Source organism: Rhineura floridana, chromosome 9 (assembly GCF_030035675.1).
Source record: "Rhineura floridana isolate rRhiFlo1 chromosome 9, rRhiFlo1.hap2, whole genome shotgun sequence".
NCBI lineage: Eukaryota > Metazoa > Chordata > Lepidosauria > Squamata > Rhineuridae > Rhineura > Rhineura floridana.
Window position 1 is genome coordinate 87,932,492 of NC_084488.1, and position 134,791 is coordinate 88,067,282.

Consider the following 134,791-nt stretch of genomic DNA (forward strand, 5'->3'; position numbering starts at 1 on the left):
AGTGAGACCACTCCTGAAGAAACCTTCCCTGGACCCAGATAATTTGAACAACTATAGACCGGTAGCAAATGTTCCATTCCTGGGCAAGGTCTTAGAACGGGTGGTCGCTAGCCAGCTCCAGGTGCTATTGGATGAAACCGATTATCTAGATCCGTTTCAATCCGGTTTTAGGCCCGGTTTTGGCACTGAAACAGCCTTGGTCGCCCTGTATGATGACCTGTGTTGCGAGAGGGACAGAGGGAGTGTTACTCTGTTGATTCTCCTTGATCTCTCAGCTACTTTTGATACCATCAACCATGGTATCCTTCTGGGGAGACTCATGGAGTTGGGAGTTGGAGGTACTGCTTGGCAGTGGTTCCGCTCCTACTTGGTGGATCGTCTCCAGAAGGTAGGGCTTGGGGAACATTGTTCGACACCCTGGACTCTCCATTGTGGAGTCCCACAGGGATCGGTCCTGTCCCCTATGCTTTTTAACATCTACATGAAGCCGCTGGGTGCGGTCATCAGGAGCTTTGGAGTGCGTTGTCACCAGTATGCTGATGACACGCAACTCTATTTCTCCTTTTCATCTTCTTCAGGTGAGGCTGTTAATGTGCTGAACCGCTGCCTGGCCGCAATAATGGACTGGATGAGAGCTAATAAACTGAGGCTCAATCCTGACAAGACCGAGACGCTGTTGGTGAGCGCCTTCTCTGACCAGATGGTGGATGTTCAACCTGTTCTAGATGGGGTTACATTCCCCCTGAAGGAACAGGTTCGTAGCTTGGGGGTTCTTTTCGATCCACTCCTGTCTCTCGAGGCGCAGGTGGCCTTGGTGGCACGGAATGCATTCTACCACCTTCGGTTGGTAGCCCAGCTACGTCCCTATCTGGAAAGCAACGACCTCGCTTCAGTTGTGCATGCTCTGGTAACCTCTAGATTGGATTACTGCATTGCGCTCTACGTGGGGCTGCCTTTGAAGACAGTTCGGAAACTACAGCTAGTGCAAAACGCAGCTGCTAGACTGCTGACGAGGACTAGGTGGTCTGCACATATAACACCTGTTCTGGCTCGTTTGCACTGGCTACCTATTTGTTTCCAGGCCAAATTCAAAGTGCTAGTTTTGACTTATAAAGCCTTACACGGTGCGGGACCACAATACCTGGCGGAACGCCTCTCCCAATATGAACCTACCTGCTCACTACGTTCAACATCTAAGGCCCTCCTCCAAGCTCTGACTCACAGGGAAGCTCAGAGGGTCGTAACAAGATCTAGGGCCTTTTCAGTGGTTGCCCCCGAATTATGGAACAGTCTCCCTGATGAGGTGCGCCTGGCACCTACACTTTTATCTTTTAGGCGCCAGGTTAAAACCTTTTTATTCTCCCAGGCATTTTAACCTATTTGTGTTTTTAATCTATCTTGGTTATTTACTTGTTTAATACTGTATATTTTACTGTTTTTGTGATTTTATTGTTTTTTATCCATGTTGTGCACCGCCCTGAGAGCCCTTGGGCTGTGGGCGGTATATAAATCGAACAAAATAAATAAATAAATAATAAATTACCAACTTGTATGGATGAGCCATCACTCAGAAGACTACATATAATCTGAAGTCATTGTATTCAATACACTTCTGAAAGAGGTTCATCCTTCGAGAGGAAGGGTGGGATATAAATTCAATTAATCCTCCTTTTAACTGCGTGTTGTTATGGATATGTTGATCAAGTGCAGAATAATCAGTTGGTGTGCCTTATTTATTTATTTATTTGCAGTTTTTTAACTGTCTTCATCAAATTATTTCAAGGTGGTATACAAAACCGTGAATAAAATTAATTCATACAATAAAAATACAATTTAAAACCAAGTAATAAGCATTGGAAAAACAACTCTTTAAAAAGCTAAACAGAATAAAACAAAATAGAACACAATTCAAGAAAAACACACACCATCTACAGTGATTTATTTACAAGGCCGGCACCAGAAGGTGGCCAGGTTGGGCCCTGGCTGAGGGCCCCTGAAGGGCCCCTCCTTAGTGTAGGAGGGTAGTGCGCCTGTTCCACAATCCACAGCAGTGTCAGCTCCTAACACTGCTGCAGATCGCAGAGAGGGAGTGCCCAGGCACCCCCACCTCCCCAATATAGTCAGTGTGGGCTTCAATGAGCCTGCATGCATATGCCATCTATCTCTCCCATTCCTGTAAATGACGTGTGCGCTGTGCATATGCCTGCCATCAACAAACATGGTAATGCGGGCTTCCCTTACAGGCTGATGCCCTCGGTGCCATCTTGGTTGATGTTATGCATGTGCACACAACACTCATGTCATTCACAGGGAGAGGAGAGGTAGGTGGGACGTGCAGGCAGGCTTATTAGCCCCACGCAGTCTATATGGGGGGGTGGGCTAGGGTGCTGTGGGCCTGGGCCTGGCTGGTGCCCAAGGGCCCAGTCATGCCTGGTGCCAGCCCTGTTTGTTCATTCAAAATGTCTGAATTAATATAAATGTGCTTAATGTGTGATACTCTCAGGTTTTATTTCTTTTGCACAGAACTAGCTTTATGATCATAGTTTCTCCTAAAGACCCAGAAAGGAGTTTCTTACTGGGAGGTAAGTCAAAGGTCTCCAGTAGAGTTACCAGGTCTCCGTTTTTTGGCCGGAGTCTCCGATTTTTTGGGGGGCCCTCCGGCTCTCCAGCTATCACCCCTTAATCTCCAGACTCTCAGCTTCAATTAAAAAAAATTAAGTTTCTAGGTGGTCTGGCTCCCGAGATATACGCCAAAACATCAGCCACCCCCCCACGACTGTTTAATCTATTTAACTGATACGACGCTGAAGTTAGTTCCTAGTTCCCAGTTCCTTATTTGCTTGAAAGTTCAAAACACTAAAAAAGAAGAGTTGACAACTACAGCAACTTCAAACCAAACTTAACATGTCTCTGAAGAACCCCAAATATATGTTGGGGTACCCTGTATGATATATCACTGTGATCGGAGGACTCTCCCCGTCAAGAATAACAACACATTTATGCAATCAAAATCATCAGGCTTCTGATATTATCATAAATACATAATGATGTCATAAAATCATAAAAAATAAGTAACTGTGGGTGCCCACCCCAAACTCTGCTCTGGGACAGGACAAATCATATACCCCAGGAAAGGGGAGGGTGTCCTCTACGAGATGCCACTGTGTCCCACCTGGCCGAGAGGTTCTGCTGGGTGCAGGGCACGGAGCAGGACATCTATGCAAAATCAAAATGGAAAAAAACACATAGAAAAAAATAAGTAACCGGGGGTATGCACCCCAAAATCTGCTCTGGGCCAGGACAAATCATACACCCCATGAAAGGGGAGGGTGTCCTCTACAAGATGCCACTGCATCGCACCTGGCCCAGAGCTTCTGCTGGGTTCAGGGCACGGAGGCGGGCATCTATGCAAAATCAAATTGGAGAAAAACACATAGAAAAAAATAAGTAACTGGGGGTGCCCACCCCACAATCTACTCTGGGCCAGGACAAATCATATAGCCCAGGAAATGGGAGGGTGCCCTCTGTGAGATGCCACTGCATCCCGCCTGGCCCAGAGCTTCTGCTGGGCGCAGGGGAAGGATGCAGACGGAAAGAGTAGAGAATCTTCTTACTCTTACTCATTTCTCAGACCTCTTTCTGAAGTGAAGGGTCAAATCTGTAAAGAAGTTTGGAGCAGCCACATTAAAAGATAAGGGCAGGGCATTCCAGGCAGGGGGTTGCCAACCCTGCTTGGATATGGATGTCTTTGCAGAGGATCCCTAGTCAAGCTTTACCAACAGCACAATCCAAACTATATTTACTCAGAAGTAAGTCCTGTTGAGATCTATGGAGGCTTAGTCCCTTAGTACGTGTGTTTAGAATTGCAGCCTTCAGGGGCATCCATCTTTACTCCCGAATGTTCACATCTAACATTTCCACAACACTAGGCTCCTTTCTTCCTACAGTGGCCTTCTGGTGACTGGCCTGGCCTGAAGGCACTTAAACCCTTCTTGCCGAAAGCAAGTAGGCTAGATTAAATGTACCCTACCCAGGCTCCATCTTTTAGCTAAGATGTCTAGCTTAATTTCCAGTCAGATATATTTTTTAATTGTACGATCCAAGCAACTCTGGTTGATGTTTAATGTATCATACTTAATGACATCACTCGGGCCCGCCCCATGACACTCGGGCCTGCCCCATGACATCACTCGGGCCCGCCCCTAAAATCTCAGGTTTTGGGATGCTTCTGACCTGGCAACCCTAGTCTCCAGTGAAGAATTCCCATTGCTTCCCGGTAGGAATGAGGGAGAAATTCAGTTTATATTTCAGTCCTAATGTACCTAATTCACACTTCATGAATTAATATACTAATCAAACGCAGCTGTCAAAATTTGCCATTTTCTGAATTTTGCAATGTAATTCTCCAACCCAAAAAATGTGTACAAAATGTGTATATTTAGAGAAGGTGTGCATAAAAGTACATCGTGAAAATAACATACAAAAATGCAATAGATTAGGAGAAATTGCTTGTAGGGGCATCACTACCGGGGTGCGGAGGGTGCGGCCCACACCCGGGTGTCACCATGACGGGGGTGACACCCAGAGCCGCCCCGCCCTGCACCGTTGCCTGGCAAGGCTGCTCCAACTCCTCCTCGGAGGCGGGCAAGTCCAGGAGCAGCTTTGGCGGGGTGAGGGAGGCGCGCCAGCTTTCCCAGGCCTTCTCCGGCTGGGTGCCCCTCTGTCGCGCGCCCTCCCAGGGGCATGGACGGGGTGGCTGGCCTGGATGGTGCGCACACGCAAACCCAGTCACCTCATCCATGCCCCTGGGAGGGTGCGCACCAGAGGTCCGCACCCCCCCGCACTCCCACTAGTGATGCCGCTGATTGCTTGCAAAAATGTGTAGATTAAGCAAAATTGTATACAAAATGTGTATATTTGAAATGATAATGAATTTTCATGAAGACTTTTAAAAAAATCACAAACTGATGCAGAAATGTGGCAAACTGAATTTAAGCAGTAGTGTAGGGGCAAATTCAGAACTGCAAGGTTCCTGCATGATAGGCACAGCCAACGCCCCCTTCCCCCTTTTCCCTGCTAGGTTGAGAATGAGATCCTTGTTAATACATTCACAATGGTAGATGTTCCTAGGAGCCAATAAGCATGAAAGGGGAGTATTAGCTACTGAGAAGAATCTTCTCAGTGGTTGACTCATTTCCTTTAATTCTGATTAGCTCCTATCAGCAGGAAAAGACAAGGAAGCATTTTAGAAGACCCTTCTCAGTGGCTAACACAGTCTCCTTTCATGCTGATTGGCTTGTAGGATGCTGGGGATATAGGGACCCTGCTGCTCCCAAAAAAGTAAGGGAATTAAGATCCCCTGAGACCCTGGACGACTACATCTCTGAATTTAAGATTAAAAAAAACAACAGTTGAGTGAGAACAAAATTGACAAATTTGTCAATCTCTACTTCAGTATTCCTGGAAAGAATCCGGAAATAGTTAGCAGTGGTGGCTGTGTGTTCTTGGAAGCACTTCGCTTATTAGATCCAACAGGAGCTTTTACTCTGACTGCTGTTAAACGTCAGCTGCACCAGTACTTGACCCAGGGCATCTAATTTTTTTTATTTTTGAGTAAGTCTAACCCTGTTTCCCACTACCTTTTGTGTGTCTACACCAGTTTAATGGGAAGCAAAGCAGCTCAAGTGGCTTGCAGATGAGATGTTTCAGTTCCCTGATTATACAGTTATGGGAAAAGATACTAAACAAGGACCATCTATAAAGAATGTCATACTAAAAAAAAAATCACCCTGTACATATGTAAAGAAATTTAGGAACCAGGAAGCAATCAACAGGTTTACTGAGAGATGAAAAGAAAAATTCCCAGATTCCCATCTAAATTCCCTTCCCTATAGTCATCAGTTTTCATTTAAATGTAAGCTATAGTAATAAAAACACTTTATTGCCTCCTCCTTATTGAATCTGCAGATGCAGACTCACTACAAATGCCTTTGACTGCTTTGCAAGAGTGAATTTAATTCATGTTATTATAGTCATCCCAGTTAAAATATAAGCAGTAGCGTTTGTAAATTAATGAACTCACTTCTTGTTGGCACACAATTTAAAAAGTTGTTGCATTTAATTCTAACTGGATCTTGGGACAATTTTTGAATGGATATATGACAGATTTTTGATAAAGTATATTTGTCAATGGTGGCTGGTACTCACTGGGACTGGTAGGGCAGAAGGCAGGGAGACCAACATAGGGCAGACATGTTATTAAACAAATAAGGTTGTCATGGTAACATCTACTTTGGCCCTGAGAGCATGAGATAGGCTGGTCTGGTCCTTGTGATAGTTTGAAATGTTTAAGCTGATTTTGGTTTTCATTCACAACGTCTGTGGTAAAATCAAGAGAGGGATTTGTGTTTGTGAGAAGCTTTGAGGCTTTTGCTGAGGATTTCTGAAAATTCATCTGTGTTTTTATTGCTGAGAGTGCAAATAGCACAAACACACAATGAGCATGAAATGCTTGAAATGATGGCATATAAAGTTTCCACTTACGGCATGAAGTTCTACCTTGCTATGGTATAGATGGCTTTCAATGTGTTTACAGTATTTAACACCTCCTAAAAATATGTTCATTCTAGCAGCAGTAAATCAACACTCTTCTTTTAGGGCACGGATATTAGCCCATATTTTAGAAAGCCTCAGTTACAGGGCAAGAGAGCTGTTAGGAAAGGTTAACTCAAACTCCAGTTGAAAGCCAGGCCAGCAAGTCCGACAGAACATAGGAACACCAAAAGCTGCCTTATACTGAGTTAGACCATTGGTCCATCTAACTCAGTATTATCTACACCCACTGGCAGCAGCTCTCGAGGGTTTCAGGCAGAAGTCTTTACCAGTTCTAGCTGTGGATACCAGGGATTGAACTTGGGACCTTCTGCATGCAAGGCAGGTGCTCACCACTGACCTCTGGTCCTTTCCTAAATGTTGCTTCTGAGGAGAAAGCTCTTTCCCTAGCTACTTTTTGTTCAAAAAGAGCAGGGCCTCTTCACTGCTCTCAATCCCTGCTCAAGAGTGAAGCCAACCTCTTGTTTTTTCCTCACGGATCAACACACTCCTATGCTCCTATATCATGCTTTGGTCTGATGCCGGACCCACAGAGAAGGCAGCAAGACTGAGTGAAGTTGCTGGACCATTGATAGCTCAGAGTGACCAACTTGCTCCAGGTGACAAATCTGATGTGAAAATACAAGAGAATAATTATTCTTCCAACACTAAATCTCCACAGGAATTTTCTCTCATATTCCCCAGTCTTGATGCAGTTTTTCCCAACATTGTATTTATATATCTATAAAAGTATTAAATTAATCTCTAAGTGATGTACATGTTAAAATGATAAAATTGTAACATATGAGAAATATAAACAAAATGCAACTGATAACCAAAAGAGCACCATTAATTAATTCTAGGGATTAAAAGAGATGCAAGGATGATAGATTCATTCACGGAGGAACCATATGATGAAGAACCAGAAATTTTAGAATGCGAGGTGAAAGCTGCTCTTAAAATACTTGGAAGAAACAAATCACCAGGCATAGATGGCATACCAATAGAGTTGCTACAAGCTACTGAGACTGAATCAGTCCAAATTTTGACTAAAATCTGTCAAGAAATATGGAAAACTAAACAATGGCCCACAGACTGGAAGCGTTCCATATACATCTCAATTCCAAAGAAAGGGGATCCCAGGGAATGCAGTAATTATCAAACTATTGCCTTAATATCCCATGCAAGTAAAGTAATGCTCAAGATTCTACAACAAATAATAATAATAAAATAATAATAAAATTTAATTTATGTGTTGCCTATCTGGCCGATGGCCACTCTAGGCGACGTACATGTAAACAGTTAAAACACAATGTGATAAAATACATTAATACAATATATAAACAATACAGCAGCAACAACAATATTAGTGCAGGGTAAGTGGCATTTCAGTCATAAAAGTTAACCCTCCCCGGAAATCCCAAAGGCCTGTTGAAAGAGCCAGGTCTTTAAGGCTTTACAAAATACATTTAGGAAAGAGGCGTGCTGTAGATCTTGTGGGAGGGAGTTCCAAAGGGTGGGGGCCGCCACTGAGAATGCCGTCTCTCTAGTTCCCGCCAATCTAGTTGTTTTTGTCGGCGGGATTGAGAGAAGGCCCTGTGTGGCTGATCTTGTCGGGCGGCATAATTGGTGGCGTTGAAGGCGCTCCTTTAGATAAACTGGGCTGAGACCATATAGGGATTTAAAGGTTAATACCAACACCTTGAATTGGGCCCGGAAGACAACTGGAAGCCAGTGTAGATCAAACAACACTGGTGTGATGTGATCCCGGCGGCGACTGTTCGTAAGTAGTTGAGCTGCCGCGTTTTGTATAAGTTGTAGTTTCCGGACCGTTTTCAAGGGTAACCCCACGTAGAGCGCATTACAGTAATCCAATCGAGAGGTGACCAGGGCGTGTACTACCAGTGGGAGCTGATGAACAGGAATGTAGGGTTGCAGCCTTCGTATGAGGTGTAGTTGATACCAGGCTGCCCGGCTCACTGCCGAAATCTGAGTCTCCATGGACAGCCTGGAATCAAGCACAACCCCAAGGCTGCAGACCTGGTCCTTCAGGGGTAGACTCACCCCATTGAACTTCAGGTCAACATCTCCCAACCTTCTCTTGTCCCCCACGAGTAGCACCTCGGTCTTATCGGGGTTCAACTTCAGCTTGTTCCTTCCCATCCATCCACTCGGACAAGGTCTCCACAGCCAACTCTGGTGAAGATTTAAACGAGAGATAGAGCTGAGTGTCATCCGCATATTGGTGTCACTGCAGCCCAAATCTCCTAATGATTGTCCCCAGCGGCTTCATATAAATGTTAAATAGCATGGGAGAGAGGATAGAGCCCTGTGGCACACCACAATTGAGAGGCCAAGGGTCTGAAACCTCCTCCCCCAATGCTACCTGTTGGTACCTATTGGAGAGAAAGGAACGGAACCACTGTAATACAGTGCCTCCAATTCCCAATCCCTCCAGGCGCTGTAAAAGGATACTGTGGTCGACAGTATCAAAAGCCGCTGAGAGATCGAGGAGGACAAGAAAGGTGAATTCTCCTCTATCTAATGCCCTCCTCATATCATCTACCAGAGCGACCAAGGCTGTTTCAGTTCCGTGACCAGTCCTGAAACCCGATTGGTATGGATCCAAGTAATCCATTTCATCCAAGTGTGTCGACAACTGGTTGGCCACCACTCGCTCAATGACCTTGCCCAAGAATGGTAGGTTCGAAATTGCGTGAAAGTTATTGAAAACTTGGGGATCCAAGGAGGGCTTCTTCAAGATGGGCTTTACAATTGCCTCCTTGAACGCTGATGGCATCACACCCTCTTTCAAGGATGCGTTTACCACCGCTTTAATCCCCTTGCCCAATTTCTCTCTGCAGCTCATAAGGAGCCACGATGGGCAAGGATCAGTTAGGCAAGTGGTAGGCTTCACAGTCGAAAGCACCTTGTCCACATCCTCAGAAGGGAGAAGCTGAAACCGACCCCAACTTACCGGCATGAAACTGGCCAACTCTGGTTCACTTACTGTATCCACGGCGCACGGGATCGACCTCCGTAAGTGTTCGATTTTATCGGCGAAGTGCTTTGCCAATATGTCACAGGAGGCCTTTGACTGTTCCAAGGGTTCCTGGGCAACTGGACCGACCAGGCTTCGGACCACCTGGAACAGCCTCCTGGGACAGCACTCTGCAGACGCAATAGAGGCAGCAAAGAAAGCCTTCTTTCCTGCCTTTATTGCCACTTGGTAGGCAGCTACTGCTGCTCTAACCTGTGTCCGGACATCTTCGGAGCGGGATTTCCGCCACCGGCATTCTAGTCGTCTCACCTCCTGTCTCAGAGTACGCAACCGTGGTGTATACCACGGTGCTAACTGAGTTCTATTCAGGGGGAGAGGACGTTTCGGAGCCACCCGGTCTAATGCCCTGGTGATCCCATCATTCCACTCCCTCACCAGGGTTTCGACCAGGCGACCTTCAGCAGGTTCCAAATCCCCTAGCGCAGTCAGGAATCCATCCGGATCCATCAGGCGCCTGGGGCGGACCATTCTAATAGGTCCTTCGCCCCTGCGGAGGGGGCGTGGCATTGAGAAGTCTATGTTTACCAGGTAGTGATCTGACCATGACACAGGGGTGGAATAAACCACTCCAAACTTCAGAGCACTTCTCTCTTCTCCCAGGACAAACACAAGGTCGAGAGCATGACCGGCTACATGGGTGGGCCCAATATTACTAAGGTGCAGTTCCCAGGAAGCCATGGTTTCCAGGAAATCCCGAGGGGCTCCAGTGAGAGTGGTCTCGGCATGCACTTTGAAGTCACCCAGCACTAACAATTCTGGGGACAATGCCCGTACAGCCGAGACCACCTCCAGCACCTCAGCCAGGGAGTCTGCTGTGCAGCGGGGTGGGCGGTACACTAGCAGGATCCCCAAACTGCCCTTCGGGCCCAACCTCCAGTACATACAATCAACAAATTGAGTCCTATGGAGAGGAGGTCTGGCAAAAACCAAAGACTCTCGATAGATGACTGCCACGCCCCCTCCCCGCCTTCCCACCCTCGGCTGCTGTGCGTAACGGAAACCTGGTGGACACATGGCCTCAAGAATGGGAGCAGAGGCTTCGTCCAAACAAGTCTCCGTAATACATGCCAGGTCTGCCCGCCCATCCAAGATCATATCATGGATGAGCGAAGTTTTTTGTGCCACAGACCTGGCATTACATAACAGCAGTCGAAGGTCGGTAGGAACCTTGCGTCCCCCATATATGGAGCGAGAAATGCCAGACGTCCAAGCTGGATTTAGAAAGCGAAGAGGTACCAGAGATCATATCGCAAATACTCTGGATAATGGAACAGACCAAGGAATTTCAGAAGAAAATCACCCGGTGCTTTATAGATTACAGCAAAGCCTTTGACTGTGTAGATCATGAAAAACTATGGAATGCTTTAAAAGAAATGGGGGTGCCACAGCATCTGATCGTCCTGATACGCAACTTATACTCTGGACAAGAGGCTACTGTAAGGACAGAATATGGAGAAACCGATTGGTCCCCCATTGGAAAGGGTGTGAGACAGGGGTGTATTTTATCACCCTATTTATTTAATCTGTACGCAGAACTTATCATACGGAAAGCAGGATTGGACCAAGATGAAGGAGGTGTGAAAACTGGAGGGAGAAATATCAATAATTTAAGATATGCAGACGATACCATACTTCTAGCAGAAACCAGTAATGATTTGAAATGAATGCTGATGAAAGTTAAAGAGGAAAGCACAAAAGCAGGACTACAGCTGAACGTCAAAAAGACTAAAGTAATGACAACAGAAGATTTATGCAACTTTAAAGTTGACAATGAGGACATTGAACTTGTCAAGGAACCTTGGCACAATCATTAACCAAAATGGAGACAACAGTCAAGAAATCAGAAGAAGGCTAGGACTGGGGAGGGCAGCTGTGAGAGAACTAGAAAAGGTCCTCAAATATAAAGATGTATCACTGAACACTAAAGTCAGGATCATTCAGACCATAGTATTTCCGATCGCTATATATGGATGTGAAAGTTGGACAGTGAAAAAAGCGGATAAGAGAAAAATCAACTCATTTGAAATGTGATGTTGGAGAAGAGCTTTGCGGATACCATGGACTGCAAAAAAGACAAATAATTGGGTGTTAGAACAAATTAAACCAGAACTCTCACTAGAAGCTAAAATGATGAAGCTGAGGTTATCATACTTTGGACACATAATGAGAAGACATGATTCATTAGAAAAGATAATGCTTGGAAAAACAGCAGGGAGTAGAAAAAGAGTAAGGCCAAACAAGAGATGGATTGATTCCATAAAGGAAGCCACAGACCTGAACTCACAAGATCTGAACAGGGTGGTTCATGACAGATGCTCTTGGAGGTCACTGATTCATAGGGTTGCCATAAGTTGTAGTCGACTTGGAGGCACATAACAACAACAACATTTCTAGAGTGTACAGTGTTTTTTTTTAACAGACATTCATTTTACTTATTTAATGGAATGATTCTACAAAACCCAGCACATACCCAACCTTCCATCAGAAGCATGGGAGGTGAAAGGAGTACCTCCCTCACCATCTAAAGGTTTTTTGCCATTTAATTTAATCTCTATCTGCTCCTGTCTGGCCCTCAGCCTGGGACAGGGAGGATGTTAACGTGCGATTGATTCCAGAGCTTCCTACAGCAGGATCTGTCCAAAAAGTGTTATACTGTTCCCATAGAAGTCATGAACACATTCAGTGACCCGTCTGTGGACACTCTTTTAGCTACTCTGGCATCCAGTTCAGTAGATCCCAAAAATGATGCCCCTGATAGGAAGAGTAACATTTCTTTCCATCAAAGCCGTTAATGCTAATTCTTTTTTACACGAGTTTCTATCCTTGGACCCAAGCTTTTTTCTAAGAATTTTCTCTGGGCTCCAAATCCTTGCAAGAGGGAATCAACAAGCTGGTCTGGACAGCTAAATTTAATGATGGACTCATCTATGGATTGCTTATGATTTCAGAATAAATCATGGCTTGCAGAAATCTGCAGCTAAAATACTGGAATGCAACCTGCAGTCTAAAGTCAACCTATCCTCCACTTCTTTTCATAGGACAAAGCTTTTAGGTCTCTCTCTCTTTCTTCTGTCCTGATAAAGAACAAGGATAACAAGAAGGGTCTACTTACTGCTCCCAAGAAGACACCTAAACCATCTGCTTTCTTTAGATCTGTAATGCAATCAGAAAGGTTTCTCCCGACATTTTCTCAGTGTTCTTCCTGGTACTCAAGGACAATGGAGATTAAAAGGGCAATTCTAGATATCAAATTCAACTTATAAAAAACAAAAACCACCTGATGAAAACCTCGCAAACAATACAGACCCAAGCAAGGCTTACTTGTATATCTGATTGGACAGAAATATTGACCCTTCCTGATATTTTTCCCCCAATACAGAAATCTCAGTATCAGTTCATGGATCTTCTTTTCTGGTTTTTCTCTTCCTCCAGATAATTTACAAAAGTAATTGAAGCTCACTCACTTCTGCATCTCGGGACTTCACATCTGCCGCTACCTATGTGATCACCTAATCAGTTCACCAGTGTTGTCCAATGGGATACAATACATGGCTCACCACTTTGTGCTCAGAGAGCCATGGCTTAAGAGTCAATTGAAAGAACTCCCTTCATCTTGTTCTCAGATTGCAACATCTAATTTGCAGTTCTTGAACTACATACAAGCCAAATGTGCAAACCAAAACATAGTTATCCTTTGAAATGTGCACTTCTCCAAATTTTGTGTTGCAGTTCTCTAACCAAAAATGTGTATAAAAACATATATTAGGGGGAAATGCCCACAAAAACACATAAAAATGAAAATAACAAAAATGCATTATATTAGGAAAAATTACTTGAATGTTTTAGGAGAAATATACATGAAAATGTATACATTTTTTAAAAATAATAATGAACTAATGAAAAATGAAACTAATGAAAAAATGGGGTGAATTGAACTTAAGACTGGAAAAATGAGAAACAGAGAAAAACTGAATTTGATAGATGCCCACCCCTAGTTGAAAGAATGGATTGTACTACTTCAGACTGCAGATTGGGGATGCCGTTTTTTAAATGCTCACCCATGTACAAACACCATACTAGGAAAAAAAGGGCACAGTAGGGAGAAAGGTTCCATCCCTCTCCACTCCCTGTTCTGGTAGGGTTTCCACTTATAAGGAGGTTTTTGTTTGTTTGTTTTGGCCAAAGAGAGCATCCAGAAAAGGGATCCTCTACCTGCATCCTGAATTGGCACAGACTATTCTACCACTTCAGATACGTTTCTGGAGACAAAAGGTAGACTCTATAATTCTTGTTTGTTGCATGGTAAGGGGATGATATTTCTGGTTCCATGTCAACCTGCTAAGAGCTATTAGAAAAACCTGTCAAAAAATAATTAGATTTTTTTAAAACCATACAAAGTACTGTTGTAAGTATTTTGTTTTGTTTTAAAAATATGTTTGCCTTATTTTAACAAATCTGCACATAATGGATGAAATGGGTAGTCTCATGCTAAATATTGGCTATGTGATCAATCAGCATGGACCAAATTGAACCCAATCCTTTCACCTCTACTCCCAACAAACTGGAAGTAGGATTGCAATTTAAATAACTAAATAAAAATCACCTCATAATTAAATACAGTAAATTCTACATTTTTATCTGTTTTTAAGTTGTAAAATAGAGGTGGCAATCCCAAATGCTTGTATTAAGTCCATCTAGATTTACGCCTTTCCCTGATGCTTACATCAGAACCTGGCCTCATGCCTATAAATTCCTGTAGGGTCTTGAAGAAAAATGCAATATAATATTAAACAAAATAACAAAGTATGGTTTATGTCAGAAACTGCAAGCAATTCACTGATGGAACCTGGTAATTCATGAATTAATTGCCAGACTTCACCAATGACAGCAAAAAGAATGAAGTCACTCCCATGAATCATCAGATTTTTATTCCAACTTGTAATACACTGTTTCCGGCAATGATGGTCTGGCAGAAAATATAGCATCCACTAGGGAAATGTTGCTTTTCACTGAAGTGCTTGGGTGCAGTTTTTATTTCTGTGTAAGGTAAGATCAAAGTGAAATGGTGTGTGGTAATTACATAAGGCTAGCAGGAAATGAAATACAGAAAAATGACTGCGGTATTGTTCAATCTTCTGTAATTCCAGAATAAGATTCATTAAGTGTTATTGCTGCATAATGTCCATTCATTTCAGTGAGGAAGCTCAGGGTACTGAAGCTGAAAGATCAGAGGAACTGAGTCTGCTGGATTGCACCCTGAACTGTTATACCCAGGACAGTTCCACCAAGTTATAAAATAGTCCACTTTACTGTTTGACAAATTAAAGTTGAAGATGTCAGTCAAGCATTTCATCAGTCTTCTGAAATAACTATTTTGAGTGGCAACCCCTTCTTTTTTATTATGCAAAAATGATGCGTGGTAATTGAGCTAAATGGCAAAAAACCAAAGTGACTACTTCAGTGCTCACTAACATGGATTCCCTTTAAAAATGACGTCAAGTTTGTTGTTAAAAATGGCAATTCTAGTTCTACTATATGAGTGTCTAATCTAACTCACTGAATTTTCTTACTAAGCTCAATATATGCGATCCAGAATAGAGGACATCCTCTATCTGTTCTCCTCACTTGCACTGTCAACCATCTCTATGAAGGAGACCAGGCATAGCCAACATGGTGCCCTCCAGTTGGACTACAACTCCCACAGTCCCCAACTATTGGCCCTGTTGGATGCAACTGATAGGAGGTGTAGTCTACAATATCTGGAGGGCACTTCATTGCCTGCCCCTGAAATAGATAATAATGTTTGCAGGTATAGGAAATTAGAATATTAATTGAGGCCCCTAAAACAAGACTGGCAATTTCCTGGGGCTGAAGTGAAGAAACACTCATTTTTGAGAGGATACTGATACAGATTTTTAATAGGTTTTCCCTATTATTTACTGAGAAAATGAAAACTAAGGACATGAATCATCTTCCTGAGAGCATAGCCCATCTCTCTCTCTCAGTCTCCTGACCACATACATTTCTGCATATGCACAACACTCCTGACATTTCATGGTGGAAAGTCTATGTACACCTCTCATGTTCCTGCCCTTGTCAGGATCCTGACTTTCAAGTTACTTGTGCCTCACAGCAATGTGTGTGTATGTCTGCTCTAAATTGTGAACATTCTGTTGAAAAGTACTAAAATACATTTGTAATTTAGCTAATGCATGTGAGTACAAAAGGATCTGGCCTCTGTTCAAGTGTAATTTAAAAGGCAAAGATGTCAATATATATCTGTGAGCACACTGCTCATATCTGATGACATGCGAATATGTTTTATATGGCATAAAATATATACTCTGGCACCAACACACAACATCATGTAAGAAAAAGTACTTACAGGTGGGAATTACAAAGAAAAAGTGAGTAGGAAGACAGACCTTGTGAAGAAAGATAATTGGAAATACATACATTAAACAATACCTGCTCTTACATCAGACTAAAGATGTAAGTAATATGTTCTTAACAGTGAGCAGTCTGATTTTTTCTGGAAGCCCCCAAGCAGGGCATAAATGCAGTAGCCCTTATCTGTTCCCCAGCAACAGGTATCTGAAGACACTCCCTACAAACAGTTATGACTAAGCAACTGATAGACTAAGCAACTGATAGACCAATCCTTCATGAATTTGAATAATCCTGCTTTTAAAATTACCTATAGTCTGGACAAGATACTACTGTAAGGACTTACTACTGTAAGGACAGAACATGGAGAAACTGATTGGTTCCCCATCGGAAAGGGTGTGAGACGGGTGTATTTTCTCATCCTATTTGTTTAATCTATACACAGAATATATCATACGGAAAGCAGGATTGGACCAAGATGAAGGAGGTGTGAAAATTGGTGGGTGAAATATAAATAATTTAAGATATGCAGACGATTCCATACTACTAGCAGATACCAGTAATGATTTGAAACGAATACTGATGAAAGTTAAAGAGGAAAGCACAAAAGCAGGACTACAGCTGAATGTCAAACAGACTAAAGTAATGACAACAGAAGATTTATGCAACTTTAAAGTTGACAATGAGAACATTGAACTTGTCAAGGATTATCAATACCTCGGCACAGTCATTTAATCAAAATGGAGACAAGAGTCAAGAAAACAGAAGAAGGCTAGGACTGGGGAGGGCAGCTATGAGAGAACTAGAAAAGGTCCTCAAATGCAAAGATGTATCACTGAACACTAAAGTCAGGATCATTCAGACCATGGTATTCCCAATCTCTATGTATGGACAGTGAAAAAAGTGGATAAGAGAAAAATCAACTCATTTGAAATGTGTTGGAGGAGAGATTTGCACATACCATGGACTGCGAAAAAGACAAATAATTGGGTGTTAGAACAAATTAAACCAGAACTATCACTAGAAGCTAAAATGATGAAACTGAGGTTATCATACTTTGGGCACATAATGAGAACACATGATTCACTAGAAAAGAGAATAATGGTGGGAAAAACAGAAGGGAGTAGAAAAAGAAGGCCAAACAAGAGATGGATTGATTCCATAAAGGAAGCCACAGACCTGAACTCACAAGATCTGAACAGGGTGGTTCATGACAGATCCTTTTGGAGGTCACTGATTCATAGGGTTGCCATAAGTCATGATCGACTTGAAGGCACATAACAACAAAATTATGATATCAGCAATTTTATTTTCAATTCCTTTCATAATGTTCCCTAGCATGGAATTTGCCTTTTTCGCAGCTGCTGCACACTGGGTCAGAGCTTGGAAGATTACTGTTAAAAAGTAATAAATTACAGTTACAGTTACATGGCCCCAAAAAGTAGTAATTACTGTTACAGTTACAATTGCTCTGAAAGTAACTGATTACTTTACAGTTCCTCCAAAGTAATCACTACAGTTACATTTCAGTTACTTAAAAAAAAAATGCCTACAAGGTGCTGGCCTTGGCTGCTGCACATATAAGTAGCCTAGAACAACATTAAAAATAAACACATACAGAGATAGTAGAATAATTATTTTTATTCATAAGATAGCAATGGTGGTCTCTCTGCTGGTAAGGGTGGTGGGGAGGGAGGCAGAGGCCACTACTCAGATCTTAGCACGTCAAACCAAGTGCAACCCCTCCCACTCAACCAGCAAGCATAATCTCTCTCACTTAAGCACCTCCCAGACCCTGCCCTGCCACCAGCTAAGGGACACTCACTCAAGCAAACATTTTCCCCTGAGATGCAAAAAAGTTAAAATACTGCAAATGCAGCACAGTAGCCAGAGAGGGTGGTGGAGGCCACTTTGTGTACCAAGTGCAAACACAGTATTCTCTCTCTCTCTCTCTCTCTCTCTCTCTCTCACACACACACACACACACACACACATTCACTCACTCACTCACTCACACACACACACGTCATCTTTCACCTCCACAGTTCTTTATCTCCATTCTGCTGCTGCCTCCTTCTCCTCCTTTATCCATGTTCTTGACCTCCGGATCCTTTCCCCTCCACTCCATTCTTCACCATCACTAACCGTTTTTTTTTTTTTAAAAATTTCCACTCCACCCCATCTCTCCGCCTCCTCCCTCGTCGCCTCGTACCCACCCACAGAGCATGAGGAAAGAGAGGCACTGCACAGAAGCCCAGTTTGAGGCACATAATTTTCATCCACAAATCAGAGGAGCAGAAGACTTCCCCTGCTCCCCCCCCCAAGTAATGCCCAAAAGTAATTCTGGAAACGTTACAATTACTCCACAAAAGTAGTAAAATTACTCCTAGTTCTATTACAACCAAAATGTAAAGGAATTACCCACTCGTTACTCAAAAACGTAATGAATTACAAGTAATTTGTTACTTGTAACTAGTTACTTCCAAGCTCTGCACTGGGTCGACGTCTTCATCAAGCTATCCACTATGACCCCAACTGGCCAGTCACCGCCAGTTCAGACCCCATGAATGTATATTTGAAATTAAGATTTTTTGCTCCAATATGCATTTCTTTACACTTGTTCACATTGAATTGCATTTGCCATTTTACCACCCATTCACTCAGTTTGGAGAGGTCCTTTTGGAGTTCTTTGCAATCCCTTTTTGTTTTAACAACCCTGAACAATGTAGTGCCATCAGCCCACTTGGCAACGTCACTGCTCATCCCTAACTCTAGATCATTTACGAACAAATTAAAAAGCACAGATCCCAATACCAATCCTTGGGGGAATCCAGTTTCTATATCCCTCCATCGGGAGAACTGTCTATTTTTTCTACTCTTTGCTTTCTGTTTCCTAGCCAGTTTCTGATCCACAATAGAACTTCTCTTATTCTGTGACTGCTAAGCTTACTCAGGAGTCTTTGCTGAGGTCGCTCTTCAAAAGCTTTTTGAAAGTCCACATACACTATGTCCACTGGATCACCTCTATCTATATGCTTGTTGGCACTCTCAAAGAACTTGAATAGGTTAGTGAGACAGATCTCTCCGTTTTCTTTAGACAGACATTAGGCTAACTGGATTACTAATTTCCAAGATCCCTCTGGATCCCTTTTTAAAGATTGTTGTTACAACGGTCACTTTCCAGTCCTCAGGCATGGAAGTGGATCTGAGGGATAAGTTACATATTTTTGTTAGAAGATTAGAGTTCTTTAAAAACTCTCTGGTAGATGCTATCTGGACCCAATGATTTGTCAGTTTTTATTTTGTCTTTTGAACCTAAAACTTCATTTCTTGTCACCACTATTTGCCGCACTTACTCAGACTCTCTTCCTGCAAAAGTTAGTTTAGGAACAGGGATCTGCCCTGTATCCTCCACTGTGAAGACAGATGCAAAGAATTCATTTATCTTCTCTGCAATCTCCTTATCCTTCTTTAGCACACCTTTGACTTCTTTGTAATTCAAGGGTCCAACCACCTCCCTAGACAGTCTCCTGTTTTGAATGTATTTGAATAATTTTTTGTTGTTTGTTTTTATGTTTTAACAATGTGCTCCTCAAATTCTTTTAAGCATTCCTTCTTGTTTTCTTGCATTTCTTTTGCCAGAGTTTGTGTACCTTTTTATTCTTCTCATTTGGATAACCTTCCAATTTTTTAAGGAAGCCTTGCCTCTAATAGCTTCTTTGATTCTGCTTGTTGACCAGCCCTGTAGCCAGGGAGGGACAAATAGGTGCACTCCCCCCCCGCATTTCTTTTTAATTTGTGATATGACAGACAACAGCTCATCTACATGATGGTTTACTGTGTGCTTGGTCTATACACAACAGCTAAACTAATCCTTCCCAGAGGAATGCCTACTTGTGTGACTGGGAAAAACCAATTGGCAGCTAACATTGAGCAGGAATTGCAAATGGTGCAAATCTATAACAAACATAAATGCAGTGTATTTGCTACGAAGAAATGCTCCCATGTAGATGAGCCCAATGACTACCTCTATTTAAAGAATGACTGCTTGTTTTAAACAGGAGCAATTTAATAGGAGGACCCTCTGAACAATTCAGTAAATAACGCAGAGACAGTGCACAACAAAAGCCTCATCTGGAAGAGCCTCCCCAAAGTCTGCTCACTCAAGACTTTCCCTGACTTGGGGTGGATTTTTCATGATCACAGTCACCCTATACTTATGTAATCCTGAAAAAACAGCCTGTATGTTAATATGATCCTGTATATTAATATGAGTTAAATATGAGAACTTTGCATTATGGGCTAGAGTTAGACTCCATCCAATGGGCTTTCCTTTGCTCTGCTTTTTCAGTTTCAGTTGTGTTCTCTACTAGCCAGCAATAAATAAGCATGTTTGCAGAGCTTGGAAAAGTTACTTTTTTAAACTACAACTCCCATCAGCCCCAGCCAGCATGGCCACTGGATTGAGCTGATGGGAGTTGTAGTTCAGAAAAGTAAGTTTTCCAAGCTCTGCGTGTTTGTCTGCAGTGAGAAGTAAGAGTTTGTTTATTCTGCAGTTATTATGAGTAGGGCTAGATTGGTGCTTATTGCTAAAGGGTGACATAAAGAGAATTTAAATTGATCTGAAAAACTGGATCAGGTTAAGAGGAAGGCAACAAAGATGATCAGCAGACTGGAAACAAAGCCCTGTAAGGAGAAACTGAAAGAACTGGGCATGTTTAGCCTTGAGAAGAGAAGACTGAGAAGAGATGTGATAGCACTCTTCAAGTACTTGAAAGGGTATCACACAGAGGAGGGCCAAGATCTCTTCTTGATCATCCCAGAGTGCAGGACACCAGGAAAACTTCCTAACTGTTAGAGCAGTACAGCAATGGAACCAGTTACCTAGGGAGGTAGTGGCCTCTCCAGCACTGGAGGCATTTAAGAGGTTGCTGGATAGCCACCTGCCAGGTATGCTTTAAGTTGGATTCCTGCATTGAGCAGGGGATTGGACTACATAGCTTTATAGGACCCTTCCAACTCTACTATTCTATGATTCTATGATCTCTGAGTTACCCTTTGCTGTTTTAAAGCAGTCACTATATTCACAATCATAATGGCTATATTTTTTCTTCTTTTTCCTGATGGCAAAGGATGAAAACAGTCCTAGAGAAATGGAAACACTGCTGTGCACACTACAGTTAGTTAGCTGGCTGGCTGGCCACCTAGGCTCAGGTCTATTTTCTGATTTTCCCAATGTGTGCAGCTCAGCATCAGGCTTTTTCAGGGTTTCTGAGCAGAAAAATCAACCCAGCAGTCAGGATAAAAAAGAATCAGTTGCTTTTCGCAATTAGTTGCCAATCACTTAGTTAGCCCTTTATATAGCAACCAGTTAAAAAGTTTTCCCTTCAATGTCCAACAGGATGAAAAATTTAAAGGTCAGGAACAAAACTGGAAGGAGGGAACCTCAATGAGGAGTTAACACCTTTTGGTATGGCCTTGTTCACTATATCCTTAACACTCATTTTTCTTATGAAACAAAAATATGCCAGTAATTTAATACCTGGTGTTCAAACTAAATTTTCTGTTAACCTGACCATTACATAGCCAATTATGTAAGTTAATATACTCTCTGCATGCAGGAGGAGTGAGGGGGAAGGTCACTGCCTTTCCCTTCCGCTGTCCTGGCCCTCACATCATCTTCACCAAGGTGTGTGTAGGGTATTGGCTGGCACTATGTGCCTCCTCCCCAAACTTCCCACTTAGATATGTGGCTATCCCCCAACAAGGAAGGCTGACTACAGGGCTCTTGTTAATCATGGCAGCATCCTTTTGGCCCTGGTGGTATCTTTCCTGGTCTGCAGTATACACTGCAGTTGAGCTTCTAATAACAACCCTCATGCATTTTGAAGTGATTTGACGCTTTTGACTTTGCCTTTCAACTTTCTTTTTACCAGTTCCCTCATTCTGAGGAAGTTTCTTCTTATGAAGTCAAATGTGACCATGTTGGATTTCTTGGCAATTGGCCATTTACATGTATGTTTAATTTAATAGCACTATGGTCACTGCTCCCAATCTGTTCAACAGACTTACATCCCACACCAGGTCCTGGGCACCACTTAAGATTAAGTCCAAGATTGCTGCCCCTTTGGTCAGTTCTATGACCAACTGTTCTAGGGCATTTAGAGTGTCTAGAAATTGTACCTCTTTGTCATGACTGGAACACATATGTAGCCAGTCTATGTTAAGACAGCTGAAGTCACCCATTATTACAACCATTTGGATGTCTCCTCGATTTCATTTTTCATCTTGCAACTGTGGACTCCATTAGTTAATTATGCATGGTGTAAAAAACTACTTTCATTTGTCTGTCCTGAATCTCTCCCATCAATTTCATTTAATCAAGCCATGTTTTGTATTGTGAGAAAATCAGAAAACATTCTTTCTGCTTTATACATACAATTAATAGCTTTGTAAATCTCTGCCATACCCCCCCTTTGTAAATCTCTACCATTCTCTTAATCTTCCCTTTTCTAAAAAAGGACTGAACTCCGTATTCTTATAGACTATGCTCTTTTTACTGCTCTCATTTAGACAAGACTTTTCAGATTTTTAAGCATCAGCATGGAAACTCTGGCCCTCCATCTATTGTTGGATTACAGCAACCATCATCCCTGACCATTTGTTATGCTGGCTGGGGCTGATGGAAGTTGGAATCTAACAGCATGAGTACCACACATTCCCTACCTCTGTTTTAAGGACGTTGTTTTGCCTTTTATGGATTCCTTGATTCTGCTCATCAACTATCCTCACATCCTCTCATATTTGTTTATATTCCTTATATGTTATGCATACTTCACCTGAACCACTCTCCAAGTGTCCTGAAGAACTTTGATGACACACACCCAGCTTCCCTTTTCAACTTTCTTTTACCTAATTTTCTCATTTTTGAGATGTCTCTGTGGCCATTCGTCCTAAGCAGTTCTAGTTACCAATCACACTGTCTTTGGCACCACTCAAGATTAAGTCAACTGTCATCTTCCATAGGAACATAGGAACATGACTTATACTGAATCAGACAGACATGGTCCTGTCTGATAGATAGAATAACATGACCTCTAGAGTTCCCTTCCATAATCTTGTTGGAAGTACATCAACTGAGATCCTTCAGTTTGTAAACCTAAGGGTTAATTCTGCTTACAGTTAGACAGCCAATATGAGGGATGCAGGGTGAAGGTGTTGCCTAGCAACTATTCAGAGTGGCATGATCCTTGCTGAGATATCTTGTCCTCTGATTGGTTGCATAGTTCTGAAGAAACTTTCTCCCGTATGTTTAGCTGATATTTATCCTCCTGATATGAACTAGGCCTGAACCCTGTAAATAAGGCAAAAACCTCTATTTCCCTCAAGTTATACCCTGTTCCTCAGTTTCTCTCAGTAAAGTATTATCAGGATTTCTTTTCTCTCTGGACTCCATCTGTTTTATTCATGTCACTCTGCTAACAGGTCTTTTTATTGATTTTCTTTCCAGAGTTAACTGTATCCCACTAGTTTTTCCTGTTCCACTAGGTTGCTTAATATGCCCACTATATCCATGTTCTTTTAAAAAAATATTAAATACTCTGATTTCCTCTTCTTGGCATGTAGTAGTAATTGTAGTACGTCCTATTAACCTTCAGAATTTTTTTTTTTTAACAAAAAAGGGGGAAAGTTTCCTTACCTCCATTCATCACATTTATTATGTGTCATGCTGGGCTTATTTCATAAATCATTCTTTAGCAGAAGATGGCTTTAATTTTTAAAAAAAAATGATATATTAACTGTGGCTTATTTTGCCTCATATGAAGGCTGTGATAGTGCCATGTTGACAAACCTGTTTTCTTTAAAAAAAAAAAAAAGCACAAGAAAGCAGTTTGCTCTAATATAATGAGAAATGGCAGCCAAGTTGTAAGACCTTTGACTGTGACTTCCATGGAATGTTCCAAGGCTATGAAGTACTAAAGGAGCCACTATGATAATGCAAGACAGGAAGAATGCTAAGTGTAATTTCCTGTCTGTCAGTTTTTCCATAATCACTAAATCAAATGATAGAATGTTGCCAGTGGAAAATAAACCTGTTATAACAAACTGTCCTTCATCTGGATCTCAAGAATAATTGAATGTCGTTATTTTTAAAAAATCTCCATGTGTATGTATGAGTGCATGCATCATTCCACTGCAAAGCTATTGTGACAGTAGATTTGAGCCTCATGGTCAGCCACACAGAGGCATATTTATGTGTTTGGATGCAACTGCAAATAAACACAGAAGCATAAATGTTTTAAAATCCACTTTTAAAGTTTAACAGGATGCAAAATGCTGTTGAAACTCTTACTGCAGCCAGTAACAGCCTGGGACATAGGTCATTTCAGCTTAATGTTCAAAATCAAGCTCTCTAGCTACTGTACCGACTCACCTATCACAACCATCTGGTCTGCTTGGCACACAGCATCACTATCCTCTTTAAAAAAAAGTCTAGTCTTGAAATCAGTGCATATTACTAGCTGAGGTAAGGCAATTATTCCTACTCTCTCACTTACTTCCTTACCATACAGTAGGGCCCTGCTTTCCAGCACTTCGCTTCTCGGTGCTTCGTTAATGTGGCGGTTTTGAATTGTATCCATGTTCCATATGTTCGGTGCTTGTTCCATTTTTGTGGAGGAAAATTGCCAGAATACAGAGAGACAGTGAGTGCACAAATTGATGGTGCCTGACGCCCTTCTCAGACTCAGCTACTGAGCGCGTCATCAAAGCTTGGAAACATTCCTTTTTTAAACTGCGGTTGGGCTGATGGGAGTTGTAGTTCAAAAAAGAAAATTTTCCAAGCTCTGACAATGTGCTTAGCAGCTGAGTCCAAGAAGGGCGTCTGGTGCCATTTTATTGTCAAGGGAGGCGGCGGAGGGTGAGTGAGCATGGGAGCTAGTGAACAGGCAGGGGGGAGAGCGAGCGGGCAAGGGGGGACAACCGAGGGAGGCGCCAGAGGATGAGTGAGCACATGAGTGAACAGGCAGGGGGAAGAGCGAGCGGGCAAGGGGGGATGAGCAAGGGAGTTGGCGGAGAGCGAACAAACAGGCGTGGGCAGGCAGGCAGCTCCCTCCCTGCGATCTGCAGCAGGGAGCCTGCCGTGGAAGTGGAGCACTAGTCCCCCACCATAATGAGGGCGAGTGAGCGAGCAAGGGGGGGAGAGGGCGATGCACAGAAAAGTGGAACATTGATCAGCTGTTGTGCGGGGAGCTTCAGGGGCCAAGCACTGTCAGCTGGAGCTTCCAGTACAGCTGATCAATGTTCCGCTTTTCGGCGGTTTTTCCTTTTCGGCGGGGGTCTGGTCCCTAACCTGCCGTATAAGTGGGGCCCTACTGTACTCATTTATACTGCTGTTGCACTCAAAATGTGCATGGCTATTTAACTCTTAAGCATATCTGAGGATTTATTGTGGGTTTAGGGGCTATATTAGAAACTCAGGCCACAAACAATGGGGAAAGGCATGTTGCTGCATCATGTGAGTGCAGCGATGTTTGTAGATACAGCCGTAAACTGGAAACTCAGAGTACCACGTGACATTTACTTGACTTAAAACGTTCATTGAGAATTTTATAGGGACAATCCTACTGTTTGTAAAAGTGCTTTACAAACGTTTTATATTTTTAAAAAGTTTATTCCAAAACTAAACAGATATTGGTTAAAGCCTCCCACTTCTGATCAATTCGTGTATAGTGCAATGCATACATTTTAGATTGTGCATACTTTCTGCAATACTTGTCAAAATAATAAATCCTGTTTTGTTTTTATTCTAAAGTTCAACATACATTTTCCAGCTTTTTATTCCAGCATATAAGCCACATCATTTCTTATGTGTGTTGTGGAAACTTCCCAGTTATTCATGGTGGGATTTCTTTTATTTTCCTGAAAAATAACTACAAATAGCAACAAGAGTCACAATGAAAATTCAAACTAAAAGCTTATTTATACACTATATTCATGGGAGAGGTATAATTACATATGTGACATCAGGTATGGGCATAGTTTGGCATGGCTTGCCCAAAATGGCCTCATGGGCCACATGGAGAAGCCTGACAGAGGAGGGGTTCCCCAGCCCTGACCTAAAAGCATATGCTTGTAAGTTTTCAAGACTTCACAGGGCTCAGATGTTTTTGCTACAACAGAACTATTCTTCCGAAATCCTTTATCACAGTAATCCTTACAACAGAAAGATAGATCAGAATTATTGTCTTCATATTAGAGACTGGCTGTTGGGTCTGTCTGAGAGACAGTGATTTACCTAGGGACACATAGTAAAGTTCATGGCTGACCTCAGATTTCAACCAGAGACTTCACTCTCATAACTCATGTTCTTAACCTCTATACGATCAATTAAGAGGGAAAAGCTGCAGTAAAACAATTTAGAAAATGTTGTATAGGTCATGGTGAATAAGATTACTTAGGTCCAATCAACTCCCTTTCATTATATGGGACAGAATTTCAAAATACTATTGCTGTATACATACATTTATGAGAAACCAAGCTGCTAATATTTTAAAGTTACATTTTCCAGGCATATTCTTCAGCAGCACCAGAATGGGTGGCAGCAAATCAAGCTAGTTTGTGGTTGAAAATAAATCCTGTGTTTTCATATTTTCCATGTTTTGTGGCAATATTTGAAATACTGAAAACAATCTTTTTTGCAGTGAAAGAACCTCTACAAAGGGATGCTAAAATGGCCTGTCAAGAGACACGGCACCAGCAATGTGTACTAAGCAGACTAAAGAAAAATAACACCATGTTTGTATGAGTATGGGTATGAAGAGAAAATAAACTGCAGTTCTATGGCTTGGAACATGGACATGGGGAACTAAATTAAGAATAACATTTTTTTTAAATTGTAGACATATGTGCATCAGAATCCTATGCATATTTCACTTGGAAGTAAGGCACGTGTTTAGTGGGCTTTACTCCCTCATAAGCAGCAATGAGGGAGAAATTTGATTTATTTCACATTAAAGGCCAACTACCTAATTCATACTTTCCAAAACAATATGCAAACCAAAACACAGCCTTCCTTCAAAATTCACACTTTTTCAAGCTTTGCAATGCGGTTCTCCAGGTAAGTAATATTTACAAAAATGCATAGACATGGGTAAAGTGTGCACGAAAATGCATATATTCATGAAAGTAACATACAAAAATGCATGACATTAGGGAAAACTGCTTTGCAAAAATACTAGGCAATACTGCATGCAAACATGTATATGTTAAAAGAAATTCACTGGTAAGGACTTTTTTTCAAAAAAAACCTGATGTGGAAACATAGGGAATAGAACTTAATGTTTGAAAAATGAGAAATGGAGGGAAACCAAAACTGACAGATTTGCCTCTCTCTGCCCATATGTCTAGGACTGTAGACTTCGTATAACGTTTGCAATTGACAGGCAAGAGATGTTAAAAGGCTTGTAAAGTCATATGCAAGATCTACATGAAGAAGGGGAAGGGACACCAGTGGTGATTCAGTTGTTGGGATTGTCAGTAGGATGCAGTGGATGCAAATTATGCAACTTTTACAGGCAAAAGGGTGACACAATAGTCTGAGAAAAGCTCAGAAACGAATAATGATGAGCAAATGGAACAACAGGGGCATTGACATTGGGGAATGTTGCCAAACACAGTCCACATTGGGAAGTAGGTTTCTCCTATCATTCCACTTACAACTTTGCCCATTCCAGAGACCAAGGGCTCATTCACACGGGAGCTAAACTTTGTATTAAAGACACAGCTTTTGCCATCACGATAGATTTGCAAGGTTCACGCTTCCTATCTTCCAGTCTGCTGTTTTCCATTCACATTAGTCGATGTTCCTCTGGAAAGGTTTAGTATTGCTGTTTCCTTGTGGCCCTGCCCCCAATTTACATGTTTACTCCCTCTGGTTTCTCTACCTCCTGCCCCCATCTGCTTCTGGAAGTTTGGCAGTTGAAATGAAGTGGGATCATCTGCCCCCCGTTTCTCCAAGGTCCCCTTTTTTCAGAGTAAATTCCCCCCCTTGCCTTTAAAAAAAAATTGCAATCCCCATGACTGTTTGGGCTTCAAGGCTGAAGCCAGGAGAGCGCCTCCATATGAAATTGACATAACACTGACTAGATCTCCCCCTCCTCCTCTTTGATTTCCCTACTCCTTCTTTCTGAAGAAAGGCTCGCACAGTGCACAGGATTTTCTAATTATCTTGGGACAGTCGCTGCACATGGAGCCAGAACTTGCCTTTGTCTTTCGCTGTGTAAGGCCAATGATTTTCTCCTCCTCCTCCTGTTCTGCCTGCTCTCTCCCCTCGTTTCCCCTCAGCCTTGCCAGGGGAAGCAAAGTCTTAACTGTGGGTCCCACCCTGAAGTTTCCCTTTTCTCTTTCAGTTACTGCTGATCTCTGGTAAAAGAACAGGTGATGGGGGGGCGAGAGAGAGATCAGCATGGGTTATGCATGTGTGCACACTTGTGTGCAGCTGCCGAAGTTGTTAGCCTGGGTCATAAAAGTGATTTCAGTGGAACTTGCTGCCACCTCCGCCACATGCTTCGCAGCCCAACATTCACTTCCTTCCTGCAGATCAGTGGTGCTGTGCAGGAAAGTCACAGGGGTAGTTCAGCTTCACTTTTGCAAAGCCTGAGGAAGTTTGGGTGGAGAGAGTTTGAACCGTGCCGAAGTTAAAAAAAAGAAAGAACAGTGTCAGTGACAGTAGTAATAAGCACAAGTAACAAATCACTTCCTCCCGATGCGGGAGGACAGTGAGTCAGATGTGACTGGTTAAGCTGCTGGAAACAAAATGGAATTCATGGAGAGCTTAATGGGCGGAGAAAGGGGAGTATCTGAAAATGACGATCCACCCGCATAGCAAAAAACATCGAAGCAAAATGCCTACATGAAGGAATGCAGCAAAGCGGAGATGTTTTTTCCTTCACTTTTTGCATTATCAGCGAATTGGGTTGATATGGATTTAAAGGGGAAAACTTTGTTATAGCTTCTCCTTGCCTGCAACGTCATGTGAACCATGCAAATTATACGGGGATGCAAGTAGCACCAATCTCACAGTAAGTCACTGTGTGAACGAGCTCCAAAATTCATGTGTTAATGCTAGAACCATCTCTTGCAGTGTCATAGACTTTTACATTATGGACAGTCACTCCACCACCACCCTGTCCTGAAATGTACCATTCTAGTCAGGATGCTGTTACAGAACTGTTGCTCTTCTTTTCAGCAAGGTTATCTCCTTTCAGTATTCATCATTTATATTCACTAATAGGCAAAATCCGGACCCAGTGATTTATCAGTTTTTATTTTGTCTTTTAAGTCTAGAACTTCATTTCTCGTCACCGCTATTTGCCTCACTTCCCCAGACTCCCTTCCAGCAAAAGTTAGGCCACATTCACACCAAACATTTATTCCACATTAAATAGCCATGGCTTCCCCCAAAGAATCCTGGAAAGTGTAGTATGTGAAGGGTGCTGAGAGTTGTTAGGAGATGCCCTATTCCCCTGAAGAGCTCTAATTGCCAGAGTGGTTTAACAGTCAGCCCCTCTTCCCAGGGGAGGGGAATAACAATCTCATGGCTGTATAATTCTACCACCTCTGATTCCCCGTTTAACCTTATTCTATCATTTTCATGACCTTTTGCAGCCATATTGATCTCTCCCATTCCTTGTGGTGTAAGTGCTAAAAGTGTAAAGGTTTTGGAAGAAATTTAGGACCCCTTCAAGAAAAATAATAATTTTGGGATACCGTTTTCAACTAGATCCACTACTTTTTTATTGACCTCTGCAAATAAACTAATACAACAAAAATACAGAGAATCAGTTTTATCAATTGTTACAGCAGCTACAATATGCAAAATATTGGAGATAGCAAATTATTCCTACTCTGAGGGAAGAGATGGAAAGCATGTAGGATTAAGTATTAATAGTACAACATGAGTTATATTAGAATGTGATTTAAAATAACAGCTGCAGCAAAAAAAGAATAAATACCTTGATAGGCGGTCATCCTTTATTTTAATTTCGGCATGATACCTTGTGAACGTTCATATCATCCTTTATTATGATTCATTTCTTTGTCTTTAGCAATAATGACATATTGACAAGTGACATTAATAATGATATCTTTATTTTATTTATTATTATAGGAGCAGAGGAGTGCTCCTATAGTTGAGTAGCAAAAACAAGATTCCATCATTATAAGCCTGAAAATTCCAGAGCTGAAAAATACCATCTGTTGCTCTGAAAACTTGAAACTTACATGATCCAACTGATGAGATCTATGAAACTGCCAAATTTCAAACCAATCTGATAAAAATTGCCACAGATACAGCAAGTTATGAGGTGCTGAAAGCTGACACACTGACCACTATTTCCTTGGTTATTTTTAGAAAGGGTGACATGTATTTCTTTCCAAGTTGGTGAAAACTACTGATGCACTTTTATTTGCTTCTTGCAGAGAACGCACTTGCATTGGTTTTGTGAAGTTCTGATCAATATTTCAAAAGTTATTTGTCCTGCCCCATTAAAGTATATGGAAAACAAGTTCTGTTAAAATATTGTTGTACATGACTAAAAGCAAAAGTGAAGTTAAGTTGTTGCCAGGACTGCAATGTCAGCAGAAGAAGCACCTAGGCTCAGATGCTTCCTAAGGCAATACAGAACCAAGACAATGTGAGATATTTTTTCTGGCCCCAGGCAGTCCATCCTCCCCATGTGGATTTGAGCCTGGAAGACCAAGGCAAAAGGTAGTTGCCTGAAGGGTAAGTTGTAAGCAAGCACAATGTGTGACATTGCATAATGTCATAATAATTTATTTATTTATTTATTATTTGATTTATATTCCGCCCTTCCTCCCAGCAGGAGCCCAGGGTGGCAAACAAAACGACTAAAAACACTTTAAAACATCATAAAAACAGACTTTAAAGTACAATAAAAGAAAACATCTTTAAAAACATTTTTAAAGCTTTCAAGACATCTTTTTTAAAAAAGTTTAAAAACATTGTTTTGTTTTTTTAAGTTTAAAAACATATTAAAAAGCAGTTCCAAGACAGATGCAGACTGGGATAAGGTCTCAACTTAAAAGGCTTGTTGAAAGAGTATCACTGCTGATCTCTGGACATGCCTGTTGAGCTCAAGCCAACATGAAATAGCCTTTGCTCTGAATATTTATATAAAGCTGCCCAATAACATTGCCTCAGCATTTACAGCATAAAATACTGTTTAAAACACAGTATTATAACAATTTCCATCATAAACCCTTTCAGCACAGAGAATAAAAGCAGATACAGTGGTTCAATCAAAACACTAAAAAAACAGATTTTTTAGTGTCTGAGGGAACAAAAACATCTTCCTTTTTTGTACCAAAATGACCATAAAAGCAAGCTTCTCTGGGGAGGTCACTCTTCAATGTGTGTGTGTGTGGGGGGGTGTTGGTGGGGACAGATTTATGTACTGCTAAAGATTGTACTGGCTGCCCATATTCTAACAGCATGGAGCCAGGATACCTTAAGGACCACCTGGTTCCTTATATCTATGCACAATCATAGAGGTCTTTGTGTCACTGTTAGTGGTCCCCACGGCTCAGATGCATGGCTCATATCCCCCAGGAGCTGTGCATTCAATATTGTAGGCCCAAGTTAGTGGAACTCCTACCTGGCTGAAATCAGAAAAGCCCCCGTTGCCTGCTCAACTTCTGGCACTTGATGAAAACCTTGTTATTTCAACAGGCATTTTGAGTACGTTTTCTGATGTTATGGTTAATTATAACTAATTTTATCTGTATTGTATCTTTGGTAATCTTACTGTATACCAAAGACTACTGTACAGAGACTATGATGTTAAGCAGACATTCTTGAAAGCCCTCTTCCTGGTAGCCACCCATTTCATTTCACTTGAGGGGGGCATAGATACTGTGGGCCCAAGTCATTATGGGCTTTAAAAGTTAAAGCCACCATTTTTGATTGCGCCCAGAAACACAGCGGGAGCCACTGTAGCTGATAAAGCACTGGTGTGATATGATCAAATCACCCACTCAACAGTCTTGCCGGAAGCGGCTCCCTGGGTGAGGCAGAGCCCCTATGCAACCTTTCTGGCACGTGGGGTTGCTGTTGCTTACTGAGAGGTTGGCAAGGCGGCTGGGAGGCGCTCTACGCAGCGCATGCGCACTGGCACCATTTGGCCTCCATGACGCTGTCTTTGCAGTGCACCAGCCTTTCAACCGCCTCGCCCCTCCAAGTAAGCAACAGAGACCCTCTCTACCTGGAAGCTAGCGTGGTGGCTCTGTCCCACCCCGCAAGCCGCTTCCGAATATTGCAAGCCTATTTTTGGACTTTTGTAAGTTTAAGCCTTCTTTATTATGTTGTGCTGTTTATATTACATTTCCATTTGCCCCGATTTTAATTTTGGATTCCCCCGATTCACCTTATTCCCTCCACCACTGGCACTAGAGCTGCCCATAACTCTCCCGAAACAGATTTTGACTTCCTTTTACTTTGCAGTTTTAAATGCTCCGACACACTCTCTCCTGCTGCCTTGTGGTTCCATCACCCCTGGTTCAAATGATTATTTTGCAGCCATTTCTTCCAGTGTGCATTTGGTAGTCTGACTCCCCCTACTTCCAGGGTGGCCTCAGCAAAAGGGAACTGGGCTCTTCTGATACTTTTCTTGGCTGTGTAAAAGGATTTTTCTGACTCCTAGAAAAAAGCTGTACAAACCACACCATTTGTTATCAGATCACATTAGAATCCAGATCTTGAACCCTGGTTCCGCTACTGAATTTCTTTCAGGCCTGCTCAGAAGCCTCCTTTTGCGACCTGAAAGCCTGTGTTGCTCCTTCAGCGCGTCGTCCTTGAACGAAGGCAGGTACACGAGGGAAGGTACACTCTGTGCTTTCTCAGAAGCCCTTTGCCTGTTCCAAGGCTGAGTCAATTCTAAAGCGTGGGATTAAACTCCCTCCTTCCCGCACCCCCGGTAGAAACGGCAAAAGTGGGAGAGACGGTTGACCTCACCCTCTCCTCGAGGCTGGCACAGCGCCTTCCTCGCGGGTCAATTTTAGGCGGGAGGCGCGCGCGTGCGCGTGGGCTGAGGCGGGCAGGCGTTTTGTTTGGCTTTGCTCGCCAGGGGTGGGTGGGAGAAAGGAAGGCGGCGGGAGGGAGGCAAAGCAAAGCAAAGCAGAGCAAAGCAAGAGTTGCTCGCCGGCGCTCAGGAAGCAGGGAAGGGCGACGTCTTCTCAGTTTCCTCCTTTCTTCCCGCCCTTCAGGAAAACAGGGACGTTTGGGGACTGGGAGAGGGGTCCAGCTGCGGGAGACACACAAGCCAAGCGATGGGAGAACACCGCACCTCCTTCCCCGCGGTGGCGGCGCCTATACTCACTTGCCTAGACGGGGGCAGGCGGGAGCTCTTTCCTTGCCTCTTCTAGGGTTAGGAGGATGGAACAGAGGGCAGCGCTCAACCTTGGTGGCTGGAGGCTGCCTGACAACCCAAAGATGCTGTGAAAGCGACTAGAGCGCCCCGGCGCCCCACTCTCCCCTTCCCTCGGCGGACGCTGCGGTCGACCTCGCCCTCGGCGGCGCCTGTCACGGGCTCGCCATCGCGCCGCCGATTCTGCGAGGGAATGCCTTGACTTCTAACCTCTCTCCCTGCCGCCGTGGGACCTTTTCCTTCCCCCCTCCCTGGGCGAGGCGGGGAGGACGCGTGCAGCGCTTGACCGGCTCTGCCGAGTGAAAATGCTCGCCGGGGGTTTGCTGGCCGGCTTTTCCGTGCTCAGCCTCCTCACCTACGGCTACCTGGCTTGGGGCACGGTTGGAGACCCAGAAAGCGAGAGCAGGACGGCGAAGTTGGAAGAAAGAGGGTCCGAGGCGGAGCCCCCCGCCTCCCAGCCGCACCTCATCTTCATCCTGGCGGATGATCAGGGGTTCAGAGATGTGGGCTATCATGGCTCCGAGATCAGGACTCCCACCCTGGACAAGCTGGCGGCGGAAGGGGTTAAGTTGGAGAATTACTACGTCCAACCAATGTGCACCCCTTCCAGAAGTCAGTTCATCACTGGAAGGTAAGGGTTTGTTATTATTTTAAGGGGAGGGGTCGTCAGCCTGATTTCAATCACCCTTGAAATTCAACTTGGCAAGTATCTGCTCCAGTCTCTTTATCTCACAAGATGCCTTTTCTAACACCTTTCTCACACAGGGCTGGTTGCACTGAAAATACTAAATTGTGGATTAGAGTGTCTAAGGAAGTGGGTCTGTTTGTGTTGAAAGTGCCTGTGTTTGTTGGAACAGGTTTAACTACAACCATCCTCGTGGAACTTATGACATTTAACTTTTCTTGAAAGTTTTGCCCTTAATGGAGGGGTTTAGGAGGTAGTGAGTGAACTAAAATCCATTTTTGTTATTTTTGTAGTTAAATAAGGATTTAGCAACTTTGCTATATTACAATAACAGCAGATTGACATGTAAATACATAAACACTGCTTGTCACTCCATTCATGTCATTGACATCTACTGAGCATCATTCTAGATCTGATTTTGTTAACCCATCTTGGAAGAAGAGGGAAAATCTGGGCCTTTGAGCCAGAAGGTTCTCATTGCAGAGTCAAACAAACGTTCCAAGTGAATGAATGAAAGCTAAAGTAGTTCCACTTGGTTGTCATATGCAAGTCTCTTAACTCTTACTGTAACAGAACATCACTCAGTCATTGGCTAGTGCTAACCATTGAAACTGCAATCTCAAAAGAAAGCCAGTTTGAGTTTTTTATATGTGAACACTTTGACAAGAAATCCTTAACTCACTTACCACTGTGACCAACATTACCTGCATGTTCAGATGTTAATATTGTCATAACATCTGCTATGCCCAAGCACAAAATTTAAAAGGCTATTTCTCCCGTTTCACATTCACAAGTTTGTTTTTTAAAAGGCCACATACTAGGGTCAAAAATAACCAGTAATCTGTTCTGGTTAAATGAACTTTGCCATGTGTTCCTAGTGCATTGGTAGCCAACATGATGCCCTCCAAATGTTGTGAACTACTCCCACGATTTTTAATCATCGGTAATACTAGCCAGGGCTGTTAGGAGTTGTAGTCCACAACATCTGAAGGGCACCAGGTTGACTAGCCCTGCCTTAATGTGTTAGTAACCCTGTGTAACTATCATCCCAATTTATTCAAGCCAGTGATTAGCTAGATGTAACTATCTTCCTGTTGCTTGTATAAATGTGGGCAGGTTGTATTCCCTAAGGACAATTTCTCCATACAGAAAGTTAGAAATTCATTGCCAATGTCACCACAGCAGCTAAAATCAAGTGCGTAGTTGTTATGTTTTAAATGTACAATCCATTTTACTTCCTTTATCATTCATTCTGACAACTGTGCACTATTATTATTATTTATTAAATGTATGTCCTGCCCTTCCTCCCAAAGAGCCCAGGGCAGTTCACTATTGTTCCTGTTTATAAGGACCCACCATTCAGCATGGTTTTGAACTTAGGGCTTTCAAAATCAAATCTGATGTAGCATCTCCTGACCAGCACTGACTGTCAGCTTCAGCTGATCATAATTATGCAGTGTTGGGGTAACTGGCTACAGAGAACTTCACATACTTGATAACAAGAAGAAGAGCAGGAAGTTCATTTTTGGTCCTAACTTCATTTTCTAATTGCATAGAACCCTGGAGTTATATTTGTATCCAAGATACAAGGTTTTTTTTCATCATCTGCTGCTTTTATTGTGGCTATCATTCTAGGTATATTATAAAAATAAAAAGACATGGCCCTTATCAATCTAATATACAATCTAATATGAGGGAATTTTCCCCCTCTTGTGGAACATTGCCAAGTATATTGTTTTTTTATCTTATCTACAAATGAAACCTCCCACCTTCTGGCTACTTCAGTAATTACATGTATTGCAGGGCTGAATCCAGCCATTTGTGCACTGGGCATGTAGGCCTGTCTAAAGGGTTTGTTTTTGGTACCAAAATTTTATTCCACTGAAAATGGCAATGGCGTCTTTGTGTGCCTGTATGTGTGGTGGCATATGAAGAATCACACTAGTTAACATGGAGCATGAATGTATTCGCTTACATTAGTATCAGTAAGATTCTTTTAATAAAATGGAAACTGTTTTTACTTCTGTTGGAACAGCTGGAAACAAAGTGAGAGCCAGAGTTATGGAGCCACCAGTAAATGCTTGCTCTGTAGACCAGACCTACAGTTCACAGTCTGCTAGGCAGTCTCTTAAGGCTGCATCACAGTAATTTGTTCATTTGGCTGTGGAGCACTTCTGTCTAGGTGATTATCTGTCCCTATTAAATATGGAGAAACTGGAATATCATCACGGCTCAGAACAGAATAAACCAAATGAAGTTCAAAGGAATTTAGATTGCCAATCTAGATTAACTATAAAGCACGTATTGCTTAAATTAAGCAATGAGAGAACTAGAACAAATAGATCAGTATGTGTGTGTGTCCTTTTTAAAGGAGAGTGTTCTGAAAATGATTCCAAAAATCTAGTTGCTGCATTTCTGGAAGTGATAACAGGAAACCTGAGATTTGGTTGCCCTTCATTCTGATTTTCCTTACAGTCTGCTATACTGGCTTGTATCACTTAGGGCAAGTGGCCCACAAGGAAATAAGCAAAAATAAGAAATAGAGTAAGGGAGTGATGGGAGGAGGGTTTGACCAGAGCTGAATTAAAAGTACAGTATATAATCATTTTTCTTTTGTATGAATGCCAGAGAAGGATTGCTACAATATTGCATTTCCTACTTTTGTAATCTAAATAAATTCAGATTAAATCAGTGTTGATTTAGTTTATGCAACTATCTGATCTACAGTAATTTAAAATTCATACGTATAATATGCAGCAAAAACATATTAAACACATGCAGTACAATTCAACCTAAGTTTAAAATTGCTTGCTGGATCAGGCCAGTGGCTCATCTAGTCCAACATCCTGTTCTCACAGTGGCCAACCAGATGCCCATGGGAAGCCACCCAGAGAGCTTTGGCTATGGGGTGGTATACAAATGTAATAAATAAATAAATAAATAAATAAAATAAGCCCACAAGAAGGATGTGATGTTCCTGCTTATATTGTAAATATGGTAAGTGTTGGTTATATAGAAGATATATGGTAAGTGGAGTGAAAGAGGAGGGGGACTACATGAGCAGTAGAATGTTGGATGATTGGCTGAGCGTTTGAATGGCTGGGAGTATAAATGGAAGAATGACAGTTGAATCAGGGAGGTGGATGTTGGAGGTTTAGAGAGGTGAAAGAGAGGTTTTGGTGGTGTTTGGAGGTTGTTGTTGAGAGTGAGTCGGAGTGCTAATGAGAAGTAAAGTACATGTCAGAACATATATGAAACCATAAGCTTGTCAAAAAAGTAATTAAGTAACCTTGTTATTTCTAATTCTTAATAAATATTTCTTGGTTAAATAAAAGCCTGATTCCTTCAGCTGGGATACACATACCAGGGGGAATAGCAAAGTAACCAAGGCTGAACAGTTTGTATCGAATGGTGGCAGCGGCGGATTGGAGGAAAGTGTATACAGTCCCACAGAGAAACCCAGGGCTGTATGCTTCAGAGTCAAGGGGCTGCAGGGGGGGTTACAAATTACCTATACCCATTGACACAAGGTATCAGAATAGCCAGGCAGAGACCAGGCACAGTCTATTGGCTAAAAGGGTTACAGAGTGTCGGGTGGTGCTGCCTAGCAGTGGGATCTTTTGAGATGGGTGCTAGTGCTGTAAAGGGTAAGAATAAACCTGACATTCCTGTCTGCTGGTAGCTACAAGTGAGAGCTTCACAGGTGGTGCCGGGCAAGGACATCACAAAGGACCTGAGTGCAAGAGCACTATCCCCTCTTGCGGTTACTGGCATCTGTTTTTCAGAAGTATATTGCATTATGGTGGCAGAGGACAGCTATCATGGCCACTAGCAATTGATAGCCTTGCCCTCCATGAAGATTAAAGGGTCTTAAAATGGTCCCAAATGATGCTCAGGTTTGGACTTTGGCAAACATGTCCTTGCTGTTCAAGCATGCTCATTTGTAGTAAATGCAGAATGGTGATCTTAGTTACTATGATTATTATGGAAGACGAGCAGTAAGAGTAATGTATGTGGCCTGATCATCTGAAAGGTAGTAATTATTTTAGAAGTTGTAATTGGCACCTTTGGTTATGCTTTGAAGGGATCCAATATTTTTGTAATGTGCTCCCTCACAGGGATGTGAGCTGCTAACGTTCTGTTCTACCCCATCTGAAGCTTCCAAACAGTTAGCTAAGGCAATCCTGCACAGACCATATTAGTTATCTTGAGGCTACAAAGACATGTATGGCAGATGTGAGATGTAAATCCTGCAAAAGTAGAATTGCAGCCTTCTAAAGCATTCCTAGTCCTCTTTGCAACTTGAAATTCTTTCAGCAGCAGTGGACACAAGAGCACTGTAAAGCTGCAGAACTTTGTCATCACAGAACTTCATCATCAATGACAAAAAATTTGAACATCATCAGGGACAGATGTTCCTTTTCCCCAAGTGTAATTACTTCAGGGATACCTGGATCAATCTTGAGTTTACCTGTCCACAACCATTCTCCAATCATCACCAGAAAAAGTAAATGCTATGTGAGACCAAGCTAAAGTAAAGGAGATTATAATGTTGAAGATAAAAGGCAACCTTCCAAGTCTCCACAGGAATCATCCTAGGAAGATGACAGGCAACCACCCTGCCAAGAATAAAGTGAAACTGTTAAAGAGTTGCCTAAATGAATGCCTGCCAAATCTCAAGAGCAAGTTGCTGATAACTGTGTAATCAAAGATACCAAAGACAGATATGAAAGACTGTAGGAAGATCTAGGGCCACTGAAGTACAAGGGCCTTCGCTGACTACAGTCATCCGAACTCTGATAATCTTTCAGATTGATTACTAGTGGCATATCCTATGTAGGATTGCCCTAGAACAGTATTCTTTAACCTTTTCAGATCTGGGATCAACGTTTAGCTCAAATGCATTTGGGGACCCACTTGGTGTGGTTTTTTATCATATATTTGTATGGTGGCAGTACTGCTGTTGATACCCGCCTTTGGTTAGACTGCAGCCCACAAGTGGGTCCTGACCCACTAGTTGAAGACCAGTACCCTAGAAGATGATTCTGCTGCCCAGCTCCTATAATGGACAGGGTGCAGAGAGCAGACTGTATCAACACTTGTACAATTGCATTGGTTATCTGACCCAGTGTAAGGTGCTGGTTATTACCTTGAAGGCTTATATGGGCTGTGCCTTGCATATCTCTGTGGATGTCTTTTCCTGTATGAACCTCCCTGTCAAACTTAGGAGAGTCCTTACTCTAGATATATCATTCTTACAGGAAGTAAGGTCCTTCTTTACTATCCTTCTGCATAGGACTTTCTGACATTTTTGTAAGTAACCTTTGTTCATTTGTGACAGATAGTGTACTTATTCTCCATGACATCTTGTTGGTAATTGAGAAATTGTTGCTTCTGCTTTGTAAGTGAACACTTAATGTGTTTTATGTATGAATCTGTTTGGTTGTTTTAAAATAATATTTGCATATTGCTTGGAGTGCTTTGCAGCAAGAAGGCAGTTACATATTTTTAAATAAAAAATAAAGGAATGATCTTTCTTGGCTCCTGTTGAACATGCACTAGGAATGTGCTAGAATTCCGCCAATTCAGATGTGGCACTGAATTTTCCTTTAATTTACTTATTAGCTATTATTGCAGATGGGATTTTTATGTAGTAATTTTCCACAGCTATTTTTGGAAATGGATTTTTTTTTTAAAAAGTGTCTAAAATATTGATACTAATATCAATATTTTATCAATATTTCCTTCCATTTATCAGTATTTCCTTTATCAACATTTCCTTTCAAAATATCGATATTAATATCATTTTTTTTCCGAGGGGAGGGAACAGTAAGTACCTTGCAGACAAAGAATCAACTTGAATTGATACCAGCCTATTAGGTTGACGGAATGCTTTCCAATCAGTACCGGCCAATGGATCCCATCCCTAGTGTACACATATGGAGGTATCTGCATGTTGCCTGCTGGGCCACGATCAGGTTTGGGATGTAAGAACATAATAAGAGGCCTGCTGGATGAGGCCAGAAGCTCATCTAGGCCAGCATCCTGTTCTCATAATGGCCAACCAGTCATCTCTGGGAAGCCCACAAGCAACTGCTCTCCCCACTTGTGATTCCCAGCAACTGATATTCAGAGGCATACTGACTCCAGTAGTGGAGTAGCCATCTGTGTATTCCTCCGTGTCCTCATCCAATCTTTCCACTTGCCAGCACCTGAATGGAAGTTAGTCAAGCTTTGACCTCGACATTGAACAGCTATGTTTCTTCTGAATATTTCAAAACTGTGAGCATGCTCCCTTATAAAGGATATCTCCTTTATCATCTTTAGGGAAGGGCCATAGCTCAGTGGTAGAGCATCTGCCTTGCATGCAGAAGGTCCCAAATTTAGTCCCCGGCATCTCCATGTAGGGCTGGGAGAGAACCTTACCTGAAACCTGGAGAGCCACTGCCAATCAGTGTACACAATACCGAGCTATTGGACTACTGGTCTGATTCCGTATAAGGCAGTTTCCTGTGTTCCTAACTCCCTCTCCCCACCTCCACCACACTAAACCTATCCAGTTCCTTAAGCTTGTTCTCAAATAATGTTATAGGTTCTTTCCCATGGTGTGTGCATAATTACAACAAATTAAGACAATGCAAAAAAGAAAGCTTTCTGGAATAAAACAAAATGCTCTTGTGTGGCAAAATTGTCAGAACTTAGAAGGCATTGTGTGCCATGGATAACAATCATTTATGAGAGCCATAAAAGATTTAATAAGAAAACTAAACTCAGTCTTTTATATGATCTGTCCCACATGTCTATGCACATGTTTGGAGAGTGATCATATTTCATATTTGCATTTTTATTATTAATACTAAATTTGGAATAGAATATAAAACTGAGTTCTCCTGATTAGTTGTTGCATTTACTCTCAGCAGAGTCAATGGGAAATTTCAGAGATCCCAGGACTATGTTTCCTGAATTACTATCTTATAATGAAAATGTACTTGAATTTCAAAGATAGTCATTTTACAAACAATAACTCATATATTCAGTAGACTATGTGTATGACACAATGAATATCTGCTGATCACAGTCAGAAGTTTCAGTGAGTTCAGCAATGTTACTGAAGATTCAGAATATGAATTTCTCCATCTCATAATGCTCAGTTACATTATGAATCAAGCACCATTTCCCCAAGGAGTTTTTCATCAGGATGGAGTGTAAACCAAGCTTCTGAGCATGCAGATGTCAGCAAGGAGCCCAGGATATGTCATTTTCCAGTACTTAGTAGGGAAATTGGGTACCCTGTAACTGACGTGACCCACATCTTCTTGCATATTGTTGTGCTCATCAGCATCCCAAGCATAAGGAGTCCTGGGACATGTAGTTTTCTAGGCACCTAATATCCCTACTGATTAGTTAGGCAGCCCGGGAGATTACATGACTTGGGGTTATATCCAGTGCTGCCATTGCACAAGTGAAGCAGACCAGGTAGCACAATGGGACTTCCCCTTCCTCTCCACCCCCTTGCAGCCCTCCCCCACAAACCCTTAACATCTGCTCTGGAGGGTTCAGAGATCTTCTGGACTACATTTTACAGACATGGAAGGGGGGGGGAATAGGAAGGGGAAGTTCTGTTCCACAAGCAGAGGTCAGCTCATGCAGCATTTGATAGACCTCAGTGGCACGAATGCATAGAGTGCTGCTGTTTCAGGGTTCTAGGCACCAAGAACAAATGGAGGCCATGCAAACCAGGGTTTTTTTTTTTTGGTTATCACTGCCACTGCTTGCTTGGTTGCTTTGGGATGAAAGGAAGGAGATAGCGGGGCAAGGCTCTTGGCTTACAGAGTAGGGATAGTGATTTGGGACCAGTTGTGCTCCTAATAATGCAATCAGGATCCATCTACAGCATACATTTAATTACATGGCTTCCCCCAAAGAATCCTGGGAACTGTAGTTTACCTGTTACAGAACTATGATTCCCAGCACCCTGAACAAAGTACAGTTCCCAGAATTCTTTGGGAGAAGCCATATGCTTTAAATATATGGCATGGATGTGACCTAGGGTTTCCTAATTTCAAACTTAGCTTAGGGAAAAAAACTAAATTCTGATATTTGTGGTAAGCTGTGGGGAAAAAGATCTTTCGTTGAATTAGTTGGGATGAGTTCTTAATGTAGAATGTGTTTTGTTCACTTCAGTTCCGTTAATTTCAATGGGATTTCAGTATGAATAATTTTCTGTGGAATAGGGCCATTGTATTAGAACTTTCTGGTAAAGGTTATCCTCTTCCTACTACCATTGAGTGATCCAAGACACTCATCTTGGAGGGAGTGATGACTGATGGTGATCTATCCCACTTCACTCATAAGCCTCATTCAGGTAAAGCATATGTGGTTTTAAAGTGGTGGTCGTGGTGCTGGGAAAGCTGTGGATGCAAGCCTCACCTCTAACATTCCTGCAGGTGCTGCCCAATTTCTGACCTTTGTGCATGGAGCACAAGAGTTCAAAGGGAGATTCTAACAACATTTAACTGAACAGTTGCCTGAGATATCAGGGTTCCTAGTCATGGGGAGACATTAACTGCATTCATCTTAATGAGGTAAGAATTATCATCATCAACATAATTTATTACCTGCCTTTTATCCAAAGGTCCAGGGCAGGTTACAACAATTTTAAAATACAACATTAAATCATTTTAAAAACAATCTAAAATCCCAAACTAGGGTGGGTCATCAAATACTTGTCTCAGGTGTCAAAGGCCAGGGTAAAGAGGTGCATCTTACCTAAAACTGTACTGTGAAGTTGCCAGATGCACCTTGATGGGGAGGCAGTTCCACAATATACGGACCACCACATAGAATACCCTCTCCTAGGCCACCCCCTAGCTTCTGAGGGTGGAAAAACTACCAAAAGGGCCCCCTCTGCTGATCTCAACATCCATCTGTAGGGAAGGAGGAGGTGTTTCAGATACTTGGGACCCAAGTCATATAGCACTTTAAACATTAGCTTGAGCACCTTTAATTGAGCTTGCAAATGAAATGGCAACCAATGCAGCTGTTTTAAAATGGGTTATATGAGATTTAAAGGAACAGCAGCCAGTTATCTGGCTTCTGCATTTTGGACCAGTTGAAATTTCTGAGTCGCCTTGAAAGGCAGCCTCACATAGAGTGCAATGCAGTAATCCAAACTGGAAGTTACCAGAATATGAAGTACTGTCATATCTGTTCAAAAGGAATCAACCTTGTGAACCAGCTGGAGCCCGAAAAAGGCCATCTGAGCCTCCAGTGACAATGTTAGATCCAGGAGTATCCCCAAGCTGCGAACCTGCTCCTTCCAGGAGAGTGCAACCTTGTCCAGAACAGGCTGTCTCCCCACCTCCCGGATATGAGAACTCTGGACACACAACACCTCTGTCTTTTTAGGATTCAGGCTCAGTTGTTTTGGTCTACATCCAACCCATCACCACCTCCAAGTACTGGTCCAGTACCTCAGTTGCCTCTCCCAATTCACATGGGACGGAGAGATAGAGCTGGGTCTCATCTGCATATTGATGACACCTCACTCCAATTCTCATGGTGATAGCTCCCAGCAACTTTGTATAGATGTTAAATAGTATGGGGGACAAGATGGGAACCCTGCTCCCATGGTACCGAACAGTAGCCTCCAATAACTATTTTTTGGCAGCAGCCCTGGAGGTATGAGCAGAACCACTGAAGCACAGTGCCCCAAAGCCTCACCTCCCTGAGATTCTCTAGAAGGATTCCGTGGTCAACAGTATCAAAAGCCACCGAGAAATCAAGGAGAACAAGCTGGATTGCACTCCCCCATCTCTCTCCCAACAGATGTCATCAACCAGGATGACCAAGGCAGTTTCAGTGTCATGGGCAGGCTTGAAGCCAGACTGGAATGAATCAAAGTAATCTGTTTTCTTCAAGGATGCTTACAGCTGGACAGCCACCACCTTCTCTAGTACCTTGCCCCAAAAGGGGATATTTGCCACTGGGTGATAGTTGTTTAACAGTTCTGGGGCCAGGGAGGTCTTCTTAAGGAGGGGATACACCACCGCTTCCTTCAAGGCAGATGGTACCTCCCCCTCCTCCAGTCAAGCATTAATCACTTCCTGGACCCACCCAGTCAAAGCTAGCTCTAAGAAGCCAAGATAGGCATGTTTCAAGGGGGCATGACTGCACTTCTTCAAGCAGCTTGTCAACATCCTCACGCTGCGGTAATTGAAACTGATCCAGTATTGATGGAACAGACAGTGCTCTGGATGCCTCTGTTGGACTTGCTCTAACCGTGGCATTCAACTCTGTCTGAATATGAGCAATTTTGTCCCTAAATTGCCTCCCAAAGTCATTACAGAAGGCCTTCGAGCGTGTTAGAGCAATGTTGTCTTGGCCAAATGACAAAAGCCCATTCACCACTCGGAAAAAGATCTGTCAGATGGCTACTTGTGGATGCATTGTTGGTGAAGCTTTCTTCACCACCACCACTGCCAAGTGGTAGGCACAGTGGTGCAACCTTACCCATGTTTGGTCAGTTTCAGACTGAGATTTACACCACCTGCACTCCAGCTGCTGACCTTCCTGTTTCATCACAGGCAGGTTACTGGAGTACCAAGGTGACCTCTACAGCAACGACACTCAGGAGCGATCGTATTGATGGCTCTACACATCTTACTATTTTACAATGAGACAAGAACCTCAACAGGAGCATCAGTCATGTCAGCTGAAAAATCCCCCAGAGCGTTCAAGAATCCATCAGATTCCATCAGTCTTCAAGGGCAGACCATCTCAGTGGGTCCCCCACCCTTGTAGAGTGCAGTTGCTCCCATCAACCCAAATTCAACTCTCCATATTCAACTATCTCCATAGAGTCACACTCAACATGCAAAATTTGTAAGTGGAACTGGTGCATGTGGGAGGATTTGGGTTAGGGCTTGTGTGTACACCCCACCCGCTCTCTACAAGTGTTTACTGAAGTGCCTGAATAGAATTATAGGTTTAAGAAATGATATATTCTGTTCAGTAGCCAGGCACAAAAATATGGTTCAGGTAGTGAGCCAGAGCTCTTGAGATGCGCCTGAACAGTCCTTGATCCCTTTTACTTTAATATTTTCAAATTTGGAGGCGTTGGCCTTTTTTATTAATCTTTGATGGATCTAGGGAGAGATGCATAATATCTGTCCCCTGTTCCGGGCCTGTCCAGAGCCAACAGACAGCTGGGGGATGCTTGACTCCATACTCTAGCCTCCGATTGCTGCTGTGCAATGCCAGGTCTGTTGTCCAAAAAACATCCCTCATCCATGATATGATATTGGATGAGGGCGTGGACCTGGCATGTATTACGGAAACCTGGCTGGATGAGGCTGCTGCTCCTATTCTTGCGGCCATGTGTCCGGCTGGGTTCTCGTATGCACAGCAGCCGAGGGTCGGTAGTCGGGGAGGGGGAGTGGCGGTTATTTACCGAAGGTCCCTGGTTCTCACCAGACCTCCTCTCTGTGAGACCAAGGTGGCAGACTGCATGTACTGGAGGTTGGGCCCAAAGGGCAGTCTAGGGATTCTGCTCGTGTACCGTCCACCCCGCTGCACGACGGACTCCCTGGCCGAGGTGCTGGAGGTGGTCTCAGCTGTGCGTGTACAGTCCCCAAACCTGCTGGTATTGGGGGACTTCAATGTACATTCAGAGGCCATCCTTACTGGGGCGCCTCAGGATTTCATGGAAACCATGGCTTCCTGGGAGCTGCACCTTATTACAATGGGGCCCACCCATGTAGCCGGTCATGCACTCGACCTTGTGTTTGTCTCGGGAGAGGAGGGGAGTGATCTGAAAATTGGGGGTACATCCATCACCCCCTTGTCATGGTCAGACCACTACTTGGTGAGGATGGACTTTTCGGTGCCACAAACCCTCCGTGGGGGTGGAGGACCTATTAAGATGGTCCTCCCCAGGCATCTGATGGATCCTGATGGATTCCTGAATGCGCTTGGGGACTCTCTGGAGCATGCACACAGCCACTCGGCTGAGACCCTGGTGGAGGGGTGGAATGCCGCAATCGCCGGGGCATTAGACCGGGTGGCTCCGAAATGCCTTCTCCCCCTGAATAGAGCTCAGACGGCACCGTGGTTCACCCCACGGTTGCGAATTCTGAGGCGGGAGGTGAGATGGCTAGAGCGCCGGTGGCGGAAATCTCGCTCTGACGACGATCGGACACATGTTAGAGCGGCTGCGGCAGCCTATCATGTGGCAATAAGGGCAGCAAAAAAAGATTTTTATGCTGCCTCTATTGCATCTGCAGAGTGCTGTCCCAGGAGACTGTTCCAAGTGGTCTGGAGCCTGGTTGGTCCAGTTGCTCCGGAACCAATGGAACATGCTAAGGCCTCCTGTGATGAGTTTGCTAAACAGTTTGCGGAGAAAATCGTTCGTATTAAGAGTGCTATTCCGTGCGCTGTGGACACTGAGCGAGCCAGAGGTGACCAGTGGTGCTTTGGTGGTGTGGGATCGGTTCCAGCTTCTTCCATCTGATGAAGTGGACAAGGTGCTTTTAACCTTAAAGCCAACCACTTGCTTACTCGATCCTTGCCCATCGTGGCTCATTATGAGCTGCAAAGATAGACTGGGTGAAGGGATCAAGATGGTGGTAAATACATCTCTCGAAGAGGGTGTAATGCCATCAGCGCTCAAGGAGGCAGTAATAAAACCAATCTTAAAGAAGCCCTCCTTGGATCCCCAAGATCTGAACAACTTTCGCCCAGCCTCAAATTTGCCATCCTTAGGCAAGGCGGTTGAGCGGGTGGTGGCAAAGCAGTTGCAAGTGCACTTGGAGGAAGCGGATTATCTGGATCCATTTCAATCGGGCTTCAGGCCTGGACATGGGACTGAAACAGCCTTGGTCGCCTTGGTAGATGATATGAGGAGGGCGTGGGATAGGGGCGAATGCACCTTCCTTGTCCTCCTTGATCTCTCAGCGGCTTTCGATACCGTTGACCATGTTATCCTCCTGGACCGCCTGCAGAGGTTAGGCATGGGGGGCACTGTATTGCAGTGGTTCCACTCCTTCTTCTCTGGTAGGTACCAAAGAGTGGCATTGGAGGATGAGGTCTCGGATCTTTGGCCTCTCAGTTGTGGGGTGCCACAGGGTTCCATCCTCTCCCCAATGCTGTTCAACATCTATATAAAGCTGCTGGGGGCAATCATCAGGAGATTTGGGCTGCAATGTCATCAGTATGCGGATGACTCGCAGCTCTATCTCTCATTTAAATCTTCACCGAGGTTGGCTGTAGAAACCCTGTCCAAGTGCCTGGAGTCGGTGAGTGGCTGGATGGGAAGGAATAAGCTGAAGCTGAACCCTGACAAAACCAAGGTACTGTTTGTGGAAGACAAGGGAAGGCTGGGGGATGTGGACCTGGTGCTCAATGGGGTACAATTGCCCCTGAAAGACCAGGTCCGCAGCCTGGGGGTCATTCTTGACTCCCAGCTGTCTATGGAGGCTCAAGTCTCGGCTGTGAGCAGGGTGGCGCTGTATCAATTCCATCTGATACGGAGGCTGCGCCCCTACCTTCCCAACCATCTGCTCCCACCGGTGGTACATGCCCTAGTCACCTCTCTCCTAGACTACTGTAATGCATTCTACGTGGGGTTACCCTTGAAAACGGTCCGGAAGTTGCAACTGGTACAGAATGCGGCGGCTCGTCTGATTAAAGGCAGCCGCCGGCAAGATCACATCACTCCAGTGCTGAAGGAGTTGCACTGGCTACCGGTTGTTTACCGGGCCCAATTCAAGGTGTTGGTTTTGACCTTTCAAACCCTACATGGTTTTAGCCCAGTCTATCTGAAGGAGCGCCTCCAGCATCGTCAGGGATGCTGCTCAACAAGATCAGCCTCAGAAGACCTTCTCTCGATCCCACCGGTTAAAACAGCTAGACTGGTGAGGACTAGAGAGAGGGCTTTTTCAATAGTGGCCCCCACCCTGTGGAACTCTCTCCCAAATTATCTCCGCCATGCCCCTTCTATGATGAGCTTCCGCCGGGCCTTGAAGACCTGGCTCTTCAGGCAGGCTTTTGGGGTGGGTTAGGTTTTTACTGTTATGGTTTTAAATTTTAACGTTTTAATGTATTGTTTTTTATCTTGTACGTTGCCCAGAGTGGCTGGACAACCAGCCAGATGGGCGACTAATAAATTGAATAAATAATAATAATAATAAAAATAATCTATACAGTAGGGCCCCACTCATACGGCAGGTTCTGTTCCAGGCCCCCGCCGAAAAGCGAAAACTGCTGGAAAGTGGGGCCCGACTCAGCTGGAGCACGGGGAGCTCCAGCCACTGCGCTCCAGCTGCAGGCGAGCTCCCCATGCTACAGCTGATCCCTGTCAGCTGGAGCAATTGATCAGCTGGAGCGTGGGAGCTTGCGCTGGATCACTGTCAGCTGGAGCACGGTGGCTGGAGTGTGGGGCGTGCTCCAGCTGATTTCTGGTGGCTGGAGTGTGGGGCGTGCTCCAGCTGATTTCTGCCGGCTGGAGCACAGTGGCTGGAGCTCCCTGCGCTACAGCTGATCGCCCTGCTGGCGCCGCTGTATTAGCTGTAGTTAGATTTTCAGATTGCTGACAATATGGTACATAGATTTTGCAATGTCTGGTAAAAGGGAATGAAGTAATTTTATTAGCCCTTAAGAACACTTGAATTCTTGGCTTAATGTTAATTACACACAAGCACTTTAGAATTGGTGCCAGTTCAAAATCCCTGAAAGTGGTTATTGGTCAAATGTTGTGTGGGCATGCTCTCCCTATACCTATATTCTAATCCTATAATATTTTAAATATAATAGTTTAGAACCCCCTTTGAAAATACATTGTCTCACACATACCTTGCGGGTAACGTGTAGGAGAAGTTTCTGGTTGATTGTCCCAACATTACAGAAACTATTGACATAAATTCAAAAGTCAATTTCCAATATAACACTGGATAGGCCTTGTAGTGGATTGCATCAGTGTGTACACATGAAACGATTGGGTTGTTACTAAAGAGGAAGCTGTTCATCCTTAAGTCCCATTGAAACCAATAGGACTTAAGTGCTATTTGTGTCAGAATTTGTGTCAGAATTTTCTTGTAACATTTACCCTCTTCCTATCACTTTCTCATAAAATGCTCACTAAAAGGAAGTGGTGTTTTGTTTTTTTTAACTTTTCATTTCAGAAAATATTCTGAAGCCCACCAGATTTTCAAAATATCAGTTCTCTTTTCTCCACAGTGACCTTTATATAAGAGATCCATTCCCTCTTTTCTTACTATTAGCAGATACCTACATTCTAATCTGATTTGTGGGCCCTCCTAACTGTTTTTTTAAAAAAATACATGTTCCCTTTCCAGACTCTCTTTAGAGCTCCAGCTGAGTAAAGCAGTTTGATATAATTGTGAAAATTATAGCTGTAGACTTCCTTGACATTCTCAAGAGCTGACTGTTGATTTATTTGGAGGGTGGTTTTCTTTATTAAGGATGATTTAAATGAACTACATCTCTTTATTTGGCTGCAGTTCTCCATTGGACTTCTATATTTCCATGTTGACGCTATTTGAACAGCGTCTCTTCACAGCAGGCTGTTCAGATTTGCCTTACTCCTAACCTGCTTATTTTCTTTCAAACTATAAATGCAACAAACATGTAGGTATGGGAGATCTGGTAGTCATTATACAGGTGGACCTTTGAACATCTTTTTGCAAAGTCCTGTGTCAAAGATACTAGAGAAAAATGAGCAGTCATGGGATGAGGGCACATTCTCTTTTTTTTTTTTAATAATTTTTATTCAAATTTTCATAAAACATAGAAAACAAAATCATAAAACATTCAAAGACAAAAAACAAAACAAAACAAAAATGATTAAACAAAAAAAAAATAAAATGTTGACTTCCCATTTGTCACATATCAAATCAGTTATAGGTCTACAATATATAACAATCCTGTCTCTTAAATCATATTATAAAATCACTTTCCTCCAGTAGTTATCTTAATTAATCATCAAATCTCATAAACATTACTTTATTCTTTCCACAAAAAGTCAAAGAGAGGTTTCAATTCTTTAAGAAATATATCTATCAATTTTTCTCCAAATAAACATGTCAATTAATCCATCTCGTTAATAATTATAATAATCTTATTGTCATAACCATAGTCCAAATAAACATTTCGATTAATCCATCTCATCAGAATCTGTTAGGTCCAATAATTTCAATAGCCATTATTCCATTATCCCTATTAGTTCCATCTTCCATCTTCAATAGTCCTGTTAAGTCCAGTAATTTCAGTGTCCAATCTTCCATTATCAGTATTCCATAATAATCTTGCTGTTGTAGCCATAGTCATATAATAAGAGTCTGATGGGAATTTCCTCTATCCCAAATATTTTCTTGCCATCCATTCTGAACAAGTTGCTGAAATACTGTTGTAAAGTCATATCTGTGTTCTTCTTTTTTACAAAATGCACTGGCTCATCTCTTAAGAGTTTTTCCATTGTCACATGGCTGCAGTTAATTCCATAGATTTTCTCTATATCAAGCTCCATCACATCATTCCAGTCCAGAAGATTATCCAAGCCATTGATAACTTTATCTCTAATATCTTCATTAATTTCTTCAGAGATAACGTTAAATTCCAAACAGTAGATTTTATTTCTAAAATCCATAAACTCCAGATCTTTTTCCAATTCCACATTTGTTCCAATCTCCAGGGCTTGTATCTTCCCTTTATTTTTTCTTTTCTCATCTCTGATCTCATTCTCCTCTCTCACAGGGTCCCCTATTTCTTTAAGCTCCTGCGTCATTTTGCTCAGTTCAATTTTCAGCTCCTTACTACCCTGTCGCAGGGTTTGTTTCGTTATCTCAATCTCATCCATTATTTTCTGAAACATAATTACTTCCAGATTCTCAGCCACTTTCTTGATTGCCATTTTTAAAACCACGAAAACAAAGCAAAACAAAAATAAAGAAGAACCACTTCTTATTTCAGCAACAATTGGGTTAATATTCCAGGCTTGATGACATCACAGTATAAACAGAGCAACCTGCCTTATCTCTCTATGTTCAAGAATGCAAAACAAATTTAGTTGCCAGCATCAAAACAGTTAGTGGCGTCGTGAAGAAGCAGATTCGTCAAAATAAAATAGACCAAAAAAAGAATAGTCCCAGACAATATAATATTCCTCGGAATAGAAATCAGGAATAGAAATCCCTCTTCTGTTTATTATCTTTAGAATGCACTTCCAGGACAGCTTTTTGCGACAGAAACAGAGATAAGCTGTTAATTTCGTGAATAACAGAGAAGAGCTATATCTCACCCAGAAGTTGTCCAAAGCCGATCAATCTGACAAATCTCCTTTTGCTGCAACAATTTAAACCAAGTAAAAAAAATAATAGAAAGAAGGGTGCTTGCCTGTTAGTCCGTTCTCTCTTTGAAGAAAAGATAAACGTATCGCTTAAGCAGATAGAGCTTGTTAGAAAGTCCGTCCGGCATTGTTGGCTGGACCTTATCTCATAAATTAATGAAATCCAGTCCTCCCAACAAAAACAGGCTTTGAGGTTGATCTCTACGTTTCTCCCTGCCCGGGAGAAATTTCATCAGTCAAAAAAAAAAATGTTCTGACTGATTTATATCTGAATAAGCTTCTTTTGAGGCGGGAGCCCATCCCAAAAGCAGGCACAAGCGAAGTCACCCTTCCCGGAAGTCGGGATGAGGGCACATTCTCCAATAGTTGCAAACAAACAAACAAACACATGGCTATGGAATCTAGCCCTTACATTCCCTCAGTAAGGGCATTACCCTTTATCTCCATTTCTTGACCTAAGTTGACAAGATTGGATAATTCATAAGAACATAAGAACATAAGAAGAGCCTGCTGGATCAGGCCAGTGGCCCATCTAGTCCAGCATCCTGTTCTCACAGTGGCCAACCAGGTGCCTGGGGGAAGCCCGCAAGCAGGACCCAAGTGCAAGAACACTCTCCCCTCCTGAGGCTTCCGGCAACTGGTTTTCAGAAGCATGCTGCCTCTGACTAGGGTGGCACAGCACAGCCATCACGGCTAGTAGCCATTGATAGCCCTGTCCTCCATGAATTTGTCTAATCTTCTTTTAAAGCCATCCAAGCTGGTGGCCATTACTGCATCTTGTGGGAGCAAATTCCATAGTTTAACTATGCGCTGAGTAAAGAAGTACTTCCTTTTGTCTGTCCTGAATCTTCCAACATTCAGCTTCTTTGAATGTCCACGAGTTCTAGTATTATGAGAGAGGGAGAAGAACTTTTCTCTATCCACTTTCTCAATGCCATGCATAATTTTATACACTTCTATCATGTCTCCTCTGACCCGCCTTTTCTCTAAACTAAAAAGCCCCAAATGCTGCAACCTTTCCTCGTAAGGGAGTCGCTCCATCCCCTTGATCATTCTGGTTGCCCTCTTCTGAACCTTTTCCAACTCTATAATATCCTTTTTGAGATGAGGCGACCAGAACTGTACACAGTATTCCAAATGCGGCCGCACCATAGATTTATACAATGGCATTATGATATCGGCTGTTTTATTTTCAATACCTTTCCTAATTATCGCTACCATGGAATTTGCCTTTTTCACAGCTGCCGCACACTGGGTCGACATTTTCATCGTGCTGTCCACTACAACCCCGAAGTCTCTCTCCTGGTCGGTCACCGCCAGTTCAGACCCCATGAGTGTATACGTGAAATTAAGAGTTTTTGCTCCAATATGCATAATTTTACACTTGTTTATATTGAATTGCATTTGCCATTTTTCCGCCCATTCACTCAGTTTGGAGAGGTCTTTTTGGAGCTCTTCGCAATCCCTTTTTGTTTTAACAACCCTGAACAATTTAGTGTCATCAGCAAACTTGGCCACTTCACTGCTCACTCCTAATTCTAGGTCATTAATGAACAAGTTGAAAAGTACAGGTCCCAATACCGATCCTTGAGGGACTCCACTTTCTACAGCCCTCCATTGGGAGAACTGTCCGTTTATTCCTACTCTCTGCTTTCTGCTTCTTAACCAATTTCTTATCCACAAGAGGACCACTCCTCTTATTCCATGACTGCTAAGCTTCCTCAGAAGCCTTTGGTGAGGTACCTTGTTAAACGCTTTTTGAAAATCTAAGTACACTATGTCCACTGGATCACCTCTATCTATATGCTTGTTGACACTCTCAAAGAATTCTAATAGGTTACTGAGACAGGACTTTCCCTTGCAGAAGCCATGCTGGCTCTGCTTCAGCAAGGCTTGTTCTTCTATGTGCTTAGTTAATCTAGCTTTAATAATACTTTCTACCAGTTTTCCAAGGACAGAAGTTAAGCTAACTGGCCTGTAATTTCCGGGATCCCCTCTGGATCCCTTTTTGAAGATTGGCGTTACATTTGCCACTTTCCAGTCCTCAGGCACGGAGGAGGACCCAAGGGACAAGTTACATATTTTAGTTAGCAGATCACCAATTTCACATTTGAGTTCTTTGAGAACTCTCGGGTGGATGCCATCTGGGCCCGGTGATTTGTCAGTTTTTATATTGTCCATTAAGCTTAGAACTTCCTCTCTCGTTACCACTATTTGTCTCAGTTCCTCAGAATCCCTTCCTGCAAATGTTAGTTCAGGTTCAGGGATCTGCCCTATATCTTCCACTGTGAAGACAGATGCAAAGAATTCATTTAGCTTCTCTGCAATCTCCTTATCGTTCTTTAGTACACCTTTGACTCCCTTATCATCCAAGGGTCCAATTGTCTCCCTAGATGGTCTCCTGCTTTGAATGTATTTATAGAATTTTTTGTTGTTGGTTTTTATGTTCTTAGCAATGTGCTCCTCAAATTCTTTTTTAGCATCCCTTATTGTTTTCTTGCATTTCTTTTGCCAGAGTTTGTGTTCTTTTTTATTTTCTTCATTTGGACAAGACTTCCATTTTCTGAAGGAAGACTTTTTGCCTCTAAGAGCTTCCTTGACTTTGCTCGTTAACCATGCTGGCATCTTCTTGGCCCTGGCGGTACCTTTTCTGATCTGCGGTATGCACTCCAGCTGAGCTTCTAATAGAGTGTTTTTAAACAACTTCCAAGCATTTTCGAGTGATGTGACCCTCTGGACTTTTTTTTCCAGCTTTCTTTTTACCAATCCCCTCATTTTTGTGAAGTTTCCTCTTTTGAAGTCAAATGTGACCGTGTTGAATTTTCTTGGCAATTGGCCAGTTACATGTATGTTTAATTTAATAGCACTGTGGTCACTGCTCCCAATCGGTTCAACAACACTTACATCTTGCACCAGGTCCCGGTCCCCACTGAGGATTAAGTCCAGGGTTGCCGTCCCTCTGGTCGGTTCCATGACCAACTGGTCTAGGGAATAGTCATTTAGAATATCTAGAAACTTTGCTTCTTTGTCATGACTGGAACACATATGCGGCCAGTCTATGTCCGGGTAGTTGAAGTCACCCATTACTACCACATTTCCTAGTTTGGATGCTTCCTCAATTTCATATCTCATCTCAAGGTCTCCCTGAGCATTTTGATCAGGGGGACGATAGATCGTTCCCAGTATTAAGTCCCTCCTGGGGCATGGTATCACCACCCACAACGATTCTGTGGAGGAGTCTGCCTCTTTTGGGCTTTTGAGCTTGCTGGATTCAATGCCTTCTTTCACGTATAGAGCGACTCCGCCACCAATACGTCCTTCCCTGTCCTTCCGATATAGTTTATATCCAGGGATAGCCATATCCCACTGGTTTTCTCCATTCCACCAGGTCTCCGTTATGCTCACTATATCAATGCTCTCCTCTAAGACCAAGCACTCCAGTTCTCCCATCTTGGTTCGCAGGCTCCTAGCGTTAGCGTACAGGCACTTGTAAGCAGTGTCTCTCTTCAAGTGTCTTTGGCACTTGTGGTTAGGCCTGTGGTAATTTTGCTCTTCTGAATTTATATCCTGTGCCCCTGCTCTCACAATGCCTACTTCTAGGCCTACCCCTTTTAAAATTTCATCATTTCTTTGGTTTTTATCCCAGGGGGGAGGTTATTCCGAACCGGACCTTTCTCAGCTCCTGTCGGGTTTCCCCCCTCAGTCAGTTTAAAAGCTGCTCTGCCACCTTTTTAATTTTAAGTGCCAGCAGTCTGGTTCCATTCTGGTTCAAGTGGAGCCCGTCCCTTTTGTACAGGCCCGGCTTGTCCCAAAATGTTCCCCAGTGCCTAACAAATCCAAACCCTTCCACCTGACACCATCGTCTCATCCACGCATTGAGACTGCGAAGCTGGGCCTGTCTGGCTGGTCCTGCGCGTGGAACCGGTAGCATTTCAGAGAAAGCCACCTTGGAGGTCCTGGCTTTCAGCATCCTACCTAGCAACCTAAATTTTGCTTTCAGGACCTCACGGCTGCATTTCCCCATGTCGTTGGTGCCAACATGCACCACGACCACTGACTCCTTCCCAGCACTGTCTACCAAACTATCTAAACGACGGGCGATATCCGCAACCTTCGCACCAGGCAGGCAAAACACCTTGCGGTCTACACGCCCATCACACACCCCACTGTCTATGTTCCTAATGATCGAATCACCCACTACAAGGATCCCTCCACCCCCTGGAGATATATCCTCGGCACGAGAGGATAGCTGCTCATCCCCCAAGGAATGGGTCCCTTCTAAGGGATCGTTTCCCTCTTCCTCAGCTGGATGCTCTCCTTCCCCGAGACCATCGTTGTCCATGATAGCAGGAGAGCTATCATCGTTGGAGTGGGACACAGCTATAACGTCCCTAAAGGCCTCCTTTCTTTGAACCACCTTGTTGGTGTGGAAGGGGTGGGAGAATGCATTGGAACCATCCCTTTCCCCTCTCACGCCATTTGTGGATATCCAGAACTTTTCAGACTCTGGGAAATATTCTCAATTCCAAAGTTGGGAGGGTATTGGCCTCTTATTGATTGGTGAAAAGCTAAGAGGTGTTCGATATAACTGGCTGCACGTAATGCAGGTATGATCTTATTCTTAAGCTCTGTAAGAAAAAGATGGGCACATGCCAACTGACTCCTTTTGAAACTATATGTGTATACTCCAGTGCAGCCTTTCCCAACCAGTGTGCCTCCAGATGTTGTTGGACCACAACTCCCATCAGCCTTAGCCAGCATTGCCAATGGTCAGGAAAGATGGGAGTTGTGGTCCAACCACATCTGGAGGCACACTGGTTGGGAAAGGCTGCTCCAGTGTCTCTATGAAAGGGTTGGCAGCTATGTTATATAAGATCTTGATTGCTGCTAAAATGGGTAACACTTCAGGACTGAAAAGGATATGGGAGGATGAACTGAGGGTTCAGTTTGAGGATCAAACCTGGATGCAAATTTGGTCCAAGCCTCCCCTAAAGACTTCTGCTAAAATACAAGAGTCCTCCCTTAAAGGTCTTTTACATTGGCATTGGATCCCATTGAAGCTATATTGCATAAATAATCTAACTTTGCCGTTGTGCTGGCGGGGGGTGTATTGGTAGGGTCTTTTCTGCACATGTGGTGGGAATGCCCATCGGTTCAGGTATTTTGGTTAAATATCTTTGGGAAAATATCATATTACTGGACAATTCCTGTTCCCTAATCCAGCTCTAGCTCTATTATCTACCACACAGCATTTAGAGACTGCAATTGCTCATAAGGATTTAGTGTTTATTTTATTAGCAGCTGCTAGACTAGAAATAGCAGCTCAATGGAAAACAGCTGAGGATCTCACAACCAAAAGGTGGCTAGACAGAGTATGGGAGATTGCCCTGTCTGAAAGGCTGATGCAGTACAGCAAGGTGCTATGTAGTTTATCTCAAAAGGACAAAATTAACCAATTGTTTGGTCCTCATTTTTGTCATACATGAATAGATTTGTTTCAATGAGGTTCCCACCAATTCCCCAAATTTTGCTTTGTAGAGACTATTTATCCCAGTCTGAAACTCTTAATAATAAAAATATAAGGGAAAAAAGTAACTTAAAGAAAAAACAAATCAGGAAGCAGAGGGAAGGGATGAAGGAGTAGTTCTCATAATGGAGATCTGTACTGGAACTGGTCCTAGTATTTACTGTGTTTATGAAGTCAGGGTGAGCAATGATATAGCCAAATCTTCAAAGGCCACCAAAATATTTAGGATGTTGAAATTCAAAGCATGCTGTGAAAAGCTGCACTACAATCAATCAAAGCTGGGGGAGTGTGGAGCAAAACGGCAGAAAAGATCCGTTGTCAGCAAATGCCACATGAGACAAAATTAATAAAAAGCCCTGATTTCACCTATAACCCAATGGAATTGAAATGGTACCTACCCAAGCAAGAGATCTTAGGTTCATCATGGATAACTTACTAGAAACATTAATGGGAGTAACAGAAACTTAGGATGGTGGTGATAGAGAACAATTCAACACACGCACACAGGTCTGGTGGGGTTTTACGGCAAGGTGACAGTGACATCTGTAGCCCTGCCACACGGGGCAGCTTAGGGCAAAAGGGAGAACTCCATGACGGCAGAGTGATGCTGATGTGTCTCTGCAGGCGACAACCAGTAGTAGGCTGATGGAGGCACCTCTGCTCAATCCAGCCTTCTGTCCTGGTGCAAAGGGAGTTTAGACTGCTCTGCCAGTGTTTTGCAATAATAAAAGAAAAGCAGATTTAGTTTTTAAGGTAGGGAAAGAAAATTAATCTGCTAAAAATAAAGCTGTGAATGTAATGCGGGACTACATTCACCAAAGCTCCTTGACAATTAAAGGGCAGAGGTAGTAGTAAAGTAGGTGTTAGACAAATGTGTCATTTTTATGCTGCGTAATATTACATTTTGGGGGGATAATAAATATTCCAGACAATAATACTTGGCAGTATGGGCTTTCTTTTTTCTGATGGAATTTCATTTTATGTAATTTGGCAGAATTTATTTAGCAGCACCAGGACTCCATAAAAGCGCATCGAGAGCAGAGCTTGAGGGGCTTATTTATCCCAAGTCTGCATTTGTATGAACCTGTTTTCTAAAACAGCAAATGGAATGTTCTTCATTTATTACTAGTGCTTCTAGCGGTTTGTGCAACATTACTTCAGTACTCCTTTTGGGTCTTATCAGTGGCCCATCTAGCCCAGTTATCCTGTGCTGAGTAGTGCTCAGATCCAGATTGTCACGGCAGTCTTTAATACCGCATGATACCATGAGAGTTCTCCCTACCTTTTCACTTTGTCTCTAGCAAGAGTTCCTAGAGTCAAGGAATCAGAAGGGTTCTCCTTTAGTGTTCTGACTTACATGAATTTCTCAAAAGCAGGAATAGAACCCTGTGCGATGTGGCATTTAAAGTGTTGGACTAGGGCTAGGAGACCTTTGCACAACCGAACTTCCCCTCCCTCTCCACTCCCCTTGCTGTCCCCAGATCTGCTCTGGAGATTGGGGAAATCCCCAGGGGGTCTGTGGAGAGAGGAGAGGGAGGGAAGGGAAGGTCCTTTTGCATAGCCAGAAGTCCTGATGCTAATGCAGAGATAAGGAACCACAGGCCTGGGGCCCAAATGTGACCCTCCAGGCCTCTCTCTCTCTCTCTCTCTCTCTCTCTCTCGCCCTTGGAATGCTCCCTAGGGCCACATCTCCTCTCTCCAGGCCACACCCCTCACTGGCCCTACTTTGCACCCCAAGGACTTTTGCCTGGCTGGGATATGTCCTTCAGCTCTGATAATACCTTTTGCTTGCCTGGATGGAAGATAGAGAGGGATGTGTGAATGTGCATAGAAACTAGCCTAATGTACAGAGGTAACATTTACATGCATTGTGCTGCCCGCTTTTGCCTCTGGCCCCATCGACCACTGGCATATGGCCTCTGGAAGGTAGTCCAGAAGGGAATGCCGTGCTTGGGTGAAAAAGGTTCCCCCCCGTGCGCCAACAGAACTACTTTGTTGGATATCACCCCATGATTGAAATCTACACTCAGCTCTGAAGCTCACTGAGTGACCTTGAGTCAGTCACTGCTTCTCAGCCCTAACCTACCTTACAGGGTTATGAGGATAAGATGGGGAGAGCCATGGTAGGAAAAGTGGAATATAAATGTAATAAATAAATAATACTTATATATTTGATTAGTCAACGATAGAGAATTCCAGCTCATTTCATGCCAAAACAACTCTTCATCAGGGACTGTAATTCAAAAAGTAATGAGCAATAAAATCAATATTAAAATAAAGGTCACAATCCAGCACTTAGAAATCCCATTTATTGTAATGGGCAAGAGTTAGCAAATAAATGGGACTTGACTCTGCCTAGATTATTCCCTTAGATTGACTGATTGATTATTTATTTATTTATTCCCTTCCTTCATGAATTGATTGATATGAGGTATCCTGAAGCGATTTACAATCTAATAAAAACATATATGAACAGTTACATATATAAAAACATTTTTTTAAAATTAAAAAACAAATATCTACAGTATATAGTCCTAAAACATTGTATCAACAATCCTAAAGCCTGTTGGCATATTACATAAGAGAAAAGGTGCACATATTTCAGCGAGGTATATGTTATATGTAGCCATTACCTTTCTCCAGCCAAGTCCCAGGCTTATTCATTCTTGCACTCCCAAGTGACAGTACTGCTTTTTTCTACTGCCACCACTGTGAAGTTGTGCCTTGGTATTGTTGAAAGAAAGTAAAATGAGAGTGCTTGGCACAGGTGAGAAGCATGGTCATGCTGCATGCCTATTGTGCATACATATTCTTCTGTCCAGAAGTAGCCCATGTGGTGGGTCAAATATGTGGATCTGCCCTCCTGACACATCACTGCAGCTTACCTGGATGAGGCAGGGCAGGACAGAGCACATCAGTTGGAGTGCTGGATTGGTACTGCTGGTGCATCCACACAGTCTCAACCTCGCCATCACCCTGCCCCAGCCTCATCCAGGTAAGCTGCAGTGATGCTACAATTGGGAGCACAACACTAGTTCTGCCCAGACACATGGGCTGCTACTGTTGCAGGTCATCACTGAGCACTCCATAGCCTATCAACATACGAATAGCATAATTGAGTACTACAAACACTCAGGTGTCCAATAGCAATTGCCTGTGGAAAGTTTGCATTTTCTGACAATATCTGTTCTGTGAACAGGAAACAGGGCTGTGTCACAAGCTGTTTCTCTGACTGATTCCATCCCTGCATTAGGAGAAGATGTGTTCCTGGGCCAGAAGCAGACCATAACCAGTAACATGTGTCTTCTAAACAGGTTAAGCTGGCGTTGGTAGGTTAGTCCTGCTGATGTTTGCATAGGAGTTTATGGAAGGAAATAGAAGCAGTTAGTAATGCCATACGTTATTTGAACTAGTAGTAGGGCATGACCTAAGTCAGAGGTGAGGAATCTTTTTTCAGCTCAAGAGCTGCATTCCTTTGTGGGAAATCTCCTGGGACCCTCATGATAGTTGTATGTGTGGCCAGAGGCAAAAGTGGGTAGAGTGATAGATGTGACTCTTACATGTGTATAGTAGGCCATATTCTAGCAGTTCAAAAGTTAGATGTTTCTAAACACATGCCCCACAGGTGCATTTCTCCATCCAAGCAAGCAGGAGACATTATCACAGTTGAGGACACATTTTAGTCAGGCATAAGCACTTGAGGAGGGCATGCAGCAGAGCTGATGGAGGGCATGGGTTGGGGAGAAGGGGCATGGCCAAAGGCTAGATAGAGAGGCTGGAGGGCTGCATTTCACCCCTGGGCCTGAGGCTGCCCATCCTTGAGCTAGATGAAATCAAACTGTCTGATCTGGAGCCATTCACAGAAGTTTTATAATATACTGAAGAACTGGTATTTTCCTCTTGGTTTTTGAACCCTTGGATTTGATCCTTTCGTAAGCATTTTGGTGTCTTATTTTCCTTTTATCCATTCCTGACCGTTGAATAACTCTGGCTGAAATAGTTTTGGATTGTCTGAAATAAGCTTTTGCTGACACTATCCAGTATTAAAAAAAAATTGTATTGGCACACAAAGCAGAACAATGTGCATCCCTATTAGTTTATATGGGTGTTGTTTAGATCATTTTGTAGGCAATTCTGTTAGGAATTTCTTAGGGCCGGACTTCCCAGGAGGATCCCTCCGCCTGTGCTGCCTCTGAGACGGGCTCCCGTCTTGGATGAAACTTATCCAGTTTAAATTCAGTCAGAAGGCTCTTTTCTGACTGGGAATAATTTCTTCCGGTTAAAGAAGAAACGTGAGATTTCCTACATAGCTTTGTTTTGATTGTTGGAGTCTGGAATTCGTCAGAATTGTCTGTCTTCCAGCAGCCCAGACAGAGCGAGGATTTTTATGCTAGCTCAGCTGGATAAGTGACCCGTTTTTTTATACGGATTAACAGGCAAACATCCTCCTGTCTACATTCATCATTTTCTTATCTATACAGCTAAAGAGATTTGTCAAAGTAACAGCAATTGAGATAACCTAGGTGAGGTAAGACTTTCCTTTTTTTATTCACGGAACTAAGGGGGAAGAAAATATAAATAGCGTATCTTTTTTTTATTGCAAAAAGCTGACATGGAAAATAGCATCTAAAGATTAAACGGACGAGAGATTTCTGATTGGAAGAGATAAGAAATCTTTTTGATTTACTGGCTGGGACTATTTTTCTTGATCTACTTTTTTTTTGACGAATCTGCTCACTCTCTCTGCTACTAGCTATTTCGACGCTGTGAACTAAAGCCGTTCTTACACTTCTGGGCAGATAAGAGATAAGGGCTGTCTAGCGTGTGACGTTAGCTGGAAAGATTAACTCCTTTGTAACTGGTTAAAGAAATAAGCTGCTCTTTGTTTGGGACATTGAAAATTGAAGGAGTTTTGTTCCTTTGGTTTTAAGAATGACAATTAAGAAGATCATGGATGTACAAGAAGGGACTTTATCTCTAGACATGTTTCAGAAAATAATGAATGGGATTAACTCAATAAAACAAGAACTGAGAAATAATAGACAAGCGTGGAGAATTGAATTTCACGAAATGAGACAGGAGCTGAAAGAAACTCAGGATTCTATGAGAAAGGAGAATAAAGATAGATCTGGAAAACAAAAAAAGGATGAAAGAGAAATTAAAGGCAAGGTTCAAACTATGGAGATTGGCTTAATTATGGACATGAAAAAAGATTTGGATTTCCTGGCTGTGATGGATTCTGGAGACAAATATTATAGTTTGGAATTCAGCGCTGTCCTTGATGGAATTGAAGAGATTGGAGATAAAGATATTATCAGTTCAAGAAAATTCTTGGACTGGAAAGATTTGATGGAACTTGAAATGGAGAAAGTTAACAGAATTAATCCCTGTTTTGTGTCAATGGAAAAACCTTCGAGAGATGTACTAGTGTATCATGTGGAAAAGAGGAACAGAGATGCGGCTTTGCAACAATACTTCAGTGATACGTTTGGATTTGATGGCAAGAAAATATCTGTGATGGAGGAAATTCCTATCAGACTTTTATTATATGATTATGACAGCAAGATTTTTGGGTGCGTAAAGATGGAAGATGGAAGATGGACCCAATATGGATAATGACAGAAGAGCGATTTAAAATTACTGGACTTAGTAGATTTGATGAGTTGGATTAATTGGCATGTTTATTTAGAAAAAAAATTGATTGACATATATCTCAAGGATTGGAAACTTCTCTTTGACTTTTTGTGGAAGATTAAAATGATATGATGTTAATGAGATTTGAAACCAACTAAGATAACCGTTGGAGGAAGGTGATTTTATAATCTATTAAGAGATAGGTTTGTTATATATTATAGATTTATAGCTGAACTATGACAAATCGGAAGTCAATATTCTTTTATATATATATATATATATATATATATTTCTTTTTGTATTGTACTAGTTATTGATTTGTGTTGTTTTCTTTTTGTATTGTTTTGGTTTTGAAAATTGGAATAAAAATTAATTGGAAAAAAAAAAGGAATTTCTTAGGGCCGTGCTAACGTTCTTAGGCTCAGTTGGCTTTATTTTCACAGCATGGGGAACAAGCCAAAGTAATATGATTAATTCAAACATGCTATGCAGAATCTTACCAGCTTTCTTCATTGCTCCCCCCAACTTTTCCTGGATTGTGAGGGCACCAGAAAATGCCCCGCCCTGCTTTTTGCTGTTATTGTTCCACTTGTGTTCCCAATGGACAGACTTTGGGTTTGAAGTCTTTTTTCTCTCTCACTCAACAGTTTCAGTGCGAGTCTGTAAAAGTAGCTCTAATGTTAGAAGTTTCTATCCTGCCCAGAGTGAGACTCACGAGATGGAGACAAGGCTGGAATGAATTCCTGTTTTATTAAAGTAACATCGAAGGCAATGCGTTTCATAGGCACGCTATGCTAACTCACTACAGTCCCTAACTTAAGCATACTCTGCGGCGTGTAAAGAGAGTTGACTCAGCACCCAGATCAGGGGGGTGCAACCTTAAATAGGAAAGGTCTTCACTCATAATCTCTGACTCCTTCGTAGACCCTCCCTCTGACCGAAGCGCTTCTCCCGGCGTCTTGTGTGGGGCGAAAGGGGGCATGCCTCCGCTGGCTCATCTGACAACACAGTCTCGAAAGGTGTCGGCTCGGCTTCAGGAGGCAGGGAAATGCTTGACGTGCCATGAGGGGAGGTGGAGTTGGCACACGTGGCAAGACACCCCCAAAGGGTTCTGTTGGGGCATCTGGAAGTTGGGGCGTGGTCTTCTTCGGAGGGAGAACTGACCATGGGAACTGGCACAGTGTCAAACACACCTCCTCCCTCCTAATCCAGGAAAGTCTCAACACCCTCTGATTCTTCCCCCTGCCCTAACGGAAGGAACGGAAGCTCATCCAGCCGCCCTGCTTGATCCTCCTGAGGGCACTGGGGCTCAACAGTTTCTAAGCTACAAACAATTATTTTCTTATTCAGCTAATCTACTTCCAGTATTGATGAGTCATCTCTGCTCTTCATAATAACAAAAAGAAAAACCCATAACAAACTGAGCTCATCAGTGAGCAAGATAAATGAAGTATATGTATTTTTGTATTCGATGGAAGCCATTGAATGTGAAGAAAGAATGTTAAAAAGACAATTGAATTGCTATTATGATGCTGAAGATAGTAAACTGAGGGGAGAGTGACACACTTTTTTTCCAGGATTTTGTACGCAAGAATCCACTGAGTTTCCAACCATCTAAACAACTCCCCAAAAGTGAAGCAGCTATACCACAATACATAATGGCCCGGATCCAGAAATGGTGAGCTGTGGCATTCAACTAGGACTGCAAGGTCACTGGATAGAAATGCACAGTCCCATCACCACTGCAATACTGATGGAAGTGCAGTCTTCTTTCAAACTCAGCAGCATAGAAGGGAGTTCCATTGGATTCTTTCATCCAAATGTTCCCCACATTGCTGTTTGCATCTAGATGTGCCCCACATTGCTGGGGAAGGACTGTAGCACAGTGGTAGAGCATCTGCCTTGCATGCAGAAGGTCCCAGGTTCAATCCCCAGCATCTCCAGGTAAGGCAGGGAGACCTATCTGTCTGAAACCCTGGAGAGCCACTGCCAGTCAGAGTAGACAATACTGAGCCAGATGGGTCAATGGTCTAATTTGGTATAAGGCAGCCTCCTATCCAGACATGCATCTGCATCCAGTCTGCGCTTTTGGTTCCCAGTCTACCAAAGGGATCTTCTCGAGGATGTTTGCTTGTATACAACAGCTAATACAATGTCCATGTGTTACCACTTCATGTATTACATGTTTTTCCAGATAAGTAGAAGCACAAAGGGCACAGAGAACAGGAAAACAAAGAACCAAATTAGCTGTACAGTTTGGATAGGATTGCTTGTAAGAAGATATCAAAAGAGTTTACTAATAGGACTTAAAGTTCCCCCAACGTGAAGAGTGAGTGTGGAGGACTGATAGTTGGACTGATAGTTGATAGAGTGAGGAGACCCAGGTTCAAATTTCCACTCAACTAAAAAGCTCACTGGATGGCCTTGGGCCAATTGCTATTTCTCAACCTAACCTACCTCACAGGGTTGGGAGGATAAAACGGTGGGGGGTGGGGGCGGAAGAAGCATGTACACCATCTTGAGATCCTTGGGGGAAAAGTGGGATGTAAATGTAAGAAATAGAGTAAAAAATAAAACTGTAGGTTCTTCTAGATTAAAAGGTTAGTCAACACAACATATGCTTCCATATTTACTAGAACAGAGCACAGCCAGGACCACAATCCGAAGGCAAATGATGCAGGAATTTTGCTGAAGCCAAGCATGCCTGGATCTGGTCATGTATGCAGCCATGCATTTCATGGAAGAAAAGCAGGATAAAAATATAAGAAATAAAATAGGAGGAGTGATTGTTGTGGAACAACTAACAGAGCCTGACATAGCCACATTTATATGGGAATGGGACAAATTTTTCAAATGTGCAGACTTTGCACAATATTTATTATAAATGAGAAACTAGTCTCTTCTGTACATTTCCTTGATATTTCTTTCCTCTAAATTCAGTTTAAAAGGTGATGGGGGGGGAAAGGGGGCACCTTCTGCTATCTTTAATAAGCCTTTAAAAAAGCAACTACCCCGACCACCTGGAAAATGTTCAGCAGTATCTAATCAAATAAATATTGAGAAGGGGAATATAAAAATTAATCTGTCTTACGGGGCTGCCAATGCCAGACAATGTTACCCAGTTGACCTCACCTTTCTTCAAATCAATCCATGCTTGGCTGATTTACCACAAGTCCTAGAATTCAATTCTGTGGTTCCTGCAAGTTCGTCTTTGCATCACAGTGTAATCCAGTATTCCTCACTCTGCAACTCGATCCAAGATGAGAATGAGGTGAGGAAAACAGATGTTTGATTCCCATGTATAGAATCCTAGATTCAAATCTGTCTAAACAATGAGTAGATTTGTTGGACTTGGCTTGTTAGACATGGCCAGTGTTTCATTAAGCAGGGTGGAACTTGTCAGTTTTATGGCAAGGGAGCCATTTAAACATACCATTGAACTCCTTTGTGTAAAAATCCCCACACGTGTGTGTCTGCCATTATAAAAAATGCACAGTGTGGAAGAGAAACAAGTGTGTGTTGGGATATGAGCCAATGATACTGTGCTTTTAAGATAAAGTCTATTTGGAATGCATTACTTACTTTATTTCCATTAGTATTTCACACGTTCCCAAAGGCCCAAGGCAGGCAATAAGATGTGTTAAACGCAATTACAGCATACTAATAGAGAACATAAAAGCCAATTATTTAAAATAGACAGATCCTTAAGCCTATATTAGTGGTGGTACTGCAGGAAATGGGGGAGGGCAAATAAAGGACAAAATAGGTTGTGGGGGCAAGTTTTGTTTCTCTGTTTTGAAGGGGATACAGCAATCTCATCTACTTGTTCATCATCTGCATTTTGAATTATGTTCAGTTATCAGTGAAATGTGACTGTAATTGGGAGGCATGTATCCATCCATCATCTAATACTGTCTATGGAAGAGGCAAAGCACTATGCTCCTATTAATGTAGGAACTTAAGGGCCATGCTGGACCTGTCCAAAGACCTATCTAGTCTTATAGTGGCCAACCAGATGCCTGTGGGAAGCCCACAAGTAGGATACGAGTGCATTCGTCCTCTCATTATGGTGTTCCTCAGCAGCTGGTATTCAGAGACATACTGCCTCAGATCTTGGAGATGGCATAAAGCCATATCCTCCATGAATTTATCTAATCCCCTTTTAAAGCCTTTCAGGTTTGTGGCTGTTACTATATTTCATGGTAGCTACATTTGCCATAGTTTAGCAATGTGCTTTGTGAAGAAGTCCTTCCTTTTGTCTATCCTGAATCTTCCACCATTCAGCTTCATTGAATGGCCTCCAGTTCTAATATTTTGAGAGGGGAATTAAAAATTCTCTCAATCTACTTTCTTCACACCAGGCTTCATTTAATACAACTCTATCATCCCCTCCTACCACTGTAATGAGGCACTTTTAGCAAAAGTGCCTAATTTCTTTTGTTGGTGGTATTAGTGTTAGTGTTTTGAAAGCCACCTTGGGCAATTTGTTGGAAAGTCAGTATCTAAGAGAGATAAAAGGCCCTGTGTAGCCTAGCACTACAGATTGGCATGCAAGAATGAATTTCTCAAGCTAATTTGATCCTACTTTGCGTAGGAACCATTGAATTTGTGGTTTGCATATTTCTAATTATCTGGCTATTTTGAAGGGGAAATCACAACTATTACTACACTACAGAGCTATCTATGATTGTTGGTGCTGATATAATACAAGCCAGGGAACAGCGCAATTAAATATTTCAAACATGCCTAGTGCTGTTTGCTTATCAGCTGCCAATACCAAGCATACAATTATGTAGGTCATATTGAGCCAAACTTAAATAATTTCCTTATGTAAACTGTTTTTACTACTAAATTAATCGTTTGGGCACATTCTGCATATAAAATTTAACTTTTAACAGTCTCCTCACATTACTGAAAAGCCACAGCGGCAGACATTTTTCTGCCGGATGCAGAGCAGCAAGCAGAACCCTCTCCCCCACTAACCAGCCTTTTTTTCTTTTCTTTTTTTCTTTTGGCACCTGAGGCAGAAAATCCCACAATCATTTCTTCCATCTCCTCTTCCCTACCTAGTACAGTAATACCTCCGTCAACAAATCCTCCAGGAAAGAATCTCCTTTTAACAGTCTTTTTGGAGTGGGTGGGGGGGTGCACACTCTGACATAGAATGTGGCTCCATGTCTACTGGATTGCAGCTGCTGCAAGTAGCTCTCTCGCACATGGCTGGAATGGCACTCCATGCCAGGTGGTGCAGGCGCCTCCGCAGTAATGAGTGCTTTGGGTGCTCTGGAAGCACTGTTTACTGCAGATGTGTCTGCTCGAGTGTAGGGAAGGATGGCACAGAGAGAGAGAGAGAGAGAGAGAGAGAGAGAGAGAACAAGCACAGGGATATTATGGTGGTGGCTGCTCCTTGCCTGCCTGTCTGCTCGAGGGTACGGAGAGGGGAACTGCACTCAAAGCTTTAGATTGCTATAGCAAGATGACACATAATAGAAAAAATGCAAGGCAGTCATCCCTGGATGCATTTTGGAAGAAGCCTTCAATTAACTTATTGCTGTAATAAAAACACAGTAATATTGGTAGCCTCATCTCTTAAGATGCTGACCTGTTCTGTTCCCCCCCCCCATTGCTGCTGGTGAAGGGTCCTGAGACAGGAAAGAGGCCATTGCATCTGCTTGCCCACCCTGTTCCTAGGTGCCCTGCCAGCCCTGTTACTGATTCTAGAGGAGAACAATGGAAACAGCTTTGGCAGATTGACTTGCCTCTAGCCCACAGATCTGATAAAACGGTTCCTCCTGTACAGGCTTTTTGGAGTCTCCATGAGGGAGTCACCCTGTTAATTTTGTGCTGTTGAATGTATTAGCCAGTAGGAGAAGTGAGAAATGTATTATTGGGTGGTAATTGGAATTGCATTTTTGCTGCCCAGAGTGAGAGTCTGGTTTATTTGTGTGCATTTTGCCTAATAGCAGGGCTGGTCCTGCACAAATGGGGCCAGATGTAGTCATGGTGCCCAAAATCATCTGCCTAATAGTAGGTCTGGCTCTGCACATGCTTACCCTTATGTCAAGCATTCGAAAACCACTTACTGCTGAAGTTACAGAGTGGTCCTATAGATTTAAGGAGGCATTCAGTGATACAAGTAGGAGTGTGTGGTTAGTGAAATAAACTACATATGCCATAAATGGAATACTGGGATCAGCAGTACTGGGTGCAAAAAAAGTCGCAAGGAGTGATGTTGAAAATAGTTTCCAGTGTTATTAAATTCAGTGCTGCTCTGAATCATCCATCACACCTCATCTGTGCTTCCTAGAGTGTCCTAGCCTAAGTTCTTTGCTTGCTACTCTTGCTAGTTTGTGTATGCTGTAAATACTTGGGCTGGATCTCCCAGAGCTGCTCGCTGGCTGGGATGTTACATGGTCAAGCGAGCATATTAGAAGTGTAGATGGCATTGTGACCTAATAAAAGAAACCAATTGGACAGATTTTACACAGATGAAAACTGGATAGATTAACGTGAACAAGAAGTTAATATTACTGGTTTGTGCAGTAACTGGCAATTTTTTAAAAAAGACTTAGATGATAGGTCAACACAAAAGTGTGTATAATGGTTGACAAAACAGTAGGAAGAAAAATAGTATATTAATGTAAGCATGACATTGATAGACAATTCCCCTGCTTGTATTTATCTGAGAAAATAGATGCACATTTTCTAACATTGGCCTTCATATGTCAGCTGAAGACATTTTTATTCATCCAGGCTTTTACTGTTTAAAAATGTTGTTTAACAGCAACATTGAGTGTGTGTTTTAAACTTACTTTGTTGTTTCCTTTTATATTCTTTATGGTTTTATTGATGGACAATGTATTTTGTTCTGTGTTTTCCTGAAGAAAGAAATTTCATGAGAAGTTCTGCAAGTATTGCTGGCCCTCCTAACCTAAATCTTTGTTCTGGGAAAGGGAAGGCAGACCTGCTCAGAACTACAAATTGCAGAATGCTGAGCAGGAAACTGACTCTCTGTGTCTATTTCCACTTCAGTAGGAATAATAGCACAGCTTCAGTTTAGTTTGTGGGTTCTGGGACTTGTAGTGCCAATCCATAATGTGTCTGCCTTATTCTGTCCCAAGGAAAGTTTCTTGGTCTTGGGGAAGGAAGAGGCTGCAAGGAAGGCACTCAAGCACCCTGGAGGCTTCCCAGTGTTTGCTTGCTTTGTGTGCAAAGCCTCAAGCCTTTTCAGGGTGGCAATTACCCATCCCCATTACAAGCGGGCACTCTTGGAAAACAAATGAGTTTTTCCTTATGGATTCAGCATGAAAGCTAATAATTATCAAGTTGATTTAAAAACTGAGCCAAGGTTAGTTCACCCATCACTAGTTTTATGCTGCTATTGACTACTGCCTATCTGTAAAGATGCTTAGTTAATTTCAAAAAGTAGTAATAAAATGAATGATAGGGCACAGATATGGACACCAATATCTGGGATGTGCAAAGGGGAAAAGGACAGGGGGACCACATGATATTGTGAAATCGCCACTTTGTGTGTGGGGCTGAACAATATTTTGTACACTTTTTACCTCTACAGAGGATTGATTTAGTTATGTGGGTCACCAAAATTCTGTTGTGCTGACTCCTTTTAACTGCAAGTTTTCACCGACTGTATCTATCTATATAATAAAAATATGTCACCCTGTCATGCTGTGCAGTTTGGCACTGCAAACTGCACAGTGTGACTGAACCATGCTGGGCTCAAGGCAGGGGGGGAGGGAGGAGGAAGGAAGGAAGGTGATCAAGACTGAGCAGACAGTGGAAGAGTGCATGGGCAGCAGTGCCATGGCTGACCCATGGACCCTCTTCATGAGAAGCCTCGGCATTGCTACCTCAAGGCCTCCTTTTGCTCCAGGCTGTGGGGGCAAGAGGGAGGCCAGGAAGCAACTTAAGCATGGCATCAGTGGCGACATTAGCCTGGACAGCCTGGCAAGTGGAAGGCTTGTAAGTGGCCTAGATGGGTGGAGATGGAATTTGTTGGGGGCAGCAGCGGCTTAGGAACAGGTGGGGCAAGTGGGTGAGGAGTGTGAGCAGGCCCATCGCAGTTGAAGTGTGCCAACACCTGCAGGCACTGGGGGATATGGCAAGGAAGGGTTGGCAAGGGGAGTGAGCTGATTGAGGTTGGTTTGAAAGTGCCTGGGGTGTGGGGATGGTTTGGGAGTGCCAGAGGTGGGGGTGGTGGTTTGGGAGTATCTGTCATATCTTTGTGAAGCATACTGTATTTTGTAAGAAAATTAATAAACCTTAAACAAAACTATGCAGGTAAGAAGACAGCAGGGGTGTAGGGGCTTTCCAGTGTTTTGCACTGCCTGCAGCATGTACGACTATCTGCCTGTTGGACAGAAGTCGTAGGTGTGCTCACGGTGCAATGAGCTCCTGGCTCTCCGGGAATGACTTCATTTCCTTGAGGCCAAGGTGGCTGACCTGGAAAAGCTGAGAGAGGCAGAGAGGTGTCTTGAGGAGGCCTTCAGGGATGTTATAACTGTGTCCCACTCCAAGGATGATAGCTCTCCTGCTATCATGGAGAACGATGGTCTCGGGGAAGGAGAGCATCCAGCCAAGGAAGAGGGAAACGATCCCTTAGAAGGGACCCATTCCTTGGGGGATGAGCAGCTATCCTCTCGTGCCAAGGATATATCTCCAGGGGGTGGAGGGATCCTTGTAGTGGGTGATTTGATCATTAAGAACATAGACAGTGGGGTGTGTGATGGGGGTGTAGACCGCAAGGTGTTTTGCCTGCCTGGTGCAAAGGTTGTGGATATCGCCCGTCGTTTAGATAGTTTGGTAGACAGTGCTGGGGAGGAGTCAGTGGTCGTGGTGCATGTTGGCACCAACGACATGGGGAAATGCAGCCGTGAGGTCCTGAAAGCAAAATTTAGGTTGCTAGGTAGGATGCTGAAAGCCAGGACCTCCAAGGTGGCTTTCTCTGAAATGCTACCGGTTCCACGCGCAGGACCAGCCAGACAGGCACAGCTTTGCAGTCTCAATGCGTGGATGAGACAATGGTGTCGGGTGGAAGGTTTGGATTTGTTAGGCACTGGGGAACATTTTGGGACAAGCCAGGCTTGTACAAAAGGGATGGGCTCCACTTGAACCAGAATGGAACCAGACTGCTGGCACTTAAAATTAAAAAGGTGGCAGAGCAGCTTTTAAACTGACTGAGGGGGGAAACACGACAGGAGCTGAGGAAGGTCCGGTTTGGAATAAACCTCCCCCCTGGGATAAAGACCAAAGAAATGATGAAATTTTAAAAGGGGTAGGCCTAGAAGTAGGCATTGTGAGAGCAGGGGCACAGGATATAAATTCAGAAGGGCAAAATTACCACAGGCCAAACCACAAGTGCCAAAGACACTTGAAGAGAGACACTGCTTACAAGTGCCTGTATGCTAATGCTAGGAGCCTCCGAACCAAGATGGGAGAACTGGAGTGCTTGGTGTTAGAGAAGAGCATTCATATAGTGAGCATAACAGAGACCTGGTGGAATGGAGAAAACCAGTGGGATACGGTTATCCCTGGATATAAACTATATCGGAAGGACAGGGAAGGACTTACTGGTGGCTGAGTCGCTCTATACGTGAAAGAGGGCATTGAATCCAGCAAGCTCGAAACCCCCAAAGAGTCGGACTCCTCCACAGAATTGTTGTGGGTGGTGATACCATGCCCCAGGAGGGATTTAATACTGGGAACGATCTATCGTCCCCCTGATCAAAATGCTCAGGGAGACCTTGAGATGAGATATGAAATTGAGGAAGCATCCAAACTAGGAAATGTGGTAGTAATGGGTTACTTCAACTACCCAGACATAGACTGGCCGCATATGTGTTCCAGTCATGACAAAGAAGCAAAATTTCTAGATATTCTGAATGACTATTCCCTAGACCAGTTGGTCATGGAACCGACCAGAGGGACGGCAACCCTGGACTTAATCCTCAGTGGGGACCGGGACCTGGTGCGAGATGTAAGTGCTGTCGAACTGATTGGGAGCAGTGACCATAGTGCTATTAAATTAAACATACATGTAACTGGCCAATTGCCAAGAAAATTCAACACGGTCACATTTGACTTCAAAAGAGGAAACTTCACAAAAATGAGGGGATTGGTAAAAAGAAAGCTGAAAAACAAAGTCCAGAGGGTCACATCACTCGAAAATGCTTGGAAGTTGTTTAAAAACACTATATTAGATGCTCAACTGGAGTGCATACCGCAGATCAGAAAAGGTACCGCCAGGGCCAAGAAGATGCCAGCATGGTTAACGAGCAAAGTCAAGGAAGCTCTTAGAGGCAAAAAGTCTTCCTTCAGAAAATGGAAGTCTTGTCCAAATGAAGAAAATAAAAAAGAACACAAACTCTGGCAAAAGAAATGCAAGAAGACAATAAGGGATGCTAAAAAAGAATTTGAGGAGCACATTGCTAAGAACATAAAAACCAACAACAAAAAATTCTATAAATACATTCAAAGCAGGAGACCGTCTAGGGAGGTGATTAGACCCTTAGATGATAAGGGAGTGAAAGGTATACTAAAGAACGATAAGGAGATTGCAGAGCAGCTAAATGAATTCTTTGCATCTGTCTTCACAGTGGAAGATATAGGGCAGATCCCTGAACCTGAACTAACATTTGCAGGAAGGGATTCTGAGGAACTGAGACAAATAGTGGTAACAAGAGAGGAAGTTCTAAGCTTAATGGACAATATAAAAACTGACAAATCACCAGACCTGGATGGCATCCACCCGAGAGTTCTCAAAGAACTCAAATGTGAAATTGGTGATCTGCTAACTAAAATATGTAACTTGTCCCTCGGGTCCTCCTCCGTGCCTGAGGACTGGAAAGTGGCAAATGTAACACCAATATTCAAAAAGGAATCCAGAGGTGATCCCGGAAATTACAGGCCAGTTAGCTTAACTTCTGTCCTTGGAAAACTGGTAGAAAGTATTATTAAGGCTAGATTAACTAAACACATAGAAGAACAAGCTTTGCTGAAGCAGAGCCAGCATGGCTTCTGCAAGGGAAAGTCCTTTCTCGGTAACCTATTAGAATTCTTTGAGAGTGTCAACAAGCATATAGATAGAGGTGATCCAGTGGACATAGTGTACTTAGACTTTCAAAAAGCGTTTGACAAGGTACCTCACCAAACACTCCTGAGGAAGCTTAGCAGTCATGGAATAAGAGGAGTGGTCCTCTTGTGGATAAGGAATTCGTTAAGAAGCAGAGAGTAGGAATAAACGGACAGTTCTCCCAATGGAGGGCTGTAGAAAGTGGAGTCCCTCAAGGATCGGTATTGGGACCTGTACTTTTCAACTTGTTCATTAATGACCTAGAATTAGGAGTGAGCAGTGAAGTGGCCAAGTTTGCTGATGACACTAAATTGTTCAGGGTTGTTAAAACAAAAAGGGATTGCGAAGAGCTCCAAAAAGACCTCTCCAAACTGAGTGAATGGGCGGAAAAATGGCAAATGCAATTCAATATAAACAAGTGTAAAATTATGCATATTGGAGCAAAAAATCTGAATTTCACGTATACACTCATGGGGTCTGAACTGATGGTGACCGACCAGGAGAGAGACCTCGGGGTTGTAGTGGACAGCACGATGAAAATGTTGACCCAGTGTGCGGCAGCTGTGAAAAAGGCAAATTCCATGCTAGGGATAATTAGGAAAGGTATTGAAAATAAAACAGCCAATATCATAATGCCGTTGTATAAATCTATGGTGTGGCCACATTTGGAATACTGTGTACAGTTCTGGTTGCCTCATCTCAAAAAGGATATTATAGAGTTGGAAAAGGTTCAGAAGAGGGCAACCAGAATGATCAAGGGGATGGAGCGACTCCCTTACGAGGAAAGGTTGCAGCATTTGGGGCTTTTTAGTTTAGAGAAAAGGCGGGTCAGAGGAGACATGATAGAAGTGTATAAAATTATGCATGGCATTGAGAAATGGATAGAGAAAAGTTTTTCTCCCTCTCTCATAATACTAGAACTCGTGGACATTCAAAGAAGCTGAATGTTGGAAGATTCAGGACAGACAAAGGAAGTACTTCTGTACTCAGTGCATAGTTAAACTATGGAATTTGCTCCCACAAGATGCAGTAATGGCCACCAGCTTGGATGGCTTTAAAAGAAGATTAGACAAATTCATGGAGGACAGGGCTATCAATGGCTACTAGCCATGATGGCTGTGCTGTGCCACCCTAGTCAGAGGCAGCATGCTTCTGAAAACCAGTTGCTGGAAGCCTCAGGAGGGGAGAGTGTTCTTGCACTCGGGTCCTGCTTGCGGGCTTCCCCCAGGCACCTGGTTGGCCACTGTGAGAACAGGATGCTGGACTAGATGGGCCACTGGCCTGATCCAGCAGGCTCTTCTTATGTTCTTATCTTTCAAGATGGGTCAGGAGCAAAATATGTTTGGAGCTGCTGCTTCTTTGCCTTTTGCAAAAAGTCATACAGATATTTTGCTTTATCTCTGTGATATGTTGTATTGCTCTGTTCAGTGAAGGCTCCAGAAGATACTTCTTTTTCAGTCACACCAGGACATTAACCATTAACCACAGTTTATAAAGCAACTGGAAGAGATTGCCATAATTGGAAAGAGTTTGACATGGAGTTTCTGAGACATCTTGTAAGCACATTCCATAAGAACTAAGTAGGAGGAAGCATTTTGTCTGGGAACAGGGAAAGAGTTATGCATGTAATATACTGCTCTATAAAGAAAGGAGCTATTTTGTATGGTGCTCCTTGTTCACCATGATAAACGAATCCTTGTTAGTGATTCTGTTCAGTTCGATAGGCGACAGGCTCTGTGGTTGTTACCTGTTCACATACACTCTCATGGGTGGCATTCGGTGCCAATCCTACTCAGAGTAGACCCATTGAAGTTGATGGACATGACTAATTTATGTTCATTAGTTTAAATTGGTGTACTCTGAGTAGGACTTAGTTGAATACAACCCTGTGTTTCCAGTGATATTTTCTTGTTCTAGCTTTCTGTTCACTGTCTCATGAACACATGCTAAAAATGGTGCATAAAATTTAAAATGTTCTTATGGAGTTAGCATTTATGTACCTGATGTTAGTATCATAATTCCAAAAATACATATAAACACTAGTTTTGCATCAATCTCTACAATTTGTCCTTCTAGTCTGTAAAAGATATGCTGTTAGCACTGGAAGGATGTCCTGATAAGAAAAGGTTAGTAAATACGAACATAATTTTATGCGTGCACACACACACATAATTATTCTTGTGTTTTACACATATGTCCTGATCAGATATTACATTTAGAGCTCAGAATCAAAGTGAATATGTCATAGACATACCCCCTCCCCAAATGAAAAGTAATACAGCTGATATCAGCAAGGCTAGTCTCCTTGCCACTGAATGCACAGGGTCAAGGGTTCTTGCTTTCTCCTTTCCTCCATGTCTACATAGTCCTTGTATGTCAAACATTAGTTCACCTAACCTCACAGGTTATCAACAGCAGTCGTCTAGTGTAGGTGGAGAATAGAGGAGACCCCACTCAAGAATTTCTGAGTCTTGGGAGGTACCAGAAATTTTCTAGTTGGTAGTCAGACTTCAGACTGCAGAACAATCTTTATTATATATGGTATTTATTAATATCTTGCACACTACAACTAATATATATATACTTTGATGTTAAATGGATATATACATATACTTTGATGTTAAATGGATATCCAGCAACTTCTTTCATGCTGATATATATCAGCATGAAAGAAGTTGCTGGATATCCATTTAACATCAAAGTATAAGATTCTGAAGGCACATCTTGGTTAAAACAAATTATAATAGATGGCCTGAGTCAAATTCTAGGACATACCAAAGTTACAAAGCCAAAGTTACAAAGTACATGGAAATACATGTCATGATACATCACCTATTAGATGTCATGGATGGAATAGATGGATGGTTCTCTCCTGCATTCTTCGAGCTCCTGCCCCCCCCCCCCAGCAGACCTGAGGGGTCCTGAGTGCTATACAGCCTGGCTTTTTATACACTTTCTTATCAAAGGAAGGCATATTCCCATGGTCATCAGCTACTGCCTGTTCACAGCTCTTTTCTGTGCCTCCTTCTGCAACTTCATCAGGCTCTCCGTCAGGTCTTTAGTCTGACTCCTGATGGGACTTCTATTCTCAACTCTCTGGAAAGTCTGGTTTGCCCTGTCTGCAAGCCTCAGCCATGCCATATAACGATCTTCCTTTTACTTCATGTTGATAATAAACATAACACATTTTATCTCTGTGTCTGTACTCTGCTTTAAGAAAACATTGTTCAGAAGGGGGGGGAGGAACCCATTTTCAAAAAAGATCTTTTCCTCTATGCTGTGCTGTATGCCATACTGAGCTACTAGCTAAGCCATTATAAGCTTATGAAAAGATTTCATTACATTTTATGCATGTTTTAAGCCATTATGTGGGCTGTCCTATAACAGCAGTCATCTGTATTGGAGATCATGCTAAAGCGTGAATTTGAGAATTTGAAGAGATCTCAGATTCTAATGAATGTGGCATCTAGTCAAGTCAGATGTTAACTATCCAGAGAGGTGAGATAGGGAAAGCAGGTGGGCAGTGTAGACACATAAAAGTCCAAGTTATGTCCGATACAAGGTTTGGAAGTTGACATTGGACCTAGTACTATGTTTAGGAGAACAGTTGTAACAGATGTTTATGTTTTGTTTTTCTCTTTTTTATGCATTCGGGGTCCCTTAATTTATCTGTTAGATTAGGTAAATATAGATGACATGGGGCTGTGCCCCTGCTCGCTTCACTTGCCAACCCTGCCAAACCCACCTACCCCTCTCTAAATCCCCCATTCCCTGGGAGATCTCACAAAAAACCATATCCCTTTCATCCCCACCCACAGCAGCAAGAAGATGAGAAAGACTTTCTTTCCTTTGTGGCCTTCTCCCAGCAGTGATGGCAGCAGTGGCAGGGAGGGAACCAACAGGAGGAAAACTTTCCCCTTGCCCCCCCCCCCCCGGTAGCAGCAGGGGGAGGGGGTGGAACTAAGAGAGGAGAGAAGGATCTTCCCCTTTCACCAGGCCAGGTGGGGAAGAGGAGCACCAGCTTCTGGTCAGCTGTTGTTTACCGCATCATCTGTCAGCACCCATATGAACTACTGTGTGATGACAGCCTTACACAAATATAGATCTAGGAAGACATTTTTCTGCAATGTGGAGATGCAAAGTCCTCTGCTGCTACCACATGAGCTCTTCAGGAAGTACAAATAAAAGAATGGGATTAGATGGCTTACTTACATTTTCTTCTAGCAGGGCAAAATATGAAATGCAGAGATGAAGGTTTTGAAATTTTATGGAGGCAACCTTTCCAGGAAAGGCCCTTGTATCTATGTCTACTTAATTAAAAACATTTAGAATACTTATATTTCACTTTATAGCCCCCAAAGACTCTCAAAGTGGCTTCAAAAAGATTTGCACAATACAGCTGCATTGTATTACAATCTTATTTTAATGCAAATCCAGGCGCATTTTCCTTGAAGAACAAACCAGAGCTAGAAATTTTCAGTTTACAAATCCTATGATTGGGAGAGGTTACCTATGGGCTAAGTTGGGCAAGCTTGTTTGTCTGACTAGCTCTACAGTGGAAAAAGATAGAAAACCATTTATAAAACATGGGTGAAAGAACAAGTAGTGCTTATGTTATGCATGTGAGGGAGGATCCGTTGTGAAGTTGGGGGTAAAAGCTACATATGACAGCTCAGACTAGGAATAAAGAGAAGTAGCCACATTTAGTAGTAGTGGAGTTCCAAAATGGCTCATGGTTTAAGTGGCTTTTGTTTGTATTTCCACTGTAGAGAGCTGGTCAAGCTAAAACGTGCTTGTCCATAGCCCGTAGGTAACCTCAGACGGTCATAATCAAGTCCCTAAACTGACTCTGGCTCTCTGTTTGCTCTGACTCTCTGGCTCTAGTTTGCTCTAGTGTTTCAGTCCTACAAGTTCTGATTATTTGACAAGCCTCTTGGCAAATCCAGTCTGACATTTTATTTATTTATTTATTTGCTTTGTATCCCACCCTTCCAGTAGGAGCCCAGGGCAGCAAACAAAAGCACTAAAAACACCTTAAAGCATAAAACAGACTTTAAAATACATTAAAACAAAACATCTTTAAATGTTACACCAGAAATTCATGGTCCATGGCAGTGGGGCAGCTGGCTTTCTCTAGATTGCTTGCCCTTCTCCATCCCTGGCTTCTCCCTGGACACCTTATTTATCTGGCCTTATTTGGCCTTATTTCTTATTTACAGAGCCAGTGTGGTGTAGTGGTTAAGGTGTTGGACTACAACTTGGGAGACCAGGGTTCGAATCCCCACACAGCCATGAAGCTCACTGGGTGACCTTGGGCCAGTCACTGCCTCACAGCCTCATGAAAACCCTATTCATAGGATCACCATAAGTCGGAATCGACTTGAATGCAGTACATTTACATTTATTTCTTATCTGTTTCTCTTACCTAGAAATCTAGAACTGTTCCCAGCTGACTTCCTGTAATTCCAAACTTGTCTTGCTTTGTCAGGAGTACTTTGGAGTATTGTTCTGCAGAAACTGTTGAATGAGTCTAGGGACTCCAGTTTGATTTGCTTTAGGCTTTGTTCCTGCTTTCGGCTCCGGAGCAGTCTTGCCAACATGGCCCTGACAGCCCTCAAGTGGCAGAGCTCAAGCGTAAGCCTTTATCAGCAGACAGAATGCCGTATCTGTATAGTGAATCTGTTTTAATGCAGATTTATCTTGACAATGCCAAGTATGGCATTTGCTGTTCTTCACTGTGAACCATGGAGTTGGATTTCTTTTTTGCTGCATCTTGCTTTTTTGTGGGATTACTCTTTGTTGACTCTAGAAGATATAGTGAGTCTGCAATAACACAAATGACACAACCTTGGAAGGAGAAAGCCTAGATTCATCCCATGGATCAGAGAATTATAATTCATAAAATATTTATGTAGTACTATATAAATAAAGGGGAAAATGGAATCTTATGTGACTTAGCAGAAAACTGACATGTCAGCATGAAATGTTTTGTCTCATATCCCACAACCAAATCCAGTGTACTTTTTTCATGAACAAGTATGTCTAATTCTTTTTTTAATGTATCCTTGAACTTGTTTCAGAATACAGGTGGGCCCCGCTTATACGGCAGGTTTCGTTCCGGACCCCCGCCGTAAAGCGGAAATCGCCGTAAAGCGGAACCCCATTGAGTATAATGGGGCACGTTGCGCAAAAATGATGCAAAAATGCCGCAAAAGCGGCAAAATCTGCTTTAAAACGGGGAATGAAAGCCGCCGTATTAGCAAAGCACCGGGAAGCGGGGCCCTACTGTATACCCTATTTCTCAACATATTAACTGTAATATCACCCCTTGCTAACGAAACTGCTTCCTTTCTCCTGTGCCAGAGCCAATGATATATTTGAAACTAACTTGCTGGGTGATATCCCTGCATCTGATGTAGTAGATCAGTAGTAGTTATCAGTTCTGTAGCAAAGGAAGGGCAGAGAGACGGCTGTTGGCAACTCAGCTTCTAGCATTCTTAAATATCTCTGAACTCCAGGCTGTAACTGAAATCATCAAACTTTCTAGGGTCATGAAAGGAAGAAAATGAACTTTTTATTTCATATTAGGTATACTGTAACCCCTAATCGGTATGTTTTGTCATCACTTCTAAATTAATTTTATGAGAATTTACATTCTGGCTTGTATAAATCTGTTGTGTGACTAAGTGGTAGATTAAAAAAAAATGGTGAAGTGGGCAGAGCCAAATAGTAATGTACTGCTGGGGGTGGGGTGTTAAAATACTACAGAGAGGTAGGCTTCATTAATAATTAATAATAATTAATAATAATTGTTAAAATACTACAGAGAGGTAGGCTTCATTAATAAAAGACATCTGGAAAAATCCAGTAAGGTGAAGGAAAGTTAATTGATGGCCAAAGCTAATTTCAGTTGAATTCAATGCAATGAGGTTGCTGTGCAATGAGGTTGCACTGCTGTTGTCCTTTGATTTTGTCTGGGATCCCCAACTGTTGCGCTCTGAAGGTCCTTGCATTTATCTCACCTTAACAACAACAAAGCTTTTCAGCCAGAAAGACTTGGATTTCGTCTAGTGAAGAGTCTGCCAAGGGATATACTGGCAAGGATGTTTACTGCAGTGTACATTCTCAGCTAGTCTGAGTGGATAGTTGGAACTATAATCTGTACAAATTGTAACTGATTTAATGTTGGTTAATCTCCTTTTTTTTTGTCTTTTAAAGCCAGCAGTTGCTCCTGTCTCCTGCCCCTCTCTCCCTGTCTCTTCCTCTTAACTTTGAAGTTCAACAACTGCTAAAATATGAAACCTAGTTTCCAAACTGTTTGCAGCTCAAGGCAAATAACATGAAAGGACTTTTCCAAATCACTTTTTGCTGTTCAATCTAACCTCTGAAAAATCCAATCTGCTCATTCGTTGACATGATTTGAAATAAGCAGCACTGTGAGCCATCATGCAGGTGTCATGATTGGTAATGGATAGACTAGTGCATTTACTGAAAGCGTTGTTGCAGAAGATGGATGTAAGCATGGGAGTGATTTTATAACATCTGCTTGTAATTTAGCTGTTTTACTATGTTTTATAATGTGCCATCCATATAAAAGGTTGGGATAAATCCTTTAATATTGCTGTTTGGATGCACAGTGCCTCAAGGATGATGTTAACCTCTTTCCTTTTTATTAAATTAATTAGGGCCTATGCATGCTTACTCACAAGTAAATCCATTTAATTTAATAGGACTGCAGTCACATGCAAGTGTATATAGGCTGCAATTCTGTTCATACACAACAAGGAGTGAGTCCTGCTGACAGTGGAACACCACTGCCAACAAGTCCCAAAGTTGGATTCCTGGTCTTGATTGGCTCTTGACATTCAGCTTTGCTCCTAAGATTGTCCAATGCAGGTAGCAGGACTACCTTTTGTTATGAAGGATCCTATCCCTCCCCTAGCCTCAGCCTTAATATTACCACCTTTTATTGCAGGTATCTCCTCCCCTCAGGAAGACAAACCATTAATTATCTTCCCCCAAGAGACTATGTTGTTTAGTCTTTCTTGCTTCTAAGCTATTCCAGCATGCAGTCTTCCCATTTGAGCTGCTCCGTGCTTTTGTTTACCTCGTGGAGCCTCCACGTGAGCTTCCCTGCCTTGCTTCCTCTACTCTGTTCCTTTGCTTCCATCCATGGTTGTTTTTCCTCTGGCTGGTTAGAAACCTTAATTTCATCAGGCTAAGGAACCTTAAGGAGACACAAACCTCATCCTCTCCTTTAAAGAAACTTCTACTTTTGAATCATAATGGAAGAGTTCTGGGAGCCCAAATTAATGCTAGAAATATAGTTTTACACCAGAACGTTTATTGTGAGCATTGGCAAGTACTTTCTTGATATGCCAGTCACAATCTGCATATATTGAGAGGTAGACTTTGGTGTACACCCAAGAGACTAGTCACTTTAAGAGCCCCACTTGTGACCTCATATCTTTAGGTAATGGAGAGACTCCAGGAAACCCACTCTTTTCTGTCTTTTCTCCTTGGAACACGTATATAAGTAGCCCTTCATTCCTTCCACTATTAGCATTTCAGTTCTTCCACTTTTCTCTATGTCCTCCATTTCCTAAATTTTGCTATCTTTCTGCCCTCACATGGCACTTGCATTCTAGAATGTCACTTGCATTCTAGCATCTTCCTGGTGCATCTAGGCTTCCATTTCAGATTGTCAGATTCCTTGTGCTACTCTTCACCCCTTGTACAAAAAAGATCTCTATGTCACAGCAACAAGGTAAATCTAAGCTCTTGGCCCAGGCAATGTGGATTTGGGTAAACCATACAATCTTGCTTTAGCTAACCATATTGTTCTAACATCAGCTTTGTGTTTGGTGGTTCAAGGCACAAAGTGGTTTCATTCTCAAATGCCGCTTTGAGTGCTGCAAAAAAAGATTTACTCTTTGAACATAAAATTGGGACTCAGTGGTTCTTGTTAATTCCCCCAGATAAATGAAAGGTGTAGTACAGTCTCCCTCATGATGTGCAGTGGTTCTGGATAAAAGATCTCAAAATATCACAGCTCCGTAGTTTCATAATGTGGATATATCATTTTAAATGACTCTGTTGCCATGACAATACATATACAAGTGAAAAGTATGAATGTTGCTTAAAACCAAGCATACCGTTTTGTTGCATTGAGTATTTTTTTAAAAAAACACCCTTCTATTCATATTGAAGCTGTTCTTGGAAACAAAACCAAGTTTCTCTCGGAAGATTATGAACTCATTCCTGGCATGAATCCAACCTTGGGCACCTGTTGTTGCAAGAGCACAATGAAAGGCATCTTCTTTTCTTGTACTGCCAAGAATATAGTCAACATTTAATACTGTTTAGTAGAGAGGCTTGTGTGGACACCGTATTCTAGTGCGTAAACTTTTATTATTTTGTGATAATCCTCTCATATTTTCAGAGCTTTGAGGAAAGCTTACTTGATTTCCTTATTTGCCAAACAACACAGTATGTCAAGGGCATGCCAGGAATAAAAAATACACAGTAGGAGCCTGTGATGTTCCTGCTTATATTGTAAATATGGTAAGTGCTGGTTATATAGAAGACATATGGTAAGTGGAGTGAAAGAGGAGGGGGACTACATGAGCAGTAAAATGCTGGATGATTCGCTGAGCGTTTGAATGGCTGGGAGTATAAATGGAAGAATGACAGTTGAATCAGGGTTGTGGATGCTGGAGGTTGAGAGAGGTGAAAGAGAAGTTTTGGTGGTGTTTGGAGGTTGTTGTTGAAAGTGAGTCAGAGTTCTGAGGCAATTAGTAAGAAGTCAAGTACATAACAGTATATAGATGAAACCATACACTTGTGAAACATTCCTTAAGTAATCTTGTTATTTCTAATACTAAATAAATATTTCTTGGTTAAACAAAAGCCTGATTCCTTCAGCTGGGATACACATACCAGGGGGAATAGCAAAGTAACCAAGGCTGAACAGTTGTATCAAATGGTGGCAGCGGCAGATCGGAGGAAAGTGTATCCAGTCCCACAGAGAAACCCAGGGCTGTATGCTTCAGAGTCAAGGGGCTGCAGGGGGGGTTACAAATTACCTATACCCATTGACACAAGGTATCAGAATAGTCAGGGAGAGACTAGGCACAGTCTATTGGCTAAAAGGGTTACAGAGTGTCGGGTGGTGCTGCCTAGCAGTGGGATCTTTTGAGATGGGTGCTAGTGCTGTAAAGGGTAAGAATAAACCTGACGTTCCTGTCTGCTGGTAGCCACAAAGTGAGAGCTTCACAGGTGGTGCCAGGGAAGGACGTCACAGAGCCTGTTTCAGATTCACCTATAAGCAGCAGTAACTGCTATTACTTAACTACCTGTATGTAACATAAGTAAATCTTCCAATTCATTTAGTTCAAAGGTGGCTAACTCATGAGACATATCAGCCCCCACAATCATTTCCATGTGACCCCTGCAGACTCCCCTCCAATCTAGCATTTTTAAAGAAATCAAAAGATATGTTTTCTGATTGCTTATCTTCCATACTAGGCTTTTCAAGCTGTTTTCAAGTGTTTTGAAAACGCTTTCAGTCCCCAAATCAGGTACCTCCTCTTAATCTTTTAAAAATGGCCTCTGCCATTGCAAGAAGGTCTTGGAGCTGAGAAAACTAGAAGGAGGGCTCCTTCCTGTTTCCTAAGACCTGCCAATGGTGTTACAATTAGTCAGACCATTGGTCCATCCAGCTCAGTATTGACTGCGCTGATTGGCAGTAGCTCTCTAGCTTTCAAACAGGAGTCTTTAACAGCCCTATCAGGCGTTGTCAGTGTTAAGCCTGTGACTTTTTCTATGCCAAACATGTACTCTACCACTGAGCTATAGTCTATTTCCATGAAATTGGACCTCGTTAGCATCTGAACTAGGGTTGCCAGGTGTCCAGTTTTTGCCCGGAGACTCCGGATTTTTGGGGTCCTTGCTAGGTCTCCAAGTGAGTCAGCTTAATCTCCCGACTCTCAGCTTTCCTTTTGAAAACGATTAAGTTTCTAAGTGGTCTGGTTCACGAGATATATACCAAAATGTCAGCCACCATCCCCTGCAACTTCTGTGAAATGATCTCTTAGATGGCTGCTCTAACCCTGTCCTTTCAGGTTTGTAGCCAATAAGTGAAGTCACAGTTGTGATTGACAAGGGATTTGTTGGCCTCCAGGCAGCACTAGACCCCATTGCAAAGATAGAAACTTTTTTTTCCTGTTCATCTGCAAATCGCATAAATTGAGTACATATATAGCTTTCAGTAGTACCAAACGTCTTTTTTTCTCTTGTGTGCAGGAGTCAAACAAGTTTAAATTTTACTGAGCTGTTGAAGATGGCACTGTTTTGAGAACCTTCCCAATATGAAGCTTTAATCCAATACTTGCCTTTCCGGGAGTAAAGCTGCAATGCTAATCCCACATACCCAGAGTAAACCCCATTGAATTCAGTAGGACATACTTTTGAGTAGACATGGTTAGGATTGTGCTGTAAATTAATGAGACTTTTGAGTGAACATAGCAAAGAATTGTGTTTGTGTTGTAAATCTTTCTCTCTCCCTCTGATCCTATTTTTAAAGCAATTAGGCAGGGCTTACATAGGTATCACTGCTTTTATTATGTAGGAAACGAATACTGATTTTATTTTTTATTTTAAAAATGTTCTGCAATGACTAACTGGTTTTGACAATAATCTGTTATATGGGGTCTGTGTATTTTTACCTCTCCAGTGTATGCTTGTATATGGAGCCTTCCCAACAACCCTGTGAGGTAGGGTTGGTGATTGGAAGCCAAGGCAGCTCACAACAAGAAATAAACCCCTTTAAAATCCAATAACCATAAAAACAAGTACAAACAGTTGCAAAACAGCTTAAAGTGGCATGATTCTGAATTTTCGGTAGAGTGAGTGAAGTTCCTTATCACTTGAGGCTGCAGTTCTGTGGACGCTTCCCTGTTTGAGTAAGCCCCATTGAATACATTAGGATTTGCTTCCAAGTAAACAATCGTAGGATTGCACTATAAATACTTTTACAGGTTGTGTAAATAATAAACATTGACAGTCTTGCTTATATAAATATTTCTTCATACTATGTCCCAATAAATATCTGATTTCACACTATGATTGTACAGTATTACTTTCTCTACATTTCCAGTGTGCTCTTCTTTCTTGGAGTGTTCATGGTTCCCCTCTGTTGTTTTCATCCTGAGGAGCAGATTAGGCTGAGAGATGGTGAATAGCCCATGGTCACCCAGTAAATTTTATGGCTCATTTCCTTTTAAAAATAAATTAAAACTATTTACATGCAGGCAAAGTTTATGAAGCAGATTCACACAATTCATTTAAAGCACATCCACCTTGCATTTAAAGCACATGACGTCCCCTAAAGCAGCCTTTCCCAACTAGTGGGCCACCAGTGTGGCTGGACCACAACTCCCATCAGCCTCAGCCAGCATTGCCAATGATCAGGAAAGATGGGAATTGTGGTCCAACAACATCTGGTGGCCCACTAGTTGGGAAAGGCTGCCCTAAAGAATCTTGGGAACTGTAGTTTCCCCCTCAGAGTTATAGTTCCCACCACCATTAACAACTACAGTTCCCATGATTCTGTGGTGGGATTTATGTGCTTCAAATGTGTGTTAAATGTGCTTTAAATAAATGATGTGGATCTGCCCTTGGTATGATGCGCATTCATTAGTGAATTGAAACAAACAATTTTAAAAGATACCTTTTTTAAACAGGAAAGGCTCACTGCTGAGTGGCAGGGCATATGCTTTGCATGCAAAAGTCCAAAATTCAATTTCCGGTTAAAGACTATTGCCTGGAATCCTGAAGAGCCAATGCTAGTCCATGTGATCAGTACTGAGCTGGATGGTATCAAATGGCCTGAGTTGGTATAAGGTAGATTCCTTTGTTCCTAAAAGTGGAAAGAGACTCAAGGACCACAGTGACTCCAAAATTTATTTATGTATTTTATTTACAACATTTATATACAGTAGAGCCCCACTCATACAGCAGGTTAGGTTCCAGACCTGCGCTGAAAAGTGAAAAGCGCCGAAAAGCGGATCAGCTGTAGCGCGGGGGTCTGGAACCTAACCCGCTGATCGCACCAGAGGAGGAGAAGATCAGATCTTCCCCTCCTCGGGCACGATCAGTTCGACCAGGAATCTGATCGCGCCAGAAGAGGAGAAGATCAGCTGGAGCACGCTTCAGCTGATCTTCCCGTCCTCTGGCATGATCAGCTGGAGTGCGGGAGTCTGACCGCCCCCAAGGAGGAGAAGATCAGCTGGAGCATGCTACAGCTGATTTTTCCGTCCTCCTGCATGATCAGCTGGAGTGTGGGGAGCTCCAGCCCCCCCCCGCTGATTGCCCCGCTGGCGCTGTATTAGCGGAACGCTGAGAAGCGGAGCGCTGAGAAGCAGGGTCCTACTGTACTGCTTTATCGTAAAAAATCTCAAAGCGGTTTAAAGAAGGAATTAAAACAATAAAATTATTGGCAAAACAGTTAAAGACAGGTATTTAAAAACATTCAAAATAGTAAAACCAATAATGAGTTAAAAACAGATAAAAAACACAGTAGCTTCTACCAGCCTGGGTACGCTTGCCTAAACAAAAATGTTTTTAGCAGGTGCTAATAAGAGTACCATGAAGGTGTCTGCCTAATGTCAATAGGCAGGGAGTTCCAAGTGTAGGTGCTGCCACACTAAAGGACTGATTTCTTACAAGAGCAGAACAAGTACTATGTGATACCTGTAACATAGAAAGCACACTTTGAACTTGGCCTTGTAACAAATAGGCAACCAGTGCAGATTTCAGAGCAGATATATTATGTGCTGATAAGGTCTCACTCATGTCAGCATTCATGCCACAGCAACCTGCATTAACTGCAGCCCCTGAGTCAGGTTGTACTGCATGGGGTTTTCTGTGACATTGGCTGACTAGCTGCCAGGACTTTTTAGTTTTGGTTAGGAGTCCTGTCTGGTTGTGGGATGGTGAGTTTTCTGCCTTACTCATGGGAATTTTGTTGTGGTTGGTATGGTATTGCATTTAGGAAATCATTACTGTCTTTTCTTTTTCTATTTATATTTCATACCTTTGACCTCACTCCCTTACATCCATAGAAGCAACAACAGTGGTTCCATGCGATCAACTCAACCTGTTTAAACTCACTGATGATGCACCTTGTTGGTTGCATGACAGTTTGTTTCTTGCGCCATAGTGGTAAAAGAGAATTCACATACTGGGAAGTGTGGCTGCTATTGCTGTTGTTCCCAAGCTGCTGTCTATGAAGGTAGACCAAACCATGTGCTTTTTCTCTCTGTCAATTATTATTCACTGGAATTGAGTTGGCTGTCAAAGTGAGTTTATAGCAGCCCACGGGGTAGACAGAATAGTGTCTTCTAACTCTTATTCATTTCTCAAACCTCTTTCTGAAATGAAGGGTCAAATCTGTAAAGACGTTTGGAGTAGCCATGTTAAAAGGTAGGGGCAGGGCATTCCAGCCAGGGTGTTGACAACCCTGCTTAGATATGGATATATTTACAGAGGATCCCTAGTCAAGCTTTACCAATGGGGTTTAGTAAGTGTGTTTAGAATTGCAGCCTTCGAGGGCATCCATCTTTACTCCTGAGTGCTCCCATATGACATCTCTACAATACTAGGTTCCTTTCTTCCTACAGTGGACTTCTGGTAACTGTCCTGTCCTGAGGGCATTTAAACCCTTCTTTCCAGAAGCAACTAGACTAGATTAAATGTTCCCTACCCAGGGTCCATCTTTTAGCTATGATTTCTATCTTAATTTCCAATCAGAGAAATGTTTTTGTTTGAATTGTATGCTCCAAGCAACTGTGGTTGATGCTTAATGTACCATGCTTAATAACATCACTAGGGGCCGCCCCATGACATCACTCAGGCCTGCCCCAATGACATCACTGCGACCTGTCCCCGTGACATCTCTAGGGCCCGCCCCTGAAATCTCAGGGTTTGGGATGCTTCTGACCTGGCAACCCTAATCTGAACCCAGGAGGTATGTGCAGGATTGGACTCTATTAGGTCACATGGAGATGAAGCCCTAATAGGGTGGACCATATGCTGTCTAAATATGAGTGGATTTGCCGAGCAATTAATGGCCAATAGAATATGAACATACACTTTATATTATGACAATAAATTATCTTTACTGGCAGTGGCTCTCCAGAGTGTTGGGCAAAGGCCTTTCCAGCTTCCTATCTGATAACTTTTATCAGAAGGGGGAATCTCAGTCCCTGCAGCTCTCAGTCTGGCTCTTGGGACTCTCCCTAGGCAGCACCATCTCTTCTTAGGATCTTCCTCAAATATTTTTACCTGGTTGTAATGAACTGTGATGATGCCTCCTGCTTGGCTGGATGGAGGATGGAGACAAGTGTGTGTAGAAACCTCTGGGTTTTACATGGCTGGAATGTAGCCTACAGTACAAAGGCAAGAGCCCCATCCATTGCTCTGTCTGCTATTGCCTTTGCTCCCCCTCGCTACTGCATGTGGCCCTTGGAAGGTTGGCCTTGAGGGAAATTGGCTCTCAGGCTGAAAAAGTTTCCCCACCCTGCTTTAACGAGTTGCTAGGTATTTAATCTGGGGATTTCTGCATGCAAAGTATGTTCTTTGTCATGTGAGTTAAGGCCCATCCTATGACCTCATACCCATATAACGAAAGGAAGGAAGGAAGAAAGGAAGGAAGAAAGAAAGAAAGAAAGAAAGAAAGAAAGAAAGAAAGAAAGAAAGAAAGAAAGAAAGAAAGAAAGAAAGAAAGAAAGAAAGGCAAAACATGAAGGCTGCTGGAGAGGAGATATAATTATTTTGCTCCTCTGGTACTTCTACTGCTCTGCTATGCCATGGTTTGGCTTAGCATGTTATCAGAAACTTGGTTTGTGGTTTAGATCTCTCCAGACAAATCACGAGCTGTAACCAGTTTTGTCCAGTGCTTTACAGCTCATAGTTTTGTCTGGAAAAGAGAAACCATTAGCCCAGGCTGAGATGACAAGCTAAGCCAAACTATGGCTTTTCTCAGTGCAATAAAACACAGAGGAGAAACTAAGTGGCTGCACCCTCTTCTCTGGGAGCCTGCGCATCTGCTCATTTATGCTAAGCCATGGTTTAGCTTAGTATTATGTACAAACTGGGTCTATTATCTATCTATACACACAAGCATATAAAATACGTATTATGATGCACACATGGGAGGAAGGGCGGAATATAAATTTAATAAATAAATAAAAACATATAAACTGAAACATTTTGTATGTCATTTGTAGAATACGCTATTATTCTGGCTTTTAAAATATAATTGTTTTTTAATTAAGCTACACATTTTCCCTTTGAGATATTTCAGCAAAGCACTCATATACACACTTGGTAATTACTTTTATTCTGTCTGTATACCTTATGAAGTTTTAGTTATTGGCTCATTCATTAATTCAGCCAGGACATCTCCAGAGATACTCTTGTATTAACCTGAATTTCTATCCAGCCCCATTTCATAAGCTTAGAGAGAAAAAAACAACCTAATATCTAACAATATCAAATATGCTAAAAATACAGATTAAAAATATACAACCTAAAATTTTCCCATGCCAATCACCAGCAATGGAAAGCATGCTTAATGAAGTCTTAAATAGCTCGTGGAAAATTCCCGTGTTCATACTTCAGCAAATTAGTGAGAGTGAATTCCCAAGGCCAGAGATCATCTGTTGAGCAAGCCCTCGCCAGAGTTATGTGATGGAAACCAAGACATTGCTTAAGGGGTTGCTCTTAGTAGGATGGAGGGAAAGGAATGAATTCTGTGTAAGGAATGTTAGGACCAAACTATTTTAGACTGGTAGTATCCAGCACCCTGGATTAGGAACATAGGAAGCTGCCTTACACCAAGCCGGACCATTGGCCCCTCTAGCTCAGTACTGTCTGCATTGACTTGAGGTTTTCAGAAAGGAGCCTCTCCTAGTATTTCATGGAGTTGCTGGGGATTGAATCTAGGACCTTTTGCATGCAAAGCCTGACTTCTGACTGAGCCACAGCCCTTCCCAAATTATGGGATGATGTTTAAGAGGCATACAAAGTCACTAATACCCCTAGTAACCCCCTTATCCCTTGAGGCAGTGTGCTCTGTAGAAGATGTAAACTCTAAGCAACTAAGGCAGTACCATGCTGAACTCATTGGAAAAGACTCTTATGAAGCCAGGATGATGGATGCTTGCTTAGATCTCTATTTAGTACGATTGCTGCTATCTTATTAGACTTGCGTACTTGGCCACTGCATGATCTGAAGATCCAGTGATGGATCAAACAGCGAATAATCAGTATAAATGGGATAAACTATACGACTGTAGAATTGTTATAATAGAAGTAGTGTAAGTAAAACCACAATGATTGTGGAGATGAAGTGCACAGTTTATTTTTCTTTTGCCACTTAGCAGTAAGCCAAAAAGTCCTCTATCATGTCCCCCCTCACTTGCTTTATTTCTAAACCAGAAAGCCCCAAGAGTTGTAGTATTTCCTCATAGGGGAACTGGTCCAGCCCTTTGATCATTCTGGTTGCTCTTTTATGCACCTTTTCCAGCTCTACGGTATTCTTTTTAGATGTGGTGACCAGAAATGTACATGGTATTCCAAGTGTGGCTGCACCATAAATTTGTATAAATACACTATGATATTAGAAGTTTGATTTTCAGACCTTTTCACTGATTTGAATGCTACCAATTAAAAGCCAGATGGTGTGTGCTAGAGAGATGCCTCCTTAACTGGAGGACTGCCTTAGTAAAAATAAAACTGACCAAAACAAAGGTGAAATTTGGAGATCACTTTTCAAATCACAGGTAGCCAGTGCTGAAGATTACTAGGATATAAAAAAGCCTTCCCTAACTTGGTGCCTTCCAAATGTTTTGTACTACAGCTCCCATTATCCCTGACATTGGGTATGCTGGGGTGGGGGTTGTTGGGAGTTATAGTCCAAAACATCTGGAGAGCATCAGGTTGGAGAAGGCTGATGCAAAGAATGGTTGTGGTGTTCATAGCAAAAGCCTTGTCTGATCTCCATGCCAGGTGCCCATGGGGGCTCCTTTCATAGATGCCAGTCATTTTGTGGAATGATGAAAAGTCAGTATTAGTTTTTAAAAAATCAGTATTAGTTTCCTACAGAATAAAAACTGCAATACCTGCCTACTTACTGCTGAAGTTACAGAGTGGTCCTATAGATTTAAGGAGGCATTCAGTGATACAAGTAGGAGTGTGTGGTTAGTGAAATAAACTACATATGCCATAAACCATTCTTGACTCCCAGCTGTCCATGGAGGCTCAGGTCTCGGCTGTGAGCTGGGCGGCGCTGTATCAACTCCATCTGATATGGAGGATGTGCCTCTACCTTCCCAACCATCTGCTCCCATCTGTGGTACATACCCTGGTCTCCTCTTGCCAAGACTACTGTAATGCACTCTACGTAGGGTTACCCTTGAAAACAGTCCGGAAGCTGCAACTGGTACAGAATGTGGCAGCTCGCCTGATTAAAGGCAGGTGCCGGCGAGATCACATCACTCCAGTGCTGAAGGAGTTGCACTGGTTACCGGTTGTTTTCCGGGCCCAATTCAAGGTGTTGGTTCTGACCTTTAAAACCCTGTACGGTTTCGGCCCAGTCTATCTGAAGGAGCGCCTCCAACATCATCAGGGATGCCTCAGCTAGATCAGCCTCAAAAGGCCTTCTATCTGTCCCACCAGTTAAAACAGCTAGACTGGTGAGAACTAGGGAGAGGGCTTTTTCAGTTGTGGCCCCCACTTTGTGGAATTCCCTCCCAAATGATCTCCGCCCTGCCCCCTCTATGATGAGCTTCCGCCGGGCCTTGAAGACCTGGCTGTTCAGGCAGGCTTTTGGGGTGGGCTAAGTTTTATTATTGTTGTTGAGATTTTTAATGTTTTAATGTATTTGTATGTTTTTATTTTGTATGTCGCCCAGAGTGGCTGGACAGCCAGCCAGATGAGCGACTAATAAATTTAATAAAATAAATAAATAAATAAAATGACAGGCCTGTAGTTTGCCAAAAAGATACCTATCTGTTCAAATGGCATATCTGCAAGCAAACATGATTCTTTTGAATTACTGTAGACATGTCAGCCATTGTTTTATGAAGCTTTCTATTCATGAGTTTACAGTGCAAGTACTTCATAACCTAAGTTGTTTCTTGAATTGCATATCCTCATGTTGGACAGAAAGGAAGATTTGATTTTATTCAGAGTTCAGAGTTCATAGGAAATTGATATTTGCGTGGCAAGCATTAGGTTTCCTCCAACTTTCACTTTTTTGTATGTGTGTATGTGTGGGTTCCATCTGTACAGATTTAAAATAAGAAAGCTAATTTTGCAATCAGATTTTTTTCCAGAAAGCAAACAATATTAACGGTAAAGCTAAGAACATTAACTCCAGCTTCACAACTGTGCCAAAACTTATGGCAAATAAAACAATAGCCGCATACACATGCTTTCCATCTGTTGCGCTGTCGTTGCCATTTGTCACAATGATAGCAGATAAAATAGGTCATCATACAAAGCTCCATTGGGCTCTGATGTGCCCAGAGAGCTCTGCTTTGAGCAGGAGATGCACAATTCATGACAGTATTGGGGTAATGCTGCGCGTACACACTGTTGTGGCATGTATGGAAGATTCTCCAGCAAAGTATTGAAGTAAATAATGTGGTTCTTGCTTGAGCAAAGCTTCTTGTTTACATTGGAAGTTCCCTTGTTCTGTTGGAGCTGCTGGGTTGATAAAACAGTGGGAGTTTCATAAACATTTGTTAGAAATGCACAGCCTGGAAGGATCCTGTTCAGTATCTTGAAAATATCAAGGTAAGATAGGAATAAAGTATTATCACTACTTTAACTATTTTCGCCCCACTATTCAGCTGACTTACAGCAAGGCTTACAGATCAATAATAATAATAATAATAAAACAATCCCTTACCTGAGGCATACAATATGAAAGACCTCACACAAAAGTAAAAGGGAGAGGAGGAAAAAAGCCACCTGTAACAGTTCTTATGATGACCAGCTGGGATGGAAACAATTGAGCTAGCCTGATGGAATGGCTGCTGCTAGGTGGACAGTTGCATGTTGAGGACTCAAATATAAAAATGGGTTGGTTTGTTTTTAAAACCTTCATAATGTCTAAGCACATCCTGACTTTCATAGGTGCAAACCAGATAGACAATGCAGTCCCCAACTGTTTCCATCTCTCCCACCAGTGTGTGCCTACCCACTCCTATCCCCTCCCCACCCCACATACAGAGTGTGTACATACATATCCACCCTTAGGGTCAGCTGTTCCAGATAATAGAGCATCACTATGAAATGCTCCTGGCAAGGTGCATTCATCAAGGCAAGGGGCAGGTAGCTTTGCTCTGTCCCTGCTAAACCTCTGGCCAAACTTTAAGGGCAGACCTCCATACAGTGCATTGGAGACCCTGAGAGCTACAAAGGTAGGAACTAATAGGGGGCACTTGGCATCTGTCCATGGCAGGAGTAGGAAACCTTTGGCTCTCTAGATGTTGGATTACAGTTCCCACCTCCATTGACTATTGGCCATGCTAGCTGAGGTTGATGGGAGATGTAGTTCAGCAACATCTGGAAGGTTAGCGATTGCTCACCCCTGGTCTATGACATTCCTGAAAATGAACCTATAATTATTTGTATGATGTCAAATTCTGAACTTTTTTTTTTAATGCAAATACACTGTGGACCTTGAGCTTCTCTTCTATTACCAGTGTAAACCGCTATGTGAACTTCCTGGGATTTAATTAACTGAGCTATGCATGGAAAGAAGACCAGTGGGACTTATTGGAAATACTGCAGAACAGTGAAACATTTGGATTGAATTTTATTCTCACATCTTAATATTCATAAAAGTTAAATGTGTGATTAAGCAAAATGCACAACTTGTTCTTCTACCAACTGTATGGGCTAGACCCAAGCTGTTGTAACTCATACCTTTACAATCAACATAGGCGTTATTAATAGTGACCACAAAAAAAAGCCATAGAATATACAGAAGGAGGATATTTTATACCTTGATCTTTCTTTTCTTAGGACTCATTAGGGCCAGGAAGGGCATATTTTCTTTCAGGTTGTGGGTTTTCATCTCTATCCATGTTGCATCAACAGTTTTCAAGAGACCAAACACTCAACTGTCTGTATATATGTGATGAGAGAGGTAGAGAATTTTTAACGTATTGAACAATATTTCAAACAAATCTGCTATGAATCCTGGAAGGATGCATTTAATTACTTAAACCATATAATTACAGTAACTAACAAAACAGAGTTATTAAACACTTACAGTAAAAAGTTTTGGCTTCTGCTTTCTTCATCTACTCTGACATTAATCTAAAGGATGCATTGTTGTTGTTGTTAATAATAATAATAACAATAATAATAATATACGTTGCTTGTTACCAAAGTTTTCAAGCAACTTACAGCAATGTTAAAAACAAAATAAACATACCATGCTATAGAAACAAAACAATAAAACAATAACACTCCTATGCAGCCACAGGAAGCTTTGGCAGCATACTAATAACAAGCATCATCTCCATCAAAGTGGCAGCTATAGAACACTGAAGATGGAGTATATAAATCTGTCAGTAATGGGGAACTTGTAACCCACCAGATGTTGTTGGCCTCCAGTTTCCATCAGCCTCAGCCAGCAGGATCAACGGTCAGAGATGATGGGAGTTGTAGTCCAGCAACATCTGGAGGGCCATAGGTTCCCCATCCATGATATATAGCATTGAGCCTCTGTGAAAGCCTCCTTTGTGAAATTAGACACTCTAAAGCCAGTTCTTAAACTAAAGCAGAGCTGGGGGACCTTTGGCCAGAGCTTGGAAAAGTTACTTTTTTGAACTACAACTCCCATCAGCCCAATCCAGTCGCCATGCTGGCTGGGGCTGATGGGAGTTGTAGTTCAAAAAAAGTAACTTTTCCAAGCTCTGCCTGGCCCTCCAGATGTTGCTGGACTACAGCCCCCATCATCTCTGACCATTGCTTGTTGGCTGAGGCTGATAGAAACTGGAGTCCAACAACATCTGGAGAGTAGGAAAATTCCCTATCCCTACTCTGAACAGTTTGCCTCTGAAAATCCAAAGTTTTATTAAATGGTTTCTCTTTATTAATGTCTTTGATAATGAAACCCATGCTTTGCTGCCACTTGTAAAATATTATGGATTCTAGTCAACTAATCCCTACTCAGAGTAGACCCACTGAAATAAATAAACCTAAGTTAGTCATGTCCATTAACTTCAATGGGTCTCTTCTGAGTAGGATAAGCATTGATTACCACCCTATATTTTGTTCTGTACAGGAGCTATTTGCTCTGATGTTGGGCCTTATTTAAATAATGTATATGCTGCTTGTCAGCTCTACACTGCATCAGCAGTGTCAGGGGGGGCTGGAATTTCCTGGGTCTTTGGCAGGGAAGGAAAGTCCTTAGCCAGCAGTCGGGTTGTAAATCTGCCAGGCCTATCCGAAGCGTACTTGCCGAGTCAGAAGTCCAGAAGCGAGGTCAGTGGAGGTCCGGGATCAATTGCCAAGGAGGTCAGTCAAAGAGATGCTGCAGGGAAACTAGGTCTACACAAAGCCACGCCTGATGTTGCAGTCAACAACAAGCTGCAGCCAAGGTGTGCCTTATAAAGAGCAGGATGGACAGCAGGTGTGAGCCCTAGCGTTTGGGCCTTAAGGAGACAGGTCTGCCTCTCTTCTGCCTGACCTTCTGCTGTCTACGTTCTGCAGGTGATGGGGGAGTATCCTGTTCACTGTCTGTGTCTGGCTGCAGGGCCTCTGCTGTCCCTGGGGTGCTCTGCAGCTGAGGGGCAGAAGGAGCTGGATTCTCAGGAGGCTCCTCCATGTCTCCTGCTGCTCCTGGGTCTGCTGCTGTTACTCCTGAGTCGTCCTCATCTGAGGAGTCCTCTGACAGGGCCATGACACTATCCCCCACCCCACGACCAACCCCCCGCCTCCCGCCGGGGCCCGGCTTATCCGGGTAGCGCTGGTGGAAGCTCCGGACCAGACGAGGTGCATGCACCTGCGCCGCATCTTCCCATGAGCGTTCCTCAGGGCCATACCCCTGCCAGTCTATGAGGTACTGGAGGTGGCCCCGATGCCTCCGGGAGTCCAGGATCTGCGCTACTTCGAATTCCTCTTCCCCGTTGACTTGTATCGGTGGTGGGGGCCGTGGTTGACTACCCAAGGGGTGAGGCGGGAGAGCGGGAGTCAGCAGTGATCTATGGAAGACAGGGTGAATGCGGAAGGAGGCAGGGAGTTGGAGCCGGAACGCCACCGGGTTAATTTGCTGGGTGATTCGGAAGGGACCTGCATTCCGAGCCTCCAGCTTGTGAGACGGTCGTTGCGAACGCAGGAATTTGGTTGAGAGCCATACCCGGTCGCCTACCTTCAGCGGCGGGCCTGGTTGGCGGAGGCAGTCAGCAAAGCGCTTATACGCGTCCTTGGCCTGCTCCAGCTGCTCCTTCAGGACTGCCTGCAGGGCTTGCAACTCCTGCAGCATGACATCCGCAGCGGGGACCGGCGACGGGGGTCGCACTGAGGGGAAGAATCGGGGGTGGTAGCCGTAAGAGGCAAAGAACGGGGTCTGGCGCGTGGAGGCATGCACGGAGTTATTATACGCGAACTCTGCCAGCGGTAACAGATCCACCCAATTGTCCTGTTGGAAGCAGGTGTAACACCGCAGGTATTGTTCGACGGTGGCGTTGGTACATTCTGTTTGTCCATCTGATTGAGGGTGGTGGGCGGAGGACAAGTGGATCTGGACGTTCAGGGCCCGAAACAGGGCCTGCCAGAACCAGGCGGTGAACTGGGCTCCTCGGTCAGAGATCAGGTGGTCGGGGAGGCCGTGTAACCAGAAAACCTGGGTCAAGAACAGTTGCGCAGTTTCTGGGGCAGAGGGTAGGCCGGCACAGGGGAGGAAATGGGCCATCTTGGTGAACAGGTCTACGACTACGAGGATGGTGGTCATTCCCCGGGAGGCCGGTAAGTCCGTGATAAAATCCAGGGAGACCGAGCGCCAGAGCCCGGGGGGGTAGGCAGTGGGAGCAGGAGCCCCGGGGGCTTGCCGGGGTGGCTCTTGGCACGCTGGCAGGTATCACAGGCCGCTACATAGTCCTTGACGTCCGCTTGGACCCGGGGCCACCAGAAATCCCGTAGGACCAGGTGGAGGGTTTTATATGTTCCAAAATGCCCTGCCGGCTGGCTGTCATGGCAGAGGTGGAGCACCTCTCCCCGCAGAGCTCCCGGGGGAACGTACAACCGGTTCCGGTGATACAAGAGGCCCTGCTGCAAGGAAAAGGGGCTGTCCCGGGCGGGCATCTCCATCCCTGGAGACGCCAGGTCTCGAAAGCTACTTTGATGGCCAGTAACTCCTTCTCCCAAATGGTGTAGTTCTGTTCCGAAGCGTTGAGTTTCCGGGAGTGGAACGCATAGGGGAGCAGGGACTGCTTGCTCCCCACCGGCTGAAGTAGGACCGCTGCCACTGCCTTATCCGATGCATCGGCCTCCACTATGTAAGGTCGGGTAGGGTCGGGTTGCTGGAGGATGGGTTCAGATGTAAAGGCGTGTTGGAGGCGCCGGAAGGCCTGTTGAGCGGCCTCGGTCCAAACAAACTTCTCTTTGCCTCGAAGCAGGTCTGATATGGGTGTGGTGAGTTCGGAGAAGTGGGAGATGAACCGGCGGTAATAGTTGGCGAAGCCCAAGAAGCGCTGCACATCTTTGGGGCTTCGCGGAGCTGCCCAGTGGAGGATGGTCTCAATTTTGGCGGGGTCCATCTGGATACCCGAAGGCGAGATCCGATGGCCTAGGAAATCCACGGTCGTGAGGTCAAAGGCACATTTTTGAGCTTGGCGAAGAGGCGGTGCTCCCGCAGGTGCTGCAGCACCGCTCGAACGTGCTCTTTATGTTCCGAGGGGTTCCGCGAGTAGATCAGGATGTCATCCAAGTAGATCACCAGGAAGCGGTCTAGGAGGTCCCGGAAGATGTCATTCATGAAGTGCTGGAAGACGGCAGGGGCGTTGCACAAGCCAAATGGCATCACGGTGTACTCAAAGTGCCCATAATGGGTGCGGAAGGCCGTCTTCCACTCATCGCCCTCCCGCATATGCACCAGGTTGTAGGCCCCTCTCAGGTCTAGTTTGGTGAAAATGCGAGCGCCCCGCAGCCGCTCTAACAGTTCTGGGATCCGGGGCAGAGGGTAGCGATTCCGAACTGTAATCTGGTTGAAGGCGCGGTAGTCATTGCACAGCTGGAGTTCCCCACATTTCTTTTTGACAAAGAGGACAGGGGCGGCTGCAGGGGACGTGGAAGGGCGAATGACCCCTCGGCGCAGGTTCTTGTCGAGGAACTCTCTGAGGGCTGCCAGTTCGGGTTCTGACAGGGAATAAAGCCGGCCCACAGGAATCTTGGCTCTGGGGAGCAGATCAATGGGACAGTCGTAAGGACGATGGGGCGGCAACTGGTCTGCCTCTTGCTTCCCAAACACATCCGCGAACTCCCGGTACTGTTCCGGTAAGGCCTCAGGCACGGAGCTTGCCTCCTGGGTCATCAGGATGCGCTCCTTCGGCCTCCAGCAGTTGGCTTGGCAATAGGGGGATCTGAGGGTCAGTCGGCCCGTGGACCACTGGATGATGGGGTCATGCCGCTGGAGCCATGCCAGGCCCAGCATGACCGGGAAGTGGGGTGCGGCAGCCAGGTAGAACTGGAGGCTTTACTCGTGCTCCCCCAGGGCCATGTCGAGCGGCACTGTCTCCTGTACTACAGGGCCCGAGGCGAGAAGCCGGCCATCAATAGTCTCCACCAGGAGAGGGCGGTGAATGGGTTGACTAGGAACCCGGTGGAGCTTGGCAAAGGACACGTCCATAAAATTGCTGGTGGATCCTGAGTCCAGCATGGCGGGTACTTGTAGGGTCCCCCTTCCGGGGACTGTCAGTGCGATCAACACGGTCAGATGCTTGGGCGGTGAGGAACTGAGGTGGCAGGCCCCTTGAACCATGAGGTTGCCCCGGCTCAGGGGCCTGTGAAGGCCGGGGCATGGGTGTTTCCCGAGGCAGGAGCTGTGGGTCGTTTCGCAGAACACTGGACTGCAAAATGTCCCGGGGCCCCGCAATACAGGCAGAGGCCCTGTTGCCGGCGTCGCAGCTTTTCGGCCACAGAGAGACGTGGCCGAGCCCCTCCCAGCTGCATCGGTTCTGCCGGGGGTGTAGGGTCCTTGCCGACAGGCTCCAAGGGCCCAGCCACTGGGGCTGATGCTCTGTAGACTGGCCGGGGTCGGTTGGCAGCACGCCTGCTTTCCAGCCTCCCGTCAATCTGGAGACACAGGCGTATGAGGGCTTACAGGGTTCCAGGGCGCTCCACCCTAGCTAGCTCATCCAGGAGCTCATCCGACAGCCCCTCCTGAAACTGGTCCATGAGAGCGGCTTCGTTCCAGCCCAGGGTTTGTTGCAATAGATAAAAGTCTGTTACATATTCCCCCAAGGGGCGTCGGCCTTGCCGCAGCCTGCGTATCCGGCGGTTGGCTGTGGCAGATTGGACTGGGTCCTCAAACATAGCCTTCAGTTCTCTGGTGAAGGCGGCGAGGTCGTTGAGCACAGGGCTCCGCTGGAGGAGCAGGGGCGTGGCCCATCTAGCTGCTGCCCCGGTGCAGAGGTTAATCAAGAATCCCACCCGGGTCTTATCATCTGGGAAGGCCTCTGGGCGTAACTCCATGAAGAGCTGGGCCTGGGCCAAGAAGGCTGAGAGCTGGTCGGAAGCCCCAGTAAATTTCTCTGGGAGAGTCACAGGGCACTTGGCTCTCCCTGTAGGGAGAGGGGGTGGGGCTGCTGCTAGCTGGGTTTGCAAGCCTTGGATGGCCAACAGCAGCTGGTCTACTTGTGAGCGCAGGAGCAAGTTTTCCTGCTGGAGTTGTTCCATGGTCAGCACTTCCCCCACTACTTTGTTGCCTGCTTTGTTTGGGCTGACTGCAAACTGTCAGCTCTACGCTGCATCAGCAGTGTCAGGGGGGGCTGGAATTTCCTGGGTCTTTGGCAGGGAAGGAAAGTCCTTAGCCAGCAGTCGGGTTGTAAATCTGCCAGGCCTATCCGAAGCGTACTTGCCGAGTCAGAAGTCCAGAAGCGAGGTCAGTGGAGGTCTGGGATCAATTGCCAAGGAGGTCAGTCAAAGAGATGCTGCAGGAAAACTAGGTCTACACAAAGCCACACCTGACATTGCAGTCAGCAGCAAGCTGCAGCCAAGGTGTGCCTTATAAAGAGCAGGATGGACAGCAGGTGTGAGCCCTCAGTGTTTGGGCCTTAAGGAGACAGGCCTGCCTCTCTTCTGCCTGACCTTATGCTGTCTACATTCTGCAGGTGATGGGGGAGTATCCTGTTGACTGTCTGTGTCTGGCTGCAGGGTCTCTGCTGTCCCTGGGGTGCTCTGCAGCTGAGGGGCAGAAGGAGCTGGATTCTCAGGAGGCTCCTCCGTGTCTCCTGCTGCTCCTGGGTCTGCTGCTGTTACTCCCGAGTCATCCTCATCTGAGGAGTCCTCTGACGGGGCCATGACACTGCTTAATATTTTTAGTAAAATATCTGACCAGTTTACAGGTCCTTGATGTTATCTAGAGATGAGAAGGCCCAGACAAAAAAACTGGAAAATTGGGTTGTGTGCATGTGCTGAATTTTTCTGGTTTTTTTCCAGGAAAAAAATGAGGAAAAACTGGGGTGTGTGTGTCAATTTTTCCAGCTTTTCTCTGGCCTTTCACATTTCTAACTTATCAGTTAACTTTCTTTTGGATATATGCATACTTTTGTACTCTTGTATCTATTGTTTTAAATGCATCATTTGTTTGAGGGGTTGATAATAAAAAATGTCTCTTTTAAAAAAAGAAAAAAGAAGAGAAAGACCAAGCATTATGTGTCTCATGTATTCCTGACTGCTTTTATAGATCAATCCTATGCATGACAACTCAGAAGGAAGTTCAGTGGCAATGTATCCAGCTAACTTTTACTCAGAATAGACCCACTGAAATTAATGGACCTAAGTCAGTCATGCCCATTAATTTCAATAGGTCTACTCTGAGGATAACAAATGTCGGATACAGCCAATTGTGTTTAGGGGGCCTTACTATCAGGAAAGTGTACATAGGAATGGAGTCATAATAAATGACAAAAGTCAGCTGGCAAATGTATAACAGGAATGAATAATTATTTATTAAACTTTATTTCTCTTCTGAGGCTAATCTTAGCTGTGGCTTATAAGATAACAAAACAATTTATTACAGCTTAGAAAAACAACCAGCTGTTACTTTTTAAACTCTGGTGCTGAACAGAATTAATTAGTAAACGTTTTGCTACCTTCTAGCACAGCTTTTTTTCTAAGCATGCACGCACGCACGCACACACACACACACATACACACTGAGCCTGTCTAAATATCAGAAAATCTGTATGCATGTTGTCATCCAAAATTACTTGTCCTCACCCTCCCAATTTTCTTGCTTGTTGTAGCATCCCATTCACTCCTGCAGAATAAACTAAGGCAATAACTAATCTTTTATTACATGAACACAGAGCCTAGCAGTGTGAACAGTGTCACAGCACAATACAGTTTAATGGCACTGCCACAGACATTACTAAGTTGTGCATTATATCATTGCAGTTCTGCAGTTCTCCATTGCCTGGGAATTGTGTGTTTATTTAGTATTAGGAAACAAATGAGGTGAGGCACCTTGACAAAGACCTTACTAATTTTCATTGGTTACTCCAATTTAAAATATCATCTAGCATTCTCTTGGCACTAAACATGGTTCTGTAATCTTTTTTTTTAATGTATTTATATGATTAGTTTACACTCTGTGGTGCTGGCATGGAGGTATCTAAAGAATTAGGATTTGACAACCGAATTTGCGCTATGAAATAAAATATTCTGGACTAGCATAAAAATAAGGAAATGGCAGGCACTGATTCACATCAATTCAATTTCTTATGTTTCCTTGGCATTTTGAAATATTATAGGTGCAAATACTATACTGCAGTTCAGGCAAAAATCAGGGACTGGGCTGTAGCTCATGGATAGAGCATTTGCTTTGCATCCAGAAGACCCCAGGTTCAATCCTTGGCATCTCCCAGGGCTGGGAAAGAGCTCGGTCTGAAATCCTGGAGGGCCATTGCCAATCAGTTTGGGCAATACTGAACTAGATGGACCAAGGGTCTAAGTCAGCATAAGGCAGCTTCCTGTGTTCCTATCACTGGCAAGGATGCAGTGTCATAGAATGTGCTCCCCTTTTCCCCTACATGTGGTCTTTACAGTTCAACTCAATGAAGCATCTGTTTTACACATACAAAAGGTTATACATATTGTTATGAGCATGGGGGTTGGGATGGATGATTCCTGGGGGTCCCCTTCCAATCTCTGATTTGGAATCCTATGCCTTGGGGACAGAAACTCACTCTGCTAGTCAGATGAGTCTCTCCTTTGTTAACCAAATAGATTGGCCAGGTAAGATAATGGGCTTATCAGTTGCCTAGCAACGGTGAATGAGCCAGGAAGACCCTTTTGTCATTGAAACGAAGAGATCATCCACAAAAGCTTCGTTGTGATTGTTGGGGACTGGAATTCATTAGGATCGCCTATGAACGAAGGTGCAGCCAGCAGCACCAGACGGAGCCAAGGAATTCAGGCAAGCTCAAACTGACTAAGCGAGACGTTTCTTTTCTTTTAAGAAAAACGCGTTTTAACAGGCAAGCATTCTTCTGTCTATTCTTATCAATTGGACTAAGTTGTTACAGCAAAAGAGATCTGTTAAAGAATCAGCAATAAAGAATCCCTGGGTGAGTTATACTTTTCTCTTTTATATGTGGAATTAAGGAGGAAGAAAATCGAAATAGCCTATATTTGGCTTTATAGCAAAAAGCTGACCTGGAATTGAGCATTATAAAGATACAAACGAATGAGGGGCATCTAATCTGAAGAGGAAAATTTGATTTATATGAATATTTGAGAATTATATGTCTGGGACTATTTTTTCCGGTCTACTTTTTTTGTGACGAATCTGCTTGTTCCCTATGGCACTAATTATTTTGATGCTGTGAACTAAATTTGTTTTGCATTCTTGGACACATAAGAGATAAGGCAGTTTGTGCTGTCTAAGATGATGATGTCAACAGGTTTGGAATATTAACTCCCTTATTGCTGGAAAAAGAAGCAAATTATTCTTTGCTTGGGAATTGTGGCTATATTGGAAATTTGAAGGGTTTTTTCTTTGGCTTTAAGAATGACAATCAAAGAAGTGGCAGAGACCCTGGAAGGGGTTTCACCTCTGGATATGTTTCAGAAGATAATGGATGAGATTAAGACAACGAAACAAGAACTGGGACAGGGTAGACAAGAGATGGCAACTGAATTTGGCAAAGTGAAACAGGAGCTGAAAGAAATAAAGGATTATATGAGAAAAGAAGCAGATGAGACCAAAGATATAATTGGACAAGCAATAGAAGATGAAAAAGAAATTAAAGGGAAGGAGCAAATTCTGGAGATTGGAACAGATATATCAAATGTGGAATTGGAAAAAGATTTGGACTTTATGGCCGTGATGGATATTAGAGACAAAGATTACTGTTTGGAATTTAGTGCTGTTCCTGAAGAAACTGGTGAAGATATCAGAGATAAAGTTATTACTGTCTTGATAAAATTTCTGGACTGGAATGATGTGATGGAACTTGAAATAGAGAACATTTACAGAATTAATTTTAGATATGTGACAATGGAAAAATTCTCAAGAGATATGTTGGTGCATTTCGTAAAGGAGAGGAACAGAGACATGACCTTACAACAACATTTCAGTAATACATTCAGAATTGATTGCAAGGAAATACTTGTGATGAAGGAAATTCCCATCAGACTCTTACTATATGATTGTGACAGCAAGATTAACATGTGTGCAAGGATGGCAGATGGATGATGGAATTAATACTGATAATAGAAGAATGGCTATTAAAATTACTGGACTTAGCTGACTTGGTAGGGATGGATCAATTGACATGTATATTTGGAGAAAAACTGATGGATATATTTCTCAAGGAGCGGAACCTCTCTTTGACTTTTTGCGAATAGAACAAAATGATATGATGTTAATGAGATTTGATGATTAATTAAGATAACTACTGGAGGAAAGTGATTTTGTAATATATTAAGGGACAGGTTTGTTATATACTATATACTTATAGCTGATATGCAACAAATCGGAAGTCAATATTTTTTATTATATTAGTTATTAATTTGTTTTCCTTTTGTTTTGTTTTGTTCTTTGAAACTTTGAATAAAAATTAATAAAAAAAAGAGAATTGGTGGGAACTTGTCCGGTTCAGAGCAGGAATCATGAGTCGGAGACGAGGGTGCAAGGAACTCTTGCTTTATTAACGTAACGGATACATCAAAGGCTGAGCGCCTCATAGAAAAGACCCTATGCTAACTCACTATAAATCCCTAACTACCCTCTAGACGTGCTCTGCAACGTGTGTTGAAAGTTGACTCAACGCCCCATTCACAGTGTGGCAGTCTTAAATAGGAGAGGTCTTGGAGCGTAACCTCTCACTCCTTCGCACGCACGCCCTCTGCCCTGTCTGCTTCTCCCTACATCATGAGCGCGGTGAAGGGGGGCGAGTCTCCATGGGCTCATCTGACAGAACAGGGTCCTCATCTGCAGGCGGGGAAGCAGAGGGCTGGGAAGTGTCGGGTGTCTCTAGGATACTGCTTGGCACAGGAGGAGTTACTGCTCTTTTGGAATCCTCCCCTAACAGCTCCGTGTGGGTCCTTGATGGCTGAGCGCTGTCCCATTGAGGGGCAGGGCCATCCGTGGGAGCTGGCGAGGTGGCTAGCTCGCTCTCTTCCTCAAGGTCTGGGCTAGACTCAACAACAGCTGGATCGTCCATGCCCGCTGATGGCTGAGGTGCCTGCAACTCATGCCTTCCCCCTCCTTGATCCTTAGGAGAGAGGCTGGGCTCAACACCCCTGGGCTCAACAGAACTGGAAGGCAGGCAGAGAGACTGGCTCTCTGCACCATGGCCTTTGCGGTGCCTCCTGCAACCCAGATAGAAAAGCTGGATATTGGACTGCTGATGCATTGAACCCCTCCATCCTTGAGCCCAGGTTGGAATGTGTGTAAATAAATAAACCATATTTCATAAAGACACCACAGGGACCCCCGAAATCTCACCGCTTGGGAGATTGGGGGAGGTGCACAACAATATCATTTATTTATTTATTTATTAAATTTATTAGTCGCCCATCTGGCTGGCAATCCAGCCACTCTGGACGACGTACAAAATTAAAACATATAGTTACATTAAACTATTAAAATCTCAACCAATAATAATAAAACCTAACCCTCGATCATGCATGTCCTCTCATGCCCATTTTCTCTGTCCACCTTGAAGTTTTGAAGGGTGTTCTACAGGAATATTAATTTTTTCACTTCTTGGATTACTGAAATTTACACATTACAAGAGAAATGATTAAACTGTAGGTTATAAAGTGAAGGATGTGTATTCAGATGTCTTAAAATGTGCCACTTTACAAATTAAGAGAACGTTAAGCAGAATTAAGCTCCTTTGTAACCAATGTATTGAACTCCACTGCTTAAATTTTGTTTGGGATGTAATTCTACACTCAGTTATAGATGCTTAGACCTACTGAAGTCAATGGACTGATCTGGGTACAAGCCAATTGTATAAAACTTGTGCAGTCTGGTTGGCAGAAACAAACACCACTTTAGTTATTGTTTGCACAACTTCTTTAACTAAAGTTACATGTTCATAGAAACCAATAAAGCCTGGTGTAACATCTGTATCCATCTGGAAGTAATATTATAGTACTGTTCCTGCAAACAATTGTGCTATTGAAATGAATATAAAACAAGCTTCCAGTATTGTTGAATAAATATTGTAAACCTCTCGTTATGCTAGATTGCTTTAAGCCTCTTCTTAAATTGGTTAATCTAAGTTTATATTAGATTGGTGGAATAACTAGCCTGATAAGCAAAAAATCCTGACCAAAAGAGATGATAACCTGTGGATGAGTCAGGGGTAATGAATCAGCTAAATACTTATGCCCAACATTTATCTTACAGAAATAGCACAAACAGTATCATTCCCACTACTTAACAGTACTTAAAACCTGCAAAACTGTTATAAGATTTGTTACTAGATCATTGTTTAGCACAGAGCTTGGAAGTAACTCGTTATTTTTAACAAGTTACTTGTAATTCGTTACAATTTTAAATAACGAGTGGGTAATTCCATTACATTTGGCAAGTAACGGAACGACTAGTAATTTCCCTACTTTTCAGCTGCAACTTTAACGTTTCCACGTTAGGTTGGACGTTACTTGGGGGCAGGAACAAGGGGAAGTCAGCTCCTGGCTGTGATTGGTTAACACAAGACATGTGCCTCACACTGATTGGACCTCTGCGCAGACTCTCTCTTCCCTCGTGATCTGTGTTAGGAGGCACGAGGGAAGAGGTGAATAGGCAGGGCCTGCTAGCGTCTGAGAGGAAAATATGGACGCCGGAGGAAAAAGCCAGGGTAAGGACAACGGAGGAGAAGGCAGCAGCAGAATGGCGAAGAGCTGTGGAGGTGAGTGACGATGATTTGTGTGTGTGTGTGTGTGTCCCCGCAGCCCCTTCTGCCCCCCGTGGCATTTTTGCCCCCCTGCAGCCCCTTCTGCCCCCCCACTGCCTCTCCTTGCCTCGTTGCCGCCCCCTCCATCAATCACAAGGCACTTCTGAAACTTTGGCCTATCAGAGCTTGGAAAAGTTACTTTTTTGAACTACAACTCCCATCAGCCCTAGGCAACATGGCCACTGGATTAGGCTGATGGGAGCTGTAGTTCAAAAAAGTAACTTTTCCAAGCTCTGGCCTACTTCTCTTCCTTCCCCCCCTTTTTGAACTCTCCCCCTTGTTCCTATGCATACCTGTGTGCTGTATTTATCCAGACAGAGCACTCCTGCCTTTTAAAATGCCAGCTAGCTTTTTATTGTATATTTATTTGAACTCCATCTTTCTTTTTATTTGTGTTTTTGTCCTGTTTAATCACAAGACTGAATTGTATGTGGGACAAAAACTGTCTCAGTAATAATAATAATAATAATAATAATAATAATAAATCATTAGGCGTATAATAAATGGCTTAAGGCTGATTTTTTTGTTCTTGGCAGAGATGAGGTGAGAAGTAGGGTCCTTGCAGCTCCTCCTCTCAGTCCCCCAGCTCTCAAACTCATGTTCTGTGAGAAAGAGAGAGATTCCCAGTCCCAGAGAGAGATAGACTGTTGACAATCTCTGCTAATATCTATACAAATGTACATAACATGCATCACCTGAACTCACATGATCTAGAGTTACCTTAGATCTTGCAAGATTTGCAAATGAGAAGCAATAGGGTTTTATATTAGTTCTGATTGTCTATTGGGCTATCATAGATTATATGTTTTTTTCATTTTCTATGGCAAAAACTCCAACTTCAGTGGAATTTATGTGATGTGTTCTAATCACTTGAATTTGGCTAATGAATGCTTTATTCTTTCATCAGAACTTTAGCAGTAATACTAAAATATTAATAAAAAAGAAAAGGGAAAGAAAAAATACTTTACATACATCATTCAGCTGTATTGCTAATTATAGATATAGATATAAAAGATAAACGGCATTTTGTCAAAAGTATTTTTGTCTACATTTTATACCTCATCCTTGGTTTTCCAAGCTTGGCATGGAATGCTTCTCATACAGAGTTAATTTGAAATGCTGCATATTTATTATCATAATCATCATATTCAAAATAAAAAATATATGTACCGCCTTCAAGTTGATTCCAACTTATGGTGACCCTATGAATAGGGTTTTCATGAGGCTGAGAGGCAGTGACTGGCCCAAGGTCACCCGGTGAGGTTCATGGCTATGTGGGGATTTGAACGCTAGTCTCATTTTGTTCTCACAACAACCCTGTGATATAGTAGGTTAGACTGGCCCAGGCAGGGTTATTCAGTGAGCAAAAATGATGCAAATAGGATCTCTTTTAATTGTGCTATCGACCTGCTTACTTCCACTCTGACTGGGGGATCTTGCAGCATGGGGAAGAGATGGGGGCACATCACAGCTGAAGTTCACCCATATAGGAGCATTATCTCTTGTTTATTACAGAGACGCCTGTTGCAGGTTTTGCTGCTGAGAGCAGCAGTCAGTTAGTGCGGCCACTTGAGTCACAGCTTGTTGATCCTGAGGAGGCAAAACTAGAAAGTGAGGTTCAGAAAGGAGGCCCTGTGCATGAGGAGGAGGAGGGCATGAAGCAGTGCCAGTTGCCCACAGCCACATCTGCAGAACAGCAAGTACCATGGTTTGGCTTTGAGAAAGCTTGTACATTTGTGAGCCAGAGTGTTGTACGATGCAATTACTGCCTTCCAAGGATCAAAAATCTGAGATCAGCTGTTTCCTCCTCATCCAATGTGAAGAAACATTTTGAGGTAAGCCTTTGTCATGCTGGTCCTCAAAGAGTGTCCATTGTCTATTTATGTTTAAATTGTGAAGTTCCTCTTCCATTTTTTCTTGGATTCATGCTTTGTTCTTCTTCCTCAGAGGGCACATCCTGAGAAGCTGAGAGCAATTGAAGAAGCAATAAAGGCAAGGAGACGTGGCCTTCCTGAACCAATGCATGACACCTCTCCTCCCAAAATGCTGAAGCAGCAGCAGACAACCCTTGAGAGGTGGGGATCTGGCAGGGAGCCTGTCACCCAGAGCAATCTCGACAGGAGAATCATTAATTTCATTGTAGAGGAGACATTACCACTTCAGACTGTGGACAAACCATCATTCATTAATCTGGTTCGTATTGGACTCCCCAAAGATCTCACCATCATATGTGCCAAGACTCTGAGAGACAGAATTGAGAAGAGAGCATGCCACATGAGAGAAACTCTTGCAAACCGAATGGGTGCTGTGGCATATATAGCAACCACTGCAGATTGTTGGACCAATGGCAAGAAGAGTTACTTTGGGGTAACAGCCCACTGGATCAACCCAACTACCCTGAAACATGAGGTCGGGGCCTTGGCTTGTAAGCGTCTGAAGGGGCGCCATACATACGATGTCCTTTGAAAAGCACTGCATGATGTACATGTGCAGTACAGGATCCACAACAAAGTTATGTGCACTACTACAGACAATGGCTCCAACTTTGTGAAAGCGTTCAGAGTTTTCATGGCCAAAGAACCAGTGGAAGCTGCAGGCACCAGTGACGATGATGGCTATAACCAGGAGGAGGAGGAGGCTGAGGTGGAGTTTGTGCCTATGTGTGAGATCCTGGACACAGGACCTGAGGCAGAGGAAGAAGCTGCAGACTCAGGAGAGGATTTTGTTTTACCACCACACCAGAGATGTGCTAGCCACACCCTCAACCTTGTGGCAACACAAGACATAGAGGCCATGCTTTCTGACTCCTCCAAAAGTAGTCTTCTTGGTCCTTTCAAGAAACAGTTTCGTTCCTTGATGGGAAAGTGCAGCAAGTTGTGGTCCAAGCAGAACCAGTCAGCCCAGATTGCTGAGTATATCCGTGCGCAATGTGGTGTGTATCTGAAGGTACCGAATAAGACCAGGTGGAATTCCACCTTTGATGCGTTGAAGCAACTACATGAGCTCCTGTCAACTGTGCCACTAAAAATGCATGCCATAATGGACCGCTGCTCCTTGTCCAGGAGCACAGCTGCTGAGATTGAAGTGGTACAGGAATACACAGAGATTATGGAGCCACTAGCCCAGTCCCTAGATATCCTGCAACGGGAGAACGGCATGTTCATGGGGTATTTGCTACCAACGCTCTGCAATCTGGACCGCAAGTTAGAAGGACTGGAAAACAAACCTGAGAGGTACACATACTGTTTTCAGCTGCTGAGAGGTGTGCGCGAAGCCCTAAGAAAGCGGTTTGCAGCTATCTGGGAGGACAAGAGGCTTCTTCTGGCAGCCTGCCTACACCCTCGCTTCAAACTAGATTGGCTGGAATCGTGTCAGGCCACCACCCATACCAACAAGTAAGAACATTAGGGAAGCCCTTTGGGTGGATTACTCCAAGGGAAATGTTGTCTCAAGGGAGGCATCAGAGGGCTTAAGGTGGTAGGCAGGGGCTGGGCCTTTTCTTCCTGGGGCTCCTCATCACAACCTTGGGTTGCTGCAGGTAATCCTTAAGGGTCTGCTGTGCTGCCCCATGAGTGTGGTGACTTGGTCACCTTCCTACCTTCCATGTCATCATCCACAGGCTCAGGCTGGACCCTGAACCAGGGGACATGACAAGCATCAGGAAATGAAGAGCAGATGATGGTTTCCTAACATATATGTGTTAACATATCCTCTCTCTTTCTTAGATACACAATGGAAGCCTTGTTGAAAGCTGAAATAAAGATGGGTGTACTTAATGAGGACAGTGATCAGTCTTCAGATAAAGACCAGGAAGGAGATGACTTAGCAGATGACTTCTTTAACTTTCTGCCCCAGGGCAAGAAGTCAGCAGTGGACACTGCTGAGGAGGAACTGGTGAGGTACCTGAGGTCTCCCAGCAGGGAAGTGTCATCACTCCATGGCTTTCCACGTGTGCTGCGGTGTTTTTTGCAGCACGACACAGGCATGCCTTCAAGCGCCGCAGTAGAACGCCTGTTCAGTACTGGTGGCAACGTAATGACTGTAAAAAGACATTCCTTGTCTGACATGCTCTTTGAGCATCTTGTTCTTTTGCGACATAACAGAAACATATTATAAAAGCATTTCAAGTGTAAAATTTGATTTCAAGAGTTGAGGTATCTTCATTGCTTGGGGGGATGTGAGATTCTGTTATGCCATTATGTTAATCTTATGGATAATTTTTTTTATTCTACTACCCCCTGTGTGTGTGTGTTCATTTTTAATATTGTTTTAGGCTTCTTAGATGTGCAGCAGCCAAGGCCAGCACCTTGTAGGAGTTTTTTTAAAAAAGTAACTGAAATGTAATTGTAGTGATTACTTTTGAGAAAAAGTAAAGTAATCAGTTACTTTCAGAGCAATTGTAATTGTAATGGTAATTACTACTTTTTGGGCCAAGTAATTGTAACTGTAATTTATTACTTTTTAAAAGTAATCTTCCATGCTCTGGTTTAGCATGTGCTTATTCTTTATAAATGGTGTCTTATTAGCTCTGATAATGAATTCAATCCATGCAGCACAATACTTTTGTTTTGGTTTATAGATTTAAATTTAAACTTTTTCCTAACATTGTTCCATTCATTTAGGGAGCAGCTAGAAATTGTCTATTCAGGTTTTGGCAAACCAATAGCATGTTTCTCACCTACTGTTGAATCCAAAAAGCAACTTTTGTCAGATATGTTATTTATTTAATAAAATGTATATACCACTTGATTGCAAAAAATCTCTAAGCAGTCTACAAAAACATTAAAAATTATCAATTAAACAATTAACAACAAGTAAGTAAAACATTTTTAAATAATTAAAACAGTACTAACTAAAAAGATTAAAGCTCATCAACATCTGCGTGTCTGGATTGGCTTACCTAAACAAAAATGTTTTATTCAGGTACCGAAAGGAATACAGTGGAAGTGCCTACCTGATGTCAATAGGCAGGGAGTTCCAAAGAATAGGTGCTGACACACTAAAAGAATGATTTCTTGCAAGAGTGGAACTAGTACTATGTGGCACCTGTAACAGTGCCTGTCCCATAGATCAAACTGCTTGAGTGGGCAGTGCACATACAGAGTAAGGTGGTCCCATAAGCAGAGCCTGGAAAAGTTACTTTTTTGAACTACAACTCCCATCAGCCCAATCCAGTGGCCATGCTGGCTGGGGCTGATTGGAATTGTAGTTTAAAAAAGTAACTTTTCCAAGCTCTGCCCATAAGTAAACTGCTAAATTTGTGCAGCTTGGTTTCATACTCAACTTGTATACAACTGCAAAGCATCTGTTTCAAATATACTGTTATTTAGTAGTGCTGTTGGTTTCATTTCCAGCAAAAGCTACTATTAAGTCTGAGGGAATTAATTGCAACCATGGTTGCAAACCTATGAGCACTTACTTTGTAGTAATTCTCATTGAACTTGGGGAAATTACCATGCTCCTTTTCATTGGGTTCAGTGGGACTTATACCCGATTCTTACATTACCTGGGAATTAAATGTTTTCTGCTATCAGGTAGTTGATCCCATGCTGATGTTGGCCATTCTTGCAACTTCTGTCCATGTGGTATGGCTAAATTTCGTGAGTAAGCATCATATTAGGATGAGCACACACCCTGATTCGATAGGCATTGGTAACTAGTGCATACTTTTTCACCAACATTAAAGCATTTGTAGAAGTCACAGACATTATAGGGGGTGATGTCGAAGCAATTGCAGACACACCATTCCAGGTAACATCAGAACTGGGTGTTAGTTGCTTTGTATGCTAACTTTCATAGAGGCCCTCTTTGAATAAGCATGTATGGGGGGGAGGGAATATTAAAGGACAATTTGGGGTAATTATGTCAACTCTGAAATAACAGAATATGCTAATGCTCTTGTATTTCTATGACTGGTGTTGCAAAAATCTACTAAATGTTGTTTAATCTCTTCAGCAGCCATAGGCATTGGTTTGAAAAAGAAGAGGGAAGAAGCATCGAGTGGTTAATGAAAAAATAGTGTCAAAATGTGAGATAGACATTGGTTTCCAGGGTTCTTAATATTTCATGTGTTTTCTCACTAGCAGAAACACTTCTACAACTTAAAAATATTTTATTTTCTAAGCCAAACGGGTGTTTCCTGATTTGGCTTTTAGAATACTACTCGGTAATTGTCATGTTGAATCTATTTTGTATTCATTTGGGTGCCATATGTTGTTTTTAATAGGAATTCCACAATTACCCTGACCTCCAATTTTGCCATTTAAAGATATTGTCCTATTACAGAACATTTCACCTACAGTAGATATGTTTACCATGTCTAGACTGTCCGAGTGATCACGATAGTGTGTAAATTTATCTAACTTACTCAGAAAGTCGTATTTTCCTCACAGTGCAGTCCTCTACACACTGTGAGCAAGTTTGATTGAAATCCATGGGACTTCTGTGTTACGTCTCTGAGATTGTGTGAGTTTGAGGGCAGGGACAAGATTCTCACTGATATTTGTAATCTGCCCTGGGAGTCTTTTCTCTCGTTTTTTGGCAGAATAGTAGGATAAAAATGTCAATAATAAATAATTAAATAATAATGGAGTGTGTTGTGAGAAAATAATGTTTGTTTCTCGCTCTGGCCAAACAAGACGCTAACAGCAGTTTAGGATAAAAACTTCTTAAAAATAGTTTATTAAAAAGGAAGCACTCACACCAGCAATTCAGAGTGAGTGCGGTCGACCCAGACTGTTTCATTCCCCCGATATTTATACCCCTCAGTAAACAACTTACAGGAAGCTTACAGTAGGAACTCCATATATGGTAATATTACAGTGTGTTACATTGAACTGGTTCCACCAGTGTATTCCCTGAGTCATGCTTCCGGCCATAGTACATGAACAGCTTGTATTACTAAGATGGCGGATATAGACATCTGTTGTAAGATGGCGGTGCTTAATCAAAACAGTAGATAACTCTCAAGGATGGCCCTCAAGGAGGTGCTTTAGTGTGTCAGAGGAATTAACCCTTAACAAGTGCAAGCTCAGTTGGCAAAGGCACAGATTGAGATGCGGGAGAAATTTTATTTAGTTCACATTTAAAGGCAAATCCACCTAATTCACACTCTCATAAACTATATGCACATTGAAAGGCAGCAATCTTTCAAAATTATACAATGAATGCAGATCTTCAGCCAGGTGATATGTACATAAATACATATTCACAGGGAGACCAAAATGCTTATTTACAAAGCCATTGTACTACCAACCTTACTGTACGCCTGTGAAACATGGACCATTTATAAATGCCACTCCCAACTTCTTAAAAGATTCCACCAACGCTGCCTCAGGAAAATTCTGCAAATTACTTGGGAAGACATAACATAACATAACTACACTTGACCTTAGCCAAAAGGCCGAGAAGCGATTACTTGGGAAGACAGATGGACTAATGTTAGCGTTTTGGAAGAAGCAAAGACTACCAGTGTTGAAACAATTATCCTTCAACACCAACTTCGCTGGACTGGCCATGTTGTTCGAATGCCTGATCACCGTCTTTCAAAGCAGCTACTTTACTCCCAACTTAAGGATGGAAAACGGAATATTGGTAGACAGAAAAAGAGGTTTAAAGATGTTCTTAAAGCGAATCTAAAAAAATGTAACATGAGCATTGAGAACTGGGAAGTCTTGGCCAATGAACGTCCCAAATGGAGGTCGGCTATTATCAAAGGTGCTGTGGACTTCGAAGAACCACGAATACAGGGCAAACGGGACAAATGAGGCAAGCGGAAGGCATGTCAAACAAATCCTCATCGCGGCCATCTTCCATCTGGAAACCTATGTCGTCACTGTGGGAGGCTGTGTGGATCCAGAATTGACCTCCACAGTCACTTACGGACCCACTGTTAAAGACCTTGCCCTGGAAGACAATCTTACTCGGCCATGAGTGATTGCCAATGAATGACAGAAATACATATAGAAGGGTAAAGTGTGCATTACAAATGCTGATATTAGTGAAAATAACATACAAAAATGCAATATATTATGGAAGAAATGCTTTACAAAAGTGTATATTAGGGGAAATTGTAAGCAAAAATGTGTATCTTAGGAGAAATTCACACTTTAATGCTGATTTCCCTCCCCAAAAATAATTACATACTAATGTAGAATTGTAGAGAACTGAACTTGGAAAAATGAGAAACTGAAATAACAGATTTTCCCATCCCTACTTAGGTACAGGTGGAAGAAGAGTAGTAGGGGTGAGGAGATATAAAGTGAAGCTAGAAGGCCCGGCACTGCAACAGATAAGTATGCCTTCTTCAACCTGATGGCCTCCATTTGTTTTGGACTACCCCCCCCCATCAGCCCCAACCAGCATGGCTGATGGGAGGACTGATGGGAGCTGTACCCCAAAAGAGCTGGAGGACACCAGGTTGGGGAAGGCTGCTGTAGAGCTCGTGCCACAATAAATGTGTTGATCTGTAACAGGGCTATCCTACTCTAGTTAAGAAACAAGTCTTCCTGAGTGCAGCTGGATATATTACAGGGGCTAATTAGCAGTCATTCTTCTTCCAGGCAAGCCACCTGGAGGTCAGCCAGAAAAGGAAGCAGCAGAGCTGTACAAAGTGAAGCCATGTTTTAAGGGCCCCAAAGGAAGTGAGGAGGAGGGAATCCTACAGAAAGTAGGGAATTGTCCTCAGTGACATCATCAACACAAATGAGAAGGCATGCTCATCTTATAGTGGCTAGATTCCAGGTGGAAGGGAGGGGGCTGAGCTTTATCACAGGTTTGAGATGTGTGGAACTATGAACAGGAAGTTGCCTTGGAGCTTGTGCATTACTCCAGCAGCCTGCTCATATGTCTTTGCATAGGCTTGCCTCACACTTTTGAAGCATATGGCTTCCTCCAAAGAATCCTAGGAACTGTAGGTTGTTAAGAGTGCTGGGGATTGTAGTTTGGGGGTGAACTGCAGTTCCCAGGATGCTTGGGGGAAAGCCATGACTGTTAAAGTGGTATAAATGTGCTTTAAACATAGGGTGTGGATGTGACCTTAGTCACACAGGACATGGGACAGGGAAAACATCTTTGGAAGGTAGCAGCAATACTGCAACCACGTGACAAGGCCGCAAGAAATGGCCCCTGGGAACTTATGGGTGTTTAGTGTCTTGCCCTGTAAGTGAAATGGAATGACACCCTACTGCAGGTGTAGAGAACCTTTGACCCTCCAGATGTTGCTGAATTACAATTCCCATCCCTGGGCATTGACCTTTCTAGCTCTGATGGGAGTTGTAGTTCTGCAACATCTGGAGGGCTAAAGGTTCCCTACACCTGCCCTATTGTTTTTAAAAAGTGTGTGTATTCTACATTCTGAAATTGAACAGAACTAAATGGAAAGTGCCAGAAGTGGAAAAACTACAATCCCAGTGATGTATCCTTCATGTCAAGACTTATGTTCAACCCATTTTTCCTGTTCATTAATTTGGGAGGAAACTGTGATAGAATGCCTTGTCTAAAATCACCTGAAAGCATTTTGAGGTGTTTGGGTAGATTATAACAATGCATCTTGAAGGTCTTTGTCGTAGCAGAATTAATTAATGGTGAATTTTACACAAATATTGCCTACATAGAGAATCTCAAACAATTTAACTGTTTCAAATTTTGTTGACTGGCAACTTGAATAAATGAACACAGCAATCTTAGCTGTTCACAGCGCCTTGGCATTTTCCAAAACCAAGCCTTTCTGTTCATTTCAGGTGATTAATCTTTACTGTTATGTGCACATGTAGACCTGGAACCTGTGCGTTAAAGGCATGGTGTTGCAAAGGCAGTCTGTGGACAGCAAGAACAAGCCGTCTAGTTACTTAGACCAGCGAGCAACCCTAACATAAAGGCTTCAAGAGTATCACCTGTGACCCCTTCTGGTATATTGTCAGAAGAAGGCCTCCTTCCCTTCAGCTCCTTGTTTGGGTCAGAACTAGGTGATGGTGCACAGGGCTGAATCTCCACCTGTCTTCTCTCAGGTCACCTATTTAAAGCTGTAGTCCTGTGCTCACTTACCTGGGGGTAAGCCACACTTAACAGAGTGGGACGTACTTCCAACTAATGTAGGACTGTGCTTCATGACACTTGGTGCACTCAAGTCCTATTTGTAGCATATATACATTTTTCATTTTTCTCCTTAGTCTAAAATCCAGTTTCTTCTCTCTCTCTCTCTTTTGTCTTTCAGGTATCAAATCCATACAGGTCTTCAGCATTCTGTCATAAGGCCCACCCAGCCTAACTGTTTACCGCTGGATAATGCAACACTACCTCAAAAGCTGAAGGAAGCCGGCTACTCAACACACATGGTTGGCAAATGGCACTTGGGCTTCTACCGCAAAGAATGCATGCCAACTCAGCGTGGGTTTGATACATTTTTTGGCTCTCTCTTGGGCAGTGGGGATTATTACACCCATTACAAATGTGACAGTCCTCGAATGTGTGGCTATGACTTATATGAGAATGACTTTGCTGCCTGGGATCATGACAATGGCATATACTCAACGCAGATGTACACACAAAAAGTGCAACAAATCCTAGCCTCCCATAACCCCAGAAAACCTGTATTTTTATATATTGCATACCAAGCTGTCCACTCTCCACTCCAGGCACCAGGCAAGTATTACGAACGGTACAGGTCAATAAACAATATAAACCGACGTAGGTATGCTGCTATGCTGGCATGCTTGGATGAAGCTATCAGCAATGTGACTCTTGCATTAAAGAGGTACGGTTATTATAACAATAGTGTTATCATTTACTCATCAGACAATGGGGGGCAGCCAACAGCTGGTGGAAATAATTGGCCTCTCCGAGGAAGCAAAGGGACTTACTGGGAAGGAGGGATTCGAGCTGTTGGCTTTGTTCATAGCCCTCTACTCAAAAATAAGGGGTGTGTGTGCAAGGAGCTCATACACATAACAGACTGGTTCCCTACTTTGATCACATTAGCAGAAGGACAGATTGATGAGGACACCCAACTGGATGGCTACGATGTGTGGGAGACCATAAGTGAAGGCAGACGGTCTCCAAGAATGGATATTTTACACAACATTGATCCCATCTATACCAAAGCCAAAAATGGCTCATGGGCAGCTGGCTTTGGGATATGGAACACAGCAATTCAGTCAGCAATCCGAGTGAACCACTGGAAACTATTGACAGGGAACCCAGGATACAGTGACTGGGTCCCTCCGCAGTCATTTAGTAACACCGGCCCCAGTCGCTGGCACAATGAACGAGTTTCATGGACCGCTGGAAAAACTGTATGGCTGTTCAATATCACGGCTGACCCGTATGAGCGAGTGGACCTTTCCAGTAAGTATCCAGAGGTAGTAAAGCAGCTATTGCGTAGACTCTCAGAGTTCAATAAAACTGCTGTTCCTGTTCGATATCCACCTAAAGACCCCAGGAGCAACCCCAATCTTAATGGGGGAGTGTGGGGCCCATGGTTCAAGGAGAATGAGAAGAAGAAAAAACCCAGCAAAAGCAAAGCAGAGAATAAACCAAAGAAAAATAAAACCAAGAAGAAGCCTGATAGAAGAAAAGGACATTCCCTAAGCTGTTTTACTGGTAAATAGTTTCAGTTGTGTCTTCTGCTGCAATCCTAAGTATAGTAACTTGGAAAGACTCTACCAAAAGCAGTGGCAGTTAAACCTGCAGGTAAATGTTTTTAGGCTCAAGATGCCATTGCTAAACCAAAGCAAATGGCCTCCAGAATTCATAATTTTTTGACATACCAGCACAGTAAAAAAAATCCCATTTCTGTACTATTGCCGTTTTTATTTTGCCTTGCATGGTAAGAATAGAAACATATGAAGGGTGCAGTTAACATTGCTACCTTCTCTTCTATACAAATGGGGTTTACTCACATCATATTGCTCACACCATAGGGGAATGGCCATATCTCAACAGTAGAGCAAATACTTTGCACACAGAAGGTCCTAGGTTCAGTCCCCAGCATCTCCAGGTCGGGCTGGAAGAGACTCCCGTCTAAAGCTCTGGAGAGCTGCTGGTAGTCAGTGTCAACCATTCTGAGCTAGATGGACCAGTGGTTTGTTTCAGGATAAGGGAGCTTCCTATGTTCCTGTGCTGCCTCTGAACCCTAGTCGGTAGAATACGTGGTGGTATGTATTCAAATTCACCTATTTATTTTAATAACAGTGTAAATAATTATACTGGTAAATATTCTCCATTGATTGGAGAAAATTAATACCAAAAAGAATAAAATGTTAAAATGAATTTGAGTTGCCCCCTCATGTTGTCTTGATGAAGCACAGGCAACAATCAAGCTACTAGAAATAGCCTGAAAAACTTGTGAAAAAGCTGCATCTAATTAAATTTTGCCTAACTTTCAATTGGAAAGGATTTTTTCCTTCCTAGAATGTGCCAGGGTGCAATCCCTTTCAATAAAAACAAGCTATGGACACACATACAAACTGCTAATACATGGTTATAATTACAGAAACATGTATAGCTGTAGACTGAAACTCTGTGCTGGGCCATGCATGCACAATCCCACTGAAATGGGCACAGTATATACCTGTAATTGTGCCATTCACCAGGTGTTGCTGTTGACCACCTGTAGTGTCTAATAACTTGTATACCACTGGCACTGTCCAAAACCAAAGGTCATGTACACTCCATATGAATTTCCTAGATAGATAGGCTTTCCCCTTTCATTGCAAGGAGTATTGCATTTATTAAGGTGACTAGCAAATAGCCTGCACCCAGAGGAGTTCCATGTGAGCACTGAAGCTTTGTTCAGATGATGATAGACTTTAATCATGAAGCATCTATCATACATTCTTGGCTTAATGGAGTTGCTTATATGCAAATAATGTAGCTAGGGACAGAGAGTCAATGAACTAGACGTGCAACCTGGCCCCAGCGCCAATTGTAGAAAGCAAGAATCCATAAGCACAAGCTATTCTGCAGCTGATAATGGGGAAAGCTTGCTCAGGATACACAGCTGATGACTAGATGGGCATAGTCTATGTATGGTTCACAGCTTCTGCTTATGAAGTCAGGAAACAACTCTGCAAAGGGGGAAAAAGCCTTGCCCACATTGCCCATCCCCAACATCTGTGGTGGAAGACCAGCAGGTGAGGCAAAATAAAGACTTCCACTTTTCATTTCCAGGCTCCAGAGGTTGCCATTCAGGCTGCTGCTATTGGGCCATTGTAAAGTAAGGATGGGACTGGAAAACTAGGCCCAATCCCCATTCCTCCAAGGATGTGGAACCTGTGACACTCTCCAAATGTTGCTGAACCACAGTTTCCATTGTCCCTGATGGTTTGGCCATGCTGGCTGGGACTAATAGGAGTGGAAGTCCAACGACATTCAGAGGGACATAGGGTCTCCACCCACATCACTACGCATTAGCCCACATGTTTCCTCACCCTGGCACAACAGTTTGTGGGGAACTTTTGTCCCTCCTGATACTGCTGAACCAAAATTCCCACCAGCCCCAGCAAGCATGGCCAACGGCCAGGGATTATAGGAGTTGTAATTCAGCAACATCTGGAGAGCCAAAGGTTTCCCACATATGTTGTAATAGGTCTTGGTTGTGAAGGAAGCTAACCAAGGGAAGAAGCAGCAGTCTGAGTAAAGGGAGAGCAGCAGCAGCAGCTGTGACAGGCTGGTAACATTGCAGCAGCAGACCTAGAAGGGAGGGGAGCAAGTGGAAGACTGTACTTTGCAAATACATACAGTATATGGTAATTTATTTTGAGTTACAACACATCCGTAACTTTATACTCCCATGGCTTTCATGCGGATAGTTTATTAGTCCACTGTTATTTCTAAGAGAACGTTGTTTCATGTAGCATTATCTGAAAGTACTGTAAAATCAGAAATGACTGTAAAAGGAGGAGTTATTTGGCTGCATTACTTCATTCTATGTTTTTCTGCAAGCACGCCCAGATGATTGTTTCACAAGCACGTCGATTATTTCTTTATCAAAGCAAAAATATCATCTGTTTAAAGAAGAGGGAGAAAAGGGGGAAAGGAAAAAAAAGTTTAAACATTTTATTTATGTTTCTATTAAAAATCATTTATTTTTATGGCAATAATCAGAATAGCCTCTCATTCTTTTTCGCAACAAGTCAGAAAACAACTTTCACATTTTGAAATGGTCTTTCAGTTGTTTATGCTGAAATGCAAGTTTGTTTTTATGCCATTTGCTTTGGACAGAAATTTCTCTGCATCCCCCCTTGATCAATGCAAACCTTCACTGCTACTCTCACAAGGCAGGTGAAGAGCAGGAGATGGGTAGAAAGCCTAAGGCCTCCACTCCTTAACTGCTGTTGGCCTTCAGCAATGGTAAATGAATATTATACCATTTCATGAAAAAAGAACCCATAAATAATGTTTGATAAGGAATGCCCCGCTCATTAGCCACTCTTGCTATATTGTCATCTCTAGAACCTTCAACGGACTGCAATTCCCCTCTTGATTTTGTCATTTATGCACAAAAAGTTTGAATTGCCAGGGCACATGAGAGATGTTTGTAGTGGCTGGTTGTCAAGTGAGATTTCTTTTCCTCTGTTCCAGACACCTTATGGGAGGGAAAGATGAGATCTGCAAATGATAAATTAGTCAAACATAGATTGGCCTGGTAACATCAGCGCAGATTCATATCATGCATGAATCAGAAATACTGCCCCTGCTGAAGTTCCATTAAAGGTGCAAAAGTTCTAGTTTTTTTGTCTGGTCTTATCTGCAAGGATTCTGGAACTCTCATTAGCAATATTGCACAGCAACGCAAGGGGAGAAGGAGGAAACAATGAATGGAGAAACCACAATATGGTGAGTTTATACTTTCTACAACAGGAGTCGCCTGGGGTCTAAGTTGGCCCATGAGGCCATTTCTTCCAAACCACACCCATCTGCCCATCCATTGACACACTGGGTGGTGTCAGTCGATGGGTAGTAGGGTGGGGTTGAATCCTGTTGGGGACTGCTTCGCACTGCAGAAAACCAGACAAGCTGAAGACTGGGACCGATATATACTGTTTGTCCAATGAGTTTGTTCTGCCATAGTCATCAACAAACTATGCAGCCTATTGAGGAAGACTGCATTTAAATATAGAATACTGAGGACACAATACTTTTGTACAGATCATCATTCTTTAAAATAAAATTTAAAGGCAGACCCAGTTTGGTGTAGTAGACTCAGTGTTTGACATGTTTGGAGAAGAGCTAGGTTTGTATTATTATTATTATTATTATTATTATTATTATTAATTAATTAAGCTTATAAACAGCCCGACTAGCAATAGCTCTCTGGGCGGTGAACAAAGTACAGTAAAATCATAATACAATACCGCAGGACATAAAAACAATCAAAAATCAATTACAACAATTTGTATAAATTTAAATTAAACTAAATTAAAATGCTTCGGTGAAAAGAAAGTTTTTCACTTGGCGCCGAAAAGAAAACAGCGTCGGCGCCAAGTGCACCTCCACGGGGAAACTTCCACAATTCAGGGGCCACCACCGAGAAGGCCCTAGATCTTGTCACCACCCTCCGGGCCTCCCTATGAGTCGGGGCCCGGAGGAGGGCCTTCGTTGTGGAACATAGTGTACGGGCCGGTTCATATCGGGAGAGGCGTTCCAACAGGTATCATGGCCCTGCGCTGTATAAGGCTTTATAGGTTAATACCAACACTTTGAATCTAGCCCGGAAGCTTATTGGCAGCCAGTGCAAGCGAGCCAGAACAGGTGTTATGTGCTTGGACCGCTTGGTCCTTGTTAGCAGTCTGGCTGCCACATTTTGCACTAGCTGTAGCTTCCGAACGGTCTTCAAAGGTAGCCCTACGTAGAGTGCATTGCAGTAGTCTAAGTGTGAAGTTACTAGAGCATGTACCACTGATGTAAGGTCCTCTTTACTCAAATAGGGGCATAGCTGGGCTACCAACCGAAGTTGGTAGAACGCATTCCTTGCCACCAAGGCTACTTGAGCCTCAAGTGAGAGGGAAGAGTCAAAAAGGACTCCCAGACTACGAACCCGCTCCTTTGGGGGGAGTGTAACCCCATCCAGGACAGGGTATATATCCACCATCCGATCAGAGAAACCATCCACCAACAGCATCTCAGTCTTGTCTGGATTGAGCTTCAGCTTGTTAACCCTCATCCAGTCCATTGTCGCGGCCAGGCATCGGTTCAGGGCATCGACAGCCTCACCTGAAGAAGATGAAAAGGAGAAGTAGAGCTGTGTGTCATCAGCATACTGATGACAACGCACTCCAAAACTCCTGATGACCTCACCCAACGGCTTCATGTAGATATTAAAAAGCATGGGGGACAAGACTGACCTCTGCGGGACTCCATATTGGAGGACCCACGGTGTCGAGCAATGTTCCCCAAGCACTACCCTCTGGAGATGGTCCACCAAGTAGGAGCGAAACCACTGCCAAGCAGTACCTCTGACTCCCAACTCCGCGAGCCTCCCCAGAAGGATACCATGGTCGATGGTATCAAAAGCCGCTGAGAGATCAAGGAGAATCAACAGAGTCACACTCCCTCTGTCTCTCTCCCGACATGGGTCATCATACAGGGCAACCAAGGCTGTCTCAGTACCAAAACCGGGCCTGAAACCCGACTGCAATAGATCTAGATAATCGGTTTCATCCAATAACGCCTGGAGCTGGTCAGCAACCACTCGTTCCAGGATCTTGCCCAGGAATGGGACATTCGCCACTGGCCTATAGCTGTTAAAATTTTCTGGGTCCAAGAAAGGCTTTTTCAGAAGTGGTCTCACCACTGCCTCTTTTAGACAGCTAGGGACCACTCCCTCTCGTAAGGAGGCATTTATCACTTCCTTGGCCCAACCAGCTGTTCCATTCCTGCTAGATTTTATTAGCCAAGAGGGGCAAGGATCCAGTACCGAAGTGGTTGCACGTACCAGTCCAAGCACCTTGTCCACGTCCTCGAGCTGAACCGGCTGAAACTCATCCAATAAAACATGACAAGACTGTGCTCCAGACACCTCACTAGAATCAACTGCTATAACTTGGGAGTCTATGTCCCAACGGATGCATGAGATCTTATTCTGGAAGTGATCGGCAAACTCATTACAGCGGACCACCGATGAGTCTATCGTGTCCTGAGGGCCAGACTGAAGAAGCCCCCGGACAACCCTAAAGAGTTCCGCTGGTCGGCAGAGGGATGACTTAATAGTGGCAGCGAAATGTTGTTTTTTCACTGCCCTCACTGCCCCTACATAGAGCTTGGTCGAAGCACTAACCAGCGCATAATTGCATCCGTCAGGAGTTCGCCTCCATTTCCGCTCAAGCCGCCTCCTATCTTGCTTCATCGCTCTCAACTCTGGAGTATACCAAGGAGCTGTATGAGCTCTACACAGGAGAGGGCGCGCAGGAGCGATCGTGTCAACGGCCTGGGTCATCTCCGCATTCCACAGATCAACCAGGGCTTCAACAGGAGCGCCAGTCCTATCAGCCGGAAAAACCCCCAGAGACCTTTGAAAACCTTCAGGATCCAGTAGTCTCCGTGGGCGGACCAATTTAATAGGTCCCCCACCCTTGCAGAGGGAAGAGGCTACTGAAAGTCTGAACTTCAACAAGCAGTGATCTGTCCATGACAAAGGGATAGATGTAAAACTCCCCACATCCAGATCACTATCCCCATGTCCAGTAGCAAAAACAAAGTATCTGCTCAGACATGAAGTTAACCGGGTAAACTTTGGCCAAGGTAAGCTCTCTAAGCCTAATCAACATCGTAGGAGCGTCACGAAAAAGCGATGAATGCCATCTTGGAGGAAAAGCAAGAGACAAATCTGATATATAGCCACTTGCGCCTTTCACAGCTACAGGAGAGTAGCAAATTCTAAATTTTAAAGAGAAACAGACTTTTTGTGGTCAGGAACAGGGAAATACATTGAAAAGTGTGGAATGAACAAAGGATGAACAGGAAGACATAAAAAATGTCCTGCAAATAAATCAGGATGAATGCTTATAGTATAACTGCCCCACAAACAAATCAGAAAAAATGCTCAATAAAGACTGGGTGTAGTCTAGCCTCCATGTAGGTGTACAAGCAAATCAGGAGAAATAGTGAACAGGTTGTCTGGAGGAGCCTTAGGTAAAGGTTTTCAGATCACAGCATCTCTGTGTGAGGAATGGGTTAAACTTCTGCATTTCTGCTTGTCCAACAGGTTGAGAATTGAAATCCTGCCTGAAAAATCTGCCAGCCCTTTAAGACATAAATTGACTCAACTGTGACTCTCTAAATGGACTTGAAAATACCTGGTTGAAGAGCATCAGCCTGGTTCTGGCTGGCTGCAAGTGCAGAAGGTCACTGCCTCCCAAGGCTGGATTAATGTGGTTGGGGGCCCTGGTGCAGTTCACCAAAAGGAGCACCCTCCCCCCACAAAGGAATGCATGAAATAATTAAAAAAATGGTCATGTCAGTGAAACAGTGGATATCCTAAACACACTAACTTTTTAAAGCATAGACAGTTGTGGATATTCACTAATAGGCAAGAAACCTCACAGTTTAAGAACATACCTATAGCCAACAGATATTTCTATCAAACTTTAAAAAGCAGGGAAATTGGGCAGCTTTAGTGAATGCACCAGGAGAGCAGGAGACCTGACCTCTCTGAGATATTGTACTGCCCTGCAAATTTGTAAAAATGCAAACAATTTGGGTTAGTTTTTCACAGTCCAATCCACTTCCTTTACAATCATGCTTAGGAGAGGTGAAACTGACCACGGGATGGGAAGGGGAAGAGCAGGAAGGGCAGGGGGAGGGGGGAGAGGGGATGGGACCAGGCAGGAAGGGAGAAGGGAGGAGGAGGGCAGGTTATATCATTTGCATGCTTATTGAGTTCAGTGGGATTTACTCTCGAGCAATCATGCTTAGGATAGGTCAAACTGACCATGAGGAAGGGAGGGCTGGAGAGGGAGAGGGTAAAGGCAGGTCTGATTATTTGCATGCTGATTGAGTTCAATGCAATTTATACCTGTGCAATTATGAGGACAGGTAAAACTGACAATGGTGGAGGAGGAGGGGGATGGGAGAGGAGAGGGAAGCAGAATGAGGGGAAAGGAGAAGGAGGAAATTCAAAGGGGGGGAGGGCAGGGCAGGTTGGTCATTTGCATGCATTTTGAGTTCAGTGGGATTTACTCCTGTGCAATCATGCTTAGGATAGGTGAAACTGACCTGGAGGAGGGGCAGGAAGGGGAGGAGGAGGGGAGCAGATTGGGTGGGTCGGTGCGCACTGGACAGAGGGAAACCCCTTTCCTTTTCAAATGGAAAACACTGAATAGTATAGTTTTTCAGTGTTTTCCTCACCTTTTTATCTCCCACCCAAATTTAAACCAAAACTGTCACTGGCCACATCCACATCAGACCTTTATTTCACTTAATTTGTTTTATTTTATTTATTATTTGATTTATATCCCACCTTTCCTCCCAGTAGGAGCCCAGGGCGGCAAACAAAAGCACTAAAACACTTTAAAACATCATAAAAACAGACTTTAAAATACGCTAAAACAAAACAACTTTAAAAACATTTTTTTTAAAAAAAGCTTTAAAACCATCTTAAATAAAAAGGGTTAAAAGATACTGTTTAGAGAGAAAAAAGGTTTAAAAAACATTTAAAAGCAATTCCAACTCAGGCAGACTGGGATAAGGTCGCAACTTAAAAGGCTTGTTGAAAGAGGAAAGTCTTCAATAGGCACTGAAAAGATAACAGAGATGGCGCCTGCCTAACATTTAAGGGGAGGGAATTCCACAGGGTAGGTGCCACCACACTAAAGGTCCATTTCCTATGTTGTGCAGAATGGACCTCTTGATAGGATGGTATCTGCAGGAGGCCCTCACCTGCAGAGTGCAGTGATCAACTGGGTATATAAGGGGTAAGATGGTCTTTCAGATATCATGGTCCCAAGCTGTATAGGGCTTTGTACGCAAAAACTAGAACATTGGTCTGGTAGCAAATGGGCAGCCAATGCAATTCTTTGAGCAGGGGGGTGACATGTTGGTGATACCCTGCCCCAGTGAGCTGTCTTGCTGCCGCATTTTGCACCAGCTGCAGCTTCCGGACCAACCTCAAGGGCAGCCACACATAGAGCACATTACAGTAATCCAGCCTGGAGGTTACCAGTGCATGGACAACAGTGGTCAGGCTATACCAGGTGTCTTATCAGCTACAGCTGGTAAAAGGCACTCCTAGCAACAAAGATGGATCCAGGAGCACCCCCAGACTACGAACCTGCACTTTCAGAGGGAGTACAACCCCATCGAAAGTAGGCAACTGACCAAACTCGGGAACCACCAACCCACAGTGCCTCCGTTTTGCTAGGACTCAGTTTATTGGCCATCATCCAGCCCACCACCGAGTCCAGGTAGCGGTCCAGGGCTTACATGGCCTCTCCCGATTCAGATGTTATGTGGAAATAGAGCTGGATATTGTCAGCATACTGCTGACACCTCGCCCCAAATCTCCTGATGACTACTGCCAAGGGCTTCATATAGATGTTAAACAGCATGGGGGACAAGATGGTACCCTGCGGCACCCCACAGAACAACTGTCAGGGGGCCAAAAGACAGTCACCCAATGCTATTATTTGAGAGTGACCTTGAAGATAGAATTGGAACCACTGTAAAACAATTGCTCCAGTACCCATCTCACCAAGACAGCCCGGAAGGATACCATGGTCAATGGTATCGAAAGCCGCTGAGAGATCAAGTAAGAATAACAGAGTTGTATTCCCCCTGTCCTTCTCCCGATAGTCATCCATCAGGGCAACCAAGGCCGATTCAGTCCCATAACCAGGCCTGAAGCCAGACTGGGATGGGTCAAGAAAATCTGTTTCATCCAAGAGTACTTGCAATTGAAGGGTGCTGAGAGTTGCTAGGAGATGCCCTGTTCCCCTCAAAGAGCTTCAATCAGAGCGGCTGACTGTTAAATCCCTCTAGCCACTGGCTCTCTGTCAGGGGAATAGGAGTCTCTTCTCAGCACCCTTCACAAACTACACTTCCCAGGATTCTTTGGGGGAAGCCATGACTGTCTAAAGTGAAATCAAAGTCTGATGTGGGTATGTCCCCCTGATTAGCTAAGCCAAGCAGCTGTGAGTCTGGCTTTTAGAACACTGACAGTTGGTTCTTACTGAGCATGGCTGGACTAATAATTGAGTTCAATGCTAAATTTCTTAAATTAATTAAAAATCAGTGAGGCATTTTTTTAACTTTTAAATTGCAGAAAAGGAAGGTCAGAGTGTGGGGCAAGGTCAGTAACAGGATTACAGGTACTTTGAACATGGCTGATTTTTAATTAATTTCAACAGATTATGAGAACTCTGACAAAAAAGTCCAACAGGAGTCTGTCTTTCCCCTCTCTTTACACACTGAACTCTCGATTCTCTTACTGTTTTGTATATCACCACGAAAACATAGAGGGTTGTTCAGCAAGCATTTCTGAGTTCACGACTATAATTTTTGTATGGTTTTGTTTTGAAATGAGCTTATGGGAAGCATCAGAATGACATGGGGAGTACTTTCAATTTAACATTGCAGAATGCAAAAAATCCATGCTGGCTATAATATACAGCCCCTTTTATGGCTGTATAATATGGACATAACCTGCAGATGAGTAACTATTTCCTAGCATCTTTACGAAGCATTATTAAACAAGGATATATATGATCATAGAATGTAACCTGATTAGTGAAAAAAATACAATCAACTGGCAGCAAAAAGAGTAGAAGGTGGGGCTGCATTGTTTAGCTTCTGCATTTTTTGTTCATACTACATAGTCACTGTGCTATTGTGCACACACCTTTAAAATGAGAGGTCAGAAGTGGCTTTGATGCTGGTTTCAGCTTTGGCATTTCCCTTTATTTGTTTTCTCTGTGTTGTATTTAGCAACGCTTTGCATGGGTTTAAAAACCAGTATTTCTTTTAAACTACAATCTGGAACATTTTAAAAGCTGCACATTTTTGTCCATGCAAATCTGCATTTGATACGGATATATGACAACAAAAGGATTAAATTTGTTTGCACTGAATTGCATGTATATAAATGTGTCTCAAATGAATCTGGACTTGATTAAGTAACCAAACTGGGAAAATAAGCCTGTGGAACTAAAGATGCTTTTCTTAACCCTGCAAACTCAGATTTAAAGTGCAAATATGACAGCATTAAGCCTGGAAACTCACATGGGGAGATGAGGAGTTAGCTCTTGTTGCCACCTAGTCCGACACCAACAGGAAACACCAAAAACTGTGCAATCTATGGAAAAAACAAATAGTATTCTTGGTGAAAGTGATTGCACATGGTTCTTCCATTGTCCTTATTTTTTCTATTAGGTGCATATGGCTAACCCTACCATGTAGGCAAAGTAAGAAGGCCGGCTCATGGGAGGGGTGAGTTTTTAAAGCCTGTGAAAATAGGAGCCACCATTTTTCTGCCATCCTTTCTCTCATATTTGCCAGACCACCATGTCCACAAGAGTGGCCATCACCACCAGTGTACCAAGGCTCAAAGCCCAAGGGAGATGTACAAGCAGATCCTCACCATACATTTAAAACACATTCAATGCACATGACTTCCCACAAAGAAGCCTGGAAACTAGTTTGTTAAGGGTGCTAGGAAATGTAACTCTGTGAGAGGAAAACTTCCCAGGATTCTTTGGGGGAAGTCAGGTGCTTTGTGCTTTAAGTTCATGGTGTGGATCTGGGTGTCACTCCTGTTCTCTCTCCATTTACCACCATTGCTGCCATTGTGATTTGCTACGGATGGGAAGGGGGCTGGCAACGAGAGCTTTGGGGGAAGTTGAGTAATTTTTTTCCAAGGCAAGAATTGAGAGAGCCCATCTATCTCTAAGGACTTATTACTGTGGATGGGAAAGAATCTGATGGGAGAATTTGAAACTGCTGTGTCTTTCCACTTAAACTGATAGTTCTAATGGGACAGAGCTAATATATTGGTTTCAGCCTGGTACCTGTACTTACTGAACTGAGGAAAGAAAAGGGGCCTTGACTCTCTTTTTCTTTTTCTATGAAAAACAATTTTGAGTGGAGAGGTAACATGAGATTTGAGACACTTTAACCCCAACAATTGGCAGGGGAATCCCTGTTTTTAGTGTCATCCAGCTTGTGTCTGGATAGCTTTGACCCATGACAGGGTCTTCTCAGTGGTGGTTTCCTGTTTTTAGAATGCTTCCTTCCTGGTAGATGCATCAGTTTCCCACATAATTAACTTTTGACCCATGCATTTGATGGCTGAAAGATACTGTTCCTGGCAACCTTGCCTTTATTAGATGTGAAGGTTTCAATTTGTTTTTAAGTGGTTTTAGATGTCCTAAATATTTTAAATTTGGGGGGTGTTTTTACATTGTTTTTAAATGTATTTTATTTTTTGTTAAATCAATGCACTTTTTGGTCTTTGTTGATAGGATAGAATGATGGTGGTGGCGGTGGTGGTGGTAAGATGCTATTTCCTCCTACTAGCTATTTATGAGCTCAAAAATCCCTTTCCCCCCAGCTACAATTTCTCTGGCAGGGTTCCAGAAATTCAATTATTATTGGAAATATTTCAGTGAGGCCAGCAAGGAAAGGATTAAACATCCATTCCTCCATCCCACCTACTTTCACTCAAATCACAACATCCAAAGGCTGCTTTTTATTTGAAAACAACTTTGGGGGATTTGGTACATGTAATGTGCAGTTTGCTCTGCGGTGGACAGGGGCTGTGGTATAAGCAATGGGGAATAAAACATGCTCCTTTTAATTGTACAGGGACATTTAATGGTAAAAGTCATCAAGACAGCAAAACAGTAACACTTTCAAATGAATATTGTGCAGTTTCCGTATTTTACAAGGACTATAATTGCAGTTATCTTGCACATTCTACAAAGAGGACAAGTTCTCAAATACTCTATTGCATATCAACTTAATATACCAAATGTTCATTTCTTGGGCCCCTTGTTTCCATAACTCTGCAATTACACCTGATATGTCACAGTAGTATAATTTTGAATTATATATTTAAACTGCTACTAGGAAATGTTCATTTCAGTAAATGTCATCTGTGTAATCAACTTAAAATTATGCCAGACAGTAGGCACTCAGAGTCTCCTGACAATGTTTTCTAAACTTTACTTAAAAGGTCATTCATTTGCATTAATTATAGAAGTCCACATGAGTGTGTTTTAAAAGGGGGGAGAGACACCTTGATAGAAATACAGCACTGGTCGTAAAGATGTGTTATGTCTTTGGGAACATAAAAAGACAGTTTTTGAAGGAAACATGCAATCACCCATGCTTGTTAAAATCTTGTTGATAGTAATTAATCTGTTAATCTAATAACAATGAATTAGATTACTGCATTTGAAAAACACGTAAATAGGAGTTGAATTCAACTTTATGACAAACCAATTGATTTAGGAGTAATAACCATGGTGTTTATGTTTTGGCTGCTTAGTTTGATCTTTGATAGGATACAGAGGATTGTCCCCAAATCCTTAGAAATTTGTTTTCCCTTTGGATTGGTTTTTTTCTTTGCCAGAAAAGAAACAGATGGAAGAGAAAGAACAAACAGTTGCCAACTGAATTAAATTGTGTTTGACTGTCAGTTTTTGTTACACGGTTCAGGAAAACAACGCTCAGTCTCCTGCTTTGGTGAATCTTCAAGGGAAAGGAGTTCTACTTTTGTTTAAATATTGTTGCTGTTTGATTGTGGTACCAGTAGCGGATGGCATGGTGGGGTTACACCACTCACCTGGCCTTCTGTTGGTTATGTCACTGCTGCTTCTAGGAGGTAGAGAGGGAGGGGCAAGGTTGGCACAGTGCAAATGCACCAGCAGAGCCAATCCGGAGCTTCTGCTGGTGCATTTGCACAGCACCAACCTCCATGCCGCCTCGCCCCTTTTCTCTATCTCCTGGTAAGCAGTAATAGCATGACCAACCGGAGGTCAGGTAAGGGCCAGGTGAGGAGATGCCACACCATCTGTTCCTGTGCATAGCCAATAGATGCACTCTCAGTCTATGATATGGTTTGTGCTCCTTAACTGTAGGAAGAAAGTTGGAGGATGGTTCGTGCCAAATTTCAGGTAGAAAGGATAAGAGATGACTTGTTTTGAACATGTTAAATTTTGACAAAATATTCTAGTTCATTGACAAGTGTGGTTTATTTTTCTTTTATTGACTTCACTAGGGTACTTTTTTCCAAAACAAGCTCTCCCTTTGTACTTTGACATTTTGAAGAAAGAGCTACAATTCCTAGAGTTCCCTGGGAAAGGGTTTGATGGTTAAACCACTCTAGGAATTGTAGCTCTCTGATATGAATAGGGATCTCCTAACAACTCTCAGCACACTTAACAAACTACAGTTCCCAGGATTCTTTGCAGGAAGCCATGGCTGTTAAAGTAGTATAGTACTGCTGTAAATGTAAGGTGCAGATGTAGCCTTAGAAAAATGTAACAGAAATTAGTTGCCATGCCAAGACCCTAAAAGGGAACTTTTGCCATTAAAAGTTCCATAGAAGGCAGTGTTGTGCCACATGTGGGTTTTCCTATTACAATGCTACAAGAAGGGGAGAAACTTCACTTGACATGCTTTACCTTCAGGGTACTTCATAAAAACAGAGGAGCAGTCTTAAGGGCTACACCCAGCTGCCTTAGATAAAGTGCTTTACGTAATACAAATGCATGTTGAGCAGACATAAGTAAATTATGGCTTCCTGACTGTTTTCATGTTTCTGTTTACAAGAGTTTCATTCTTACTAGAGACAAGGAGGAAGCCTTTTGAGCTATAATGCTTCCTCTTTCTTTGACTCCTTTCAAATTATAGGTGTTTATGATTCTCCTGCAAATAGATCTACAGCTTCCTTACCCCCAGAATATGGAAGATATTTATTTATTAGATTTATATTCAGCCCTTCCTCCCAGTAGGAACCCAGGATAAAGGGGAGAAATCCAACTGTCAGTAAATTAACAGCTCTGTGTGCATGTTAACTAACTAACTAACAATAAAAATATAAGTTACAACAATAAATAAGAAGGTGACCACACATAAAATTGGGAAATGTTGACAAAAATTCCAATTAAGGTCAAACTAAGGCTTCAGTCCAAAATAGACATGCTAGGTAGTAACCTTTATCGAACACAGCGGAACTTATTTTCATGAAAATGTACATAGGGTTGGACTAAAAGAGTAGAGAAGAGCATTATGTCTTGCAGCCAGGAACTCCTGCAGGTGTGAGGAGCTGATCCTTGGATGAAAACAACAACAAAACCAAAAATGGTGAAACATGAGGAAATGGTAGTCATTTCCCCTCCCCCTTTCCCTGCCATAGATTATTAGATAGACTTGTCTGGCAATTTCAGGAATGCTAATTCTTATACATTATGATTCACTGGAAAAGACAATAATGCTGGGGAAAACAGAAGGGAGTCGAAAAAGAGGAAGACCAAACAAGAGATGGATTGATTCCATAAAAGAAGCCACAGACCTGAACTTACAAGATCTGAACATGGTGGTTCAGGACAGATGCTATTTGAGGTCGTTGATTCATAGGGTTGCCATAAGTTGTAATCAATTTGAAGGCACATAACAACAACAAATTCTTATACCCCTGATTTTATAATGAAACATTTTCAGTATAACATTGCAACTTTAAGTTCTAGGAATCTGTACATTGGGTTGCTACCTTTTCCCTGATCAATGTTCTGTACCTTTCAGTACTGCAGGTCAGGTGGAAATTTAACATATGCAGCTTATCCCATCATGGCACACCGGAAAACATGGTGTTTGTTTATTGAGATAATTGAGCTTTACATTTTGGAGGGAGGATCTCTAAGCAGTTTACAGCATATAATAAAATATAACAAATACAGAGATTAATTGCTGCAAACAGAATATCCTCTTAAAGGTCAGAAAACATTACAAGTAAAAACCAAATGCAACAAAATACAATAAAAATTCCCCATGTTAAAGCATCATTAGCGGCTAAACAAAATCACTAAAGCAGAAAGTGCGGCTACCCTTTCCTGAACTGTAATGTGTGCCAAACACATCTTTAGCACTCTCCCACATTCAGACCTCGCTCTTAGGTATTCTTATCAACCATGTCCATAACACAGTTATTCCACAACCAACCATACATAACAAAGTGGACATCTGGTCTACAAAGAATCCCTAACAGGATTAAACATAATTTACAACTAGCTCATTCACCTGCCTTGATTCTAGAGCAATACAATGCCATACAAACAACAGCATAAACACTTCCGCC

General features: G+C 43.0%; 1 protein-coding gene across 1 annotated transcript; it reads left to right on the forward strand.

The window, feature by feature from the left end:
• The first annotated feature begins 33,197 nt into the window (after positions 1-33,197).
• Positions 33,198-121,582, forward strand: ARSJ (arylsulfatase family member J). Its single transcript, XM_061585287.1, has 2 exons — positions 33,198-34,114; positions 117,716-121,582. The coding sequence occupies exons 1-2, from the start codon at positions 33,789-33,791 to the stop codon at positions 119,106-119,108; spliced, it is 1,719 nt and encodes a 572-aa protein (XP_061441271.1). The 5' UTR covers positions 33,198-33,788; the 3' UTR covers positions 119,109-121,582.
• The last annotated feature ends 13,209 nt before the right edge of the window (positions 121,583-134,791 follow it).

Coding starts and splice junctions, on each gene's coding strand:
- ARSJ (XM_061585287.1), top strand. CDS start 33,789: ATGCTCGCCGGGGGTTTGCTGGCCGGCTTTTCCGTGCTCAGCCTCCTC. Junction 34,115..117,715: donor AGTCAGTTCATCACTGGAAG/GTAAGGGTTTGT, acceptor TTTGTCTTTCAG/GTATCAAATCCATACAGGTC.